General features: G+C 45.0%; 1 protein-coding gene across 1 annotated transcript; it reads left to right on the plus strand.

The window, feature by feature from the left end:
• Nucleotides 1-15,642: 15,642 nt before the first annotated feature.
• On the plus strand, nt 15,643-109,050 carry LOC138645463 (uncharacterized). The gene is made up of 12 exons (XM_069734807.1): nt 15,643-15,961; nt 33,981-34,509; nt 41,576-41,672; nt 43,824-43,925; nt 44,690-44,790; nt 58,436-58,531; nt 96,028-96,151; nt 96,285-96,386; nt 97,163-97,306; nt 99,835-99,959; nt 100,537-100,672; nt 108,856-109,050. Exons 1-12 carry the CDS (start codon nt 15,709-15,711, stop codon nt 109,000-109,002), a joined length of 1,956 nt encoding a protein of 651 aa, XP_069590908.1. The 5' UTR covers nt 15,643-15,708; the 3' UTR covers nt 109,003-109,050.
• Nucleotides 109,051-144,179: the final 35,129 nt, after the last annotated feature.

Here is a 144,179-nt window from a genome sequence, read left to right on the forward strand (position 1 = left end):
GAAAAGTCTGCAAAAGTTCCTGGGCTTTGCTAATTTTTATCGTCGCTTCATCTGTAATTTTTCTAGCATTGCCAAACCATTGACCGATTTGACCAAGAAGGGTGCTGATTTGGTTAATTGGTCTTCTGCTGCGGTGGAAGCTTTTCAGGAGTTGAAGCGTCGTTTTTGTTCTGCCCCTGTGTTGTGTCAGCCAGATGTTTCTCTTCCATTCCAGGTCGAGGTTGATGCTTCTGAGATTGGAGCAGGGGCGGTTTTGTCACAGAGAGGTTCTGATTGCTCAGTGATGAAACCATGTGCTTTCTTTTCCAGGAAGTTTTCGCCCGCTGAGCGTAATTATGATGTGGGCAATCGAGAGTTGCTGGCCATGAAGTGGGCATTCGAGGAGTGGCATCATTGGCTTGAAGGAGCTAAGCATCGTGTGGTGGTATTGACTGATCATAAGAACTTGACTTATCTCGAGTCTGCCAAGCGCTTGAATCCTAGACAGGCCCGTTGGTCGTTATTTTTTGCCCGCTTCGACTTTGTGATTTCGTACCTTCCGGGCTCTAAAAATGTGAAGGCGGATGCTCTGTCTAGGAGTTTTGTGCCCGACTCTCCGGGTTTATCTGAGCCAGCGGGTATCCTCAAGGAAGGAGTCATTGTGTCTGCCATCTCCCCTGATTTGCGGCGGGTGCTGCAAAAATATCAGGCGAATAAACCTGATCGTTGTCCAGCAGAGAAACTGTTCGTCCCTGATAGGTGGACTAATAAACTTATCTCTGAACTTCATTGTTCGGTGTTGGCTGGTCATCCTGGAATCTTTGGTACCAGAGAGTTAGTGGCTAGATCCTTCTGGTGGCCATCTCTGTCACGGGATGTACGTACTTTTGTGCAGTCCTGTGGGATTTGTGCTAGGGCTAAGCCCTGCTGTTCTCGTGCCAGTGGGTTGCTTTTGCCCTTGCCGGTCCCAAAGAGGCCTTGGACACATATTTCGATGGATTTCATTTCTGACCTTCCCGTTTCTCAAAAGATGTCAGTCATTTGGGTGGTCTGTGATCGCTTTTCTAAAATGGTCCATCTGGTGCCCTTGGCTAAATTGCCTTCCTCCTCTGATTTGGTACCTTTGTTCTTTCAGCATGTGGTTCGGTTGCATGGCATTCCTGAGAATATTGTTTCTGACAGAGGTTCCCAGTTTGTTTCAAGGTTTTGGCGAGCCTTTTGTGGTAGGATGGGCATTGACCTATCCTTTTCCTCGGCTTTCCATCCTCAGACTAATGGCCAGACCGAACGAACCAATCAGACCTTGGAAACATATCTGAGATGTTTTGTTTCTGCAGACCAGGATGATTGGGTGTCCTTTTTGCCGTTGGCTGAGTTCGCCCTTAATAATCGGGCCAGCTCGGCTACCTTGGTTTCTCCATTTTTTTGCAATTCTGGGTTCCATCCTCGTTTCTCTTCAGGACAGGTTGAGTCTTCGGACTGTCCTGGTGTGGATTCTGTGGTGGATAGGTTGCAGCAGATCTGGACTCAGGTAGTGGACAATTTGATCTTGTCCCAGGAGAAAGCTCAACTTTTCGCTAATCGCAGACGCCGTGTGGGTCCCCGACTTCGTGTTGGGGATCTGGTTTGGTTATCTTCTCGTCATATTCCTATGAAGGTTTCCTCTCCTAAATTTAAACCTCGTTTTATTGGTCCGTATAGGATTTCTGAGGTTCTCAATCCTGTGTCTTTTCGTTTGACCCTCCCAGACTCCTTTTCCATACATAATGTATTCCATAGGTCGTTGTTGCGGAGATACGTGGCACCTATGGTTCCATCTGTTGAGCCTCCTGCCCCGGTTTTGGTGGAGGGGGAATTGGAGTATATTGTGGAGAAGATTTTGGATTCTCGTGTTTCTAGACGGAAACTCCAGTATCTGGTTAAATGGAAGGGTTATGCTCAGGAAGATAATTCCTGGGTTTTTGCCTCTGATGTTCATGCTTCCGATCTTGTTCGTGCCTTTCATGCGGCTCATCCTGGTCGGCCTGGGGGCTCTGGTGAGGGTTCGGTGACCCCTCCTCAAGGGGGGGGTACTGTTGTGAATTCTGTGGCTGAATTCACTCCTGTGGTCACAAGTGGTACTGCAGCTTCTGAGCTTCCTCCCTCAGGTGTTCTGGTGAGCTCGTTAACTGCTTCATTACTTAACTCCGCCTGATGCTGCTATCCTTGCTCCTTGTCAATGTTTCAGTGTTGGATCTGAGCTTCTCCTGATTGTTCCTGTGACCTGCTGCTCTGTATAGCTAAGTGCTTTTTGCTTTTTTGTTGCTTTTTTTCTGTACAGCTTGTCTTTTGTTTTGCTGGAAGCTCTGAGACGCAAAGGGTGTACCGCCGTGCCGTTAGTTCGGCACGGTGGTTTTTTTTTTGCCCCCTTTGCGTGGTTTTGCTTTAGGGTTTTTGTAGACTGCAAAGTTCGCTTTACTGTCCTCGCTCTGTCCTAGAATATCGGGCCCCACTTTGCTGAATCTATTTCATCCCTACGTTTTGTCTTTTCATCTTACTCACAGTCATTATATGTGGGGGGCTGCCTTTTCCTTTGGGGAATTTCTCTGGGGCAAGTCAGGCCTATTTTTCTATCTTCAGGCTAGCTAGTTTCTTAGGCTGTGCCGAGTTGCCTAGGTAGTTGTTAGGCGCAATCCACAGCCGCTTTTAGTTGTGTTTAGGATAGGATCAGGTGTGCAGTCTACAGAGTTTCCACGTCTCAGAGCTCGTTCTTGTATTTTTGGGTATTTGTCAGATCACTGTGTGCGCTCTGATCGCTAAGCACACTGTGTTTCTGGATTGCCTTCATAACACCTGTCATTAGCAAACATAACAGATAACACAGGATCCACCATTCACAATTGGTGATATCACAGCTCACCTCCTCCTGTACAATGACTGATAACACCTCTATATACAGTAGATAACACAGGATCCACCATACACAATAGTTGATGTCACAGCTCACCTCCCCCTCCTGTACAATGACTGATAACACCTCTATATACAGTAGATAACACAGGATCCACCATTCACAATAGATGATGCCACAGCTCACCTCCTCCTCCTGTAAAATGACTGATAACACCTCTATATACAGCTGATAACACAGGATCCACCATTCACAATAGGTGATGTCACAGCTCATCTCCTCTTCCTCCTGTACAATGCCTGATAATACCTCTATATACAGTAGATAACACAGGATCCACCATACACAATAGTTGATGTCACAGCTCACCTCCTTACGCTCTCTGCACAAATATCCCATAGAAGTTAATGAGTTATGTACAGACTACAGGCTCCCGTTGCCCACATAATATCTGCACAGCATACCTCTGATAACAGCAGCTCAGGCCCCATGGCCACCCCATTATTATATACACCAAATACATTAGGAAACACAATTTGATTTTCTTCAATAGGAAAATAAATTTATAAAAAAAAATCTAGGTGACACGTTTTCTTTCCAAATACTGTTATATTGAATTGAGTCATGATGTTAAACACAAATTCATTTCTGTAACCTCTAAAAAAAGAATAGAAATCTGGTGTCCCCCATCGCGGTTTATCTAGTCACGGTGTACGAGCGACGATCTGCTGTTTCTAAGGGAACACTTTTCTCAAGTACTAAATTGTGGAAGACTGTGAAATGTCTAATGTGAAGTTTCACTAACTGGTGCGGTTTTAAGGTTTTATATTAAGAAATCATCACAAGCTTACGAAAGTCAAATTGCTAAATTCTGTGAATCCTGACCTACAGCGCTTCTCTAAAATGCAGCTTTGGACTGCCCGTCTTTCTTTAAAGGTGTTGTCCACTACTGGGATAACTCCTTAAAGCTGCATTCCCCTTGTAAAGTATAAATAAGTACTGACCTCCCGTACTGGCGCTGCACCAGCAATACTGGTGCTAGGTCTCCCAGGCTCAAGTGACATTGTTATGCCAGAAGTGTGAGCACTGCCGCCCATTAGCGGCTGCTGATAGACTGCGACATTCATGTAACATAATATCACGCAAAAACAATATATGAAAAATTAAGTGCACCCTATGAATCAATAGCTACTGAAACCACCCTTAGCAGTAATAATTTGAAGTAATCAAGCTGTGCCAAAATGTAGATCTGGACTTGGACTGGGCCGTTGATGCTCATTGATTCTTTTCTTTTTCAGCCATTCTGATACAGACTTTCTGGTCATTGTCCTATTGCATAACCCAACTTCAGCCAAACGTAACTTTGGATACATAGTCTCATGTTTGACGCTAGAATCGTTTGGCACACAGCGGAGTTCATGGTAGACTCGATCACTCAGGTTCTGTTGCTGCAAAATAAGACCAAATCTTCACCCCTCTACCACCATGATTGACAGCTGGCCTGATCTGTTTATGAAAATATGATGTGTCTGTTTTTAATCAAACATGGTGCAAGATATTATGGACAAACATCTCTATTTTAGTCTCGTCTGCCCAAAGGACATTGTTCCAGCAGTCCTAGAGTTTGTTCATTAGCAACTTTGCCGCAACGTACTTTTTAGAACTCTTCGAAAGAAGCCATACGAGTTCAGTCTTTTTCTAATTGTACTGTCATGAACTTGAACATTTAACATGCTGAGGCCTTTAGACTCTGAGCGGTAGCTTTGTTTTTTGTTTGCAATTTCTCTGAGCATTGCACGGTCTGACCTTGGCGTGAATATGCTGGGATGCCTCCATCTGGGAAGATTGCCAGCTGTCTTGAACGTTTTCTGTTTGTGAATAAGCTTTCTTACTGTGGAATGATTCATTGTTTATAAATGGCCTTATCCCCACTCCCCTATAGGTGAGCGGAAAGATCTAAGATCATTGCTGATGTCTTTCCTTCTTGGCATTGAGTTAACACACCCTGAATGCTACAGGCCAACAAGACGTCTTTTATACATGTGTTCATTCACACTTGGCTTTGAACAATTAATCAACGGCATTTGATTAGCAGCACCTGGCAGTAATGTACGGAAGCAGCAAGGTTGTATTTTCCTCGCTCTCCTACATTTTGGTCTAGTTTTTGTAAAATAAATAATGACACAGTGTAACTTGTCATGTTTTATTGTTCATCTGCGGTTGTCTGTGCCTAATTTTAAAACTTTCTAAGGACCAGATATTTATTAATACGTAAAACCATAGAATTCAAGGAGTGCACATTTCGTTTTTTTCATGGCTGTATATAGATAGATATGGGATAGAATAATAGATACACTGTGTGCAGAATTATTAGGCAAGTTGTATTTTAGAGGATTATTTTTTTATTGTGCTGTGGAATAGTTGGAGGCATGTGATGGAGCATTGTCCTGCATGAAAATCATGTTTTTCTTGAACGATATAAACTTCTTCTTGTACCATTGCTTGAAGACGTTGTCTTCCAGAAACTGGCAGTAGGTCTGGGAGTTGAGCTTCACTCCATCCTCAACCCAAAAAGGTCCCACAAGTTAGTCTTTGATGATACCAGCCCATACCAGTACCCCACCTCCATCTTGCTGGCGTCTGAGTCGGAGTGGAGCTCTCTGCCCTTTACTGATCCAGCCTCTGGCCCATCCATCTGGCCCATCAAGAGTCACTCTCATTTCATCACTCCATAAAACCTTTGAAAAGTCAGTCTTAAGATATTTCTTGGCCCCGTCTTGATGTTTTATCTTATGTTTCTTGTTCAAAGGTGGTCGTTTTTCAGCCTTCCTTACCTTGGCCATGTCCCTGAGTATTGCACACCTTGTGGTTTTTGTTACTCCAGTAACGTTGCAGCTCTGAAATATGGCAAAACTGGTGGCAAATGGCATCTTGGCAGCTTCACGCTTGATTTTCCTCAATTCATGGACAGTTATTTTGCGCCTTTTTTGCCCAACACGCTTCTTGCAGCCCTGATGGCTATTTGCCATGAAACGCTTGATTGTTCGGTGATCACGCTTCAAAAGTTTGGCAATTTCAAGACTGCTGCTTCCCTCTGCAAGACCTCTCACAATTTTGGACTTTTCAGAGCCCGTCAAATCGCTCTTCTGACCCATTTTGCCAAAGGAAAGGAAGTTGCCTAATAATTAAGCACACCTTATATAGCGTTTTGATGTCATTAGACAACACCCCTCCTCATTACACAGATGCACATCACCTGATTTACTTAATTGGTATTTGGCTCTCAAGCCTGAACAGCTTGGAGTAGGACAACATGTATAAAAAGTATCATGTGATCAAAAAACAACTTGCCTAATAATTCTGCATGCAGTGTAGATAGATAGATAGATAGATAGATAGATAGATAGATAGATAGATAGATAGATAGATAGATAGATAGATAGATGTGGAGCGCCCGCTAAGACCCTGGGGTACTCGGGCCGGGTCCGGTGGTCATTAAAGGGGTAGTCATGATGGCAGCGACCTGGTCCATGGCCACGGACATCCAAGTTAAAGGGAATGTCTTTAAAGGGGCTGTTTTGAATAAAGAATGTTTGTGATGCCACCTGTGGTATTCGGTCCGGGATGACCAACGCTGCTAAAAGGGTCCACTGGGATGATGGTACTGCAGCAGGGATGGTATGGCTTCCCACAGGTGAAGCTTGATCCCCAGGGCTCCAGGTGTAGTGGGGAAAGATGACAGACGGTGTCGTGCCGGAAAGAATTGGAGGACACAAGGCTGCAGTCTCTTTACCTTTTACTGGTGGTATACAGCCACAGTCCAGGGTGTGGATCACAAGTGATGGTGAGGTCCAGGCAGCCTGGAAACGATTAAGAGTCCCTTTAACCAGGTGGGGTTCAAAGCCTTCCTTACTGCACTCTAATGTGCGTCCCTTGCTGCCTGAGGTCCTCTCTCTCTTTTTGTCTTAGGACAGTACCTGCATAGCAGGCAACGCAAGCCTTTTCACAGGTGTCTCTACTGCGGCGACTATGGGATCTATATGCTGCTGTGCCTTCGGGTGTACTTGTGGACAGGCAACTTTAAATCTCCTGCCCTCCGGTATCTGCTATGGGGTATACAGTCCCACACAGCCTCGGACTCCTGATGTCCGGTTCCTGCGCTTCAGCGTGGAGGGAGCTCAGTCACAGCTCTCCTCCAGCTCCTCACTTCTCCTGTGCTCCTTCTCCCTCACACTTTCCTACAGACTAATCTAACTCCTCCCCCAAGCCAGAACATTTATAGGGAAGTTCCCCTGAAATCGGGTCTAGAGTTCCTGCGGTGCCCCAGGGTCCTGGTCATCGCAGTAGTGTCGCTTTCCTCCTGAGGAGAGTGATGCTACGTTCAGAGGCAAGGAAGGATAACTGTATCTAGGTATCACAAACATGCAACACATTTCATACTCCAGGCCATCAGGGGGAGCTTCTGATCCTATTTATTAGGTCACTCCCCATATATATATATATAACTGGTAGTCTGTAGGGAAAGTTAGGAGAAAGTTCCAGACATCAGTCTGAGGAGGACAGAGGGTCCACAGAGCTGTGCATGCCCTCAGAGCTGCAGCTCCCAGAAAGAGACATTTTGAAGGCAGAATTGTATTGCAGCGAGCGTGAAGGAAGGCAAAGCAAAGGAGAGGATGCCAGAAGGGGACCAGCCCCGAACAGGCTGCCTCCTTCTGTGGCACAGAACACCGGTGGCCGGAACACCAAGGGAGTAAGTACCTCTATGCTTTATTTCAGAGACCGGCAGGACAGCTAATTGCAGGTTACCTGTCCGCACCTATACCCAGGAGGCACGGTGACACCCCACAGAGCCGGGTTATCTAAGAGACCCTATAAACAGGCTCAGTCACCAGTCATACGGGTTTTGTCCTATCCTTTATGGGGGACAGAGAGAGAGAAACACCACATCTGTGAGACCCTTATGTGAAGCCATAGGCAGTAAGGGACTACACCACTGCAGTGCAAGGGAAGGCTATTGATTTCCACCTGGACAAGTGGACTCTGGACTTGCCTCTGAACCAGCCGATCTCTGTCTGCCGTGTGATCTGGTGCCCTGGACTGTGGATGCTGAAGTCTTCAGTAAAAGGTAAAGAGACTGCAACCTTGTGTCCTCGTTCTTCACTGCACCTCTCACCGATCCACCATCTACACATTGGGAGCCCTGGGGATATACTTCACCTGTGGGATGGTATACCATCTAGCTGCCATAACATCACCCCAGCGGACCCCTTAATCCCATTTGACGTACTATCCCGTCAAGGTGACCTGGGACTTCCCAGGGATGGGATAGTATCCCGAGGGGATCGCAGCTGGGTGTCAGCTGACTATCGCAGCTGACATCCGGAACTATGTGCCAGGAGCGGTCACGCACCGCCCCCGGCACATTATTCCCCGGCACATAGGGAAGCATCGCGCAGGGAGGGGGCTCCCTGCGGGCTTCCCTGAGACCCTCGGTACAAGGCGATGTGCTCACCTTGTACCGAGCGTCTCCTACCTGCAGACCCCGGATCCAAAATGGCCACGGGGCTGCATCCGGGTCCTGCAGGGAGGTGGTTTACCAGAGCAAGCGCTGCTAAGCCTGCAGCCCTGCATGTCAGATCGCTGATCTGACACAGTGCTCTGCAAAGTGTCAGATCAGCGATCTGACCTTATAACATGATGCTCCCCCGGGGCAATGTTATAAAGTAAAAAAAAAAAAATTAGTTGTGTAAAAAAAAAAAAATTCCTAAATAAAGAAAAAAAAAATATTGTTCCCATAAATACATTTCTTTATCTAAATTAAAAAAAAACAATAAAAGTACACATATTTAGTATCGCCGCATCTGTAACGACCCGACCTATAAAACTGTCCCACTAGTTAACCCCTTCAGTGAACACTGTGAAAAAAAAATGAGGCAAAAAACGTTTTTATTATCATACCACCAAACAAAAAGTGGAATAGCATGCGATCAAAAAGACGGATATAAATAACCATGGTACCGCTGAAAACGTCATCTTGTCCCGCAAGAAATGAGCTGCCATACAGCATTATCAGTGAAAAAATAAAAAAGTTATAGTCCTCAGAATAAAGGGATGCAAAATAATTATTTTTTCTATAAAATAGTTTTTACCGTATTAAAACGCCAAAACATAAAAAAAAGATATAAATGAGGTATCGCTGTAATTGTACTGACCCGAAGAATAAAACTGCTTTATCCATTTACCAAATGCAGAACGGTATAAACGCCCCCCAAAGAAATTCATGACTAGCTGTTTTTTCGTCATACTGCCTCACAAAAATCGGAATAAAAAAGCAATCAAAAAAAGTCACGTGCCCGAAAATGTTACCAATAAAAACATCAACTTGTCCTGCAAAAAACAAGACCTCACATGACTTTGTGGACCAAAGTATGGAAAAATTATAGCTCTCAAAATGTGGAAACGTAAAAAAATATTTTTTGCAATAAAATACGTCTTTTAGTGTGTGACGGCTGCCAGTCATAAAAATCCGCTAAAAAACCCGCTATAAAAGTCAAATAAACCACCCTTCATCACTTCCTTAGTTAGGGAAAAATAAAAAAAATTAAAAAAAGTATTTATTTCCATTTTCCCATTAGGGTTAGGGCTAGGGTTAGGGCTAGGCTTAGGGCTAGGGTTAGGGTTGGGGCTAGGGTTAGGGTTTGGATTACATTTACGGTTGGGATTAGGGTTAGAGGTGTGTCAGGTTTAGGGGTGTGGTTAGGGTTATGGTTGGGATTAGGGTTAGGGGTGTGTTGGAGTTGGGGTTAGGGGTGTGGTTGGGATTAAGGATAGGGGTGTGTTTGAGTTAGAGTTTCAGTTAGAAATGGGGGTTTCCACTGTTTAGGCACATCAGGGCTCTCCAAACGCGACATGGCATCCGATCTCAATTCCAGCCAATTCTGCGTTGAAAAAGTAAAACAGTGCTCCTTCCCTTCCGAGCTCTCGTCTGCGCCCAAACAGGGGTTTACCCCAACATATGGGGTATCAGCGTACTCAGGACAAATTGTACAACAACTTCTGGGGTCCAATTTCTCTTGTTACCCTTGGAAAAATAAAAATTTGGGGGCTAAAAAAACATTTTTGTAGGAAAAAAATGATTTTTTTATTTTCACGGCTCTGCGTTATAAACTGTAGTGAAATACTCGGGGGTTCAAAGTTCTCACAACACATCTAGATAAGTTCCTTGGGGTGGTCTAGTTTCTAATATGGGGTCACTTGTGGGGGTTTCTACTGTTTAGGTACATCAGGGGCTCTGCAAATGCAACGTGATGCCTACAGACCAATCCATCTAAGTCTGCATTCCAAATGGCGCTCCTTCCCTTCCGAGCTCTGCCATGCACCCAAACAGTGGTTTACCCCAACATATGGGGTATCAGCGTACTCAGGACAAATTGCACAACAACATTTGGTGTACAATTTCTTCTGATAACCTTGGGAAAATAAAAAAGTTCATTTTTTGTGAAAAAATATTTTTTATTTTTATGGCTCTACATTATAAATTTCTGTGAAGCACTTGGTGGGTCAAAGTGCTCACCACACATCTAGATAAGTTCCTTAGGGGGTCTACTTTCTAAAATATTGTTACTTGTGGGGGGTTTCAATGTTTAGGCACATTAGGGGCTCTCCAAACACAACATGGCGTCCCATCTCAATTCCAGCCAATTTTGCATTGAAAAGTCAAATGGTGCTCCTTCCCTTCCGAGCTCTGTCATGCGCCCAAACAGTGGTTTACCCCCACATATGGGGTATCGGGGTACTCAGGACAAATTCTACAACAACTTTTGGGGTCCATTTTCTCCTGTTACCCTTGGTAAAATAAAACAAATTGGAGCTGAAGTAAAGTTGGAAAATTGCTAAATTTTTAAAATTTTCACCAAATTTCCATTTTTTTCACAAATAAACGCAGGTAATATCAATGAAATTTTACCACTATCATGAAGTACAATATGTCTCAAGACAACGATGTCAGAATCACCAGGATCCGTTGAAGTGTTCCAGAGTTATAACATCATAAAGGGACAGTGGTCAGAATTGTAAAAATTGGCCCGTCATTAATGTGCAAACCACCCTCAGGGCTTTAGGGGTTAAAGCAGCATCGGTCACCCTGACCGAATACCACAGGTGGTTTCACGAACATAAACTTTATATCTTTAAAGACCCTTCCCTTTTATATGGACGTCCCAGGGCCACGGACCGGGTCAGCCACCGTGACATCCCCCTGTGAACTGCAGGACCCGTTACCGAGTACCCCACTGCCCCTGGGGGCGCTCCAAACTTTGGCGTCACAAACAGGATTTACTAAACCTGATTTCAGATGCTGCGGTCTTATGGCTCCTCTCTGTTGGAGTAAACCCGTGACACATACTGTATATCAAGAGTTACATTTATATTAACTATTGTTATAATCTAAATGCTGAAAAAAAAATTGATTGTGCCATTTTTATTTACACCATTAATGATGTGTTCACTGCATTGTTTGGGTTGTTACAATTACACGAATACCAAGTATGTTATTTAGTGGTTTGTGACATTTGTTATTAAAAAAAATGTGATTATTGTAATTGATTTAAAATGATAATTTTTTAATAACTTTACGGAAAAAAAATGTTTACTTTTTTTCCCTATAAGGTACTAGTAAAAAGAGATGTTCCACTATGTACCACTATATCGTTCCTATAATTGCTCGTGCAGAAGACCATATTTTCAGTCCGAGTGTGATCCGACAAAACATCTGATCGCACTCGGACCAATGTTAAATGTTATTCTAAGGGGCCATGCACATGTCCGATTTTTTCCTCACACTGAGTCTGTCCAAGGGAAAGAAGTCACAGCATGTTCGACTTGCATCGGATATTCAGATCTCACTCAGACGACGTATGATTGTAACGTGATTTTCATGGACTAACAGAATGGAGAAGATGGACGAATTTTTTGGCCATCTTCTCTACATCCGAGAAAATTGGATCACACTGTGATCAAACCCTGATCAGAGTGTAATTAGCATAATCGGCCTGATTCTTTCCAGTGAGAGAAAATACAATGGTGTGTTCCTAGCCTAAATAAAAAAGTATGCTATTTAGGTTTTAAGGCAGAGAAAATTCTCCCTTACACACTAGTGCAGCATGTGGCTTAGTGTTAGGGCTCATACTCACTAGCGCGAGACTTGGATGAGTCTCACACGGCAATACCCGGCGCTGCTGCCGGCACAGTGGAGCGGAGCGTGCGGCCGCATAGGAATACAGGCAGCCGCATGCTCCGCTCCTCAGTGCCAGGTGCAGTGCCAGGTATTGCCGTGCAAGACTCATCCGAGTCTCATGCAAGTGAGTATGAGCCCATAGAGTCCTTTCCTTCCATACCAAACAGACTCTAAAGAAAGCAGATCATTACTATATAAAGGCACCCACTGTTCATAGTCATATGCCAAAGTGTCCTTTTAACTGGAGGAGAATCTGCTCAGGAAGATGAGAGAACATAGCAGTGTGCAAAGAAGCAAACAGGAGATGTAATGTGATTGCCAAGGGCCCATATACAGAGAAATAATCAGCACAGACTGGATTCTACTGGGTTCCACTCCTCCATAGGTCCCTGTTTGGCAGAACCGTCCATACGTGCAGTATTTCTCATACAGAGAGGAGATATTAGCTGCATATGATATAAGATCAATCAAATTATCTATCGGTGTTAGATATACACCATGTTCCAAATTATTATGCAAATTGGATTTAAGTGTCATACAGATTTAATTCTTTGTTTTTCAAATAAACTCGTGGATGGTATTGTGCCTCAGGGCCCAATGGATCACTGAAATCAATCTTAAACACGTGATAATTAGTTTTCCAGGTGATTCTAATTAAAGGAAAACTACTTAAAAATGATGTTCCACATTATTAAGCAGGCCACAGGTTTCAAGCAATATGGGAAATAAAAAGGATCTCTCTGTTGCTGAAAAGCATTAATTAGTGCAATGCCTTGGACAAGGTATGAAAACATTAGATACTTCACAAAAACTTAAAAGTGATCATCATACTGTGAAGAGATTTGTGACTGAAACAGAGCACAGATTTAGAGTTCATGCAGATAAAGGCATAATGAAGAAGGTTAATGCCAGACAAATTAATTATATTAAGAGAGCAGCTGCTAAAATACCATTACAAAGCAGCAAACAGTTATTTGAAGCTGCTGGTGCCTCAGGAGTCCCTCGAACCTCAAGGTGTAGGTTCCTTCAAAGGCTTACTGTGGTGCATAAACCTACTATTCAGCCACCTCTAAACAGTGTTCACATGCACAAACGGTTGCAGTGGGCCCAGACATACATGAAGACTAATTTTCAAACAGTCTTCTTTACTGATGAGCAACCCTGGATGGTCCAGATGGATGGAGTAGTGGATGGTTGGTGGATGGCCACCATGTCCCAACAAGGCTGCGACATCAGCAATGAGGTGGAGGAGTCATGTTTTGGGCCGAAGTCATTGGGAAAGAGCTGGTAGGGCCCTTTAAGGTTCCTGAAGGTGTGAAAATGACCTCTGTAAAGTAAATAGAGTTTCTGACTGACAACTTTCTTCCATGGTATAAAAAGCAGAAACGTGCCTTCAGGAGCAAAATCATCTTCATGCATGACAATGCCCCATCTCATGCTGCAAAGAATACCTCAGAGTCATTGTCTGCTATGGGCATAAAAGGAGATAAACTCATGGTGTGGCCACCATCTTCCCCTGACCTCAACCCTATAGAAAACCTTTGGAGTGTCATCAAGCAAAAGATCTATGCGGATGGGAGGCAGTTCACATCAAAACAGCGGCTCTGGGAGGCTATTCTGACTTCATGCAAAGAAATACAAGCAAAACTCTACAAAAACTCACAAGTTCGATGGATGCAAGAATTGTGAAGGTGATATCACAGAAGGGGTCCTATGTTAACATGTAACTTGGCCTGTTAGGATGTTTTGGAGTTAAATAGCTTTTTTGTTCAGTGAATGTGACCTCCTAATGCTGCAAATTCCACAAATTAGCATTTTCAGTTCATTAAAACATATCAAATGTGTAGAAATTCTACTGTGCCTAATAATTTGGAACAGTGCATTTTGAGTTTTTATTCATTTTGGAGATTATACTGTTATCATTGGGAGGTTTCATCAATAAAATTCGATGTATACTCTAACGGGTGATGACTTTTATTAGACTGACTGTCATTTGCACCGACCATTTAGGAAAATCCAAGAAAAATATCAATTGCATAATTATTTGGAACATGGTGTAGATATTAGATATGCTGTAGACAGATTTCAGTACTTGGTCACTATTAGACTTATAGTATTATTAATTTCTTTATCCTTGTCATGTTTTCAGTAGTCCGCCGCTTCCCTCCCTCCTGGCTTCATGGTTGCCAGGGGGCAGTGAGCTCCTGATGATTGATTGACAGGGCATGTTTGCACCATTGACCCAAGCTGTGCTGTCACTCATGCTGCAAGCAGAGGCAGCTTTGCATCTCCTACATCGGAGGAGCGTGCGGATTGTGAAGTTGGCCTGATCCAGAAATCTGGCCACGCTGCAAAGCAGTGCTTGCCAGTTCTGTAACAAAGAGCTAGGTAGCACTTCACTCCTTGTCCGAAAGACCAGCCAAAGTCTATAGGCTGCAGTGGTAACCGGTAACCTTGGCAGTGACATAAATAAAGGGGTTGTCCAAGACTTTAACATTGATGGCCTATTCTTAGGATAGGTCATCAATGACTGATCGGTAGGAGTGTGACACCTGGCACACCTGCCAGAACTGCTCAGTTATGGAGCTGCACAGCACAGCTCTGTCGACCGTATAATGACCGCGGCCGTATAGTGCACATCCGCCACCTATTGAAATCAATAGTGGGCAGATTTCCAGTACTTGGCTGTGGCCACTATTCCATCATTGTAGCTTTGCAGCTCTGTAATCGAGCAGTTCCAGCCGACACTGGAAACAGCTGATCGGCGGCAGGGCAGGGTGTTGCACCCTCTCCGATCAGATATAGATGACCTATCTTAAGGCTAGTCCTTCAATGTTAAAGTCCTGGACATCCTCTTTAAATATTCATTGATTCTTGAAAATGGAGGGGAATTTTAAATAATAGGGAAACTGCAAACTTGCTTGTTTTTACAGCACTTTGTAATTTCACGCATTTAAGAAGTTAAGGCGATGTCTTTAAGGTCGGGGTCACACTTGCAAGTGTGATGCGAGAAACTCACGCGAGTCTCTTGCATCAATACCCGGCACTCGGGACCGGAGTGTGTGGCTGCATGTATTTTTATGCAGTTGAACGCTACGGTCCGAGTGCCGGCGGCAGTGCCGGGTATTGATGCGAGAGAATCGTGCGACTTTCTCGCATTGCACTCGCAAGTGTGACCCATGCCTAATATAAACTTCATGCTCATGAAATGATCTGTATTAACAATACGTCTACCCATTCATTGCAGTTTAAAAGAAAAAGGTGAGAAACAGTTAAAACATCTGTGAAATATTACATATCCACATGGGTATACATTATAAAATGGGCAATAATATAACATTTTCATGTTGTATTTCATTAGGGGAAGAACTGAGACCAAGGTGGGAAGTTCATCTTTATTTAGCCTTTTCGTTTTCTGCCTTCTGGTCAAAGTCGTTGTCACAGACTATAAATTTCCTAGGCGTGGTTAATTCATTTCGGGATTACCTAGTATGTTAGAGAAGTAAATAGAGGAGGAACAGATCCTGCGTGCGGGCGAGCAGACTGTCACAGCCGGCAGGCACAAGGGCAGGGTCACAGCTTCAGTCTGCGCAGGGAATCAAAAATGCCTCATCCAACTGTGCAGATGGGCAAGAAGAAAAACTCAATCAAGAGCGTACTGAGTAAACTCAAGACCATTCACACATCTCACCCTGAAAATGGCCCCCTACTGCCTCAAAAAGGCCAGAACAAGGAGAACCCTTGTCTGAAAAAATTTAAAGAAAGTTTCAGATTTGACGTCCCCATCCCTAATTATGTCAAACTGAGAAACAAAGTGAATCTTGTTTCTGAACCTCGGGGAAATTGCAAATCAAAAGGTGAGTCTATTTTTTAATCATCTGTAAAAATATAGTTTGTAATCCTATAATCATTTTCAAAATCTCCGCTTGCTGTCAGCGGATGAGAAAACTCCAGTTTACATTGAGAGGCTGCAAAGTCTATAGATCTAGTTCTGCTCACACAGCTGAGGGATCGTTACAATTGTATCCAGTGTAGACAATATTTTTCTGGCATGCAAAGAAATAAATTACAAAGCTTCTTCTATACTTTGCAAAGTTGCACACGGATTATACACAGATTCCATCCGTATGCTGTACGTGTTTTTCACAAACCCATAGACTTGTGTTGGCCCTTGTCATCCGCGCTGCCAGAAATGATGAAGATGTGAACTGCACCATAAGTTTTAATAGGTATATATGACATCAATGAAAAAATCAGATACTCCATGTACCGGAAACATGGAAAGGAGACGTTAGATGTTGCAGTCTGCATTGTCTGAAGGCATCTAAGAGGTTAGATGTTATGTCTCACCTGGTGAGGTGGCTCCTTGAAGCTCCTGGTCCACATGACCAGATCTTGAGCAACAAGCACAAGTGGTATAGGTGGAGCAGGATACCTGATTCAAGCTGAAGTGGTGATGAGTATGGTGCATATTGTAGAAGTGATGGAAAGATGCAGCAGAGCCGGACTACTGATAACTAACTAGCAGAATTGGAACTGCGACGGCTGTTGTAGCAGAGCTGGAACTGCAGTGGCTGATGTAGCAGAGCTGGAACTGTGATTGCTAATGTAGAAGAGCTGGAACTGCGATGGCTGTTGTAGCAGAGCTGGAACTGTGATGGCAAATGTAGCAGAGCTGGAACTGCAATGGCTGTTGTAGCAGAGCTGGAACTGCAATGGCTGTTGTAGCAGAGCTGGAACTGCGATGGCTGATGTAGCAGAGCTGGAACTGCGATGGCTGTTGTAGCAGAGCTGGAACTGTGATGGCTGATGTAGCAGAGCCGGAACTGCGATGGCTATTGTAGCAGAGCTGGAACTCCGATGGCTGATGTAGCAGAGCTGGAACTGCGATGGCTGTTGTAGCAGAGCTGGTACTGTGATGGCTGATGTAGCAGAATGCTATAGATAAGCCCGTGATGCTGGTGGCCTTAGCTCATATACCATTTTCGGGTGACAGATTCCCTTTAACCCCTTTACCCCCAAGGGTGGTTTGCACGTTAATGACCAGGCCAATTTTTACAATTCTGACCACTGTCCCTTTATGAGGTTATAACTCCGAAACGCTTCAACGGATCCTGGTGATTCTGACATTGTTTTCTCGTGACATATTGTACTTCATGATAGTGGTAAAATTTCTTTGATAGTACCTGCGTTTATTTGTGAAAAAAACGGAAATTTGGCGAAAATTTTGAAAATTTCGCAATTTTCAAACTTTGAATTTTTATGCAATTAAATCACAGAGATATGTCACACAAAATACTTAATAAGTAACATTTCCCACATGTCTCCTTTACATCAGCATAATTTTGGAACCAATTTTTTTTTTTGTTAGGGAGTTATAAGGGTTAAAAGTTGACCAGCAATTTCTCATTTTTACAACACCATTTTTTTTTAGGGACCACGTCTCATTTGAAGTCATTTTGAGGGGTCTATATGATAGAAAATGCCCAAGTGTGACACCATTCTAAAAACTGCACCCCTCAAGGTGCTCAAAACCACATTCAAGAAGTTTATTAACCCTTCAGGTGTTTAATAGGAATTTTTGGAATGTTTAAATAAAAATGAACATTTAACTTTTTTACACAAAAAATTTACTTCAGCTCCAATTTGTTTTATTTTACCAAGGGTAACAGGAGAAATTGGACCCAAAAAGTTGTTGTCCAATTTGTCCTGAGTACGCTGATACCCCATATGTGGCAGTAAACCACTGTTTGGGCGCATGGGAGAGCTCGGAAGGGAAGGAGCGCAGTTTGACTTTTCAATGCAAAATTGACAGAAATTGAGATGGGACGCCATGTTGCGTTTGGAGAGCCACTGATGTGCCTAAACATTGAAACCCCCCACAAGTGACACCATTTTGGAAAGTAGACCCCCTAAGGAACTTATCTAGAGGTGTGGTGAGCACTTTGACCCACCAAGTGCTTCACAGAAGTTTATAATGCAGAACCGTAAAAATAAAAAATCATATTTTTTCACAAAAATTATATTTTTGCCCCCAATTTTTTATTTTTCCAAGGGTAAGAGAAGAAATTGGACCTCAAAAGTTGTTGTCCAATTTGTCCCGAGTACGCTGATACCCCATATGTGGCAGTAAACCACTGTTTGGGCGCATGGGAGAGCTCGGAAGGGAAGGAGCGCCGTTTGACTTTTCAATGCAAAATTGACAGGAATTGAGATGGGACGCCATGTTGCGTTTGGAGAGCCACTGATGTGCCTAAACATTGAAACCCCCCACAAGTGACACCATTTTGGAAAGTAGACCCCCTAAGGAACTTATCTGGATGTGTGGTGAGCACTTTGACCCACCAAGGGCTTCACAGAAGTTTATAATGCAGAGCCATAAAAATAAAACAAAATTTTTTTCCCACAAAAATTATTTTTTAGCCCCCAGTTTTGTATTTTCTCTAGGGTAACAGGAGAAATTGGACCCCAAAAGTTGTTGTCCATTTTGTCCTGAGTACGCTGATACCCCATATGTGGGGGGGAACCACCGTTTGGGCGCATGGGAGGGTTCGGAAGGGAAGGAGCGCCATTTGGAATGCAGACTTAGATGGAATGGTCTGCAGGCGTCACATTGCGTTTGCAGAGCCCCTAATGTACCTAAACAGTAGAAACCCCCCACAAGTGACACCATTTTGGAAAGTAGACCCCCTAAGGAACTCATCTTGATGTGTTGTGAGAGCTTTGAACCCCCAAGTATTTCACTACAGTTTATAACGCAGAGCCATGCAAATAAAAAATATTTTTTTTTCCACAAAAATTATATTTTAGCCCCCAGTTTTGTATTTTTCCAAGGTTAGCAGGAGAAATTGGACCCTAAATGTTGTTGTCCAATTTGTCCTGAGTACGCTGATACCCGATATGTGGGGGGGAACCACCGTTTGGGCGCATGGGAGGGCTCGGAAGGGAAGGAGCATCATTTGGAATGCAGACTTAGATGGATTGGTCTGCAGGCGTCACATTGCGTTTGCAGAGCCCCTAATGTACCTAAACAGTAGAAACCCCCCACAAGTGACCCCATATTGGAAACTAGACCCCTCAATGAACTTATCTAGATGTGTTGTGAGAACTTTGAACCCCCAAGTGTTTCACTACAGTTTATAACGCAGAGCCGTGAAAATAAAAAATCTTTTTGTTTTCCCACAAAAATTATTTTTTAGCCCCCAGTTTTGTATTTTCCCAAGGGTAACAGGAGAAATTGGTCCACAAAAGTTGTTGTCCAATTTGTCCTGAGTACGCTGATACCCCATATGTGAGGGTAAACCCCTGTTTGGGCACACAGGAGAGCTCGGAAGGGAAGGAGCACTGTTTTACTTTTTCAACGCAGAATTGGCTGGAATTGAGATCGGACGCCATGTCATGTTTGGAGAGCCCCTGATGTGCCGAAACAGTGGAAACCCCCCAATTATAACTGAAACCCTAATCTAAACACACCCCTAACCCTAATTCCAACGGTAACCCTAACCACACCTCTAACCCTGACACACCCCTAACCCTAATCCCAACCCTATTCCCAACTGTAAATGTAATCTAAACCCTAACCCTAACTTTAGCCCCAACCCTAACTGTAGCCCCAACCCTAACCCTAGCCCTAACCCTAGCCCTAACCCTAGCCCTAACCCTAGCCCTAACCCTAACCCTAGCCCTAACCCTAGCCCTAACCCTAACCCTAACCCTAGCCCTAACCCTAACCCTAGCCCTAACCCTAGCCCTAACCCTAGCCCTAACCCTAGCCCTAACCCTAGCCCTAACCCTAACCCTAGCCCTAACCCTAGCCCTAACCCTAACCCTAACCCTAGCCCTAACCCTAGCCCTAACCCTAGCCCTAACCCTAACCCTAACCCTAGCCCTAACCCTAGCCCTAACCCTAGCCCTAACCCTAACCCTAACCCTAGCCCTAACCCTAGCCCTAGCCCTAACCCTAGCCCTAACCCTAGCCCTAACCCTAGCCCTAACCCTAGCCCTAACCCTAGCCCTAACCATAGCCCTAACCCTAGCCCTAATGGGAAAATGGAAATAAATACATTTTTTTTTATTTTTCCCTAACTAAGGGGGTGATGAAGGGGGGTTTGATTTACTTTTATAGCGAGTTTTTTAGCGGATTTTTATGATTGGCAGCCGTCACACACTGAAAGACCCTTTTTATTGCAAAAAATATTTTTTGCAATACCACATTTTGAGAGCTATAATTTTTCCATATTTTGGTCCACAGAGTCATGTGAGGTCTTGTTTTTTGCGGGACGAGTTGACGTTTTTATTGAAAACATTTTTGGGCACGTGACTTTTTTTATCGCTTTTTATTCCGATTTTTGTGAGGAAGAATGACCAAAAGCCAGCTATTCATGAATTTCTATTGGGGGAGGCGTTTATACCGTTCCGCGTTTGGTAAAATTGATAAATCAGTTTTATTCTTCGGGTCAGTACGATTACAGCGATACCTCATTTATATCATTTTTTTATGGTTTGGTGCTTTTATACGATAAAAACTATTTTACAGAAAAAATAATTATTTTTGCATCGCTTTATTCTCAGGACTATAACTTTTTTATTTTTTTGCTGATGATGCTGTATGGCGGCTCTTTTTTTGCGGGACAATATGACGCTTTCAGCGGTACCATGGTTATTTATATCTGTCCTTTTGATCGCGTGTTATTCCACTTTTTGTTCGGCGGTATGATAATAAAGCGTTGTTTTTTGCCTCGTTTTTTTTTTTTTTTTCTTACGGTGTTTACTGAAGGGGTTAACTAGTGGGACAGTTTTATAGGTCGGGTCGTTACGGACGCGGCGATACTAAATATGTGTACTTTTATTGGTTTTTTTTTTTATTTAGATGAAGAAATGTATTTATGGGAATAATATTTTTTTTTTTTTTTTCATTATTTTGGAATATTTTTTTTTATTTTTTTTACACATTTGGAAAAATTTTTTTTTACTTTTTTACTTTGTCCCAGGGGGGGACATCACAGATCAGTGATCTGACAGTTTGCACAGCACTCTGTCAGATCACTGATCTGACATGCAGCGCTGCAGCCTTCACAGTGCCTGCTCTGAGCAGGCTCTGTGAAGCCACCTCCCTCCCTGCAGGACCCGGATCCGCGGCCATCTTGGATCCGGGGCTCGAGCAGGGAGGGAGGTGAGGAGACCCTCGCAGCAACGCGATCACATCGCGTTGCTGCGGGGGGGCTCAGGGAAGCCCGCAGGGAGCCCCCTCCCTGCGCGGTGCTTCCCTGCACCGCCGGCACATCGCGATCATCTTTGATCGCGGTGTGCCAGGGGTTAATGTGCCGGGGGCGGTCCGTGACCGCTCCTGGCACATAGTGCCGGATGTCAGCTGCGATAAGCAGCTGACACCCGGCCGCGATCGGCCGCGCTCCCCCCGTGAGCGCGGCCGATCGGCTATGACGTACTATCCCGTCCAGGGTCAGATAAGCCCAGGGCACCTCGACGGGATAGTACGTCTAAGGTCACAGAGGGGTTAAATAAAAAAGAATCTATACATGTTTGGTGTCTGTGAACTCGTAATGACATGCAGAATCATAATGGCAGGTCAGTTTTAGCATTTTAGTGAACATAGTAAAAAAAAACAACTGTGGAATTGCAATGTCACCGCTCTTGGAATTTTTTTCCCCATTTTTCAGTACATGATATGTTAAAACCAATGGTGTTGTTCAAATGTACAACTTGTCCCGCGAAAAACAAGCCCTCACATGGCCATATTGACTGAAAAAGAAAAAAGTTATGGCTCTATAAAGGAGGGGAGCAAAAAACAGAAATTCAAAAACTGAAATACCTCTGGTTGTTAAGGGGTTAAACCCCAAGTTCAAATTCAATTTATTGGCAAAATATACAAACTTTCTGCTGTTTACAATAAACAAATTAATCAAGAGCAATATCAATAGCACAACACTACTAATATAACAAGTGGCTTCTCCATATTCATTACAAAAAGGACACTTTTACTCACTACTGCCGTCACAGAATTATTCAACCACTTCATGACAAGCGTCTTTAATAAGTAGCACATCGCTTTTTGACTGTTTTTCTGACCTGCTACAAATGTCACTCATAGCTAGAAACCAGTTTCCTCATCAGCAATGGCCTCCAGGTTACAAAATACAGGTGCTCCTCACAAAATTAGAATATCGTCAAAAATTAATTTATTTCATTTCTTCAATACAAAAAGTGAAACTCGTATGTTATTCAGTATAGAGTCATTATAGTCATTAGAGTGATGTATTTCAAGTTTTCAAGTGTTTATTTCTGTTAATGTTGACGATTATGGCTTACAGCCAATAATAACCCAAAAAGCATTTTCTCAGTAAATTAGAAAAATTAACAAAAACACCTGCAAAGGCTTCCTAAGCGTTTAAATAGGTCGTTAGTCTGTTTCAGTAGGCTCCACAATCATGGAGAAGACTTGACAGATGTCCAGAATGCAGTCATTGACACACTCCACAAGGAAATCGAGGTCCCACAGTCTGGAGGAAGAATGGAGAGGCACACAATCCAAGCTGCTTGAGGTCTAGTGTGAAGTTTCCACAATCAGTGATGGTTTGGGGAGCCATGTCATCTGCTGGTGTAGGTCCACTGTGTTTTACCAAGACCAAAGTCAGCGCAGCCGTCTACCAGGAAATTTTAGAGCACTTCATGCTTCCCTCTGCTTTTTGGAGATGGAAATTTCATTCTCCAGCAGGACTTGGCACCTGTCCAAAAGTACCAATACCGGGTTTAAAAACAACAGTACCAATTGCTTGATCAACTGACCTTAAAGGGAACCTGTCAGCATTGTTGTGCACAGTAACCTACACACAGTGTCAGGTCGGCACCATTATACTGATTGTCACGATAATGTAAAATACCATGGCCTGAGGGATTTTTGCACATGTGACCATGGTCCTAGACACACACTGCAGCGTCGACCCCCCCTTCTTTCTCTCCCCACTGCAATCGCTGGTATAGACACAAATCTGTAATGTATGCATGTATTGTCTCCTTTTATAATATCTTTTTATACTTTGTAAACACTCAATATAAAAAAAGTCAGTAGCGCTCACACCTCTCTAGAACCTGCAGCAAATTGTGTTGCGGTTACACCCGTCCGCAGCCAAATCAATAAAAGAAAAAGAAACTATCTGCGCTGGAATCAAGATTGTAAACCCCTTATGAGGACCCAAATAGTTAATAACAAATGGGGGTTGCAAATATCTAGGAGTAATGCAGCCACCTTAAAAGAAAAATATATTAAAAAGGACGTTAATAAATAAAAGCGGCTTTGAAATGAAATATATACCCGGTGAAGTTGCCGCTGTGGGGTGCCTTCTTCCGTAGTGAATTCACTGGCGTTGCCCAGGAGGAATAGAGTCCATTAAGTGCCGTATGTTACGGTTGGAAGTGTCCGATGGAGTTGCTGTAATGACATAAAGTCTTCCGCAGTTCCTCCTGCTTGCGTTGCCCGAAGAAAGTGGATAAAGATAGATACCGAGTATTGCCTTCAAAATGACGAGCTGCAGGTACTGCCCCGGCCGGCGGCAGAAAATCCTGCGCTCGAGCGTTCACAGAAGCGTATCGGTGCTGCTAGGCTGAGCCGCTAGGTACTCTGCTGTTGCAGGACCTTTCGTGACGTCACGAACACGTGAATGCTCAGGCGACAGAGCAATACCAGAAGACCACGGTGTCTGATGGCTTCTGCTTCATTGCTGAGGAGAAGCACTTCTCCTGTGTATTAGGGTATGTTCACACTATGCGGTTTTTACTGCGGAACCGCCGCGATTTTGCCGCTGCGGGTCCGCAGCTGTTTTCCATGCAGGGTACAGTACAATGTTACCCTATGGAAAACAAAAACCGCTGTGCCCACATTGCGGAAAATCCCGAAAAAACTGCGCCGAATTGCTGCGGAAAAAAAGAAGGACCATGTCACTTCTTTGTGCAGAATCGCAGCGATTCTGCACCTATAGAAATGCATTGATCCGCTTACTTCCCGCATGGGGCTGTGCACACCATGCAGGAAGTAAGCGGATAATGTGCGGGTTATACCCGGGGTGGAGGAGAGGAGACTCTCCTCCAGGCCCCGGGAACCATATTTGAGTAAAAAAAAAAAGAATAAAAATAAAAAAATCATGATAAACTCACCCTCTGAAGTCTCAGCGCTGCACGCGGCCGTCCGGTCTCAGGTTTGCTATGCGACCAGGACCTGCGGTGACGTCGCGGTCACATGACCGTGACGTCACGAAGGTCCTGGTCGCACAGCATCTTTGGAACCGGACCGCCGCCTGCAGCGCCGAGGAGAACGGGACGTCAGAGGGTAAGTATATAATTATTTTATTATTTTTAACATTACTATTGATACTGCATATTGCTGCATATGCAGCATCAATAGTAGGGGTAAAATCCCGCATCGGAACCCGCAGGACAAACCGCGATAAATCTGCAGGGATAACCGCAGCGGGTTTGCCCTGCAGATTTATCAAATCCGCTGCGGGAGAACCCGCAGGGCAGGACGCAACGTGTGAATGTGGCCTTAAAGGTGTTTTGTTTTCTTTCAGCTGGACAGGGGTTAATAGGCCATGTGGAAATTCCTGCTTTCAGCTGTGCTCAGTTAGCCACTCCTCTCTCCTATAAAAGCTAGGCCTACTGGTCAGATCCCTGTCTGAAATAGCACTTGCTTAATATACCTGGAGTAGTGAGGAGCTGGTGTTTGGAGAGCTGGAGGAATTTATTGTGCCACAGTTGTATGGTTTGTATGCTTGGAATATTCCTCATCCTTACCTGCTATATTTACCCTCCCCGTCCTTCACACCCTGGTGGATACCTTTGTTATTTGCGAGAGCATATTTTGTGTGAGTGGAGTTTTCTTTTTACCCTTGTCTTTGTTCCCCTGTTTGTCGGGTTGGTGTACTGTTGTACACTGTAGCGCCTCTCTTCCCGGGGTGGGGGAGGGGGACAGACGCAGGGCAGCAGTCAGGAGACAGGGCGAGGGCGGAGGCCCCGGCATCCTCACCATCTGAGGTATCCCGGGGAACAGGGCGAGTTAGGGCGCCCACTAGAGCTAGGGCCAGGAAAGGTGCCCCTGGTCCCAGTTTACTCGCCAGTCCAATCGTGACATTATTTCAGACCCAAAAGCATTTTCTGATCCGTAATGGATCCAATCACAGCGCTGACAGGGCAGTTGCAGCAGCTCAGTCTGGAGGTGGCGGATTTACGCACGGTGGTTTCACAGCACTCTGTTACGTCTGGTGTGGGGATCTCACTTTCCAAACAAACCATTGTGGAGCCCAAGGTCGCGCTGCCAGACGGGTTCTCCGGAGGGCGGGAGAAGCTTGTTTTGTTCTGGGAGGCCTGCAAACTTTATTTCCGGCTGCATCCGGTATCCTCTGGTACGGAGGAGCAACGGGTGGGGATTGTTACCTCGCTCCTACAGGGGGACCCGCAAGCACGGGCATTCTCTCTTCCATCTGACTCAGTCAGTAGAGGGCTTCTTCCAGGCTTTGGGCTTAGTGTATGATGACCCTGATCGTGTCTCCTTGGCTGAGTCCTCTCTGCACCAACTTCAGCAAGGAAACCGTCAGGCCGAGGAATACTGCTCCGAGTGTCGGCGGTGGGCCACTGACACTAGGTGGAATGACCCAGCCCTCCGTAGTCAGTTCTGCGAGGGTCTCTCCGTAAGAGTAAAGGATGCTTTAGCTCTCTATGAGACTCCGGATTCCCTTGAGGCGGCCATGTCTCTGGCGATCTGGGTTGATACTGGTAATACTGTGGAACCTATGCAAGTGGGTGCAACATCTCAACCTAGCAAACTTGCATTAATTCGACGTAAGGGGGAGTGTGTTTTTGCTGTGGCAAGAAAGGTCATTTTGTGAGCACATGTCCTACCCGTCACTTGTTTAAACAACCGCCGGAAAACTAGAGTCCGGGTTGCGGGGAGGTAGGCAACTCGGGTGTACTCATAACCTCTGTGGGAAAGACTCGTTTTTTTCCTTCCAGCTATACTATATGTGGGAGAAAATAAGGTTGATCTGTCCGCCTTCTTGGACAGTGGGGCGGGGTTTAAATTGGTCGACGCAGGGTTCGTCCGGGACCAAGGCCTTGTCTCACAAACCTTGTCCAGACCTATACCCATAATGGCTATTGATTCCGGTTCTCTAAGACAGGGGCACTTCACGCATGTAGTCCATGACTTACGGTTACAGGTAGGGGCCATACACTCTGAGGTGTTAAAATGTTATGTGCTTGAGGGCTTGCCCTCACCTGTGGTACTGGGACTTCCTTGGCTCGCTCTGCACAATCCAGTAATTGATTGGCAGACAGAGGAATTGGTAAAATGGAGTACATACTGTCAAGGACACTGTTTGGGTACCCGGTTGGCAAGGGTGGATACCCAGTCTGTGCCCCATTACCTGTCAGACTTCGTGGATGTGTTTTCTGAGCAGGGGAGCCAAGAGCTTCCCCCACATCATCCTTATGATTGTGCCATCAATCTGGTTCCTGGTGCCAAGCTGCCCAAGAGCAGACTCTATAACCTCTCAGGTCCAGAAAGGCAGGCCATGAAGGACTATATTACAGAAAGTCTGGCTAAGGGCCATATCCGACCTTCCTCTTCACCCCTTGCTGCAGGGTTCTTTTTCGTAAAGAAGGATGGCAGGTTACGTCCTTGCCTGGATTTCCAGGAACTTAATGCTATCACGGTCCGTGATCCGTATCCGCTACCTCTGATACCTGACCTTTTTAATCAAATTGTTGGGGCAAAATGGTTCTCTAAAATGGACCTCAGGGGGGCGTACAATCTCATCCGCATTAAGGAGGGTGATGAGTGGAAGACTGCGTTCAATACGCCAGAAGGACACTACGAGAATCTAGTGATGCCTTTTGGGTTGACGAACGTGGATCGCCCCCAGACACAGGGCCACGAGTTCTCGGTACCGGGCCTCTCTGGTTCGGTTCTGAGACTGTCACGATGGCTAGACCTGGTCCGCGACCCTGCTAAGGGGCGTCCAATAAAGGTGGTACAGTGTGTCAGGGGTTCGGGACGCCACCTGTGGTGTTGGGTCAGGGTGACCGACGCTGCTGTGGGGTCCACTGGGGTGATGGAATGGCAGCTGGATGGTATACCTTCCCACAGGTGAAGTGTGTCCCCAGGGCTTTCCAGTAAGGTGGATGGTGATGATGTGAGGCACAGTTAATAACGAGGACACAAGGTTGCAGTCTCTTTACCTCTTTACTGAAGACTTCAGGATCCTCAATCCAGAGCACGCTTAACAGGGCTATCTGAGACCGGCCAGTCCGATGGGCACTTCCAGAGTTTCCTTCGCAGATGGAAATCGTTGCCTACCACTAGCGCCTGTGTGCTGTAGTGCTACCCTGCTGAGCATTCGGAATAGTCCTCACAACTGCTGTGTTTGTTCTCTACAGCTCTCTCTCTTTCTTTAGTTCCAGATGTTACTAGTTTCTCGTCCCCCAGTATGTTTTGGCTAGGACGCACCCATATGACGGGAAGGCCTGGAGGTCTTCCGGGACCCTAGAGACGCCCCTCTCCCACTGTTGCCTTCTATGTCTTCGTAGGAAATTTAAGGTAGACAGCCAATCTATAATTAACTGTCCTGCCGAGTTCGAAGTAAGGCCTAGAGTCAGTTACTCCCGCGGTGTTCCAGCCACCGGCTACGTGCCTCAGTAGGATGTTGCCTCAGTCTCACAGCACTACTCCTACTGGTACTCCTTTGTGCTTGATCTCGTTTACACTGTTCCACAATATCCTTCCCTTCGTGTCTCTTTCTTAGGATACCGCCGCAGGGTAGTGCAGGCGCGGTTCCATAACGTTCTGCTCTGTTCGCTAGGCACCTGCCAGGTTCCCACGCCTGACAGGGACCCCCCTGTGTCTTCTCCCTGCAACACCCCCTGCCACGGGATGTTGCCTGAATCCAACCCAGTCAGCTTCTGACTAACTTCCTCCCCAACCCCTAGTTTTACCAGTGTGAGGAGTGGCCCAGTAAATAAAGCCTTTTTCTCCCCCTAGTGGCCGGAGTGTGAAGTGTAATGTGTTCTGGTGATACCTGGTCAGGAGAGCTCCTTTAGTGCCATCAGACGTACCATCACTCCCCTTAGTGGCAGAGCGTTATACTGCAACGACCAGATCTCTGTGGCGCTGCAAACGCGCCCACCGTCTTCCAGCACTTTATTAATGACATCTTTAGTCACCTTGTAGGCAGGTTTGCTGTTATCTGCCTGGATGACATTCTTGTGTACTCACCTGACCTTGAGTCACACCAGCAACATGTCAGACAAGTCCTACAGATACTTCGTGACAATAAATTGTATGTCAAACCTGAAAAGTGCATGTTCTCGGTGGCGGAGATCCCTTTCCTTGGATATGTAATATCTGGCACCGGTTTTCGCATGGATCCGGTGAAAGTCTGGGCTGTATTGGAATGGGATCGTCCGGAGAATTTGAAGGCCTTACAAAAGTTTTTGGGTTTTGCCAATTACTACCGTAAATTCATAAAGAACTTTTCAGTAGTAGCTAAACCACTCACTGATATGACTAAAAAAGGGACGGATTTCTCCAAGTGGTCCAGTCCTGCCAGGGAGGCATTTGACACTTTGAAAGGGTGTTTTGCTTCTGCGCCGATTCTTATTCAGCCTGATGTCACTCAGCCATTCATTGTGGAGGTGGATGCATCCGAGGTAGGAGTGGGGGCTGTATTATCGCAAGGTGCGTCTCCTGGTAAATGGCAACCATGCGCTTACTTCTCTAAAAAACTGTCGCCAGCTGAGAGAAACTATGATATTGGTAATAGGGAACTCTTAGCTATCAAATGGGCATTTGAGGAGTGGCGTCATTTCTTGGATGGAGCGGTTCACCCTGTGATGGTGATCACTGACCATAAGAATTTGGTTTACTTGGAGTCGGCAAAACGTCTTACACCTCGTCAGGCAAGATGGGCTTTGTTCTTTACCAGATTTAACTTTTTCGTTACTTTTAGGCCGGGAAGCAAAAATGTTAAGGCAGATGCTTTGTCCCATTGCTTTCCTGGGGGAGGTGATAAGTGCAAACCGGTACCTATTCTTCAAAAAGGGGTAGTAATGGCATCCAAATGTTCCAATCTTGAACGAGAGGTTGTGGACGCTCAGGGGGACGCCCCTGCTACCTGTCCTCTTGGTAAACTATTTGTACCAGTCAATCTCCGTCTTAGAATCCTCAGTGAACATCATGATACGGTGCTGGCTGGACATCCAGGGATTAAGGCTACCGCGGATCTACTTACTCGGCGTTTTTGGTGTGTTTAAGGATGTTCAGGAATATGTCGCCGCCTGCAAAATCTGTGCGCGTTCTAAGACTTCACATACTAGTCCGTCAGGGGCTCTCCTACCTTTGGAGATTCCCAGCAGACCTTGGACTCATTTATCGGTCGATTTTTTTTTTTTTTTTTTTTTTTTTTTTTTTTTTTTTATTAAGGATCTACCTGTGTCTGCAGGGAACACTGTAATTCTGGTGGTAGTAGACAGGTTCAGTAAAATGTCTCATTTTATTGCTTTGCCTAATGCCAAAACTCTGGCGCAAATCTTCGTCAGGGAAATAATTAGACTGCATGGGATTCCTACGCATATTGTATCTGATCGGGGGGTGCAGTTTATCTCCAAATTTTGGAGGGTGTTTTGCACCTGTCTGGGGATCCATTTGTCTTTTTCTTCGGCGTTTCACCCACAGTCTAACGGGCAGACTGAACGGGTTAATCAGAATTTGGAGACATATCTTAGATGTTTTGTATCTGAGAATCAGGAGGACTGGGTGACCTACTTACCGTTGGCCGAATTTGCAGTTAATAATCGCTGTCAGGAATCAACTGGTAAGTCCCCATTTTTTGGGGGGGGCATATGGGTTTCATCCGCAGTTTAGTTCCTTCAATGGTGATTGCCCTTCTGGTTTACCGGAGGAAGAACGTTTCTCCTTCTATTTCTACTATTTGGCAGGGGGTGATTAATAATTTGCAAAAGATGGGCTCCAAATATAAGAGTGTGGCTGATCGGAGACGTTTGGTGGGTCCGGACCTGAGTGTTGGTGACTTGGTGTGGCTGTCCTCAAGGAACATTAAGCTAAAGGTTCCATCTTGGAAATTGGGTCCCAGGTTTATTGGTCCCTATAAGATCCTAGCCGTCGTCAATCCGGTAGCATTCCGCCTTGCACTGCCATCTACTTTTAAAATCCACAATGTGTTTCACCGTTCTCTTCTCAAGAAGTACGTGGCATCTGCAGGATTTTCACCTCTGCCACCTTCTCCTGTCATTGACGATGGTAATCTGGAGTTCCAGATAGCCAAGGTCTTAGATTCTCGTCTGGTTCGTCGGTCACTTCAATACATGGTACATTGGAAGGGGTACGGTCCTGAGGAGAGGATGTGGGTTCCAGCTTCCGACGTTCATGCGACCAGACTGGTTCGGGCCTTTCATGCGGCCCACCCAGATAAACCAGGTCCTGAGGTTCCGGAGGTCCCACATAGAAGGGGGAATACTGTCACGGAGTTACCGCGACAGAGCAATACCAGAAGACCACGGTGTCTGACTACTTCTGCTTCATCGCTGAGGAGAAGCACTTCTCCTATGTATTAAAGGTGTTTTGTTTTCTTTCAGCAGGACAGGGGTTAATAGGCCATGTGGAAATTCCTGCTTTCAGCTGTGCTCGGTTAGCCACTCCTCTCTCCTATAAAAGCTAGGCCTTCTGGTCAGATCCTTGTCTGAAATAGCACTTGCTTGATATACCTGGAGTAGTGAGGAGCTGGTGTTTGGAGAGCTGGAGGAATTTATTTTGCCACAGTTGTATGGTTTGTACGCTTGGAATATTCCTCATCCTTACCTGCTTTATTTGCCCTCCCCGTCCTTCACACCCTGGTGGATACCTTTGTTATTTGCGAGAGCATATTTTGTGTGAGTGGAGTTTTCTTTTTACCCTTGTCTTTGTTCCCCTGTTTGTCGGGTTGGTGTACTGTTGTACACTGTAGCGCCTCTCTTCCCGGGGAGGGGGACAGACGCAGGGCAGCAGTCAGGAGACAGGGCGAGGGCGGAGGCCCCGGCATCCACACCATCTGAGGTATCCTGGGGAACAGGGCGAGTTAGGGCGCCCCCAAGAGCTAAGGCCAGGGAAGGTGCCCCTGGTCCCAGTTTACTCGCCAGTCCAATCGTGACATGTAGTCTATCAGCCCAGGAGAGAAATCACATTAGGATAGGTTCCCAGCAAAGAGGATCGCCTTCTCATTGGCTGCTGGGCACACATGAATTGGCCAATTTATGCGCTAAGTATCTTCATTTTGCCTATTTTCTTGACAGGGATAATAAACATAGTGATGTCACAGCACAGGGCAATACACTCCGTGATGTCACAGTACAGGGATAATACACAGTGCTGTAATAGTACAGGGATAATGCATATAGTGATGTCACAGCACAGGGATGATGTCACAGCACAGGGATAATGCAATCAGTGATGTCACAGTACAGGGACTATACACACAGTTATGTAATAGTACAGGGGTTATACACACAGTGATGTCACAGTTACAGGGACAATACACACAGTGATTATACAGCACAGGGACCTTTACACACAGTTATGTAATAGTACAGGGGTAATACACACAGTGATGTCACAGTACAGTAATACACCCTGCGATGTCAGTTACAGGGATAAGCAATGATGTCACAGCACAGGGACAATTTACACAGTGATGTCACAGCACAGGGACAATACACACAATTGTGTAATATTACAGGGGTAATACACACAGTGATGTCACAGTACAGTAATACATACAGCAATGTCACAGTTACAGGGATAAGCAATGATGTCACAGCACAAGGACAATTTATACAGTGATGTCACAGCACCGGTACGATACACATAGTGATGTCACAGCACAGGGACAATACACAATGATGTCACAGTACAGGGATAATACACATAGTGATGTCACAGCATAGGGCTAATATACACAGTGATGTCACAGTACAGTAATACACACAGCGATGTCACAGTACAGAGATAATAAACAATGATTTGGGGCATCGGTGCTCAGGAAGGATATAATGGAACTAGAGAGAATACAAAGGAGGGCAACAAAATTAATAAAGGGGATGGGAGAACTACAATACCCAGACAGATTAGCGAAATTAGGATTATTTAGTCTACAAAAAAGACGACTGAGGGGCGATCTAATAACCATGTATAAGTATATAAGGGGACAATACAAATATCTTGCTGAGGATCTGTTTATACCAAGGAAGGTGACGGGCACAAGGGGGCATTCTTTGCGTCTGGAGGAGAGAAGGTTTTTCCACCAACATAGAAGAGGATTCTTTACTGTTAGGGCAGTGAGAATCTGGAATTGCTTGCCTGAGGAGGTGGTGATGGCGAACTCAGTCGAGGGGTTCAAGAGAGGCCTGGATGTCTTCCTGGAGCAGAACAATATTGTATCATACAATTATTAGGTTCTGTAGAAGGACGTAGATCTGGGGATTTATTATGATGGAATATAGGCTGAACTGGATGGACAAATGTCTTTTTTCTGCCTTACTAACTGTTACTATGATGTCATAGCACACGGATAATATATACAGTGACGTCAAAGTGCAGAGATAATGAACACAGTGATGTCACACCACTAGGATAATACACACAGTGATGTCACAACAGGGGTAATACAGTGATATCATAGCACAGGGATAATACACAGTGATGTCACAGCACAGGGATAATAAACATAGTGATGTCACAGCACAGGCATAATACACACAGTGATGTCACAATAGGGGTAATACTTATAGTGATATCACAGCACAGGGACAATACACATAGTAATGTCAAAGCACGGGGACAATACACACAGTGATGTCACAGCACAGGGATAATACACACAGTGATGTAATAGTACAGGGGTAATGCACACAGTGATGTCACAGTACAGTAATGTACACAGCGATGTTACAGGGATAATAAACAATGATGGCATACACAGTTATGTCATAGCACTGGGACAATAGACATAACGATGTCACATTACAGAGGTAATAAACACAATGTTGTCACAGTAAAGTGATTATAAACAGTGATGTCACAGCACAGGGATAAAACACAGTGATGTCACAGCAGGGATAATACACACAGTGATGTCACAGCACAGGGATAATACACACAGTGATGTAATAGTACAGGGGTAATGCACACAGTGATGTTACAGTACAGTAATACACACAGCGATGTTGCAGGCATAATAAACAATGATGTCATAGCACAAGGATAATACACACAGTGATGTCACAGCAGGGATAATACACAGTGATGTCACAGCACAGGGATAATGCACACAGTGATGTCACAATACAGAGGTAATAAATACAATGATGTCGCAGTAAAGTGATTATAAGCAGCGATGTCGCATTATGAGGTAAAAAAGCATTAGAATAATTCCAACAATAATGTCAACCACAAAGGTATCGCACATAGTGATGCCACTTTAGAGTAGTAACACTGGTTTCTCGCTGTTTGTATAATAACCTTGAAATTCTTAGTGTGGCAGTGGACTGGACTTCTGATTTATCTTTTATTTTACCTATAGACCATTTTCTGCCCTATCACATACTCCAATGCACTTTATGTACGGTAATTAGTTGCCTGGAAATAAGTTTTATATTTAAAAAAAAAAAAAACACAAATATGCAAATGTTATTCCCATGCACTTTTTACAGTTGATTTTCCAGTTCTGGTGGTCAGATCACTTCTGACCCTCCATGTGTAGGTGCACAATATACATTGTGGGGGATAAGTCACTTCTCATTGCTTGTATCTTACTCTTACAGAACATTTGAACAGTCTGATCAGGAAACAAGAATACTACAATGCCTGTTTACTCATCCATGATGTGGAGCAAAATGAAAAATGTGACGGCAGCGAGTTGTATGAGGCCGTAGCCCAGGAGATGTGGAGATGCTTGACTCTGGCCCTCGATGGTGATTCCAATCAGACTGTGACTCTTCAGTCCATCTCTCAATGTATTCAATGGGCAAAGCAGCAACAATGCAACAAAGGTCCTGACTGGAGCCCACAAATGTGGGTCAATCACGTAGAGAGTCTTTTTGAAAATGATATTAAGAAGCACAATGCAAAACTGGAACTCGAAAGTGGCCTGGACCAATATCTGGAGGAACTTGAAAAGAATCTGTCAGAGATTATATTGAGACTTGAACATTTTCCAGATTTCCTGACTGCGTCCCACTTGAAGTGCCTACACGTCGAGTTATTTAAACAACTCACAACTTTGGTCGATAAGAAACTAAAATACGAAGATCACGTGCTGCTGTTCAAATGGGCTCATAAGGAGCATAGAAGGTGCGGTATATTTTGGTAAACACACTTGTTAAGTATTTTAATATGCCATGTTGTAGGGTAAATCCAGGATTAGGAAAACATCTGATTTCTTCCAAAAGCAGTGCAAGACATGCTCTTTCCTACACGTTACACATCACAAATACATACACGCATTACACTTATTTATGTCTCCAAAAAAGCTGTCCCGTTATAGCAGTGGAGGAACGCTGTGATGAGCAGAGCTGTCTCTGCGGATTTCTTACTTTTCCTCTTCTTTTAGTCCCGACAGAGCTGCTTCCCAATCGGGTTACAGCAGCAGGTAAGAAGCTATGGCTGTTGTAACTTAAAGTTACATTCTCAAGTTCGAAAATTATTCCCTATCAGCAGGATGGGCAATAAATTTCCATTTCCAATCACTGGATTTCCCAATGATCTCAAGTACCGAGATCCAGCTGAATGGAGAGGAGATCAATCATGTTTACTGACACTCCGTCTATTCTACTGGGATTGCCGAAGATTAGCCAAGGTCAGTTCTCGGTAATCTTCGGCGCTGCCATTGTGAGTGAATAGAGTTGCCGTGTTCATGATTGACCACTGATCCATTCACACTGGGCTATTCAGAGCCCCAGTTCTCTGTATTGCTAGGGGCCCAATGCTCGGCCTCCCAGTATAGTCGGTGTGAATTTATTTGCACGTTATAATCCATCAGTAGTTTGTTGCTGATGGAATAGGAATGGGCGCACACCTGATGGCTCTACATTTGTTTAGCCGACTTGGTGCAACGTCATCGTCCATCGTCATTGATGTGGTGTGATGTACATGGGACGTTCCACCAGGACAGTTAATCAGAAGAAGAGCCATGGACGTTGTCAGGTAAGGTACTCCCTCTTCCATTCCAGCGGCCACAGACCACTGCTGCGGCTGATGGAATGAAGCAAGCAAATCAATTGACACCAACTCTAAGCCCCAGTGATCAGAAAGTTATCTACTATCCCTGGATAGGGGATAATCTTCAAACTTGAGAATACCCCTTTAAAGAAACTGATTTTACCAGGACTCTCTCTGGACTCCCCAGTGTTGCTTTGCAGCCTTCATGGCTATGCTGTAGCGAGCCTGACCTCACTAGCTTTGTCCCAGGCATGTGTTGGCTGCTTTTCATGATCAGTCACCACCAGCTCTGTGACCGATCACTGCTTCGTACTTTCTTTGCCTGTTTCTGGCTGGTCAGTGATCCGTTTACCCTCTGCTTTATCACATAAATCGCAGCACGTGCTACTTTAATCCGAGTTTGGGACATTCAAGTCTATGGGTGTGTAAAAAAAAAAAAACAACTGGATCCCACAGGGACCATCAGAGAGGCATCAGACTTTTATGGATAGATTTCAGTTATAAACCTAGGAAACTGTATGTGATCATGTACATGTTTTAGTGTAGTTGTATGCACAGTGACACCACACAGATGTAAAAAAACAAACACAAGATGAAATTAGAAAAAAAAAAAATCGCACAATTTTTCTGAATGGAAGTCGAAAAAATGTTCATACACTCATCTGCGGGTGCTGCATACACCCGCTCCTGTTATGTGCTGGAGACTAAGGCTGTGTGCACACGTAGCCGATTTTTTTTTTGCGTTTTTTTCGCTATAAAAACGTTATAAAACCATGAATATAACGCTCACATTAAGCATCCTATTTAATAGAATGCAATCCCCATTTTTTTTGTGCACATGCTGCGTTGTTTTCCTGAGCGGAATCGCATTCCAGAAAAAAACGCAGCATATTCATTAAATTGCGGGGATTCCGCATACATAAGAATGCATTGATCTGCTTACTTCCCGCATGGGGCTATGCCCACCATGTGGGAAGTAAGCAGATCATGTGCGGTTGGTACCCAGGGTGGAGGAGAGGAGACTCTCCCCCACAGACTGGGCACCATATAATTGTTAAAAAAAAAAAGAATTAAAATAAAAAATAGTGATATACTCACCTTCTGATGGCCCCGGAGTCCTCCCGCCTCTCAGCGGTGCACGCGGCCACTTCCGTTCCCATGGATGCTTTGTGTGAAGGACCTGCGATGACATCGCGGTCATGTGACCGTGACGTCATCGCAGGTCCTGCACACAAAGCATCTATAGGAACAGAAGCCGCCGCGTGCACCGCTGAAGAGATCGGCTGCCTTCGGAAAGTGAGAATAACCATTTTTTCATTTTTTTTTTTAAAATTATTTTTAACATCTCATTTTACCATTGATGCTGCATAGGCAGCATCAATAGTAAAAAGTTAATCACACTTGTCAAACACTACGTTTGACAAGTGTGACCAACCTGTCAATCAGTTTTCCAAGCGATGCTACAGATCGCTTGGAAAACGCTAGCATTCTGCAAATTAATTATGCTTGCAAAACGCTAGTTTTTAGCAGGAATATGCATGCCAATTCCACATGCGATATACCCGCGGCAGGAGTTGCAGAATTGCCGCCGAAATTTCCGTGGCAGTTCTGCGACGTGTGCACCTAGCCTTAATGTTACAAAGCAATAAATATGCCGGACTAAAGGCTTATTATAAAATGTCGCCCAGATGTACCTCATGGGAAATAGAAAAGCGTTCTTGCACAATATCTACAGTTGATCAAACCAGATTTCATATTGGAAGTCAGAATGCAAACTATATATAAAACACAGTCATCCTAATCTCACAAATACTGGGTTTACCCTTTATTAACGTCTTTATTCGCGAATTTCTGCAAAATCAAAACTATGATGAACCACGGTAAAAGCAGTGACAAGGTAAGTTATGACCTGTCGCTAGATGCTCACCTCCATACTGACGGGAACATCCATCACATCCTTAACCTTGTAAAACCCCGGTAGTCTGGAATATTGTCATATGTAAGCCCACCTTCTTGGGACTTTTTTCTTTTTATTTAAATGCTTGTATTTCTGGCCATAAAGCAATTTTGCTATTGAGTTTTGATACTAATTTTTGAGTGTTTGGATTCTATATCCTCTGTGTATCACTGGACATATAGCAGATTTCAGAGTGAGGTAACGGTGAATCCATCAGTGCGCTCATCTGACAGCTGGCTTTGTAAGCCTTATATTTCTTTTCCTGAACAGTGAAAGTTGAACTTTGAGTTGATCATTAAAAATGTTTTAGCTTTCTGCTTCACTGCCATCAATAACGCACAAATGAAGGAGAACTGTGCAAGGAATCCTCCAGGCCCTGAACCTTGAGCAATCAAGGAAGTAATCACAAAAGAGAGGGGAAGAAAAGGGAAAACTACCTACACCGTAGAAAATGGTAAAATACAAATTTACAATATTTGTATTACTCTCATACTTTTTAACTTTACCATTATCTACGGCGCTGGATGTTTTCCCCTTTCTTCCTCTACCTTTTTTGATTAGTATGTATCCTTAAGATAGTTTATTGATAGGTGTTGGTGCTACATCTGGGACACCCCCCACTGATCAGGTGTTCCCAGTGCTGCCCTGGACTGCTTAGTTGCGGAGTTGCACAGCACAGTTCCTTCAACTGCATAGTGGCCGCCAGGTACGGACTGGGGCTGAAATTCAGCCCTGGCATTTGAAATCACACAGGCCCATGTTGTCCCCGTCCCCAAGCACCGGATGGAATATATTACTAATCTTTCCCTGGATGGAGGAAAGTAAGATTTACTACAAGACCAATATGCTAATGATACCCGTGACCTGCTGGGGTAAGTGACGGAGTCAGCGACTTTGTGCTCCATCACAATTCTTAAAATTATGGATGTCTTGAGAACACAGATTCTGTTAACAATGTTCCAGACAAGGCAGCCCACAACCAGACAGGCCCTTCTGGCATTTGCCAGAATTGCCAAATGGCCAGTCCGGGCCTGGTGGCCGCAGTCGTGTACTGCACATCCACCCTTTGATTCATCGCCGGCATCGGGAATCACTGATTGGTGATGGTGCCGCAACCCCACCGGTCAGACATTGATGACCTATCATAAGGATAAGTCATCAATTTTAAAGTCCTGGACAGTCTGGTTAATTTCCTTAGAAGAAGAAGAGTTAAAGGCTGTACAGTCTTACAAGCTCGCTGACAGTTTTACTGGTAACTCAGTCTGCAGTCAGCTATGTACCGTGATGCATAGAGGCTGTGGAAGACTAACTTGTCCAAAATTTTGAACATATTCGTGTTACAAAATTGTTTTTTTTTTCTAGGACAAAAATGCTTGCATTTAAGTGATCGGAGCCAGGAGTTATTCACAGGTCAAGACTAGAATAACATGTATACTCATCCAGGACACATGTAGTACTGTAATATCACAAAAGAAACCTTAGCTACTTGTCTCTTTCTGAATCTATATAATGCTAGTGGTGCAGAATAGAACCATGCCACATATTAAAGGAATAACCAACCTTAAATGTATGTCTATTACTATTTTCACTTGCCTCGTTCTCATAGAGCTTCACACAAAGCCTCCCACCACAGATGTACTGATGGGGTACAGATACTGAAGTCTCACTCTAGTGATTGGTATGGCCACAACCAGTCTGCTTGTAATGGTTTGAATTTCCCTTTAAACTATTGGTTTGCTTATAGTTTTGCTACTTAGAAAGTAGCAGTTCTGCAATTTGTTATTTGAACAGATGTTTTGGCAATTACCATCACGGGTGATATTTCATTTGCAATCGTTCCCTAGAAGCCCCAAATTAATATTAGTATAAGTGTTGTAAATAGCATATGAAGATTGGGGGTCCCATTTAAAAGTTTTGCATTAGGCAGAGGCACAACAATGAGGGCATTCCTGGGCATTTTTTAGGTCAATCCAACTCTCAGTTTTCCAGTTCTAAATGTTGATAAGAATGTAAGAATACTGATGGCAGACAGGACATTTGGCTATGATCACATGAGATGGGCTTCTACCTCTGCACCAATTATAGCTACCACCCTGGCATCAGGACTCGGAGGCTTCAAGCTGAATTACAAGGTGTACATTTTCTACCCCTCGAGGTCGAGGTTGTTGGCAGTAAAAATTGCAAAACAGTCTATAAGGTTATGTACGTGTAACAAGGTGTCAAGGGGTGGTAGTCACAGGCGAGTTCACTAAGCAACAGTCAATGAGCACCCCAGCACTTTGTACAAGAAAAGATAAATAAAGTCCCTTGTGCAGCATGCTCCACTGCACACTCATGGGCTCTGTCAGATAACCCTCAGCTGCTGCCATGCCGGCTCCACATTCATGAGCTCTGCAAATCACTTCAGAGATGAGCTCTTTTTCCAACAGCTTAACCTTACTAGACAGCAGCATATTCATCTCACAAACAGCACAGTTCAAACACAGAGACATCTTCTTACGTATTCTTCACATCAGCAGCACAGTTCACGCAGGGCAACGTTTCATGTACTTTCTCTTCCTCTGCCATACGAGCAGACTCTAGTATCTCTGTCATTTCTTTCAAATTACTATTGGCATTCACGGCCGTATCTCTAGCCAGACTCTGTCCTGTCTGAAGTGTCATTTCCTCTGCCATCTGGGCAGCATCTTTGGACAGTTCATGTCCCATCTGTACCTTCAGCATCACCAGCTCCCTGTCAGCCCCTTGTCCGGTTCCAATAGGGAAAGGTGCTGGGAATGCCATCTCAGCTGCTCCCACCCTGGGCGTAGACCCCAGATCCTTCTTGGGAATGGTCCTGTTGAGCTGGTGCCCAACTGCACTATTCTTCAGCCGTGGGGCCCCTTACTGTGCCATCTGCAGACGTATGCCCCACAGACTGTAACTGTCTCTCACTGTATGCATTCTGCTCCTTGGGCAGACTGCCCAGGTGTCTGACAGAACCAGGAAGTGTCTGTCCTATATCTCCCTGCTCTGTGCTGCTCTGTTCTGTGCCCCTCCCATCTACTTAACTCCTTGCTGCCCGTACCTAAACTAATACTCTTATCTATCCGATTCTCTATCTCTAATGTGCCCCCTCTGTTCTAATCCCCCTACGGTCCTATACTGTCCCTAAGCTTACACAAAGTATATAACAAATGCATCACATGACAATACATGACACACATTAATGAACATTAGAGAACCGCACATTACATTAGCATTAGTGATCATGAATAACTGTCAGGGTGCCGCACGTGACACATGTGCTCAGTGTTCAGGAGAGAGGAAGCACGCGAGGGTCATTGCCACCTCCTTACATCTGCATCAAGTCCTGCTCTCCACAAAGCACTCAGTCCGTATTCAGATGAGAATCCATTTCTGCAGGTATCCTCCTGACATGTCTTGTCATTCATTCTCTGCTTTGGCTGCACTCACAATGTGGGTGCTTTGCATTTCAAAGTTAAATAACTAATTACCGCAATTAATGCCTGATTATTTCTGTACAAACAGAAAATGAAACTTTTTTTTGTGATTTGGAGTTTCCCAACGTCTCTGGAGGGCTGGGAATTTCCCCGTCTTATAAATTTATATTATTGCATGGAAACATTAAAAAACATGGAATTCTTTCCAAGAGATAGATGCCAGAGAACTGTGCCAGTAATACAACATTCATGATGTGATACATTGTTTCCATGTTAGTCTTACTTTCTTGTTAACTTCTTGTTAAGCCAGAGCTCTGTTTTTCTGATATAAAGCTGCTTATGTCTCCCACAGACTCACAGGTTAATTACTATTTTTTTGCTGACTGCTGCCACCAGTATGGGGTTCAACCTATGCACCAATTTTCACGGGGTGCAACACGGGGTGCCACACGGGGTGCCCCCTTGCAGATAGGCCAAAAGGGACTTTCCCACCATGTCCAACCTCTCTCTGGGGAGCATGCAGTGATCTCATCATCAACTATCTATCTATCTACTGTATCTATCTGTCTATCTATATATAGCAGATGTCGCTAATATAAATGTGGGTCAGTCGGCCTCACAGCAGGCTCAGCGGACCCCAGCACCTACCTGGATTTTTTTGGGTGCTAATGCCCTGAGCTCCCTCTACGACTACGAGTGACAATAGCTCCATACTATGCCTGTAGACTATATAAGAAAAATGGAATACTTTGTATTGCTGTTTTATATATGATGTAATAATGCCTGCATCCACATACAGGTTGTGCAAGTGCCGGGTTGGATCAGAAGATTTTGATCATATGCTGCTTGGAAACTGGTTCTTCAAAAGTGGGGACAAGATAGCTTCTACTGGACGTGTAAGTTAATTTAGCCTTGCGTTCTCGCACTTCAATGGGTGGGATATTTGTTACAAGACACTCTTAAAGACTATGGACACTTTTGGCATGGAAAACAAATGATTTTTACATCTATTAGAGGACATTTTTAGTTAATCAAATTGCTCTAAGTTTTAGGCTGAAAACTCCATTTTTGCATTCATTTCCAGACCTCCCAATATAAAGTTTACAGCGATCTGTATTTCACATAGTTTTCTGGTAGAAGTGTCCCTCATCTGTAATATAGGCTGGATGTGAGGTTAATGTATGCAGGGTGCTGCTGTTTTCACTTACATCATCTATCAGTACAGCTTCTATCCTGCACCTATTTTCTCTTTATGTCCTCGCCTTGTTTGCAGCCTGAGTCTATTTTCTTTGCTCTCCTTAAGACTTTACATACTTTTTACCCTGTCCATTTCAGATCTTTTTACAACTCCCTCCTGCTGTGATCTCTAACACTGAGTGAAAGGACAGAGAGTAAAGAGAGAAATCCAGGAGTTGGGTCTCTGATGGATTTGTAAAGATTATTCCCCATAATCCCTGCAGAATGTAAGCCCGCAAGGGCAGGGTCCTCGCCATCCCCCCCTCTGTATCAGTCTGTCATTGTTAGTTTTGTTTACTGTAAGTGATATCTGTAATTTGTACGTAACCCCTTTTCTCATGCACAGCACCATGGAATCAATGGTGCTATATAAATAAATAATAATAATAATAATTATCCAAATCACTCAGCTACATAAAGAACTGCGGCAAAACGGTTGAGAATTCATAAAGACTATTTAGAAAGTTGCATAACTTTCCATTTATTGCATTTAGCAAGCAAATGAGCAATAAAGTAGTATACGCCCCCATACACATTAGATTTAAGTCCACAGATCCCCCATATTGGACATGAGCGGTCAGCTATCTAAGGTGAATGGGGTCTTCCCAACTCTTCCTTAATAGAAGGGAGATGAAGCAGACATGTTGAATTACAGCTTTGCAGAAATCCTATTCCAGTAGCACTTTTGGTGAAGGTGATGGGTTCAGCCCCGGCTCCTCTCCAACTTCATCCATTTTGGCAGAACCAATTCAAATTGGTGTGAAAACGGCATAACTTGCAAAATTTGTGCGCAACTCTTCAAAGCATTTTATGCCAGTATTCTGGAGTGAAAACTTTGATGAACAGCCCCAATAATTTCCTGACTACTACCATAATATCAGAACTGGATGCGTGACTTTTCATACACCAAATTGGGTCGGGCACTGATCCTGTTATCAAAACTGCTAATAAAATTAACAGTACACAACTCCCACAAGAAAGAAGGATTGCAGACCACGCGGCCTGCCCTGTCCTCTCTGGAGCGATAAGTCGACATGTCTTGTTTTCACCCACACGGGGATTGCAATATTACATATGAATTATGCTGAATTAAAGGGGATGTCACATCTGGTTCCTATGGTGGCATATCAACAGAATACACTATAATTGTCCTAATGGTGTAGGTCTCACCGCTGAGACCCTCATACGCTGTGAGGAGTGGCACTCTCCATTCATTTCTACGGCAGCCCAGAAAATGGTTGGTGCTACCATAGAAATGAATGAAGAGAGACGCACAAACGCGGTCACCTCTCCTCTCACAGCGGTAGGCAACCAAGCCTTGTTCTCGGGGTACATGAGGCTCTAAGTGATGGGAAGTATATCAACTCTACATTTATGGCATGACCTGCCATGCCAATATGCCACAAATACGAAAGATGGGAATGGTCCTTTGATAAAGTCTTAGAGGTCCCAACTCTTGGCCGGAGGCTGTCGCCTTTTTCTTTTTTACATATGGGTGTATGTCCAAAAAGGATTCTGAGTCCTGAGTGTTGGGACTCTGCGCCTGAAATGTATTCAAGAGGGACTATGAATTTTCGCGTGTGCTGCAAGTCATATTAGCCTGTATTGGTATTGCTGCATTGACATGAATGGGGCGCAACTGCAATTCCAAACTCAACCTATAGTCAAGAGTGGCACTGTGACCGAAAAAAAAAATTATTTTTTTCTGATAACATTCAGACCTTTAATTTTATGGATAGTATATAGTAATAATAAAGTAGTGTATTAATATTTTCAGTGCAATGATGAAACCCATCATCTTTCCATTGCAGGAAGCAATGTATAGAACATTAGTTGAAATTCTTCAGAGTGAAATCGTGTGGAATTCGTATCCAGGCGGTGAAATTCGGTATTATTTCACTGATGTCTTACAGGTAACATTTGTGCTAGGTATTTTACTCCTTCTACATATTTGCCATTGCATAAAACCAATTATTTTTGGACCTGGCTGTATGTCTGGTTAGTGCCGCCCGAGGATGGAGCTCTGCTCTTTTACTGGAAATTTCTCAAGTATTTCGGGAGAATTGTAAGTTATGATATTAAAGATCTCTTGGCATGTTAAATCTCAGTGCATACCCATTAGGTGAATGTTTGATGAACCTGACGATTTTGGCCGGGTCGTGCAACCATCTGAAAAGTATGGGGATTTCTCTGGGGGCCTCCAAACTCATGTCAGATCTTCACAGATCTGAGATTGATGAACTGTCCTAATTAAATATTAGATGCTCAGACAACCTCTTTAATTTTTCTGTAACGTTCCGCCATTCCCTTCTTGCCGCCCTAGGCACTTGCTCTTTTCATCCCCGCAAAATGGTCTCCTACTCATAAAAGAGGATAACCTAGATGATAACTGTGCGCATACGAGTCATTTCCTAATTTATACTGTACATGTAGTGTCTCCAAACCTCAACCTCTTCACAATAATGCTAGCTGAAAACATTTAAACATTTTTATTTAGGGAACTTTTTTTTTTATGGGAAATTATCTGTTTTTGCTTCCCTAAATGATTGTAAGTAAACGAGGTAGTCAGAAGCAGGGGACGTTCCCATGTCCCACACAAGCAATGGATTTTAAAATAGGAAATGTGTAAAACTTAAGCCACACACTAACCTCAACCCTGTCTTGTCTTCAAATTTAGGAAGGAACCAGAATATGCAAGGCAGTTGAAGATCTTGGGGATACCTTAGTTTGTAGGCTACAGTCCTTGGTTTGGGAGGAATTTTTGCATTTTGTGACCAGGTAATAACCTGTTTATGGGGCACTTAGCCCTTTTGTTATAATATCTCTTACATTTCATTCAGATGTCCAACATTTTTCTCGTATGTAAAAACACAGACCTTCATTAATCAGAGGTTTGGACGTGAATTTCATCAGTATTAACCATCAGTAATTTTGAGGTTTGTTTCACGGCTTCCACTGGGTAATAAAAGTAAAAAGTGAACTTTATTTTGCGGCTCAGTGTGATTATGGCAATGCTAAATTTATACAAGTCATTTTGAATTTTACTACTTTTAAAAAATTAAAATCAGCAATTCTGGCATTCTACTTTTTTTTTTAATGGCATTTTACTGTTCGGGATAAAACATGTCATATTATAAAGTTTTAGACTTTTACGGATGTGGATATTTTACTCTAGAATCAATGTTTTCAGGGGAGAATATTCCTGGCACATGCCATCTGATGGAGCATGCTGCAATAAGTCTTCACATGCCTCTGTATGAAGGAACATGGATGCACTTCTGTGGGAACTCGATTACTACCCCTTACACAACTGAGTTTATGCTATGGCTGCGATCGGGTTTTATCAAGTCTAGTAAATGTGAATCTAATATATTGAGCTGCCTGTGATACTCATACAGTCTGCAAGTTTCATGTCTTGAAATCATGGTATGAAAGTCCCTTCTGTGCACATGTACATGGTCCGTTGACAGTGTAGGCAAGAATACTGTGTGGTTTCATTGCACATCCTTTTTTTTTTTTAGATCTTCATTAGCTAAATATAATTGTTTCCAAGTAATTTTTGCATTTTACTCTTATTTTGAATAATTCTTTATCTCTGTTTGTCTTGACATTTTGTGTTTTTTGCACTCAGATGACTAATATGTATTCCAGATGCAAACAGAAAGGGTCATGATGTAACTGATAAACTGTGGATACAGTTGTGCTCAAAAGTTTACACACTTCGGCAGAATTTTTGCTTTCTTGGCCTTTTTTCAGAGAATATGAATGATAACACCAAAACTTTTTCTATACTCATGATTAGGCCTGATAACATGCACAGAAGTTGACACAAGTGGGTTTGAATGGCTACTAAAGGTAACATCCTCACCTGTGACCTGTTTGCTTGTAATCAGTGTGTGTGCATAAAAGCTGAGTGAGTTTCTGGGATCCAGACAGACTCTTGCATCTTTCATCCAGCCACTAACGTTTCTGCATTGTGAGTCATGGGGAAAGCAAAAGAATTGTCAACGGATCGACGGAAAAAGGTAGTTGAATTGTATAAAACAGGAAAGTGATACAAAAAGATATCCAAAGAATTGATAATGCCAGTCAGCAGCGGTCAAACTGTGATTAACAAATGGAAAATCAGGGGATCTGTAAAAACAAAACTATGGTCAGCTAGACCACAACTGCCAGGAAAATTGTTCGGGATGCAAAGAAAAACCCACAAATAACATCAGCTGAAATACAGGACTCTTTGAAAACTAGCGGTGTGTCTGTTTCAAGATGCACAATAAGGAGGCACTTGAAGAAAAATGGGTTGCATGGTTGACTCACCAGTCATTACTGTGCAAATGTCACAAAGTATCTCGCCTACAATACGCAAAACAGCAAGACAAGCCTCAAAACTTATGGAACAAGCTAACTTGGAGTGATGATACCAAAATTTAAATTTTTTTTTTGGAATGGTATAAACACCCCCTTAAAAAAAAATTCATGAATAGCTTTTTTTTGGTCATTCTGCCTCACAAAAATCAGGATAAAAAGCGATCAAGAAATGTCACGTGCCCGAAAATGTTACCAATAAAACGTCAACTCGTCTCGCAAAAAACAAAGCCTCACATGACTCTGTGGACCAAAATATGGAAAACTTATAGCTCTCACAATGTGGAGACGCAAAAACTATTTTTTGCAATAAAAAGCGTCTTTCAGTCTTGGACGGCTGTCAATCATAAAAATCCGCTAAAGAAATGCTATAAAAAGTAAATCAAACCCCCCTTCATCACCCCCCTAGTTAGGGAAAAATAATGAAATTAAAAAATGTATTTATTTCCATTTTCCCATTAGGGTTAGGGTTAGGGTTAGGGCTAGGGTTAGGGTTAGGGGTAGGGGTAGGGTTAGGGTTAGGGTTAGGGGTAGGGTTAGGGTTAGGGCTAGGGTTAGTGCTAGGCTTAGGCCTAGGGCTAGGGTTAGTGCTAGGCTTAGGCCTAGGGCTAGGGTTGAGGCTAGGGTTGGGGTAGGGTTATTGTTAGGGCTGGGGCTAGGGTTAGGGTTAGGGTTGGGGCTAAGGTTAGGGTTGGGGCTAAGGTTAGGGTTGGGGCAAGGGTTAGGGTTTCAGTTCTAATTGGGGGTTTCCACTGTTTAGGCACATCAGGGGCTCTCCAAACATGACATGGCGTCCGATCTCATTTCCAGCCAATTCTGCTTTGAAAAAGTAAAACAGTGCTCCTTCCCTTCCGAGCTCTCCCGTGCGCCCCAACATGGGTTTACCCCAACATAAGGGGTATCAGCGTACTCAGGACAAATTGAACAACTTTTGGGGTCCAATTTCTCTTGTTACCCTTGGGAAAATAAAAATTTGGGGGGGCTAAAAAAACCTTTTTGTGGGAAAAAAATGATTTTTTATTTTCACGGCACTGCGTTATAAACTGTAGTGAAACACTTGGGGGTTCAAAGTTTTCTCAACACATCTAGATAAGTTCCTTGGGGGGTCTAGTTTCCAATATGGGGTCACTTGTGGGAAGTTCTACTGTTTAGTTACATCAGGGGCTCTGCAAATGCAACGTGACGCCTGCAGACCAATCCACTTAAGTCTGCATTCCATGTGGCACTCCTTCCCTTCCGAGCTCTGCCATGCACCCAAACGGTGGTTCCCCCCACATATGGGGTATCCTCATACTTAAGACAAATTGGACAACAACTTTTGGGGTCCAATTTCTCCTGTTACCCTTGGGAAAATACAATACTGGGGACTAAAAAATAATTTTTGTGGAAAAAAAAAAATTATTTTCACGGCTCTGCGTTATAAACTGTAGTTAAACACTTGGGGGTTCAAAGTTCTCACAACACATCTGGATAAGTTCCTTGGGCGGTCTAGTTTCCAATATGGGGTCACTTGTGGGGGGGTTCTACTGTTTAGGTACATTAGGGGTTCTGCAAACGCAATGTGATGACTGCAGACCAATCCATCTAAGTCTGCATTCCAAATGGTGCTCCTTCCCTTCCGAGCTCTGCCATGCACCCAAACGGCAGTCCACCCCCCAGATATGGATTATCAGCGTACTCAGGACAAATTGGACAACAACTTTTGCGGTCCAATTTCTCCTGTTACCCTTGGGAAAATACAAAACTGGGGGTTAAAACATAATTTTTGTGGGAAAAAATAATTTTTATTTTCACGGCTCTGCATTATAAACTGTAGTGAAACACTTGGGGCACATCTAGATAAGTTCCTTCCCTTCCGAGCTCTGCCATGCACCCAAATAGTGGTTTACCCCAGCATATGGGGTATCAGTGTACTCAGGACAAATTGCACAACACCTTTTGGGGTCCAATTTCTTCTCTTACCCTTGGGAAAGTAAAAAATTGGGGCGAAAAGATCATTTTTTTTGAAAAAATATGATTTTTTATTTTTATGGCTCTGCATTATAAACTTCTGTGAAGCACTTGGTGGGTCAAAGTGCTCACCACACATCTAGATAAGTTCCTTGGGGGGTCTACTTTCCAAATGGTGTCACTTGTGGGGGGTTTCAATGTTTAGGCACATCAGGGGCTCTCCAAACACAACATGGCGTCCCATCTCAATTCCAGTCAATTTTGTATTGAAAAGTCAAATAGCGCTCCTTCCCTTCCGAGCTCTGCCATGCACCCAAACAGTGGTTTACCCTCACATATGGGGTATTGGCATACTAAGGGCAAATTGTACAACAGCTTTTGGGGTCCATTTTCTCCTGTTACCCTTGGTAAAATAAAACAAATTGGAGCTTTTTTGTGTGAAAAAAATTTAAATGTTCATTTTTATTTAGGGTCTAAGGGGTATCGTTTCTCCTTATGGAGAGTGACATACCATCTCTGGCTTGTCAAGGTAAGGAGGCTTATTCGCCATGCAATGCTCCTCTGGGAAATATAATATGTAAATTGCCAGACAAGCCAGAGATGGTATGTCACTCCATAAGGAGAAACAATACCCCTTAGACCCCAGTCCAGAGCCTCCCACCTAGCCAAATTAGTTCTCATGCTTCGCACTGACGAGGGCCAACAGCCCGAAACACCGTGTCTGCGAATTGATACTGATTTGGCTTTTATCCTAAGTCATATTGCACGACTCGTTTAAAGGGTTGATTGTGACTTGTAGGATCGCTGCTTCCAACAGGTGGCGCTATAGAGTTTAAGTCCTCTTTTTCTCAGACGAGGCAATGTGCATTTTTATTTAAACTTTCCAAAAATTCCTGTGAAACACCTGAAGGGTTAATAAACTTCTTGAATGTGGTTTTGAGCACCTTGAGGGGTGCAGTTTTTAGAATGGTGTCACACTTGGTTATTTTCTATCATATAGACCCCTCAAAATGACTTGAAATAAGATGTGGTCCCTAAAAAAATCATGTTGTAAAAATGAGAAATTGCTGGTCAACTTTTAACCCTTATAACTCCCTAACAAAAAAAATTTTGGTTCCAAAGTTGTGCTGATGTAAAGTAGACATGTGGGAAATGTTACTTATTAAGTATTTTTTGTGACATATCTCTGTGATTTAAGGGCATAAAAATTCAAAGTTGGAAAATTGCTAAATTTTCTAAATTTTTGCCAAATTTCCATTTTTTTTCACAAATATACGCAAGTCTTATCGAAGAAACACTATCATGAAGTACAATATGTCACGAGAAAACAATGTCAGAATCATCAGGATCAGTTGAAGCATTCCCGAGTTATAACCTCATAAAGGGACAGTGGTCAGAATTGTAAAAATTGGCCCGGTCATTAACGTGCAAACCACCCTTGGGGCTTAAGGGGTTAGCTACAAAGGCACAGGAAACTTGGTCAAAGTTGAAGGAAAGATTAATGCAGCACGTTATCCGCAAATACTGGAGGCAAATTTGTACACATCAGCCCAGAAGCTGCACATCGGAGGTTTTCGGACGTTTCATCATGATAACAATCCAAAACACAAGGCCAAGTCCACCTGTCTTTGGCTCTGGCAGAACAAAGTGAAGGTTCTGGAGTGGCCATCTCAGTCTCCTGACCTCAATATCATTGAGCCACTCTGGGGAGATCTCAAGTGCGCAGGAGGCTTTTTGCCAAGAAGAGTGTAGCACCCGCATCTCTGCCTGCAGTCCCTCTCTCCCTGCAGAGCCACCAGCATACTCACGGCCGAAGCTCCCATCTTGCTCCTTCCAGGTCTGCTGCTGCCCAGGGTGCGTTCAGTCCTAGCAAGTATCCAGGCACTGTGCTTAGGTCGCACGCGCACACCTCCTCTTTCTTAAAAGGGCCGCACGCGTTCTTCTAAAGTGTCCCCAACCAATAGCTGGAGGTCTCTTACTATTTAAACTGCCGCTTCCAACATGGAGGTGCCTGTGCAATGTTGTGAGTACTTGCATCTCAGTCTGCTGTACCTGCCAGTGCTTCCTTCAACGGTAGCCGAGTCCACTGCACACGCCAGTGCTTCCTTCAACGGTAGCCAAGTCTGCTGCACCCGCCAGTGCATCCTTCAATGGTAGCTGAGTCTGCTGCACCCGCCAGTGCTTCCTTCAATGGTAGCCGAGTCTGCTGCACCCGCCAGTGCTCACCTCAACGGCAGCCGAGCCAGCTGCACCCGCCAGTGCTCATCTGTCCATCAGACTGTCCTGTTTGCACCTGCAGTTCCTTTCATCTATTCTGCCTGCATCTGATGGATATTCCCCGGGTCATTCCAGCTATCCGTTCCTAGGGGTCAGCCACCATCTACCCAAGGTCAGTCCTGGAGTAGCACCTGGATCCCCTCCCTTGTCTCTCCACGGACTGCGGTGTCGTTAGCTGCTGCGTGTCCATGAACAGATTGGGTGAGGCTCCTAGTCACGCCCCTCCAGGTCTTCCTTGGGCTTTGGCACAGTAGTGGTTCCACCACCCAGCCTGTTACAAAGAGTGGGCAGCTTAACCATCTGAGAAAATAAAGAACCTCATCCACAACTACTACAAAAGACTTCAAGCTGTCATTGATGCTAGAGGGGGCAATACACAGTGTTAAGAAATGGGGTATGTGAACTTTTGATCGGGGTCATTTGGATGTTTTGGGTTGTCATTACAATTTAAAAAAGGAAAACACAGTAGTTTGACAATAAATGTTTTCACCCAACCACTAACCATGAGTGGAGAAGAAAAAGTTTTGGTGTTATTCATATTCTCTGAAAAAAGGCCAAGAAAGCAAAAATTCTGCCGGGGTATGTAAACTTTTGAGCACAACTGTATATATATACATTTATTTATGTATGTATGTGTATATATATATATATATATATATATATATATATATATATATATATATATATATATATATATATATATATATATATGTATATGTATGTATATATATATATAGATAAAGAAAAATGAGTGCAGCACAACGCTCACCAATGGGTGCCAGGCCTCCTAGAAAAGACCGTCCTCATGTCCATCCAAGTAATATGCTAGGCAAAAAACGGAAGGCAGCACTCCAATAGGTAATGAAGGTGAAAAAAGCTGTGAAGTTTATTTCAGACCCACATCTCGCGACGTTTCGGCTCGCTCTGAGCCTTTCTCAAGCCTTGGCCTTTTTGCCTAGCATATGTGTATATATATATATATATATATAATATATATACACAGTGCCTACAAGTAGTATTCAACCCCCTGCAGATTTAGCAGGATTAATAAGATGCAAATAAGTTAGAGCCTTCAAACTTCAAACAAGAGCAGGATTTATTAACAGATGCATAAATCTTACAAACCAAAAAGATTTGTTGCTCAGTTAAATTTGTATAAATTTTAAACGTAAAAGTGTGGGTCAATTATTATTCAACCCCTAGGTTTAATATTTTGTGGAATAACCTTTGTTTGCAATTACAGCTAATAATCGTCTTTTATAAGACCTGATCAGGCCGGCACAGGTCTCTGGAGTTATCTTGGCCCACTCCTCCATGCAGATCTTCTCCAAGTTATCTAGGTTCTTTAGGTGTCTCATGTGGATTTTAATCTTGAGCTCCTTCCACAAGTTTTCAATTGGGTTAAGGTCAGGAGACTGACTAGGCCACTGCAACACCTTGATTTTTGCCTCTTGAACCAGGCCTTGGTTTTCTTGGCTGTGTGCTTTGGGTCGTTGTCTTGTTGGAAGATGAAATGACGACCCATCTTAAGATCCTTGATGGAGGAGCGGAGGTTCTTGGCCAAAATCTCCAGGTAGGCCGTGCTATCAATCTTCCCATGGATGCGGACCAGATGGCCAGGCCCCTTGGCTGAGAAACAGCTCCACAGCATGATGCTGCCACCACCATGCTTGACTGTAGGGATGGTATTCTTGGGGTCGTATGCAGTGCCATCCAGTCTCCAAACGTCACGTGTGTGGTTGGCATCAAAGATCTCGATCTTGGTCTCATCAGACCAGAGAACCTTGAACCAGTCAGTCTCAGAGTCCTCCAAGTGATCATGAGCAAACTGTAGACAAGCCTTGACATGACGCTTTGAACGTAAAGGTACCTTACGGGCTCGTCTGGAATGGAGACCATTGCGGTGGAGTACGTTACTTATGGTATTGACTGAAACCAATGTCCCCACTGCCATGAGATCTTCCCGGAGCTCCTTCCTTGTTGTCCTTGGGTTAGCCTTGACTCTTCGGACAAGCCTGGCCTCGGCACGGGAGGAAACTTTCAAAGGCTGTCCAGGCCGTGGAAGGCTAACAGTAGTTCCATAAGCCTTCCACTTCCAGATGATGCTCCCAACAGTGGAGACAGGTAGGCCCAACTCCTTGGAAAGGGTCTTGTACCCCTTGCCAGCCTTGTGACCCTCCACAATCTTGTCTCTGACGGCCTTGGAATGCTCCTTTGTCTTTCCCACGTTGACCATGTATGAGTGCTGTTCACAAGTTTGGGGAGGGTCTTAAATAGTCAGAAAAGGCTGGAAAAAGAGATAATTAATCCAAACATGTGAAGCTCATTGTTCTTTGTGCCTGAACTACTTCTTAATACTTTAGGGGAAGCAAACAGAATTCTGGTGGGTTGAGGGGTTGAATAATAAATGACCCTCTGAAAAGACTTTTCACAATTTAAAAAAAAAAATAAACAAAGAAATAACATTCTTTTTTGCTGCAGTGCATTTCACACTTCCAGGCTGATCTACAGTCCAAATGTCACAATGCCAAGTTAATTCCAAATGTGTAAACCTGCTAAATCTGCAGGGGGTTGAATACTACTTGTAGGCACTGTGTGTATGTGTATATATATATATATATATATATATATATATATATGTAGTTATTAAACCTAAATGTATATGTGGACAGTAGGTCCAGAAATACTTGGATAGTGACTGGTGATGAGCGAGTATACTCGTTTTCCCGAGCATGCTCTGGTGGTCTCCGAGTATTTGTGACTGCTTGGAGATTTAGTTTTTGTTGACGCAGCTGCATGATTTACAGCTGCTAGCCAGTCTGAGTACATGTGGGGGTTGCCTATTTGCTAGGGAATCCCCACATGTATTCAAGCTGTGTAGCAGCTGTAAATCATTCAGCTGAGGCGCCGAAAACTAAATCTCTGAGCAGTCACAAATCCTCGTAGATCACCTGAACGTGCTCGGAAAACTCGGGCAACGAGTATACTCGCTCATCACTAGTCACTATCAAAGAATTTCTGGACCTCCTGTCCGCATATACATTTAGGTTTCATTAGTATATACATGTATATACAGTACAGACCAAAAGTTTGGACACACCTTCTCATTTAAAGATTTTTCTGTATTTTCATGACTATGAAAATTGTACATTCACACTGAAGGCATCAAAACTATGAATTAACACATGTGGAATTATATCCTTAACAAAAAAGTATGAAACAACTGAAGTTATTTCTTATATTCTAGGTTCTTCAAAGTAGCCACCTTTTGCTTTGATGATTGCTTTGCACACTCTTGCATTCTCTTGACTGTATATATACAGTCATGGCCAAAAGTATTGACACCCCTGCAATTCTGTCAGATAATACTCAGTTTCTTCCTGAAAATGATTGCAACCACAAATTCTTTGTTATTATTATCTTCATTTAATTTGTCTTAAATGAAAAAAACGCAAAAAGAATTGTCCTAAAGCCAAATTGGATATAATTCCACACCAAACATAAAAAAGGGGGTGGACAAAAGTATTGGCACTGTTCAAAAAATCATATGATGCTTCTCTAATTTGTGTAATTAACAGCACCTGTAACTTACCTGTGGCACCTAACAGGTGTTGGCAATAACTAAATCATACTTGCAGCCAGTTGACATGGATTAAAGTTGACTCAACCTCTGTCCTGTGTCCTTGTGTGTACCAGATTGAGTATGGAGAAAAGAAAGAAGACCAAAGAACTGTCTGAGGACTTGAGAAACCAAATTGTGAGGAAGCATGAGCAATCTCAAGGCTATAAGTCCATTTCCAAAGACCTGAACGTTCCTGTGTCTACCGTGCGCAGTGTCATCAAGAAGTTTAAAGCCCATGGCACTGTGGCTACCCTCCCTAGATGTGGACGAAAAAGAAAAATTGACAAGAGATTTCAACGCAAGATTGTGCGGATGTTGGATAAAGAACCTCGACTAACATCCAAACAAGTTCAAGCTGCCCTGCAGTCCGTGGGTACAACAGTGTCAACCCGTACTATCCGTCGGCATCTGAATGAAAAGGGACTGTATGGTAGGAGACCCAGGAAGATCCCACTACTTACCCCGAGACAAAAAAAGCCAGGCTGGAGTTTGCCAAAACTCACCTGAAAAAGCCTAAAACATTTTGGAAGAATGTTCTCTGGTCAGATGAGACAAAAGTAGAGCTTTTTGGGCAAAGGCATCAATATAGAGTTTACAGGAGAAAAAAAAGAGGCATTCAAAGAAAAGAACACGGTCCCTGCAGTCAAACATGGCGGAGGTTCCCTGATGTTTTGGGGTTGCTTTGCTGCCTCTGGCACTGGACTGCTTGACCGTGTGCATGGCATTATGAAGTCTGAAGAATACCAACAAATTTTGCAGCATAATGTGTGAGAAAGCTGGGTCTCCCTCAGAGGTCATGGGTCTTCCAGCAGGACAATGACCCAAAAGACACTTCGAAAGCACTAGAAAATGGTTTGAGAGAAAACACTGGAGACTTCTAAGGTGGCCAGCAATGAGTCCAGACCTGAATCCCATAGAACACCTGTGGAGAGATCTAAAAATGGCAGTTTGGAGAAGGCACCCTTCAAATATCAGGACCTGGAGCAGTTTGCCAAAGAAGAATGGTCTAAAATTCCAGCAGAGCATTGTAAGAAACTCATTGATGGTTACCGGAAGCGGTTGGTCGCAGTTATTTTGGCTAAAGGTTGTGCAACCAAGTATTAGGCTGAGGGTGCCAATACTTTTGTCTGGCCCATTTTTGGAGTTTTGTGTGAAATGATCAATGTTTTGCTTTTTTCTTCATTCTCTTTTGTGTTTTTTCAATTAAGACAAATTAAATGAAGATAATAATACCAAAGAATTTGTGATTGCAATCATTTTCAGGAAGAAACTGAGTATTATCTGACAGAATTGCAGGGGTGTCAATACTTTTGGCCACAACTGTATATATACATATTTGCTTTCCTGGCAACGAGTATACTCGCTCATCACTAATAATGACACAAGTTTTGGCAGTTTAGCTGCTTACCCATTTACCCAAACGTATTCAAGATGCTGTTCTATAATCAATATGGGCTTAAAGTGCCTACTCTCAGCTTTAATTTGAAGGGATTCACATGCTTATTGGAGTAAGGGTTTAGGAATTATAGCTCTTAAATATGTAGCTACCACTTTTTAATGAGACCAAAAGTAATTGTACAATTATCTCAGAAACTCTTTAAAGGGAACCTGTCTCCCCCAAAATCGATGGTGAGGTAAGCTCACCATCATCAGGGGCTTATCTACAGCATTCTGTAATGCTGTAGATAAGCCGCCGATGTTACCTGAAAGAGGAGAAAAAGACGTTAGATTATACTCACCCAGGGGCGGTCCCGCTGCGGTCTGGTCAAATGGGTGTCTCAGATCCGCTCCGGCACCTCCCATCTTCATTCCATGACGTCCTTTTCTGGTCTTCACGCCGCGGCTCCGGCACAGGCGTACTTTGTCTGCCCTGTTGAGGGAAGAGGAAAGTACTGCAGTGCGCAGGCGCCGGAAAGGTCAGAGAGGCCCGGCGCCTGCGCACTGCAGTACTTTGCTCTGCCCTCAACAGGGCAGACAAAGTACGCCTGCGACGGATCCGCGGCGTGAAGACCAGAAGAGGACGTCGTGGAATGTAGACGGGAGGTGCCGGAGCGGACCTGAGACACCCATTTGACCAGACCGCATCGGGACCGCCCCTGGGTGAGTATAATCTAACGTCTTTTTCTCCTCTTTCAGGTAACATCGGCGGCTTATCTACAGCATTACAGAATGCTGTAGATAAGCTCCTGATGACGGTGAGCTTACCTCACCATCGATTTTGGGGGTGACAGGTTCCCTTTAATTGGCTGCATGGGCATTTCCCTCGTTAATTCATCATCAATTATGCAGGTAATAGATCTGGAACTGATTCCAGGTGTGGCATTTGCATTTGGAAACTGTTGTTGTGAACATACAACATGCAGCCAAAATAGCTCTCAAGGGAAGAGAAACAGATCCTCATTTGGCTGAAAAAAAAGAAGACATCCATCACAGAGATAGCAGAAATATTAGGAGTGACCAAACCAACAGTTTGGTACATTGTGGAAAATAAGAGCACTAGTAAGCCTGGGAACTCAAAAAGGCATGGACGTCCACAGAAGACAGCAATGGTGGATGATCTCTACAAATTATAAAAAATTAACATTTTATTTATGGTAAAATAAACTTGTCCAATTCCTGTACTTTTGAGCCCCTGAAATTAGGAAGCTTTTTAGAAAAATGGTTGCAATTCCTGTTTCTCGTGATATTCTTGTTCAACCCCTTACATTAAACTTGAGTCTCCACTTCAATTGCATCTCAGTTGTTTCAAAACTAAAAATAAATAGCAACATGCAGAGCCTGAATCATGCAGATTCAGCCACTGTCCAAATATTTCTGGATCTAGCTTTGCTGATTTTATCCTGATTTCTGAGAAAACCCATAAGCCCATCTACCCCATCATAAGGTGTCAACATTGTTATAGATGTGTGTTGGGCCCTGGAGCTTTAAAGGAACCTGTCACCCCTCAGGGCCTATTAACGTAAAAGAGCCACCTTCAGCAGCACTAAGACTGCATTCTGTGAAGGTGGCTCTTATGTTTAATATCCCTAGGAATGCTGAAATAATGAGTTTTATAAATTGCGCGCCATACCCCGATTGAGTCAGGAAGGTATGTTTTCTCCCCCTGACTCAACCGCCTCACAGCCGTCCATCATCCTCCTCTGACCTCTGGGCGCCGCCTCCTCTCTTTCTCGTGACGTCACCGGCACCTGCGCTCTGCAATCAGTTCTCGGGCATGCGCCGTGCGCGCTGCCCGGGATCTTACATCAGGAGATGTAAGGATATCCCGCCTGCATGTAGCGGAGGCCCCAGATCCCGCCCTGCAGTGTGTTATGAGGTATTCACTGCTGGATTGGGGATCTGGCGCCTGCGCAGTAAGGATCTCTGGAGGAAAGAGGCGGAGGGAGATGGGGACAGGTGCAGAGATCCACACTGTGCAGGTGCCAGATTCCCAGCCCCTCAGTGTTAATCATAACACACTGCGGGGCGGGATCTGGGGCCTCCGCTACACGCAGGCGCGATATCCTTACATCACCTGATGTAAGTTCCTGGGCAGTGTGCACAGCGCATGCCCGAGAACTGATTGCAGAGTATAGGCGCCGGTGACATCACGAGAAAGAGAGGAGGCGGCTCCCGGAGGCCAGAGGGGGATGATGGACCACTGCGAGTCAGTTGAGTCAGGGGGAGAAAACATACCTCCCTGACTCAATAGAGGTATGGAGGGAAATTTATGAAACTCATTATTTCAGCATTCCTAGGGATAATAAACATAAGAGCCACCTTCACAGAATGCAGTCTTAGTGCTGCTGAAGGTGGCTCTTTTACTTTAATAGGCCCTGAGGTGTGACAGGTTAAAGCTCAAAGGATGAACTGGTGTACCAGACACAGTCTATGGACAAGGGTGGCACTGTTTATGAAACTGCACAACAGCCACAAGTGTCTGACGGTGGCTTACATGTGTTAGTGGCAGGAGAATTATGTCCTTGTTATATTGAATACTGGAAGTGCAGTTCTACATACAGTAAAAAAGGCTTTACATTATTATTTCACTGTTTGCATTTTCTTGTTTTGCTTTTTCTTATTTAGGATGAAACAAACGCCACAAAAACACTCCAAGAGCATAGATATAAAATAACCAAAAAGTTGTGACGTGTGCGTGCAGTGAAAATGGCGGGAAATCTCTGCGTGAGCCCAGATTGGACTAATATACATTTTATTTTTTCAATTTAGGTATAAAACATTCGTCATAGAGAAACTGGGTGGACCGTCCTCTGAGAATGGGATCTGCGTTTGGATCCGAATAGTTAAGAATTGCAGCATTTTACGGTAATTACCATATTTTTTAAGAGGTTTCTGAATTTTGGGGGTTATGCTGTCTCTCTGTAACCTATTGATTTTTCTATCTAATATACAGTACAGCGCTGTTCTTCAGAAATGCATCGGATGTGTTTTTTGTGTCAATGTCATGTTGGAAAATTGCACGTGTACCAAGGGCACGGACTGATGGCAGCTCTATAGTGACAGAGAAGATGCCGCCATCAGTCTGTGCCCTCTTTAGAAGTGCACTTTTCCAACATGACAATGATACAAAACACGTCTGTTGCATTTCTGAAGAAGTGACTCAGTGGCCAAGTGTCTCCGATCTGACCCCAATCAGATATCTCTGGGGAATTCTGAAGAGACAAGTTGTCGTTACTCTCCATCTATCATCCAGGCTCTAAAAGTTGTTAGTCTTGAAGAATGGAAAAAGATAAATGTTGCAATATTTTGCCAACTTGTTCCTTCCAGGCCTAGAAGACTTGGTGCTGTCCCTAAAAATCATTGAGATCACACAAAATACTACTTGTAGTAGTTTTAATGTGGGGTGTACTCATTTTTGCGTCAACTACCTTGAGTAAAATTGAAGATTTTGTAATGAAAGTTACCGTACATTATTAACCTTAGTTTTATGTTATGGGTTAAAAAAGGTTCCATGCCACTCACACTCAGTCCTTTCAACATTTTAGAAATTGCTTTTGTGCTCAGCAAGATATTGATTAATATCATACTTTTCAAAGGGGGTATACTCCTTTATGCTGAGCACTATATTTCTATAGATCAATTAATTTAATATCTATTCATTTTCTATAATAGTAAAAGACAGTAATGAGTAATATAGATTTCTTGTTTTTGCTTTCTCCACATCCTGATATAAACAGTGATCACGTAAAATTATTGTGCAATTGTTCATTTCTTACTGAATATAGTGGATTATAAATAGAAATGAACTATTTGTATAAATATATTTCTGTTTCCAAAGCACGGCAATGACAGTCCAAGGTTCATTCACCAGATCTACATTTCTGTATGGCCAGACGGGAATATGTAGGGGCAGGGCTGCCACTAGAACTTTTGGGGCCCCATACTGGCAAAATTTTCGGGGCCCCCTTGAGACTCCGCCCAGGCTCCACCCCAGCCTCACCTCAACGCTACACCGCTTGAACTGTCCACAGTCCCACCGCTCTCTCTTGGAAAAACTCCACTTCTCACCTATCACACATTAACAGCTCCCATCACCAGATCACACATAGTTGTCAGCTTTTTGTTTTGGCCAAAAGATTTTTTAAACCGCCACCATAACACGGTAGACACTTTTGGCCTGGCCCTACTCTACTGTAACCTATTAAATATTTGTTAAAATATGCAATACAATTTAGGTATATTTTTATTTATTTTTCAATTTTTAAAATGACCAATAATATCACATTCAAAGAACAAATACTGCTACACCATGTCCAGAACACATATTACCACCACAGTGATCGAATAATATCAAATACAGGGAACAAATACCACAACACCATGACCAGACCACATATTACCACCAATGACCGAATAATATCACATACAAGAAACAAATACCACCGCACCATGACCAGACACCATATTACCACCACATAGTGACCAAATTGCACACACAAGGGACAAATACCGCAACACCATGTCCACATATTACCACCACATAGTGACTGAATACTACAATACTGATCAGTAATTAAAAAAAACACAATACTATCACTCACCATCAGTGCCATTATACACAGGAAATCTGTACTTAGTATGCAGTGTCTGTGTACAGGTAATAGTGATCACTAGAGTTGAGCGACTTTTACTTTTTTCGGATCGAGTCGGGTTTCGCGAAACCCGACTTTGTCAAAAGTCAGGTCGGTTGAAATTGGCCGATTATTGCGAAAAGTCGGGGGCCGACTGAAACACGAAACCCTATGCAAGTCGATGGGGAATCAAAGTCGGCAGTGAGTGGAGGACAGGAAAACACCTACAGTGCCCATTTTAATGCCAAAAACATCAATTCTTATTACTTAAGCTTGTCAATCTTAATTTACTTTATAATAATAGTAAGGCATTGAAAACTGGGGATCATTTGGCTAAAGTTGTGGGGGGGTAGGGCTGGCTCAAGATTTTCGTGGGCCCAGGAAGCACGGAATGCTTCACAGCGGTGGAGCAGGGAGAGGTAAGTATTTCAACTTTGCAAGTGCTGTGATCTTGAGCAAGCAGGGGGGGCCCACTCGTTGGCACTGGCACAGGGCCCCTCATAGTACGGCGGTGTGTTTGATGGCGGGTGGCGCCTCCCACTGCCAGAGACACTTTTGCGTACTATGAGGGGCCCTGTGCCAGTGACGTCGCCAACGAGTATGCCCCCCCACCTGATGAAGGAACCTGCACTTTCATGTGCACCTTCCTCTTTGTCCCCGTGTAAGGTGGTATAGTATGCGGGAAGGCGAACCTGACTTTCAGCAGGGTCAGATTCTGGCTGTGTAGAGTGCAAAGGGAATGTAGTGGTCTGGGTCAATGTACCAGCAGACTCATCTAGCAGTGGCTGGGCAATGGGCAGGATGAGGAGGAAACACAGTTAGTAGGCCCAAATAATAAAGTAGGCTAAATGCAGTTCAAAATTGGTAACAGGAATAAACAGGCGGCATTGCTTTGTTCTGTGGAGGACAACTGTAATGAGTGCAAGGTGGTATAGCTTGGTACAGGGGTGGGCTCCTTTGCTGAGTAGCAGACAGTGGTAGTAGGCGCAAAGTATTAACTGGTCTAAATGGAGGCCAGGGCCCCTGTATATTTTAACTATCCTCTATCATTTCAACAAATTTGTATTGACAGTGCCATTGAAGGACTTAACAGCACAGACTACACAGTGGTGGAGCAGGGAGAGGTAAGTATTGCAAGTGGTAGAGCACTGTTCGAGCTGGGGGGGAACACTCTCTCGTGGGCGGCGGTACTGGCACAGGGCCCCTCATATTACGACAGTGTGTCTAAAGTTGGTTGTGCACCACCACCATCAGAGACACTTCATTGTACTATGAGGGACCCTGTGCCAGTGCCGTCGCCCAAGAGTGGGCCCACCCACCTGTCCAGGCAAACGGCACTCGCATGGGTGCTTGCGCCAGGTGGTGACCATGGCCCTGTGGGGGGAGTCAGCCCATTTAGGGAGGTATAAAAATGGCTTATGGTGGACATTCAGCAGCTGCAAATGGAGGAATTGGAGAAGTCAGTTAGAGGAGGCTGTTATGATAAGGTAATTCAGTACCACAATGGACATAGAGGTCAGAGCACATACAGTGACCTGACAATAACCCAAAAACATAGAACGAGCTCTGAGACGTGGGAACTCTGCTGACCGCAATCCCTAATCCTCTCCAACCACACTAGAGGCAGCCGTGGATTGCGCCTAACGCTCCCTATGCAACTCGGCACAGCCTGAGAAACTAGCTAGCCTGAAGATAGAAAATAAGCCTACCTTGCCTCAGAGAAATACCCCAAAGGAAAAGGCAGCCCCACATGTAATGACTGTGAGTTAAGATGAAAAGACAAACGTAGAGATGAAATAGATTTAGCAAAGTGAGGCCCGACTTTCTGAACAGAGCGAGGATAGGAAAGGTAACTTTGCGGTCAACACAAAACCCTACAAAAACCACGCAAAGGGGGCAAAAAGACCCTCCGTACCGAACTAACGGCACGGAGGTACACCCTCCTAGACAGAGCATCCGCCTTCACATTTTTAGAGCCCGGAAGGTACAAAATCACAAAGTCAAAACGGGCAAAAAACAGCGACCAACGAGCCTGTCTAGGATTTAACCGCTTGGCAGACTCGAGATAAGTCAAGTTCTTATGATCAGTCAAGACCACCACGCGATGCTTAGCTCCTTCAAGCCAATGACGCCACTCCTCGAATGCCCACTTCATGGCCAGCAATTCTCGATTGCCCACATCATAATTTCGCTCAGCAGGCGAAAACTTCCTGGAAAAGAAGGCGCATGGTTTCATCACCGAGCAATCAGAACTTCTCTGCGACAAAACAGCCCCTGCTCCAATCTCAGAAGCATCAACCTCGACCTGGAATGGAAGCGAAACATCTGGTTGACACAACACAGGGGCAGAAGAAAAACGACGCTTCAACTCTTGAAAAGCTTCCACAGCAGCAGAAGACCAATTGACCACATCAGCACCCTTCTTGGTCAAATCGGTCAATGGTTTAGCAATACTAGAAAAATTGCAGATGAAGCGACGATGAAAATTAGCAAAGCCCAGGAACTTTTGCAGACTTTTCAGAGATGTCGGCTGAGTCCAATCATGGATGGCTTGGACCTTAACAGGGTCCATCTCGATAGTAGAAGGGGAAAAGATGAACCCCAAAAATGAAACCTTCTGAACACCAAAGAGACACTTTGATCCCTTCACAAACAAAGAATTAGCACGCAGGACCTGAAACAACATTCTGACCTGCTTCACATGAGACTCCCAATCATCCGAGAAGATCAAAATGTCATCCAAGTACACAATCAGGAATTTATCCAGGTACTCTCGGAAGATGTCACACATAAAGGACTGAAACACTGATGGAGCATTGGCAAGTCCGAATGGCATTGCTAGATACTCAAAATGGCCCTCGGGCGTATTAAATGCAGTTTTCCATTCATCGCCTCGCTTAATACGCACAAGATTATACGCACCACGAAGATCTATCTTGGTGAACCAACTAGCCCCCTTAATCCGAGCAAACAAATCAGATAACAACGGCAAGGGGTACTGAAATTTAACCGTGATCTTATTTAGAAGGCGGTAATCTATACAAGGTCTCAGCGAACCATCCTTCTTGGCTACAAAAAAGAACCCTGCTCCCAATGGCGACGATGACGGGCGAATATGCCCCTTCTCCAAGGACTCCTTCACATAACTCCGCATAGCGGCGTGCTCAGGCACAGACAAATTAAACAGTCGACCTTTTGGGAATTTACTACCAGGAATCAAATCGATAGCACAATCACAATCCCTATGCGGAGGTAGGGTATCGGATTTGGGCTCATCAAATACATCCCGGTAATCAGACAAGAACTCTGGAACCTCAGAAGGGGTGGATGACGAAATAGTCAGAAATGGGACATCACCATGTACCCCCTGACAACCCCAGCTGGACACAGACATGGATTTCCAATCTAATACTGGATTATGGACTTGTAGCCATGGCAACCCCAACACGACCACATCATGCAGATTATGCAACACCAGAAAGCGAATAACCTCCTGATGTGCAGGAGCCATGCACATGGTCAGCTGGGTCCAGTACTGAGGCTTATTCTTGGCCAAAGGCGTAGCATCAATTCCTCTCAATGGAATAGGACACTGCAGGGGCTCCAAGAAAAACCCACAACGCCTAGCATACTCCAAGTCCATCAAATTCAGGGCAGCGCCTGAATCCACAAATGCCATGACAGAATACGATGACAAAGTGCAGATCAAGGTAACGGACAGAAGAAATTTTGACTGTACCGTACCAATGGTGGCAGACCTAGCGAACCGCTTAGTGCGCTTAGGACAATCAGAGATAGCATGAGTGGAATCACCACAGTAGAAACACAGCCCATTCAGACGTCTGTGTTCTTGCCGTTCAACTCTGGTCAAAGTCCTATTGCACTGCATAGGCTCAGGTTTAAGCTCAGGTAATACCGCCAAATGGTGCACAGATTTACGCTCACGCAAGCGTCGACCGATTTGAATGGCCAAAGACATAGACTCATTCAGACCAGCAGGCATAGGAAATCCCACCATGACATCCTTAAGGGCTTCAGAGAGACCCTTTCTGAAAATAGCTGCGAGCGCACCTTCATTCCATTGAGTGAGTACGGACCACTTTCTAAATTTCTGACAATATACCTCTATCTCATCCTGACCCTGACACAGAGCCAGCAAATTTTTCTCTGCCTGATCCACTGAATTAGGTTCATCGTACAGCAATCCGAGAGCCAGGAAAAACGCATCGATATTACTTAATGCAGGATCTCCTGACACAAGAGAAAATGCCCAGTCCTGAGGGTCGCCACGTAAAAAAGAAATAATGATCCTAACTTGTTGAACTGGGTCACCAGAGGAGCGAGGTTTCAAAGCTAGAAATAGTTTACAATTATTTTTGAAACTCAAATTTAGTTCTATCTCCAAAAAACAAATCAGGAATAGGAATTCTCGGTTCTAACATAGAATTCTGCACCACAAAGTCTTGAATATTTTGTACTCTTGCCGTGAGCTGATCCACACATGAAGACAGACCTTTAATGTCCATCGCTACACCTGTGTCCTGAACCACCCAAATGTCTAGGGGAAAAAAAAGGCAAAACACAGTGCAGAGAAAAAAAAATGGTCTCAGAACTTCTTTTTTCCCTCTATTGAGAATCATTAGTACTTTTGGCTTCCAGTACTGTTATGATAAGGTAATTCAGTACCACAATGGACATAGAGGTCAGAGCACATACAGTGACCTGACAATAACCCAAAAACATAGAACGAGCTCTGAGACGTGGGAACTCTGCTGACCGCAATCCCTAATCCTCTCCAACCACACTAGAGGCAGCCGTGGATTGCGCCTAACGCTCCCTATGCAACTCGGCACAGCCTGAGAAACTAGCTAGCCTGAAGATAGAAAATAAGCCTACCTTGCCTCAGAGAAATACCCCAAAGGAAAAGGCAGCCCCCATATATAATGACTGTGAGTTAAGATGAAAAGACAAACGTAGAGATGAAATAGATTTAGCAAAGTGAGGCCCGACTTTCTGAACAGAGCGAGGATAGGAAAGGTAACTTTGCGGTCAACACAAAACCCTACAAAAACCACGCAAAGGGGGCAAAAAGACCCTCCGTACCGAACTAACGGCACGGAGGTACACCCTCTGCGTCCCAGAGCTTCCAGCAAGCAGAAAAAAACAAATAGACAAGCTGGACAGAAAAAAACAGCAAACAAAATAGCAAAGCGGAACTTAGCTATGCAGAGCAGCAGGCCACAGGAACGATCCAGGAGGAAACAGGTCCAATACTAGAACATTGACTGGAAGCCAGGATCAAGGCACTAGGTGGAGTTAAATAGAGCAGCACCTAACGACTTCACCACATCACCTGAGGAAGGAAACTCAGAAGCCGCAGTACCACTTTCCTCCACCAACGGAAGCTCACAGAGAGAATCAGCCGAAGTACCACTTGTGACCACAGGAGGGAGCTCTGCCACAGAATTCACAACAGGAGGCCAAAAGTTGACATTTTTCAGGCACTCCATGTTTCATTCATCTGATTCATCTTATAATGGGCAGTTAACAATTTCCCTTTCTAACCCAGGCACGGTATGTGTAAAGAGCTCCTTGGAGTAACCTGTAGTGTCGCCTGACGCATCCTTCACTTTTGGTTTGGGTGAAGGACACAAGGAAACGTCTTGTTCCTGACCGGGAGCATCCACTGACGACTCGCTGCTTTTATATTTGGAACTTTCTGAAGAGGAGGCGAATGAGCTAGAGGCTGAGTCAGCAAGGAAAGCCAAAACTTTTTCCTGCTGCTCCGGCTTTAAAAGCTGTTTTCCTACTCCCAGATAAGGGAGCCTTTGTGTAGCCAGATAATGACGCTGGCTCAACACCTCCAGCCTTAGGTGCTATTGTGCTTTTGCCACTACCACCAGATGCACCACCTCCACCACCACCACCATCAGTACCAGCTGGCAACCACCACCCACGGGCTCTTCCACGAGACTTCCTAATTTTTTGGAAAATCTAACCAAAATAACAACCATTATATGGTACTGTAAAACAAGGTAGAAGGTGTATATAAACTTGTTGAGAATTTAAATCTCACTTTTTTCGGGGGGAGACTGAACCAAAACTCAGGCCCAGTGTATATAACAACACAATCTAAGTGGCAGAAAGTGACTGGAAGATATATGAAAAAATACAAGGACTGTAGTACAATTTCAATCTCCCTACAATGATCTCAGGAAAAGTATGGCAGCAATAAAAAGGACTGCTGCACACTAAAGTGTGGGCAAATAAACAAGATAACTGTGCAGAAAGGAGCAACAGGATTTTTGCTTTTAAAAAAGCAGTTGGTTTGCACAGCAGCGTGCAAACAGCAATGCAGCTATCAGGGAGCCTTATAATTCAGCGTAATAAGCTACAGAGCTGATGCACAAAAATATAGCCTCCACTGTCCCTGCAAACAAATGGTGGTGTTGGACAGTGTAAATCGCTACAGCACAAGCAGTTTGGGGGTTAATCTTCCCTCCCTAACTATATCCCTTCTTCTGATGAAGCTGCAGCAACTTCTCCCTATGCTAAGATCGGCAGAAGTAAGATGGCGGTCGGCGTGCACGCCTCTTTATAGCCCCTGTGACGCCGCAGAAAGCAAGCCAATCACTGTCATGCCCTTCTCTAAGATGGTGGGGACCGAGACCTATGTCATCACGCTGCCCACACTCTGCGTCCTCCTTCATTGGCTGAAAAATGGCGCTGAAAGCGTCATACGATATGTGACTTTGGCGCGAAGATCGTTGACCTTATGGCCGATCCCACACTAGGATCGGGTTGGGTTTCATGAAACCCGACTTTGCCGAAAGTCGGCGATTTTTGAATTTGTCCGATCCGTTTCGCTCAACCCTAGTGATCACTGGTGGTATTCAACACAGGAGCTCTGTATATAATGTATAGGTAATACAATGATCACTGGTGACATTATTCAGAGGACCTCTGTTTATAGTATACAGTGTATAGTGTCAGTGTATAGGTAACACACTGACTCACCAGTGACGTCTCTAGGTGAAGTCCTTCATCTTTGTTTTTCATCCAGCACAGATCGCCATCAATTATTCCAGCCAGGGCTCATCTCTGCAGGAAATAACAGTTATCTCGAGCTCCGCTTGTAGAACACATTAATTAATTTTTCCCAACTTCTACATTACACCACATGAAGAAAAAAAGCGACATAGTATCACTCTACACAGTAACAGGACCGCCCCCCATTTAAAACAGTATACTCAAAAAATAAAATAAATGCATCACTGCAGTAATAATATTCTTTAATTAGCCCCTATGGTAATAATATTCACCATCCTGGCCCCCGTGTGTCTCATTCCTGGCGTCAGCCATATGTTCTCCCATCCTGCCCTCATGAGTATCCATTCTGCCCCATATGATCTCCCCATCCTGCCCCATCTGTCTCCATCATATCCGTTCTGCCCCATGATCCAATCATGCCCCGTATCTCCATTATGCCCCCTATGTCTCCAGCATTCTGCCCCCAATGTGTCTCCAGCATTCTGCCCCCAATGTGTCTCCAGCATTCTGCCCCCAATGTGTCTCCAGCATTCTGCCCCAGTGTCTCCAGCATTCTGCCCCAGTGTCTCCAGCATTCTGCCACAGTGTCTCCAGCATTCTGCCCCCAGTGTCTCCAGCATTCTGCCCCCAGTGTGTCCAGCATTGTGCCCTCAATGTGTCCAGCATTCTGCCCCCAGTGTCTCCAGCCTTCTTCCCCAGTGTCTCCAGCATTGTGCCCCCAGTGTTTCCAGCATTGTGCCCCCAGTGTGTCCAGCATTGTTCCCCCAGTGTCCAGCATTGTGCCCCGGTGTGTCCAGCATTCTGCAGTCAGTGTGTCCAGCATTGTGCCCCCAGTGTGTCCAGCATTGTGCCTCCAGTGTCTCCAGCATTCTGCCCCAGTGTGTCCAGCATTCTGTCCCCAGTGTGTCCAGCATTCTGCCCCCAGTGTGTCCAGCATTCTGCCCCCAGTGTGTCCAGCATTCTGCCCCCAGTGTGTCCAGCATTCTGCCCCCAGTGTGTCCAGCATTCTGCCCCCAGTGTGTCCAGCATTCTGCCCCCAGTGTGTCCAGCATTCTGCCCCCAGTGTGTCCAGCATTCTGCCCCCAGTGTGTCCAGCATTCTGCCCCCAGTGTGTCCAGCATTCTGCCCCCAGTGTGTCCAGCATTCTGCCCCCAGTGTGTCCAGCATTCTGCCCCCAGTGTGTCCAGCATTCTGCCCCCAGTGTGTCCAGCATTCTGCCCCCAGTGTGTCCAGCATTCTGCCCCCAGTGTGTCCAGCATTCTGCCCCCAGTGTGTCCAGCATTCTGCCCCCAGTGTGTCCAGCATTCTGCCCCCAGTGTGTCCAGCATTCTGCCCCCAGTGTCCAGCATTCTGCCCCCAGTGTGTCCAGCATTCTGCCCCCAGTGTGTCCAGCATTCTGCCCCCAGTGTGTCCAGCATTCTGCCCCCAGTGTGTCCAGCATTCTGCCCCCAGTGTGTCCAGCATTCTGCCCCCAGTGTCTCCAGCATTCTGCCCCCAGTGTCTCCAGCATTCTGCCCCCAGTGTCTCCAGCATTCTGCCCCCAGTGTCTCCAGCATTCTTCCCCCAGTGTCTCCAGCATTGTGCCCCCAGTGTGTCCAGCATTGTGCCCCCAGTGTGTCCAGCATTGTGCCCCCAGTGTGTCCAGCATTCTGCCCCAGTGTCTCCAGCATTCTGTTCCAAGTGTGTCCAGCATTCTGCCCTCAGTGTGTCCAGTGTTGTGAATTCTGTGGCAGAGCTCCCTCCTGTGGTCACAAGTGGTACTTCGGCTGATTCTCTCTGTGAGCTTCTGTTGGTGGAGGGAAGTGGTACTGCGGCTTCTGAGTTTCCTCCCTCAGGTGATTTGGTGAGGTCGTTAGGTGCTTCTCTACTTTACTCCACCTAATGCTTTGATCCTGGCTTCCTGTCAATGTTCCAGTGTTGGACTTGCTTTTCCCTGGATCATTCCTGTGGCCTGCTGCTCTGCATAGCTAAGTTCTTCTTTGCTATTTGTTTGCTATTTTTTCTGTCCAGCTTGTCTAATTTGTTGCTGGAAGCTCTGGGACGCAAAGGGTGTACCTCCGTGCCGTTAGTTCGGTACGCAGGGTCTTTTTGCCCCCTTTGCGTGGTTTTCTTTAGGGTTTTGTGTAGACCGCAAAGTTACCTTTTCTATCCTCGATCTGTTAAGAAAATCGGGCCTCACTTTGCTGAATCTATTTCATCTCTACGTTTGTCTTTTCATCTTAACTCACAGTCATTATATGTGGGGGGCTGCCTTTTCCTTTGGGGTATTTCTCTGAGGCAAGGTAGGCTTATTTTCTATCTTCAGGCTAGTTAGTTTCTCAGGCTGTGCCGAGTTGCCTAGGCAGAGTTAGGCGCAATCCACGGCTGCCTCTAGTGTTGTTTGGAGAGGATTAGGGATTGCGGTCTGCAGAGTTCCCACGTCTCAGAGCTCGTTCTATGATTTTGGGTTATTGTCAGATCACTGTATGTGCTCTGACCGCTATGTCCATTGTAGTACTGAATTGCCTTTCATAACAGTACAGGAAGCCAAAAGTACTAATGATTCTCAATAGAGGGAAAAAAGAAGTTCTGAGACCATTTTTTTTTCTTTGCACTGTGTTTTGCCTTTTTTTTCCCCTAGACATTTGGGTGGTTCAGTACACAGGTGTAGCGATGGACATTAGAAGTCTGTCTTCATTTGTGGATCAGCTCTCGGCAAGAGTACAAAAGATTCCTGATTTGTTTTTTGGAGATAGAACTAAGTTTCTGAGTTTCAAAAATAATTGTAAATTATTTCTGGCCTTGAAACCTCGCTCCTCTGGTGATCCAGTTCAACAAGTTTTGATTGTTATTTCTTTTTTGCGCGGTGACCCTCAGGACTGGGCATTTTCTCTTGCGCCAGGAGATCCTGCATTGAGTAATATCGATGCGTTTTTCCTGGCGCTCGGATTGCTGTACGATGAACCTAATTCAGTGGATCAGGCAGAGAAAAATTTGCTGGCTCTTTGTCAGGGTCAGGATGAGATAGAGGTATATTGTCAGAAATTTAGAAAGTGGTCCGTGCTCACTCAATGGAATGAATCTGCGCTGGCAGCTATGTTCAGAAAGGGTCTCTCTGAAGCCCTTAAGGATGTCATGGTGGGATTTCCTATGCCTGCTGGTTTGAATGAGTCTGTCTTTGGCCATTCAGAACGGTTGACGCTTGCGTGAGCGTAAATCTGTGCACCATTTGGCGGTATTACCTGAGCTTAAACCTGAGCCTATGCAGTGCAATAGGACTTTGACCAGAGTTGAACGGCAACAACACAGACGTCTGAATGGGCTGTGTTTCTACTGTGGTGATTCCACTCATGCTATCTCTGATTGTCCTAAGCGCACTGAGCGGTTCGCTAGGTCTGCCACCATTGGTACGGTACAGTCAAAATTTCTTCTGTCCGTTACCTTGATCTGCACTTTGTCATCGTATTCTGTCATGGCATTTGTGGATTCAGGCGCTGCCCTGAATTTGATGGACTTGGAGTATGCTAAGCGTTGTGGGTTTCTCTTAGAGCCCTTGCAGTGTCCTATTCCATTGAGAGGAATTGATGCCACGCCTTTGGCCAAGAATAAGCCTCAATACTGGACCCAGCTGACCATGTGCATGGCTCCTGCACATCAGGAGGTTATTCGCTTTCTGGTGTTGCATAATCTGCATGATGTGGTCGTGTTGGGGTTGCCATGGCTACAAGCCCATAATCCAGTATTAGATTGGAAATCCATGTCGGTGTCCAGCTGGGGTTGTCAGGGGGTACATGGTGATGTTCCATTTCTGTCAATTTCGTCATCCACCCCTTCTGAGGTTCCAGAGTTCTTGTCTGATTACCGGGATGTATTTGATGAGCCCAAGTCCGATGCCCTACCTCCGCATAGGGATTGTGATTGTGCTATCAATTTGATTCCTGGTAGTAAATTCCCAAAAGGTCGACTGTTTAATTTATCCGTGCCTGAGCACGCCGCTATGCGCAGTTATGTGAAGGAATCCCTGGAGAAGGGGCATATTCGCCCGTCATCATCACCATTAGGAGCAGGGTTCTTTTTTGTAGCCAAGAAGGATGGTTCGCTGAGACCTTGTATAGATTACCGCCTTCTAAATCAGATCACGGTTAAATTTCAGTACCCCTTGCCATTGTTATCTGATTTGTTTGCTCGGATTAAGGGGGCTAGTTGGTTCACCAAGATAGATCTTCGTGGTGCGTATAATCTGGTGCGAATCAGGCGAGGAGATGAATGGAAAACTGCATTTAATACGCCCGAGGGTCATTTTGAGTATCTAGTGATGCCATTCGGACTTGCCAATGCTCCATCAGTGTTTCAGTCCTTTATGCATGACATCTTCCGAGAGTACCTGGATAAATTCCTGATTGTGTACTTGGATGACATTTTGATCTTCTCGGATGATTGGGAGTCTCATGTGAAGCAGGTCAGAACAGTTTTTCAGGTCCTGCGTGCTAATTCTTTGTTTGTGAAGGGATCAAAGTGTCTCTTTGGTGTGCAGAAGGTTTCATTTTTGGGGTTCATCTTTTCCCCTTCTACTATCGAGATGGATCCTGTTAAGGTTCAAGCCATCCATGATTGGACTCAGCCGACATCTCTGAAAAGTCTGCAAAAGTTCCTGGGCTTTGCTAATTTTTATCGTCGCTTCATCTGCAATTTTTCTAGTATTGCCAAACCATTGACCGATTTGACCAAGAAGGGTGCTGATTTGGTCAATTGGTCTTCTGCTGCTGTGGAAGCTTTTCAAGACTTGAAGCGTCGTTTTTCTTCTGCCCCTGTGTTGTGTCAACCAGATGTTTCTCTTCCGTTCCAGGTCGAGGTTGATGCTTCTGAGATTGGAGCAGGGGCTGTTTTGTCGCAGAGAGGTTCTGATTGCTCAGTGATGAAACCATGCGCTTTTTTTTCCAGGAAGCTTTCGCCTGCTGAGCGAAATTATGATGTGGGCAACCGAGAGTTGCTGGCCATGAAGTGGGCATTCGAGGAGTGGCGTCATTGGCTTGAAGGAGCTAAGCATCGCGTGGTGGTATTGACTGATCATAAGAACTTGACTTATCTTGAGTCTGCTAAGTGGTTGAATCCTAGACAGGCTCGTTGGTCGCTGTTTTTTGCCCGTTTTGACTTTGTGATATCGTACCTTCCGGGCTCTAAAAATGTGAAGGCGGATGCTCTGTCTAGGAGTTTTGTGCCCGACTCTCCGGGTTTGTCTGAGCCGGCGGGTATCCTCAAGGAGGGAGTAATTGTGTCTGCCATCTCCCCTGATTTGCGGCGGGTGCTGCAGAGGTTTCAGGCTGATAAACCTGATCGTTGTCCAGCGGAGAGACTATTTGTCCCTGATAGGTGGACCAATAAAGTTATCTCTGAGGTTCATTATTCGGTGTTGGCTGGTCATCCTGGAATCTTTGGTACCAGAGAGTTGGTGGCTAGATCCTTTTGGTGGCCGTCTGTCGCGGGATGTGCGTGTTTTTGTGCAGTCATGTGGGATTTGTGCTCGGGCTAAGCCCTGCTGTTCTCGTGCCAGTGGGTTGCTTTTGCCCTTGCCGGTCCCGAAGAGGCCTTGGACACATATCTCTATGGATTTTATTTCTGATCTTCCCGTTTCTCAAAAGATGTCAGCCATTTGGGTGGTCTGTGATCGCTTTTCTAAGATGGTCCATCTGGTACCCTTGTCTAAATTGCCTTCCTCCTCTCATTTGGTGCCATTGTTCTTCCAGCATGTGGTTCGTTTACATGGCATTCCAGAGAATATCGTTTCTGACAGAGGTTCCCAGTTTGTTTCAAGGTTTTAGCGAGCGAGCCTTTTGTGGTAGGATGGGCATTGACTTGTCTTTTTCCTCGGCTTTCCATCCTCAGACTAATGGCCAGACCGAACGAACCAATCAGACCTTGGAAACATATCTGAGATGCTTTGTTTCTGCCGATCAGGATGACTGGGTGTCCTTTTTGCCTTTGGCTGAGTTCGCCCTTAATAATCGGGCCAGCTCGGCTACCTTGGTTTCGCCATTTTTCTGCAATTCTGGGTTCCATCCTCGTTTCTCTTCAGGACAGGTTGAGTCTTCGGACTGTCCTGGTGTGGATACTGTGGTGGACAGGTTGCAGCAGATTTGGACTCATGTAGTGGACAATTTGACCTTGTCCCAGGAGAAGGCTCAACGTTTCGCTAATCGCAGACGCCGTGTGGGTCCCCGACTTCGTGTTGGGGATCTGGTTTGGTTATCTTCTCGTCATATTCCTATGAAGGTTTCCTCTCCTAAGTTTAAACCTCGTTTCATTGGTCCGTATAGGATTTCTGAGGTTCTTAATCCTGTGTCTTTTCGTCTGATCCTTCCAGATTCTTTTTCCATACATAACGTATTCCATAGGTCATTGTTGCGGAGATACGTGGCACCTATGGTTCCATCTGTTGATCCTCCTGCCCCGGTTTTGGTGGAGGGGGAATTGGAGTATATTGTGGAGAAGATTTTGGATTCTCGTGTTTCTAGACGGAAACTCCAGTATCTGGTTAAATGGAAGGGTTATGCTCAGGAAGATAATTCCTGGGTTTTTGCCTCTGATGTCCATGCTCCCGATCTTGTTCGTGCCTTTCATGTGGCTCGTCCTGGTCGGCCTGGGGGCTCTGGTGAGGGTTCGGTGACCCATCCTCAAGGGTGGTGTACTGTTGTGAATTCTGTGGCAGAGCTCCCTCCTGTGGTCACAAGTGGTACTTCGGCTGATTCTCTCTGTGAGCTTCTGTTGGTGGAGGGAAGTGGTACTGCGGCTTCTGAGTTTCCTCCCTCAGGTGATCTGGTGAGGTCGTTGGGTGCTTCTCTACTTAACTCCACCTAATGCTTTGATCCTGGCTTCCTGTCAATGTTCCAGTGTTGGACTTGCTTTTCCCTGGATCATTCCTGTGGCCTGCTGCTCTGCATAGCTAAGTTCTTCTTTTCTATTTGTTTGCTATTTTTTTCTGTCCAGCTTGTCTAATTTGTTGCTGGAAGCTCTGGGACGCAAAGGGTGTACCTCCGTGCCCTTAGTTTGGTACGGAGGGTCTTTTTGCCCTCTTTGCGTGGTTTTCTTTAGGGTTTTGTGTAGACCGCAAAGTTACCTTTTCTATCCTCGATCTGTTAAGAAAGTCGGGCCTCACTTTGCTGAATCTATTTCATCTCTACGCACGGGCCCGCACATCAATGGCTTTGCTGCCGCAGCGCCGCTAAGGGCCCGGTGTAGCCTGCCGGTAGGGGCCCGGTGAGCAGATGAGACGGGGCCCGATGTGGGCCCCCTCTGCCCACTGGGCCCCATATGCCAGTCAGGGCAGTATTACCCTGATGGTAGCCCTGTGTAGGGGTACTGATGATGATGTACCCACATATGTATTTCAGCTTTAAGTCTGTGAACCCCTTTAATGTCGGCCAAGCCTGAACAACGGACCGTCTAATCTGTTTAACAGGATCCTGACATTCCTTTGATGGCAGATGCCAGAAGAAAAATATTATATGACAAGGCTCGTTAAAGAGTTGATATTGACTTTTAGGATCGCTGCTTCCAATAGGTGGCGCTAGAGTTCTAGTCCTCTTCCTCTCTGAAGAGACAAATTGCATATTTAATTTCCCAGAGGAGCATGCATGGCCTATAAGTCTCCTCACTCTGACATGCCAGGCTTGTCACCAGGGCCGGACTGGGACTAAAATTCAACCCTGGCATTTGAAGTTATACAGGCCCACGTGTCACATGGCGACTGTATAATATCTTTGTACACTTGTAGGTTACAAGAAGTGAGGGGAGTGTAACACGACTATATAACATATAACTACAGCTGTATCCAGCATTACAGCTCAGTCCTATTTATGGTTTTTAGTTGCAGTACCAAGAACAGCCGCTACTTTACCTACATAACTGGATCTCGTAAATAATGAAGGGATTGAGACGACCAAAGGCTATGGAACCTCATTCTGATGCTCCATACACTTTGCCTACAGCCACTTTTGGTTCCGCTGCACAGCACCAGGCCCGGTGACCCTGAAGAGCGGTAACATCAGTAACGTCACCGCGCTTCAGATATTTTGGGTCTTGCACTGAGCTTGGCGACTGTGAAGAGCGGTATTGTTGCTACCCTCACCGCTCTGCAGAGTCCCTGGCCCTCGCCAGGTCTGGGCTAGTAGTGGGGGTGTCTGATAGACACCTCTCCATTACTTACACCAGGGATTGATAGCAGATGACATTACGCAGCTGACATCAACCCTCAAAATCATTACACATACCAGAATTAAATGCTCTGGCTGCTGGGAAAAGCAGTAGAGTTAGCGCTATTCCCGGGTGCCGGGTGCTAACTACAACTGTCATCATCCTTGCCTGGTCTCCCTGCGAAGCATTTCTGTTGTATTTACATTCGCTGATCTCAGGCCACTAAACGAGTGTGATCGACAATACTGAAGTCGTTCGGTTGTTTCCTGGCCTCTTTACACTAACTGAGAAAGAAGGAAGGGAACAGAACAATCACAATTAGATCAATCTGTCCCCATACAGTATCATGTTATCAGCAGCACATCTACAGTTTACACCGGCGATGTGCTGCTGAGAACAAGGATTTCTGTTCCCACATAAACAATCCAATCACTCGATGAATAAGCAGCATTTTGCTTGTTTAGTATAATACACCTCATAGTCCTCCATATATTATAATGTGCACCTCAGTCCTCCATTTAGCATAGTGCACCTCAGTCCTCCATATAGTATAATGCACTCCTCAGTCCTCCATATAGTACAATACACTCCTCAGTCCCCCATATAGTATAATACACTCCTCATAGTCCTCCATATATAAAAATACACTGCTCAGTCCTCGATATAGTATAATACACTCCTCATAGTGCTCATATAGTATAATACACTCCTCAGTCCTCCATATAGTATAATACACTCCCCAGTCCTCCATATAGTATAATACACTCCTCAGTCTTCCATATAGTATAACAACTCCTCAGTCCTCCATATATTAAAATACACTGCTCAGTCCTCAATATAGTATAATACATTCCTCAGTCCTCCATATAGTATAATACACTCCTCAGTCCTCGATATAGTATAATACACTCCTCATAGTCCTCCATATATTAAAATACACTGCAATTCCTCCATAGAGTATAATACACTCCTCAGTCCTCCATATAGTATGATACACCCCTCCCCTCAGTCCTCCATATAGTATAATACAATCCTCCATATAGTATAATACACTCCTCAGTCCTCCATATAGTATAATACACTCCTCAGTCCTCCATATAGTATAATACACTCCTCATAGTCCTCGATACATTAAAATGCACTGCAATTCCTCCATATAGTATAATACACTCCTCAGTCCTCCAAATAGTATAATACTTTCCTCATAGTGCTCCATCTACTATATAATTGTCCAAGGGGTACTTCCGTCTGTCTGTCTGTCCTTCTGTAACGGTTATTCGTTCACTGATTGGTCTCGGCAGCTGCCTGTCATGGCTGCCGCGACCAATCAGCGACGCGCACAGTCCGGAAGAAAATGGCCGCTCCTTACTCCCCGCACTCACTGCCCGGCGCCCGCATACACCCCTCCAGTCTGCCCTCACACAGGGTTATTGGCAGCGGTAACGGACCGCGGTGTAATGCAGTCTGTTACCGCTGCTATTAACCCTGTGTGACTAAGTTTTTTACTATTGACACAGCTTAGGCAGAGTCAATAGTAAAAACATCGAATGTTAAAAATAATAAAAAAAAATAAAAAATGATTATATACTCACCTACGCCGCCTTTCCCGCTCCTCGCGATGCAACTGGCACGTTCCGGTTGCACGGATGGTGTGGCAGAAGGACCTGTCATGACGTCACAGTCATGTGACCGCGACGTCATCACAAGTCCTGTGCGCCTGCGCGAACAGGACCTGCCGTGACGTCACGGTCATGTGACCGCTACACGGTCACGTGACCGCGACGTCAACGCACTCTGAGACCGGAAGATGCCGCCTGCACCCCAAACAGGCGACAGTGCGACAACACACCTGCGGAAGGTGGGTATATGTTTGTTTTTTATTTTTTTTAACCTGTGTCAACGTGACTGGCCAATATACTACATGGGCTGTGCAATATGCTACGTGACTCTGTGCTGTATACTACGTCACTGGGCAATATACTACGTCACTGGCCAATATACTACATCACTGGGCAATATACTATGTAGCTCTGCTGTATACTATGTCACTGGGCAATATACAATGTAACTGGGCAATATACTATGTCACTGGGCAATATACTACGTGACTGGGCAATATACTACTACTACTACGTCGCTGGGCAATATACTACGTGGCTGGGCAATATACTACGTTGCTGGGCAATATACTACGTTGCTGGGCAATATACTACGTTGCTGGGCAATATACTACGTTGCTGGGCAATATACTACGTGGCTGGGCAATATACTACGTGGCTGGGCAATATACTACGTGGCTGGGCAATATACTACGTGGCTGGGCAATATACTACGTGGCTGGGCAATATACTACGTGGCTGGGCAATATACTACGTGACTGGGCAATATACTACGTGACTGGGCAATATACTACGTGGCTGGGCAATATACTATGTGGCTGGGCAATATACTACGTGGCTGGGCAATATACTACGTGACTGGGCAATATACTATGTCACTGGGCAATATACTACATCGCTGGGCAATATACTACGTCACTGGGCAATATACTATGTCGCAGGGCAATATACTACATCGCTGGGCAATATACTACGTGACTGGGCAATATACTACATCACTGGGCAATATACTAAGTGGACATACATATTCTAGAATACCCGATGTGTTAGAATCGGGTAACCATTTAGTATAGTATAATGCCCCGCCATTGTCATCCATGTTGAACAATTCACTTCCCATAGTATAATGCCCATAGTTCTTCATATAGTATAATGTATTCCCCATAGTCCTCGATACAGTATAACGCAACCCACATATAGTATAATGATGCCACCCCAGAGAATATAATGCAGCCCCCTCATATAGTATAATTCAGCCCCTGCATATATAAAATATGGTAGCCCCCTCAGAGCATAATGCAGCCCCCCATAGAATACAATGTAGCCCCTCCATAGAACATAATGCAGCCCTCCTCATATAGTATAATGCAGCTCCCCATAGAATATAATGTAGCCCCCTCATAGAGTATGAAGCAATCACCCCTCATAGAATATAATACAGCCCCCAATAGAATATAATGTAGCCCCCAGAGAATGTAATACAGCCCCCCATAGAATATAATACAGCCCACCTCCCCATAGAATATAATGTAGCCCCCAGAGAATGTAATACAGCCCTTCCCATAGAATGTTATACAGCCCTTCCCATAGAATGTAATACAGCCCCCCCATAGAATGTAAGACAGCCCCCCATAGAATGTAATACAGCACAACCCCCATAGAATATAATACAGCACAGCCCCCATGGAATGTAATACAACACAGCCCCCATAGAATGTAATACAGCCCTTCCCCATAGAATGTAATGCAGCCAGCCCCATAGAATGTAATGCAGCCAGCCGCCATAGAATGTAATGCAGCCAGCCCCCACAGATTATAATGCAGCCAGCCTCCACAGAATATAATGCAGCCAGCTACCATAGAATGTAATGAAGCCAGCCCCCATAGAATGTAATACAGCACAGCCCCATTGAATGTAATGCAGCCAGCCACCATAGAATGTAATGCAGCCAGCCACCATAGAATGTAATGCAGCCAGCACCCATAGTATGTAATGCAGCCAGCCCCCATAGAATGTACTGCAGCCTGCCCCATAGAATGTAATGTAACCTGCCCCCATAGAATGTAATGCAGCCAGCCCCCATAGAATATAATACAGCCCCCCATAGAATGTAATACAGCACAGCCCCCATAGAATGTAATACAGCCCCCCAATAGCCCCACAATCCAGTTATCACTCATTGATATATTTAAAAAAAAAAAAAAACACTCTCCTCACCTCTCCTCACCTCTCCTCATGCCCCGCGCTGCTCCCGGCTCCAGTCTCAGCGGCTGCAGTCTGCCTCACGGCACACAGCAGGTACGCAATGATATGACGTCATCGCGCACCCGCAGTGTCAGAGGCAGAGTGGGGAATGATGGGAGAGGGAGCTACAGCAGACGCTCTCTCCTCCATCATTGCATTCAACTGTACCGGTGTCTATGACGCTGGTATAGTTGAATGCGGGGCGGGGAGTGTGCTGACAGTGGGGGGAGTGTGCTGACAGTGGGGGGAGTGTGCTGGCAGCAGCACACTCGAGCAGCCCACTTCTGCCATTGGTCCTTCTGGCATTTGCCAGAAGTGCCCGATGGCCAGTCCTGCCCTGCTTGTCACTCTCCACAATGAGAAACATGACCCTTTAGTCCTCAAAGGAAGTAAGTTTTCACCAGAGGTGTCCATCCCAATTGGAAGCACATGCATACTCTCATAACCTATCTAGTATGGCATGCTTTACAGTCAGTAGATATCAAACTTGGATTCGGATCTTCGCAACTCTTTTTAGTCTCCTCTAAATCATTTATCACTTGTGTGTTAATTTGATCGCATTGAACCGAAAAAACCTACAGTTGCTGTAGAAAAGTTATAATGAATGAGTTATAACCCAGTAAAAGTTGGGTGTATTGTAAATCATTTATTTTTAAATAAATTTATCACAAAAATTTACTATTGTCGTCATTAAACCAAGTTTTTATGTTAGACATTTTTTAAAATATTTTTAATAAGTAATGGTCACAATTCGCTTCCTCCCCCCTCCCTGCACAGTGACTTCTGCACAGGTCACAGTATGCTCACAAAACTCCCAATAAAGTCAGTGGACATCTCCATCATATTGATATCAGAGGCAAATGTTGTGGCTGCTGTAAGCGTAAGGCACATATCTAAATACTGTTAACAGAAGCTAAAGATGGCAACCTCCATAATCATTTACAGAAAACACAATTTAAAAAAAATGTACAAAAAGAATATGTATCAATAACTGGTTTTAATAATTAAAAATATCATAGGTTATATATTTTATAGTTAATTATTATGGCATTGGCATGAGAACAGTATTCTGCCAATCTAGAGAGCATTAGTATATCCGATCACAAGTCACCAAGATGGATTTAGAACTTTTTCAACCTATGTAACTACAATCATGGCCGAAAGTGTTGACACCTTTGAACTTGTTCCAGAAAATGAAGTACTTCTCCGAATACATTATTGCAATTACACATGATTTGTTATACACATTGTTTATTTCCCTCTTGTATATTGGAACAACACAAAAAAGAGGAAAAAAATGCAAATTGGACTTAGTTTCTCACAAAACCCCAAAAATAAGTTGGACAAAATTGTTGGCACCCTCAACTCAATATTTGTTTGCACACCCTTTGGAATAAATAACTGCAATGAATTGCTTCCTATAACTATCAACAAGCTTCTTACACCTCTCAACTGGAATTTTGGGCCACTCTTCTTTTGCAAACTGCTCCAGGTCTCTCATATTTGAAGATTGTCTTCTCTCAACAGCAATTTTAAGATCTCTCCACAGGTGTTCAATGGGATATAGATCCATACTCATTGCTTGCCACTTCAGAACTCTCCAGCGCTTTGTTTTCATCCATATCTAGGTGCTTCTGGTAGTATATGCTTTGTAAAAAGGAAAAAAAAAAAAAAAAAAGAGCATGAATCGCACATCCCAAAATCATATGTTGATCTAAAGCCGCTAGGCAAAAATTTATATACTGAACATGAGGTTTTCAGTTTAACATTCTGATCAGACTGTATGAAGCCCACTGCCACTTCACGGCAAACCTCGTAGTGGGTCCTATCGCCCTAACGGAGCGGAGCCGTGTGGCGACCACCGCCACAGCGGCCACGCACCAGCAGGGCGGACGGCCTGTTGCCCCACAGCACCCATGCTGCGAGACTGAGCCCCCATGACTCCAGACCGCGCCGCCCCACCAGCACAAAGCCACAGCAACAATGGCCGCCACACAGCACCAGCACCAAAATGAAAGGCTGGAGGAAGGTGAGTTTAAGTGCTCCTTTCATTTTGGTGTTGGTGCTGTGTGGCGGCCATTGTTGCTGTGGCTTTGTGCTGGTGGGGCGGCGCGGTCTGGAGTCTTGGTGACTCAGTCTCGCAGCATGGGTGCTGTGGGGCAACAGGCCGTCCGCCTTGCTGGTGCGTGGCCGCTGTGGCGGTGGGCGCCGCACGGCTCCGCTCCGTTAGGGCGATAGGACCCACTACGAGGTTTGCCGTGAAGGGGCAGTGGGCTTCATACAGTCTGATCAGAATGTTAAACTGAAAACCTCATATTCAGTTATATTAATTTTTGCCTAGCGGCTTTAGATCAACGTATGATTTTGGGATGTGCGGTTCATGGTTTTTTTTTTTTTTTTTTTTTTTTGCAAAGCATGCTTCTGGTAGTATGTTTGGGGTCATTATCCTGCTGGAAGACCCATAACTTAGGGCGCAAACCCAGCTTTCTGACACTGGACACTACATTGCAACCCCAAATCTATTGGTAATCTTCAGATTTCTTGATGCCTTGCACACAGTCAAGGCACCCAGTGCCAAAGGCAGCAAAACAATCCCAAAACATCTTTGAAACTGAACCATATTTGACTGTAGGTACTGTGTTCTTTACTTTGTAGGCCTCATTTCATTTTCAGTAAACAGTAGAATGATGTGCTTTACCAAAAAGCTTTATTTCGGTCTCACCTGTCCACAAGATGCTTTCCCAGATGAATTTTGGCTTACTCATGTGCATTTTGGCAAATTGCAGTCTAGCTTTTTTATGTGTCTGTGTCAGCAGTGGGGTCCTCCTGGGTCTCCTGCCATAGCATTTCATCTAATACACATGTGGACAGAGTTCATGCTGACATTGATGCGCCCTGAGCAGGACAGCTTCAATTTCTATGGAACTTGACAGTGGCAGCTTATCCACCATCCGGACTATCCTGCATTGCAACTTTTCATCCATTTTTCTCTGTCCGTCCACATTCAGGGAGATTAGCTACAGTGCCATTGGTTGTAAATGTTTTGATTATGTTGCACACCATAGACAAAGAAACATCAAGATCTCTGGACTTGTAACCTTGAGATTGTTGATATTGTTCAACAATTTTGGTTACTCAAGTCCTCAGACAGTTCTCCTCTCCTCTTTCTGTTCTCCATACTTAGCGTGGCACACACAATGCAAAGATTGAGTCAACTTCTCCCCTGTTTGTCTGGTTTCCGGTGTGATTTTCATATTGCCCACACCTGTTACTTGCCACAGGTGAGTTTGAACTAACAACACATACTTGAAACAAAGAACCATACTGATCATGCGGCAAGTATGTGGAATAAAGACCAAGAAGTGTTTATGACAAAGCTATATAAAAAATTCAACACTTTATTTATGTCAATTTAAAAACATAAAAAGGGAAGAAGCCAGCACTGCTCATGGTCAGAACGCAATAACTGAAGTGCAATTGCACATAAATTCTAACTGTATTTCAAATATGAGACATTTAGCAAACAATTGATCAATTCTTTGAGCTACCCCGCCACTTCACGGCATTCTCATAATGGGGCAGTCCTAATCTACGTATTTTATTTACGTTGTGCCATTATGGCCTCCTGAATGTATAAAGAATATAAGAAAAAAAAAAGGACCACATTAAATGCGAACTGTACCTGGAGCATTTTCAGAATCACTCCCTTGGTGCCAGGAAAGGCAAGCGCAGGTAAAGGCCGATCAGGTCCAGTGCGGATATTTCAGATCTGGCTTCCACACTGCCAAACCCGCACCAAAGATGAAGGGTGAAACAGGCTGAGACACAGGTGCACAGTTAACTGGAGCCTGAGGCAGGGCAGGGCTGCTGTGTGTGTGCACAGCAGCCTATCAATCACAGTGAACACAGAAAGAATGGCGCACATAACCCAGCGTGCGCGGCAACAGTGGTGGTCAGCCACATACCAATGCAAAGCAAAAAAAGGGAAGAAGCCAGCACTGCTTATGGTCAGAATGCAATAACTGAAGTGCAATTGCACATAAATTCTAACTATATTACAAATATGAGACATTTAGCAAACAATTGATCAATTCTTTGAGCTACCCCGCCACTTCACGGCATTCTCATAATGGGGCAGTCCTAATCTACGTATTTTATTTACGTTGTGCCATTATGTCCTCCTGAATGTATAAAGAGTATAAAAAAAAAAAAAAAAAAAGACCACATTACATGCGAACTGTACCTGGAGCATTTTCAGAATCACTCCCTTGGTGCCAGGAAAGGCAAGCGCAGGTAAAGGCCGATCAGGTCCAGTGCGGACATTTCAGATCTGGCTTCCACACTGCCAAATCCGCACCAAAGATGAAGGGTGAAACAGGCTGAGACACAGGTGCACAATTAACTGGAGCCTGAGGCAGGGCATGGCTGCTGTGTGTGCACAGCAGCCTATCAATCACAGTGAACACAGAATGTGGCGGGGTAGCTCAAAGAATTGATCAATTGTTTGCTAAATGTCTCATATTTGAAATACAGTTAGAATTTATGTGCAATTGCACTTCAGTTATTGCGTTCTGACCATTAGCAGTGTTGGCTTCTTCCCTTTTTTTTGCTTTGCATTGGTATGTGGCTGACCACCACTGTTGCCGCGCACGCTGGGTTATGTGCGCCATTCTTTCTGTGTTCACTGTGATTGATAGGCTGCTGTGCACACACACAGCAGCCCTGCCCTGCCTCAGGCTTCAGTTTATTGTGCACCTGTGTCTCAGCCTGTCTCACCCTTCATCTTTGTTGCGGGTTTGGCAATTGTTTGCTAAATGTCTCATATTTGAAATATAGTTAGAATTTATGTGCAATTGCACTTCAGTTATTGCATTCTGACCATAAGCAGTGCTGGCTTCTTCCCTTTTTTTTAATTTAAAAACATACATGAAAAATAAGACATTAATGAGATAAAAAAGAAAAAAAATTAAAACAAAGCTGTTTACCCACAATTTTTTTTACTACAAAGTGCCAACAATTTCGTCCTGCTCATTTTGGAGGTTTTGTGTGAAATTAAGTCCAATTTGACCTTTTTTCTCTATTTTTTTGTTGTTCCAATACACACAAAGGAAACAAACCTGCATATAACAAATCAAGTGTAATTGTAATAATTTTCTGAGAGAAATACTTCATTTTCTGGAACAATTTCAAGGGTGCCAACACTTTCGGCCATGACTGTTTATGTACCATGGAAAATGTCAGTATACGAGAGAATGGGGGAGTTCATGTGATACTTAGAAGATCTATTTTGGATGTGTGAGAGAGTGATATAAGATTAAAAATGAATTGTGTTGAAGCTAATGCAATGATTGATTATGTCAATCCAAACCCACCGCCGTTTACTTAGAATTAGTCTGTGCTAGGGAGACTATCCACTAATATGAAAGATGGTGGAAAGGATTTGCATTTATTTTACCATATACAGCTCTGGAAAAAATTAAGAGACCACTGAAAAATGTTCCGTTTGTCTGATTTTTCTCTTTATAGGTTTATTTTTGAGTAAAATGTAAATAGTTCCGGACAACATGTCTCCAAATTTCCAAGCAATAAATTTTGTATTCTTTTTCTGTCAAAGAAAAATTGTCAAAATAAAAAAAACAGTGCTTTCAGACCTCAAATAATGCAAAGAAAACAAGTTCATAATCATTTAGGAGCAACAATCCTAATGTTTTAACTCAGGAAGAGTTCAGAAATCAATGTTTTGTGGAATAACCATGAATTTTAATCACAGCTTTCATGTGGTCTTGGCTTGCTTTCCACCAGTCTTTTACTCTACTCCTGGCTAGTGTTGAGCGATACCTTCCGATATCTGAAAATATCGGTATCTGATTGGATCGGCCGATATCCAAAAAATATCGGATGTCGCCGATACCGGAAACCAATGCAAGTCAATGGGACAAAAATATCGAAATTAAAATAAACCCTTTCTTTCCTTGTAGGTTAATTCTACATGAAGGAAAAAAACTAAGAATAATGTAGAATGTATTGGGGGAGGTGGAGGAGACATTAAAGGCATAGAGGTTTAGCCCAATCAAATGGAATAGCAGGAATTAATTTTTTTTAAAGACGTTCAGAGTTACAAAGATATTGACTATGTTTAGATTTTTTATATTTTGTCAGATATTTATGTTTCACTACTTCCATGATCTTCACCTTCTTTTTTATAGTACTTCTCCCACACTTTCTTCTTCATCATCAGCAGCATCTTTTTCATCAACTTCTTCTTCACCTTATTCATTTTCTTCTTCTTCACCTTCTTCCTATTATATTTTTTTTTACATTCTTCATATTCTTCTTATTCAACTATTATTCTTCTTCATATTCTACTTCTTCATCTTCGTCATATTCTTCTTCTTCATCATATTCTTATTTGTGACAGGCATTCCTGTAGTTGTTATCTATAAAAGTTTGAAGATTACACCTTCCGTTCTGCCTGTCACAAAATATTTACAACAGGATTTGTCCGCGTTCAGTTTGGCCTGCAGCAGCAGGTTTTTTCCAAAGGGCACCACGATGAGGAACGGACACACCCCCATACACTGCTTAGTCTTCTTCTGCTTATAATTTTGATAATATCTTTTGCTTTGATTTTTAGTCTTATGTTTAATGTACTTCTGCTTTTTGTTCTGCAGCTTCTTGTTCTTCTGCTTCTTCGTCTTCTTCGGGGTGGTCTTCAGGGTCGTCGTCTCTGGGGTCGTCATCACCAGGGTCGTCGTCTTCTTCAGGGTGGTCTCCGGGGTCCTCGTCTCCGAGGTCCTCGTCTCCGGGGTCCTCGTCTTCTTCGGGGTGGTTTTCAGGGTCGTCATCTTTAGGGTCGTCGTCAGGGAGATCCAGAGTGATTAGCAAAAACCATTTCCAAAAGCTTGAACTTGGAAATGTATCAGAAGGTACAAGAGCCAATGGAACTACCGAGGACCAGCTGACGCTACTGGAACCCAGTTACTAAGCAGGAGGTACCCTTGCCAGAAAGCACTACCAAGGACCACCAGACGTTGGGGGAACTTGGATACCGTGAAGGAGGCACCCAAGCCAAAGGCTCTGCCTGGAACCAGCTGACAGTACTGGAACCAGGATGGGGAGCAGAAGGTACAAGAGCCAATGGAACTACCGAGGACCAGCTGACGGTACTGGAACCCGGTTACTAAGCAGGAGGTACCCGTGCCAGAAAGCACTACCAAGGACCACCAGACGATGGTGGAATTCGGATACCGAGAAGGAGACACCTAAGCCAAAGGCTCTGTCTGGAACCAGCTGACGGTACTGGAACCAGGATAGGTAGCAGAAGGTACAAGAGCAAAAGACACTGCCGAAAACCAGCTAACGGTACTGGAACCAGGATGGGTAGCCGAAGGTACAAGAGCCAATGGAACTACTGAGGACCAGCTGACAGTACTGGAACCCGGTTACTAAGCAGGAGGTACCCTTGCCAGAAAGCACTACCAAGGACCACCAGACATTGGTGGAACTCGGATACCGAAAAGGAGGCATCTAAGCCAAAGGCTCTGCCTGGATCCAGCTGATGGTACTGGAACCAGGATGGGTAGCAGAAGATACAAGAGCAAAAGACAATGCCGAGAACCAGCTGATGGTACTGGAACCCAGATGGGTAGCAGAAGGTACAAGAGCCAATGGAACTACCGAGGACCAGCTGACGGTACTGGAACCTGGTTACTAAGCAGGAGGTACCCGTGCCAGAAAGCAGTACCAAAGACTACCAGACGTTGGTGGAACTCGGATACCGAGAAGGAGGCATCTAAGCCAAAGGCTCTGCCTTGAACCAGCTGACGGTACTGGAACCCAGGGGGACCTATTCAAGATTGACTTCCAAAGAACCAGCTAATGGTGCTGGAACTCAGATAGGCAGCAGAAGGTCCACATAAAAAAAAAAATTGCTAGGCCGCGAGCCGGCCGGAGTGTTGTGAATTCTGCTCTTGGGCTCCCTCCGGTGGTTGTGAGTGGTAGTGCTGCTGTCTTTGGATGGCAGCATTTATCAGGTGTGTCCACTTATTGCAATTTGGACTGGGCTATTTAGTCTTGTTTGATCCTTTAGTCAGTGCCAGTTGTCCATTGTTTTTGGAGGATTCACGTCCCTGACTGGTCTCTCCTGTTTTGCTGTTCTTTTCAACAAAGATAAGTTCTGGCTTTGTTTTTGCTGTCCACATGCTGTGGGCCTTATTGTTCTGTGCATTTTCATGTTTTGTCTTGTCCAGCTTTGTCTGTGTAAGGATTTTTTGCAGCCAAGCGGTATCTCTGGAGATGCAGATATACCCTCCATGTCTTTAGTCAGATGTGGAGTTTTGTATTTTCTGTGGTGGATATTTTCTAGTGTTTTAATACTGACCGCATAGTTCTCTGTCCTATTCTTTCTTTTTAGCTAGAAAGGCCTCCTTTGCTAAATCCTGATTTCAGTCTGCGTATGTCATTTCCCTCTCCTCTCACAGTCAATATTTGTGGGGGGCTGTCTATCCTTTGGGGATTTTCTCTGAGGCAAGATAGTTTTCCCGTTTCTATCTTTAGGGGAAGTTAGTCCTTAGGCTGTGTCGAGGTGTCTAGGGAGTGTTAGGTACATCCCACGGCTACTTCTAGTTGCGGTGCTAAGTTCAGGGTCTGCGGTCAGTACAGGTACCACCTTCTCCAGAGTATGTCACATGCTGCTCCTAGGCCACCAGATCATAACACGGAGTTACCGAAAACCCACAGTCCTACAGGGGGAGCTTGTCCCATTGGCACTACGGAACCAGCCTTGATTGCCAGTTCCCGCAGCCCACATAGGAAGCACCAAAACTGCAGGCATCATAGAGTTGGCTAACCTGACCGCAACCCGACAGGACAACGTATTGGAGGCAAAGTGACCTTGACACTACCCGGAAACAGCTGGCGTGCTGGAACCAGGCTGGGCAGGAGGGAGTACCCGTGCCAAAGACACTTCTGAGCTGCAACTGGTGGTGTTGGAGCCCAGGGATTACAGGAGAAACAGAGTGTAGGTTGAGGCCTAATTGGAGCAAGTTTAAAATCTGTAGTGGTGTTAATGTAGAGGGAGCAGGAGAAATTGCAGCACACACAGCTGGGGATCAGCTGACTTTACTGAACCCCAAAACACTGGAGCATGTGTTGACTGTGCAGACGGCACTTCCGAGCAGCAACTGGTGGTGTTGGAGCCCAGGGTCAATGCTAGAAGCAGAGTGTAGGCCGAGGCCTAATTGGAGCTAGTTTAATATCTATTGTAGTCTTAGTGTGGAATGAGCAGGAGAAATTGCCGCACACACAGCAGGGGGGCAACTGGCGGTGTTGGAGCCCAGGGAATCCAGGAGAAGCAGAGTGTAGGCTGAGGCCTAATTGGAGCAAGTTTATTATCTGTTGTAGTGTGAGTGTGGAGGGAGCAGGAGAAATTGCCGGATACACAGCTGGTGATCAGCTAACGTTACTGAAACCCAATAACAGAGGAGCAACTGTTGACTGTGCAGACGGAACTTCTGAGCAGCAACTGGCGGTGTTGGAGCCCAGGGAATCCAGGAGAAGCAGAGTGTAGGCTGAGGCTTAATTGGAGCAAGTTTATTATCTGTTGTAGTGTGAGTGTGAAGGGAGCAGGAGAAATTGCCGCACACACAGCAGGGGAGCAGCTGGCGTTACTGAACCCCAATAACACGGCAGCAACTGTTGACTGTGCAGACGGCACTTCCGAGCAGCAACTGGCGGTGTTGGAGCCCAGGGTCAAAGCTAAAAGCAGAGTGTAGGCTGAGGCTGAATTGGAGCTAGTTTAATATCTGTTGTTGTCTTAGTGTGGAGGGAGCAGGAGAAATTGCTGGATACACAGCAGGGGATCAGCTGACGTTACTGAAACCCAATAACACGGCAGCAAGTGTTGACTGTGCAGACGGCACTTTTGAGCAGCAACTGGCGGTGTTGGAGCCCAGGGAATCCAGGAGAAGCAGAGTTTAGGCTGAGGCCCAATTGGAGCAAGTTTAATATCTGTTGTAGTGTGGAGGGAGCAGGAGAAATTGCCGAATACACAGCAGGGAATCAGCTGACGTTACTGAAACCCAATAACACTGGGTCATGTGTTGACTGTGCAGACGGCACTTCTGAGCAGCAACTGGCGATGTTGGAGCCCAGGGATTACAGTTCAGGGGGTAGAAACATGAGCACAACAGGAGACCTGGATACTGTTGCCAACCAATTATTTATTCGGGAACAGGAGTGGCAAATTCCTGCGAGATCCAGGCCTTGTTCATTTTCAGAAAAGTAAGCTGGTCAACGTTATCGGAGGATAGTCGCATGCGACGGTCTGTTAGTATACCACCTGTGGCACTAAAGACACGTTCCGATAATATACTAGTAGCAGGGCAAGCCAGCACCTCCAATGCATACTGGCTAAGCTTTGGCCATGTATCCAGCTTAGAGACCCAAAACTTGAAAGGGGAAGAGCCGTCTGGGAGTACACTGAGAGGGCAAGACATGTAGTCTGTCACCATCTGACGGAAACGTTGCCTCCTGCTGACTGGAGCCATCTGTGATGGTGTAGACATTTGTGGCGGGCACACAAAACTTTGCCACATTTGGGCCAAACTGGTCTTGCCTTGTGCTGAGGCACTGCTTCTGCTCCCTCTTTGTGCAGAGCTTCCCCCACTGCCTCGACGCACTGAGCTGCTTTGTAAACCACTAGCAGCACTGCTCTCGGTTGGAATGGAGAACATGATGGAATGCACCAGTGTGTCTTGGTACTCCCGCATTTTATGCTCCCGATTCAACGATGTTATGAGGCTTTGTAAGTTGTCCCGGTGGCGAGGATCTAGGAGGGTGTAAACCCAATAATTAGCCGTGTTGAGAATGTGGGCGATGCGGCGATCGTTTCTCAGGCACTGCAGCATGAAATCAACCATGTGCTGCAGACTGCCAACTGGCCAAGAAACGCTGTCCCCTGCTAGAGGCGTGATCTCTGCCTGCTCCGCATCACCCCACCCTCGCTCTACATACTGACTAGAGCATTGTGTAACTCCCTCCTCTGGATAGATGTCTTCCTCCTCCATTGACTCCTCCTCATCCTCCTCACAAAGTGTCCCCTGCCTAGGCCTTTGTGAGGAACAGACTGCCCAGAGGCAGATGGCATTTGTGACTCCTCATCCTCCACCTCTTCCACAACCTACTCCCTTAGCGATTGCAGAGTTTTTTTCAAGCATGCAGATAAGGGGGATAGTCATGCTGACTAGTGCATTATCTGCACTCGCCAGCCACGTAGAATCATCAAAGGCACGCAAAACCTGGCAGATCTCCTTCATAGTGGCCCACTTAGTGGTTGTGAAGTCTGAGTGGCGCGCAGTGCGACTTTTTTGTGCCTGATGCAGCTGGTACTCCATTACTGCTGCCTGCTGCTCACACAACCGCTCTAACATATGTAACGTTAAATTCCACCTGGTGGGTAGGTCACATATGATGCGATGTTCCGGAAGGCGGAATTGGCGCTGCAGAGCTGCAATGCGCAATCTTGCCATGCTGGAACGACACAAGTGAGCACACTCTAGCCGGACCTTGTGCAGCAGTGCATCAAGATCTGGATAGTCCCTCAAAAAATTCTGCACGACCAAGTTGAGCACATGTGCCAGACATGGGATCTGAGTGAATTTGCCTAGGCCCAGAGCTGCCACCAGATTTCGGCCATTGTCACACACTACCATGCCTGGCTGGAGATTCGCTGGCACAAACCACACGTCGCTCTCCTGCTTGATGGCATTCCAAAGCTCCTGCGCTGTGTGGCTTTGATTCCCCAAAGAAATTAATTTCAATACGGCCTGTTGACATTTGGCCACGGCTGTGCTCATATCGGTCGTAACAGGTAAGCGTTCACGGGTCCATGTGGAGGTAGAATGTGACAGCTCCTGCAGCGCTGATTCTGAGGAACTGGAGTATGAGGAGGAGTCAATGTGTACAGACTGGATTCCTGCAATCCTTGGAGTTATCAGAACACGTACAGCGCCACTCTCAAGATCTTTACCTGGCTCCACAACATTTACCCAATGGGCAGTGAGGGAAAGGTATCGTCCCTGTCCATGGTGACTGGTCCACGCATCGGTGGTGAGGTGGACCTTGCTACTGACGGTGTTTAGTAGCGCATGTTTAATGTTTCCTTCCACATGCTTTTGCAGGGCAGGGACGGCTTGCCTGCTGAAATAAAAGCGGCTGGGCACGTTGTATTGTGGGACTGCCAATGCCATGAAGTTACGGAAGGTGTCAGTCTCCACCAGCCTGAATTACAGCATTTCAAGGGACAGTAGTTTTGCAATGCCAGCATTCAGAGCCTGTGCTCGGGACTCGGGAGGGTGGTTTGCCGAGAATGGCCGCCTTTTCTTCCATGCCTGTGCTACCGTTGGCTGCAGACTGGGCTGGGAGTGTGATGATGACAGGGAACGTGGTGCTGTGGCTGGAATTACACTGGGTCTCTGTGCAACAGTGCCAGAGGTTCTTCCATGGCGATCCTGTGATGAAGCCGAACCAGTTGTGTGTGAGCTGGAGGAAGAGGCTAAAACACGAGCTGAAGAGGTGGTAGGTGGCGCTGTAGGTTGGCCTAGGTCTTCAGTGTGTTTTTGTAACTCCACCACGTGCTTGGTCCGCACATGTTTCCACATATTTGTGGTAGTGAGGTTGCTGACACTTTTCCCTCTTTTGACTTTCTGATTACACAGCTTGCATTTGACAAAGCAAATGTCATCTGCAACTGTGTCAAAAAAGGACCAGGCAGTGCAAGTCTTGGGAGCACCCGTTTTGGGTTTTGTAAGAGGCATGCTCCTAATGGGTGCCGAAATGGAGGCTACAGGCAATGCAGTCTTCCCCCTCCCTCTCCCTCTTTGGGCCGTTCGGGGAATCTCTTCCTCAGAGCTGCTCCCACCACCTTCCTGTACCTCACGCCATGATGGGTCAAGGACCTCATCATCTACACTACCCTCTTCCAACAACTTCTTCTACTGGGTAGTCTCGGCAGCACAGTATGCACCAGAAAGTGGCACCTGAGTCTCATCATCAGATGCGTACTGAGGTGTGGTGACCGTAGGCACTGGCCCACCCGCCTCTTCAGATTCAGAGAGACAAAGCTGTTCCGCATCACTGCATACTACCTCTTCAGATTCTAGAATGCTGCTTGGCTGGCCCCCTCTTTCCAAGCCAAGAGATTCAGAGAACAGAAGTAGAGATGGCTCCTGTCCTGGGCTCTCTGACTGCCTGGGCAATTTGGCAGGTAGTGAAGAGACAGGTGGGTGCTCTTCAGTGCTCTGTGCCTGAGAGGATGTGGCACTAATTGAAGTTGATGCGTTAGCTGCCATCCATCCGACAATGGCTTCAATTTGTTCACAGCAGTGGGGTATGGCGAGCTCCTACAAAGCTGCGCATGAAGGACTGTTCCCTGCTAAAACTGGGTTATGATGAGTCACCGTTGCCCACATGCCCACAGCAGGCACAGAATCCCCACGTCCTCTCCCTGCAGAAAGGCCACGACCACGTGCCTTAAGCTTTAGTCACACTAAACGACTTACCAACGATCACAACCAGCGATACGACCTGGCCGTGATCGTTGGTAAGTCGTTGTGTGGTCGCTGGGGAGCTGTCACACAGACAGCTCTGTCCAGCGACCAACGATCAGGGGAACGACTTCGGCATCGTTGAAACTGTCTTCAACGATGCCGAAGTCCCCCTGCAGCACCCAAGTAACCAGGGTAAACATCGGGTTACTAAGTGCAGGGCCGCGCTTAGTAACCCGATATTTACCCTGGTTACCATTGTAAAAGTAAAAAAAAAAACACTACATACTCACATTCTGATGTCTGTCACGTCTCCCGCCGGCGTCCACAGGGTTAAAACTGCTTTCGGCAAGAGCTTCCCTGCACTGACTGTGTCAGCGCCGGCAGTAACAGCGTGTGCTCTGCTTTACGGCCGGGGCTGACACAGTCAGTGCAGGGAAGCTCTCGGCCGGAGCGCGTGCATTAGCAGCGCTCCTGCCGAAAGCAGTTTTAACCCTGTGGACGCCTGGGGGACGTGACAGAAATCAGAATGTGAGTATGTACTGTTTTTTTTTTTACTTTTACAATGGTAACCAGGGTAAATATCGGGTTACTAAGCGCGGCCCTGCGCTTAGTAACCCGATATTTACCCTGGTTACAAGTGAACACATCGCTGGATCGGCGTCACACACGCCGATCCAGCGATGACAGCGGGTGATCAGTGACCAAAAAATGGTCTTGATCATTCCCCAACGACCAACGATCTCCCAGCAGGGGCCTGATCGTTGGTCGCTGTCACACATAACGAGATCGTTAGCGGGATCATTGCTACATCACCAAAAGTGTGACGTTGCAACGATATCGTTAACGATATCGTTATGTGTGACTCCAGCTTTACTCCCTGCCTTCTTCATCTTGGTAGACTTATAAAGATAGGCAGAAAAGTACTAAGGGCTTATTGTGCTTATTCCTGAATAGCTGCTAACAGGTATAAGAAACACAAATTTTATAAAGTGTGGACTAGACTTTAATATGAGCTAATATGGCCTACACAACTGTAAAGTGGAGTGTTTGGTGAACTTTATTAACTTTTTGTTTATTTCACAAAAAGATACTGGATGTGCCCAAAGATGTAAAACCGAAAGTATCACAAACTTTTTGTAGCAATTACAATGCAGGAAGGCAACCTACAATGCAATAGATGAGGCTCCAAAAAATAGGCTAATACTAATCTGTCTGGGGCTGCAGGGCACAAGGCTGCAGAAAGGCTCCTCTATGTACTCCTATATAGTGTTTTTCCGCAATCTAGGAGGATACGGATGGAAACCCACTAATAGGATAAATCTGGAAAAATGTGCAGCAGGCAGCACTAATTGAAAAAAGGACAATGGAACAGTAGTGACGCACACTGAGCTGAGTACAACCAGCTGTGGCTGCAGAACAGACTACAGCGTGAGCTGAACTCACACGAGACCTTGCAGACAGCTGTGAACGGCGCTGCAAGGCCAAAAAAAGCTCCTCTATGTACTCCTATATAGTGTTTTTCCACAATCTAGCAGGATAAGGATGGAAACCCACTAATAGGATAAATCTGGAAAAATGTGCAGCAGGCAGCACTAATTGAAAAAAGCACAATGGAACAGTATGAGGCAGTGACGCACGCTGAGCTGACTACAACCAGCTGTGGCTGCAGAACAGACTACAGAGTGAGCTGCACTCACACAGAGACCTTGCAGACAGCCGTGAACAGCACTGCAAGGCAAAAACAAGGTTCTCACACAGCGGTTGCTAAATTAGCCTGGGTAAAGCACAATGAAGCAAATCGCTATCTCAAAACTGGCCCTCAGTCAGAACATAGCGTCCTGTCCCTAACTGAATTCACAGCAGAGTGAACTCAAAATGGCGGCGGCGACTTTTATAGTGCATCATGACATCATTTCAGCAGCCAATCACAGCCATGCCAGTAGTTACATTACTAACATGCATAACAAGATGTGCCCACACTTCTTAGGATTCCTCATTGGCTGAATTAAATAAAACTGGCTCATTGAATTATGGGAACTTCCTATTCCGGTGTCGATATTGCGAAAGTATCGGAACTCAGTATCAGAATTCCGATACCGCTAATATCGGCCGATACCCGATATTTGCAGTATCGGAATGCTCAACACTACTCCTGGCGCAAAAATGTAAGCAGTTCTTCTTTGTTTGATGGCTTGTGACTATCCATCACCCTCTTGATTACTTTCCAGAGGTTTTCAATAGGGTTCAGGTCTGGAGATTGGGCTGCCCATGACAGGGTTTTGATGTGGTGGTCACTTAATTTTTTCCAGAGCTGTAGGTGTGAATAAGGTTTGCCACTAATGCTGGGTTTGCATTTGAAATTTAATTTAATGCCAAGAGGTGCTCAAGGTCAGGACTTTGTGCAAGTGCAAGTATGTATAATCATGCCTTCCAACTGTGAAGTATTGGAGAACCCCTCAAACCCCCATCCTGAGACTTTTGAGTGCATCTAATATTAGGCGGTATTGTTCCTGCCAGCACTTTGGCACCACCATAAACCTGTTATCTAAAGGGTCCACAGCAGTTATATATTTATTTATTGGGCAGAGCTTCACACATTTCATTCGGACACCTTCAGTCCGCTGATCTGCGGCAGTTTTCCCTAACAATCCTGTATTGATGACCCGTTCTCAGGGCAGATGAAGACGAGTGTCTATTCTCTCATCCGAGAGATTTGGGTCAATTATTCAGATCACACTCTGATCAAAGTGGAATCTGATTCTCTCAGATGATGAGAAGGAGGAGAAATACATTTCTCCATCTTCTCCATTCTGTCCGTCTGTGGAATTCGGACTGCACTCCACGGATTCATTGACTTGCATGGACGAGAACGATCCGGATTAAATTCGGGCATGTGCACGGATCCATAGAATAACATTGGTCTGAGTGCAATTTCATGTACTGTCGGATCGTACTTGGACTAAAAATATGGTCGTTTGCACCTGCCCTAAGTATAGGTCATTAGTATTTTGGTCCCGAAAAAACCCTTACTTATCTAACACAGGTATAGATATATGTTCAGATGATAACATGTGTGTTCCACATATTTTCTCTCATGTAGAAATACAATGAATAATTTGGGTGCAGCGCAGGATTTGGAAACACAGAGAATTCAGAAACTTCTTGGGCAATGTGAGCACAAAGGGATCGACCTTGTACTCAGCAATTTGAAACCATCATTGAAGGTAATATTTCCATCACATTAGGGTGATTTTTTTTTTTGTAATATGCAAGTATAAGCTTATGTATTGGCAAATCAGTAGCACAAAAAAGATTCCAAGTTTTCGCTTATTTTGAAAATACCTTTTCTCACTTCAGGAAGCTTTCCAAAATTACTTTAAGAAGAGCTGCAATGAATATGAGAATGTGCTCAGGCGTTTACAACGTGCATTAATAAAAGAGGACATTCACAATGACCAGGTAAATAAAATAAGCTATTAATTACTGGTATTGATAATGTGGGATCATGATTAAAGGAGATGTCTGGCTTAGAAAATGTATTGTTAATATCTCTGAGGATCGGCATTTGTTGGTGGGTTCCTAAAAGATCAGAAACACAAGTCCAAAGGCAGGCATATGTACCCCCCCGATATAAAAAAAATTAATAGATAAATACAGTGCCATGAAAAAGTATTCATAGCGCATTAACTTATCCACATTTTTGCGCTTTACACCCACAAAATGTATTTTATTGGGATTGTAGGTGATATACCAACACACAGTAGCAAGTATTTGTGAAATGTAAAGGAAATGATACATGGTATTGCAATTATTTTAAAAATATAAATCTGAAAATTATGCCGCACATTATTTTTTCGCCCCTTGTAGTCTCATACTTTTCAGTATAACTACAGTTGTTCTGTGAAGGCCTCAGAGGTTTGTGTGAGAATATCTGGAATCAAACAGCATCATGAAAACCAAGGAACACACCAGACAGGTCAAGGATAAAGAGAGAAGAGTAAAGCAGGGTTTTAGTGGCCACTGTAGGGAAAACATTTAATCTTTCACAGCTTCCTCTTTCCTGATGACGATACCTAGAGGTTTCAGCTGCATTACCTGCCAGGAATGAGCTGAACACTTGGGTGGCTTGCATTTTAGTGGGCTTTGTTCAGTTGGGACAACTCCTTAAATGGAGGAGCATTGATTTTACATAAGCAATGGGTGTTTTAGTAACCCTAATATTTTTGTTTCTGCAGAAAATGGTAATACTGATTCACCACCGGCTTGTCGTCCTGTTCATTCAGTCATTTTTACAATGCTCCAAAAAATTATCCCGTCAAAATTCGGGGGAAATTTTTTCTAATGGATGCAAAAAACTGCTGGATTTTTTTACAGATATGGTAAGTACCATGTCAGTGAATTTAAAAGTCAAGTTCTTACTTTTCATGTTTGATTGTATTTTATATCATATCCAACCAGGACTATCCTCTGTGAGCTAAACAGCAACCAGGACTGCTCAGCGACAGACACAGAATTTGCCCCATGTGCAAAAATACCCGTCAGACTCCTTCATTTTCAAATGCAAATTTTAATGCAATAGCTTACCTGATGAAAACACAGAGATCCCCATTCATCATTTGTGGGGGATGGTTATGGCACTTTTCTTTTTGCCTTGTGGTATTTGCTGCTCTTTTTTTGTCAAATTCTTCAAAATGGCACACATGGTTAATGAATTTTACACAAAAGTCAAAAAATATCTTTATTTTTGTCGTTAACTTTTATTTTGTAATTTTATGCTGTAAAAAGTCATCTAAAAATCTGTGCCGGAATATTTAGCATCAATAAAATCACTCCAGGGGTCGAGATTGATGCAAATAATGAATCAGATGAAATATCTGGAAAAACTTAAAGGCCATGTTCACACTATGCGGTTTTTACTGCGGAACCGCGGCGATTTTGCCGCTGCGGGTCTGCAGCTGTTTTCCATGCAGGGTACAGTACAATGTTACCCTATGGAAAACAGAAACCGCAGTGCACATGATGCGGAAAAACCCGAAAAAAAAACGCGCTGAATTGCTGCGGGAAAAAAAGAAGGTCCATGTCACTTCTTTGTGCAGAATCGCAGCGATTCTGCACCCATAGAAATGCATTGATCCGCTTACACTGTGCACACCATGCTGGAAGAAATGCGGATAATGTGCGGGTTATACCCGGGGTGGAGGAGAGGAGACTCTCCTCCAGGCCCCGGGAACCATATTTGTATTAAAAAAAAAGAATTAAAATAAAAAATAAGCTATACTCACCCCTGAAGTCTCAGCACTGCACGCGGCCGTCCGGTCTCAGGTTTGCTATGCGACCAGGACCTTCGGTGACGTCGCGGTCACATGACCGTGACGTCACCGAAGGTCCTGGTCGCACAGCATCTTTGGAACCGGACCGCCGCCTGCAGCGCCGAGGAGATCGGGACGTCAGAGGGTGAGTATATCATCATGATTTTATTATTGTTAACATTAGTATTGATGCTGCATATTGCTGCATATGCAGCATCAATAGTAGGGGTAAATCCCGCAGCGGAACCCGCAGCGGAACCCGCAGGACAAACCACGATAAATCTGCAGGGATAACCGCAGCGGGTTTGCCCTGCAGATTTATCAAATCCGCTGCGGGAGAACCCGCAGGATAAAAAAGAACGTGTGAATGTGGCCAAAGGGCTTTTCTGGGACTATTTTTTGTGTACAGTGTGCTTAAGAACAACAGGCTGGTTGCTATCTACCTGCTTCTTGTGCCCGCTGCCCATCTCTGTCGGCACAGGGGGTCAAAGAACGCTCCTGATGGTGATTCAGCGGCTGATGTCATGTCAACAGAGTAGCGGCTTCTCTTCCACTGCGCTCTATTGAAGGGGCGTGACTGCCAACGCCATGCTGATTGATAGCCGGATCCCCACGGACTACCTGCAGGGAGCCAGCTATCAATCAGCATGATGTAGGCAGTCATGCACCATTGACAGAGCAGCTCAGAAGAAGAAGAGCTGCTCTGTTCACGTGGAGCAGCTGATTTAGCAGCAGGAATGGTCGTTGACCACTGTGTAGAACAGGCACCTACTATGGGCCTGATAGTTTTTGGGACCATAGTAAAAAAAAGGAGGTCATTGACAATCTCTTTAAACTCTGCCAGTATAAAATAAAATATATTAAATAAAGCAAATGAACATAAACAGGTACAAAACACTAAAAAACAGGCAAAAAAAAACCCGCAAATGCAACAATTCTGACGTCGCCTGACTAAGGTCGCATTCAATGACTAAGCAATCATGTTCTGCTACCTGCTGATCAGTTTATTGGGGGCTTCCATCTAAATAGCCAAAAAATGGAATTGAGATATAGTTCTGTGACACTTTAGCAAATTAAGACTTGCATGTGATGTCAGGGTAGCTTACCTAATTGAAGCTTAATTATGATGTCACCGAAAGTGACATCTCATGACTTGAAATCAGCAGTATTTACCCACATAGGATAGCTTTTATAGTAAAACTTAGTGTATGAGATGAAGGTTGGTTGAAACCACCAATTTAGTCAAGAAATGTGTATGGGGCCTCCCAACTCTCTACAAACAAATGATTTCAGGGAAGATGAGGATCGGGCAGTTTTGCTCTTATCGTCCCATCCTTTTCTGCAGGCAGATAATCTGCCGCCAGAGGAGTCTGGCAGTGACTTACTCTTCTCTCCCCATGAACAACACGTGCGCTCTGCCAAGCTTAGCATTCATGTGTATAGGGAGTAGGGCGAGTTATATATGGCGTATGGGCATCTTTCACGGTTGGAGGCCTGTTCTACGTTTCATCCTCTGTGTGTGATCGATAATGTTGATGACTTGAAAATAATAACATGCAAAAATACTTTGTCTAAATTATTCTTTTTTTATTATGAAGGTTTCAGACAATTACCTCCTTCCTAGTGATCCATTAGATTTCATATCTGAGATGCTGACTGCTAATGACTACACATCACTACACACGACCACCGTCTTCTTTATCGATAAGCACCAGGACTTACGGTGAGTGATGTTGTAAACTCCAGTATTTGTCTTCTTTATTTTATGAACTACATTTTTGGGGTCCCAAATGCAGCCCTTAAAGGGGGGTTTACTGCATCAGGACAGACCTCTTCTTTGTGCTCTGTTAAGACATATAGGCCCCGAGGTCGTTTCTTAAAAGTAAATAGCTGACATAACTTTAAGGGGAAGCTGCTACATTACTGCTTGATCCATTGAGGCTACGTTCACATTAGCGTTGCGCCGCCGTTGCGTCGGCGACGCAGCGGCGACGCAGCGGCGACGCGCCCCTATGTTTAACATAGGGGACGCGTGCGTTGTTTTGGTGGCGTTTTTCGCCACGTGCGTCGTTTCCGACGCTAGCGTCGGACGCAAGAAAACGCTACATGTAGCATTTTCTGTGCGTCCGATTTTCGTCAAAAACGACGCACGCGTCGCAAAACGCGCGTGTTTTTGCGCGCGTTTGCGCGCGTTTTTACGTGCGTCGCACGTTGCGTCGCCGACGCAGGGCGGCGCAACGCTAGTGTGAACCTAGCCTTAGTCAGTAACTATATTGACTTTTCATTACTTTGTTTAAAAGGGAGGAACATCTTAACGCCATCTTGAATATCAAAGGAAACCTGAGCACTAAAGAAAAAAAAGATCTTTTATATTACATACGCAACAGGCAGACGGACCATCACCGGAACAAACTTTGTTTCTTCGAAGGTATTAAGGTGGGCAGCAGTAAATTTAGGCATTTCTTGTGTTGCCTTTGTTAGTCTGCCCGAAAGCAGAATGAAGCAACTGAATGTACGATCCGAATGTATAAATTATTTTATATTTAATGTAGTGATACTGAATGCACTATGTACAGATACAGAGATATTGTGTATTGTAACGACTCACCTGACGACCTTGAGAAATAAATCTATTTTGTAGTTTGTTTTTTTCACATTTGCCTAATTATTTTCTGTTTGTGTCAGCAGAGTCATGACATGTATAAATTTCACCATGGAAATCAATACAATATGTAATTGGATGATGGGTTTACAAACTTTTGTGAGACTGCATATATATACACACAAACAAGCAAATTGAAGACCAGGGGTTGAAGATGGAAACATTATTTTTTTTTTTAATTATTCCCATGACTTGTTTGATTATATATTATTATACAATTACAATCTCATTTCCAGAAGTATACGCCCTAGAGGAACTCATTGTCTAATTTTATTTACTAATTATGCATGCTGATGTTTATTTTTACATTATTATTTATTTATTTAAATAGCACCATTGATTCCATGGTGCTGTACATGAGAATGGGTTACATACAAGTTACAGATATCACTTACAGTAAACATAGTAACATAGTTATTAAGGTTGAAGGAAGACTTTAAGTCCATCTAGTTCAGCCCATAGCCTAACCTAACATGCCCTAACATGTTGATCCAGAGGAAGGCAAAAAAAAACCATGTGGCAAAGAGTAAGCTCCACGTTGGGGGAAAAAAATTCCTTCCAACAAACTAACAATGACAGACTGATACAGAAGGGCGAGGACCCTGCCCTTCCGGGCTTACATTCTACAGGATTATGGGGAAGGAGACAGTAGGTTGAGGGTTGCAGGAGCTCCGGTGTTGGTGAGGCGGTAGCGTCGGTAGTGATGAGGAGGCAGCAGGGTCAGTGCAGGCTGTAGGCTTCCTGAAGAGATCGGTTTTCAGGTTCCATCTGAAGGATCCGAATGTGGTTGATAGTCGGATGTGTTGGGGCAAATAATTGGAGAGGTGCAAGGGTGTTAGCAGGGAGGCTGCAGAAAAGGATGTTGCAGTAGTCACGGTGGTTGATGATGAGGGCATGCACAAGCATTTTAGTAGATTGACGGTTGAGGAAAGGACAGATTCTGGAGATATTTTTGAGCTGGAGGCGACAGGAGGTGGAAAGAGCTTGCATGTGCGGTTTGAAGGACAGGGCAGAGTAGAAGGTTACTCCGAGGAAGCGGACATCCGGTACGGGGAAATGCATGATGTCATTGATTGCCATAGATAGGTCAGGTAAGGAAGATCTATGGGATGGAGGAAAGATGATGAGTTCAGATTTGCCCACATTGAGTTTGAGGAAGCGAGAGGAGAAGAAGGAGGATATGGCTGATAGGCACTCTGGGATTCTGGACAGCAGAGCGGTGACGTCTGGGCCAGAGAGGTAGATCTGAGTGTCATCAGCATAGAGGTGGTACTGGAATCCATGGGACTTTATGAGTTGTCCCAAGACAAGTGTATAGATTGAGAAGAGTAGGGGTCCTAGAACAGAGCCTTGGAGGACTCCAATAGAGAGAGGGTGGGATGAGGAGGTAGTGTGGGAGTGGGAGACGCTGAATGTGCGGTTGGAAAGGTACAAGGAGATCCAGGATAGGGCGAGGTCTTTGATGCCAAAGGAGGAGAGGATCTGTAGTAGGAGGCAGTGGTCAACTGTTGAAAGCAGAGGACAGGTCTAGAAGGAGGAGTACAGAGTATTGTCCATTAGCTTTGGCGGTAAGTAGGTCGTTAGTATATAAAGGGGTTGTAGTGGTTGAACAATGAAGACTTGCCTTGTCTGGTCGATCTTATTTTTAAAGTGTGTGGCAAAGTCCTCAGCAGAGATGAGGGAGGTTTGCAGGGGCAGTGGGGGGGGGGGGGGGCCGAGGAGGGAGTTAAAGGTTTTGGGTAACTTTGGGGTTAGGATAGGGAAGATACGAGGGTTGTGAAGTAGGCCTGTTTAGCAGAGGTGAGAGCAGATTTAAAAGCGAGTGTAGCCTGTTTGAATGCAGTGAAGTCATCTTGCGAATGTGTTTTCTTCCAACGCCGCTCTACAACCCTGGACACTTGCCGGAGCTTTTTAGTGGTGTTATTGTGCCAAGGTTGTCTATTGATACGTCGCGCTCTGCCATGGACGAGAGGGGCAACTGTGTCAATAGCTGATGCAAGAGCGGCATTGTAGAAAGCAGTGGCAGTGTCTGTGTCCTGGAGTGAGGATATGGATGCCAGTGGTAGGATAGAGTCAAAGAGTGTGTGGGTGTCTAGGTGTGCAAGGTTTCTGCGGGGGTGCGCATGTTGCTGGACATGGATGATCGGTGAGGAGGACAGGGATGAGAAGGTGAGCAGATGGTGGTCGGATAGAGGGAGAGGGGAGGTGGTGAAGTTAGATAGAGAGCAGAGACGGGTGAATACAAGGTCTAATGTATGTCCGGCTGTGTGGATGGCTGCGGAGGACAGAAGGTAAGGGACAGAAGTTTGGAGGCTGTTGATTGAAGAGTATCAATGGGGATGTTGAAGTCACCCATGATGATGGTGGGAATGTCAGCAGAGAGAAAGTGAAGAAGCCAGGTGGAGAATTGGTCAATAAAGGCAGTGGCTGGGCCTGGAGGTCAGTATATGACGGCCACTTGGAGGTTGAAGGGAGAGAAGATGCGGACAGAATGGACTTCAAAAGAGGGGAAGATAAGGGAGGGTAGAGGTGGGATTGGGTTAAAGGTGCAGTTAGAAGAAAGGAGAAGACCCACTCCTCCACCATGTTTGTTGCCGGTGCGAGAGGTGTGGGTGAAGTGGAGGCCTCCGTAACACAGCGCATCAGGGGAGGCGGTGTCAGAGGGTGTTAGCCATGTTTCTGTGAGGCCTAGGAAGGCAAGATTGCGAAAGAGAAAAAGGTCATGAATCACGTGAAGCTTATTGCAGATTGAGCGGGCATTCCAGAGTGCTCCAGAGAGAGGGAGCAGGGGAGTGGGCGTCAGGGGCACGGGTTTTATGTTGGAAAGATTGCGGTAGTTCATATTAGACAGGGAGCGATAGGAGGGGGTAGTACTGGGAGATATGAGCTGTGGGGGTTCAGGATTGGTAGATATGTCTCCCGCAGTGAGGAAAAGCAGAGAAAGGGAGAGCAGGTGGGAGAAAGAGAGTGGCCGACTTGTTTTATGTTTTCTTAGGACAGATTTGAGGTTGAGAAGCAGGTCAGCAGAGGAGGACAGGTGGGGAGGTAAGAGGGAAGGGGAAATGATTATTAGGTTAGAGAGTGCTGGGGTTTGTGATAGTGAAGGAGAGAGAGGATTAGTGGAGCAAACACTGTAAGGGCATAGGTAAACATGGTGAAGGAGTAAGATGGGTTAATAGAAAAGCTAGATCCAAGTAATAAGAAGTGCTTACTCAGCAGATATACCCAAAAGAGACAGTGACATAGAGTGGGGTCCTGACTCCTGCCATGAGTAACTGGCGTTGAAATAACAGCGGCGTCTTTATGCTTAGCTGCGTAATGCTTTGCTGCAGAAATGTGCGTGTCTGACCCCATACACGTGCACCCCTTAAGATGCTACTAAATTTATAGGACTGGTAAAGGATCAGGTGAGAGGGATTGTGGGTCCTTATTTGGGATAAATTAGCAATTGGCCAACACCCCAGGGGAGGTTACATGATCAAAGGCACTAAGCCTGGCTGCAACTATATGCTCTAACACCTTGAACACGATAATATCTCCTGTGACCCCAGCATGGATGTACAGCAGTAAGTAATACAATGCAACAAATGAATTTAGCAAAAATTCAGCAGATACATTAACCCCTCTGTGACCTTAGACGTACTATCCCGTCGAGGTGCCCTGGGCTTATCTGACCCTGGACGGGATAGTACGTCATAGCCGATCGGCCGCGCTCACGGGGGGAGCGCGGCCGATCGCGGCCGGGTGTCAGCTGCTTATCGCAGCTGACATCCGGCACTATGTGCCAGGAGCGGTCACGGACCGCCCCCGGCACATTAACCCCTGGCACACCGCGATCAAAGATGATCGCGATGTGCCGGCGGTGCAGGGAAGCACCGCGCAGGGAGGGAGCTCCCTGCGGGCTTCCCTGAGACCCCCGGAGCAACGCGATGTGATCGCGTTGCTGCGAGGGTCTCACCTCCCTCCCTGCTCCCTCCAGCCCCGGATCCAAGATGGCCGCAGATCCGGGTCCTGCAGGGAGGGAGGTGGCTTCACAGAGCCTGCTCAGAGCAGGCACTGTGAAGCCTGCAGCGCTGCATGTCAGATCAGTGATCTGACAGAGTGCTGTGCAAACTGTCAGATCACTGATCTGTGATGTCCCCCCCTGGGACAAAGTAAAAAAGTAAAAAAAAATTTTTCCAAATGTGTAAAAAAAATTAAAAAAATATTCCAAAATAATGAAAAAAAAAAAAAATATTATTCCCATAAATACATTTCTTCATCTAAATAAAAAAAAAAAACCAATAAAAGTACACATATTTAGTATCGCCGCGTCCGTAACGACCCGACCTATAAAACTGTCCCACTAGTTAACCCCTTCAGTAAACACCGTAAGAAAAAAAAAAAAAAACCGAGGCAAAAAACAACGCTTTATTATCATACCGCCGAACAAAAAGTGGAATAACACGCGATCAAAAGGACAGATATAAATAACCATGGTACCGCTGAAAGCGTCATATTGTCCCGCAAAAAAAGAGCCGCCATACAGCATCATCAGCAAAAAAATAAAAAAGTTATAGTCCTGAGAATAAAGCGATGCAAAAATAATTATTTTTTCTGTAAAATAGTTTTTATCGTATAAAAGCGCCAAACCATAAAAAAATGATATAAATGAGGTATCGCTGTAATCGTACTGACCCGAAGAATAAAACTGATTTATCAATTTTACCAAACGCGGAACGGTATAAACGCCTCCCCCAATAGAAATTCATGAATAGCTGGCTTTTGGTCATTCTTCCTCACAAAAATCGGAATAAAAAGCGATCAAAAAATGTCACGTGCCCAAAAATGTTTTCAATAAAAACGTCAACTCGTCCCGCAAAAAACAAGACCTCACATGACTCTGTGGACCAAAATATGGAAAAATTATAGCTCTCAAAATGTGGTATTGCAAAAAATATTTTTTGCAATAAAAAGGGTCTTTCAGTGTGTGACGGCTGCCAATCATAAAAATCCGCTAAAAAACTCGCTATAAAAGTAAATCAAACCCCCCTTCATCACCCCCTTAGTTAGGGAAAAATAAAAAAAAATGTATTTATTTCCATTTTCCCATTAGGGCTAGGGTTAGGGCTAGGGTTAGGACTAGGGTTAGGGTTAGGGCTAGGGTTAGGGCTAGGGTTAGGGTTGGGGCTACAGTTAGGGTTGGGGCTAAAGTTAGGGTTAGGGTTTAGATTACATTTACAGTTGGGAATAGGGTTGGGATTAGGGTTAGGGGTGTGTCAGGGTTAGAGGTGTGGTTAGGGTTACCGTTGGAATTAGGGTTAGGGGTGTGTTTAGATTAGGGTTTCAGTTATAATTGGGGGGTTTCCACTGTTTCGGCACATCAGGGGCTCTCCAAACACGACATGGCGTCCGATCTCAATTCCAGCCAATTCTGCGTTGAAAAAGTAAAACAGTGCTCCTTCCCTTCCGAGCTCTCCTGTGTGCCCAAACAGGGGTTTACCCCAACATATGGGGTATCAGCGTACTCAGGACAAATTGGACAACAACTTTTGTGGACCAATTTCTCCTGTTACCCTTGGGAAAATACAAAACTGGGGGCTAAAAAATAATTTTTGTGGGAAAAAAAAATATTTTTTATTTGCATGACTCTGCGTTATAAACTGTAGTGAAATACTTGGGGGTTCAAAGCTCTCACAACACATCAAGATGAATTCCTTAGGGGGTCTACTTTCCAAAATGGTGTCACTTGTGGGGGGTTTCTACTGTTTAGGTACATTAGGGGCTCTGCAAACGCAACATGGCGTCCCATCTCAATTTCTGTCAATTTTGCATTGAAAAGTCAAACTGCGCTCCTTCCCTTCCGAGCTCTCCCATGCGCCCAAACAGTGGTTTACTGCCACATATGGGGTATCAGCGTACTCAGGAAAAATTGGACAACAACTTTTTGGGTCCAATTTCTCCTGTTACCCTTGGTAAAATAAAACAAATTGGAGCTGAAGTAAATTTTTTGTGTAAAAAAGTTAAATGTTCATTTTTATTTAAACATTCCAAAAATTCCTATTAAACACCTGAAGGGTTAATAAACTTCTTGAATGTGGTTTTGAGCACCTTGAGGGGTGCAGTTTTTAGAATGGTGTCACACTTGGGCATTTTCTATCATATAGACCCCTCAAAATGACTTCAAATGAGACGTGGTCCCTAAAAAAAAATGGTGTTGTAAAAATGAGAAATTGCTGGTCAACTTTTAACCCTTATAACTCCCTAACAAAAAAATTGGTTCCAAAATTATGCTGATGTAAAGGAGACATGTGGGAAATGTTACTTATTAAGTATTTTGTGTGACATATCTCTGTGATTTAATTGCATAAAAATTCAAAGTTTGAAAATTGCGAAATTTTCAAAATTTTCGCCAAATTTCCGTTTTTTTCACAAATAAACGCAGGTACTATCAAAGAAATTTTACCACTATCATGAAGTACAATAGGTCACGAGAAAACAATGTCAGAATCACCAGGATCCGTTGAAGCGTTTCGGAGTTATAACCTCATAAAGGGACAGTGGTCAGAATTGTAAAAATTGGCCTGGTCATTGACGTGCAAACCACCCTTGGGGGTAAAGGGGTTAAAGGCAAGGCTGCAGGATGATAGAGATGTTTGTACCATTAATCTATCTTTAATAATAATCTTTATCTATTTTTATTTTTTTTTATATAGCGCTAACATATTCCGCAGCGCTTTACAGTTTGCACACATTATCATTCCATTAAAGGGGAAGGTTGCAGGATGATAGGCAGGCACTTTATGCCTAGTTCATAAGTGCGTACTACAGCCTTAGGTCTCATTCAGATGACTTTAGTTAGTATCTTTTTATCAGCGTTTTTTATGAGTTTATTACAAGTTTCATTAGTTTTTCTCACATGTCAGAGTGAGGAGACTTAAAAGCCATGCATGCTCCTCTGTGAAATTAAATGTGCAAAGTGAAAAACGGACAGCACATGAATGGCATCCGAGTGCTGTATGATTTTTTCAAAGACCCATAGGCTTACTTTGCTTATTCTGATCTGACACTCTGAACAATATCGGACATAACTCTGCAATTTTGTGCCGACCACTTGGTCTGCCAAAATTCACAGATTTCTGACCAGGCCCATAGACTTTCAAAGGGACGAGTTATATCCATGATAAACATAGATAGAACTTGTACAAGAAAGACAGATGTCTGAATGAGCCCTTGGGCCCGTGATCTGAGCACAGTCCATGATGTCTGGACTGACCGTTGGTCATAGGTATCGATTAGGCTGTGGAGTTTGGGTCAGGACTCAGGAGCCATCCTGCCGGTCCAGACCGTACAGGGTTTCATGCATATCTAAATTTGGCTTTCCACTCTGTGAATTTTCCTCTAGAAGGACAACATATAGGAATATGTCTAAGAAAGAAAAACAATATACTCTTCCTTGTTCACCAATGTATTAGAAAAAATGTTCACACACAGCTTCAATGAAGTCAAGCGTTACTTTATGGGGCAGATCAGATCTGCCATTATTTTCTCATGCCGAATCGGCATGCGAGAAAAATCGCAGCATGGGGCGATTGACAGCGAGACTCAGCTCACTCGCAGCCATATAAATCTATGGGTGCGAGTGACAACGCGCAGCACTCGGATATCAACCGAGTGCGGTGCGATATATGCCGATGCCAGCAGCGGAGGAGATGGAGAAATTAATTTCTTCGCCTTCTTTGCAGCTGTACACGGATTCCCTGTGTGCAAGAGGATCGAAGCACAGTAGTTTGACTCTCGGCTCACGCTCACAGCAGAGCAGGAGCCGACGGTCATTCAGCCTTTCTGCTATCACAGTCGCCGGGGCAGGATTCAGGGAACTCTGGACTACGTCGGAGTTGAGTGAGAACATTTTTTCTAATAAATTTGTGAACAAAAGAAAGTATATAGTTTTTGTTTATCTTTTTTTGTTTTTCAGGTTTCCATTTCTTGGACTACATCGGATTCCATGGACTATGGCGGAACAGCGAGGGATATTTTTGTTTTAAATAAATTGGTGAAACAAGGAAAGTGTGGGGATGTCTTTATTGAAATTAAGTATTTTTCTTTGGGACTACTGGTTTAGGGCTTTTAAAATTCACAGTGTAACGGGGTCTACCAAGCTGGGGTACCTCTTTCAGTACCACTCCGTGTTTCAGGAGGTCCAATCTGCTTTTGCTAGATTCTGGACGCTGGCAGGAATTTCTTCATTACATGAGAGCATATAAAAGCTGACTGCTTCTCCAGGTATTTCCAGTCTAAGAACACCCTTTATTTACAGCACACAGAATATATAACACAGATACACAGGGCAGGCCAATAGGAAAATAGCTGGCCAGACATACATTACAGTAGCCGCAGGGGGCCGGAGCCTGCCGCTATTTACTGTGGGAATTACAAAGGTGGGGGGAGGCAGAAAGAGAATATCTTGTCCAGGGGCGCAGCCTGTGGACTGATGCATTTCACATGGAAACTATTATACATACATATACTGCATACATTCTTGGTGCTGGGGGGTTCTGTAACACGGCTCCCCTTTTCAGCGATGCGATCGGCATACACAGTCTGATCCTGAACGGATCGGTTTGGGGATGACCGAAGTTTATGGGGTTGGTACAAGTTCCGTTTGTCGACTTAGTCCATCGGCGTTACCGTTTTGTTTGCCGGGTCTGTAGTGGATGGTGAAGTCCAGAGGTTGTAGCGCTAAACTCCACCGCAGTAATCTGGCGTTGTCTCCGGAGACCCGATTAAGCTAGACTAACGGATTATGGTCCGTTAGGAGGGAAAACTGTCGTCCATACAAATATGGTTGTAACTTTTTGAGTGCCCATACTATTGCCAGGCACTCCTTCTCAATGGCCGCATAGCTCACTTCACAGGGCAGTAGTTTCCGACTCAGGTAAGTTACCAGGTGTTCTTGGCCGTCCGGCCCGACTTGGCTCAGTACTGCCCCCAATCCAAACATAGAAGCGTCTGTGTGGACAAGGAAATGTTTAGTTGGATCGGGTGCGGCCAAAACAGGGGTATTGGTGAGGGCGTCCTTTAGCTGGCGGAAGGCTTCCTCACACTCTGGGGTCCAGGATACCTGGCGGGGTTGGTTCTTACGGGTCAGATCAGTGAGGGGCTTGGCTACGCTGCTGTAATTGGGAACGAATTTCCTGTAATACCCCGCTGTCCCTAGAAACGCCATGACCTAGGTTTTAATGCGTGGGGTGGGCCATTTGGCTATGGCCTCAATCTTGGCTGGTTCTGGTCTCTGTTTCCCACTTCCCACCCAATGCCCTAAATACTGAACCTCTGCTTTGCCCACGTGACACTTGTTTGGGTTCAGGGTGATTCCGGCCTTGTGGATCCTGTCTAATACTGTCTCTAGGTGATTTAGATGCTCTTCCCATGTCGCCCTGTAGATGGTGATGTCATCCAGGTAGGCACACGCATAGTCCTGGAGACCATCCAGAAGCCGGTCAGCCAGCCTCTGGAAGGTCGCCGGGGCAGTCTTCATCCCGTATGGCATAACTCGAAACTGGAATAAGCCAAATGGGGTGACAAATGCTGACTTGGGAATAGCATCAGGACTAAGGGGAATCTGCCAGTAGTCTTTGCATAGATTGATGGTGGTCAAATACTTTGCCCCTGCCAGCCGGTCTAACAAGTCATCCACACGCGGCATGGGATACACATCCGTCACTGTTTTCTCATTGAGCTTACGATAGTCTACACAAAACCGTGTAGTCCCATCCTTCTTGGGCACTAACACTACGGGGGATGCCCAGGGACTATCTGACTCTTCAATGACCCCTAAACGCAACATCTCTTGTATCTCTTGTCGCATCCCCTCTCGTACAGACTCAGGGACGCGGAAGGGGGTTGTCGCAGGGGGGTCTGATCCTGGGTCTCAACCTTGTGTTGTGCCAGGTGAGTGTACCCGGGTTTCCCTGAAAACATCCTCTGTCGCTGCCTCAACAACTCCTCCGCCTGCTGTCTCTCCCGGGGACCTAAGTCTTCACCCCAGTGTACCTGGTCCCATGTTTTAGACTGAGTCCTCTCCCCTAAGACATCAGGCAAGGCGTTATGTCCGCCCATGGCCACAGTACTACTCTCCATTGATCGTGGCTCGCTCAGGCCAGACACATCTTCAGCGCCCGTCTGCTGGCTTGTTTCCTGTAGAGATGGCTCCGGTTCCTCTGCCCCTTGAGGCGCAGCCATACTGCATATCGTTCTATAAACAAAAAAAAAATATTTAAGAGATTTTAATTAAAAACTTGTTCGTCTCTCACACTGAAGCTTATTACTTACGAGCGCTGGGACAACGTTTTCTGTAGAAACATCAATTGCTCATAATGCACTTTAGGCTGCCCTCACACTATCAGTATTTGGTCAGTATTTTACATCAGTATTTGTAAGCCAAAACCAGGAGTGGAACAAATAGAGGAAAAGTATAATAGAAACATATGCACCACTTCTGTATTTATCACCGACTCCTGGTTTTGGCTTACAAATACTGATGTAAAATACTGACCAAATACTGCTAGTGTGTGACGGCAGCCTAAGGGGTGACACGTTTTCCACCAGATCCACTGGGGGTGTTTTGACTGCTGCGGAAGTCCCGTACAAATCGATCTCTAATGGATCTCCACCGGGTATGGACAGCATCAGCTTTTAAGAAAAAAAAACAAAATAATTATTTGACAGCTTGCAATATTTACATTTTGCAAGTTAAGTTCAGCAATAGTTACCAATTTTTTTCTTAGACGATGCGGACTTATCCAAATATCCTGGGTCCAACTGGCATTATATTTTCTCCCACAACTTACGGTTTTTAATAATATCGTGGTGGGAGCTGTCACTTTGATCCCATATGGACGGATTTGCTTCCACTAGTGTTATAAGTGTCTCGTTCTCTATGTCCAAGGTCTCTTCATCAACTGCAATGTGCCTTCTTTTTTTTTGTGGGCTGCTTGGACTATGTAAACACAAAACGTTATATTAAGCGGTTGAATTTCATTTTTGGTTGCATAACTTTATCTCATCGCCAAAACTACATTTTATTATTAAATTAGTGTCCGCCACTGGATGGATAGATAGATAGATAGATAGATAGATAGATAGATAGATAGAGTGACCAATTTACATCACTATTATTAGTTTCATCAGTATTTTGTTGGTTGTCCTTGTAGTGTTTGGGTTATGTTATGATATGTATGTAGTTTTTTAACCATGGTTTTAAACATATTTTTATATATATGTTTCTTGTGTTATGTTTCTTTAGTATGTTTGATTTCTTAATTAAAAAAAAAAATGAAACAACTATTTAGTATTTTTTTTGGTCAAAAAGGAACTTTTTGAGTGATATTTACCACTTCTAGGTGAGATGAAGACAGACGGCGTGGCTGTTTCTTTTTTTTTCCCTTTTCAACAACCTATGGTGTAGTTAAAAAAAAAATTACAATTCTTGTATCAAGTAATTTATGTGTTAATTTAAGACACAAAATGTGTGGCAGGTACCTTGTTTGTCACTTTTGCCAATTTTTTTGGGGGTGGCCTGGCAGGTCCGGGATCAGAAGATTCCTATTTGCAATAAAAAGATGATTACACATTATTACCTCAATACACTGGAGTGACACACAACATTATTGTGGCTTTTTAAATCAAAAGCATACCAACTGCGAAGAGAACACTGCAGACACGCTGCTGCTTGATCCCTCACTATCCGACATCTGTGTACAAACAAAACAATACATTTAGTACACACATCCGACGGGCACTACACACTCAATGATGTACACAGAAAAATATATTCCTACAATTGTACTTACATTGCCTCTGATCGCTTGCAAGACACAGACACACACACTGTGCTGCTGGCGTTTTCACAATATGTGCTGGCAGAGTATATGCTCCAAAATGGCTGCAATCATATTTCCTGTCACATGACCACATGGACCCTCAAGGACCACCCACCACCCTCATTAACGCAATCCAACGTATTGTTTCATTTGGACATTTTGCTTGATTTGCGTCTGACTGCGTTAGCAATAGACTTGAATGTCAGAATTAGCGCTTCCATTAAGCTGCAGGCCGCGTTCGAAGGTACGTCATAAAAAAACGGAATGTTGCTAACGCCTGCCAATTTTGACATGCGTTACGATGCGTCATACAAATGAAAGTCTACGGGTGCGTTACATTGCATTTTTACTACTTAAAAACGTGTCCGTTAGACGGACTGCCCTAGCACAATGTGAACCGAGCCTTAGCAGTAAGGTACTACAACACACGGCGCTAGAGGAAGGCTACTGATTTCTACCTGGATAAGGGGACTCTGGATTTGCCTCCAAACCAGCCGGACTCTGCCTGCCCTGTGGTCTGTACTCTGGACTGTGGATGCTGGAGCCTTCAGTAAAAGGTAAAGAGACTGCCACTTTGTGTCCTCGTTCTTCACTGCGCGTCACACCATCCACCATCTACACACTGGGAAGCCCTGGGGACATACTTCACCTGTGGGAAGGTATACCATCTAGCTGCCATAACATCACCCCAGCGGACCCTTTAAAGCAACGTCGGTCACCCTGACCGAATGCCATAGGCCGCATAGCTCACTTCACAGGGCAGTAGTTTCCGACTCAGGTAAGTTACCAGGTGTTCTTGGCCGTCCGGCCCGACTTGGCTCAGTACTGCCCCCAATCCAAACATAGAAGCGTCTGTGTGGACAAGGAAATGTTTAGTTGGATCGGGTGCGGCCAAAACAGGGGTATTGGTGAGGGCGTCCTTTAGCTGGCGGAAGGCTTCCTCACACTCTGGGGTCCAGGATACCTGGCGGGGTTGGTTCTTACGGGTCAGATCAGTGAGGGGCTTGGCTACGCTGCTGTAATTGGGAACGAATTTCCTGTAATACCCCGCTGTCCCTAGAAACGCCATGACCTAGGTTTTAATGCGTGGGGTGGGCCATTTGGCTATGGCCTCAATCTTGGCTGGTTCTGGTCTCTGTTTCCCACTTCCCACCCAATGCCCTAAATACTGAACCTCTGCTTTGCCCACGTGACACTTGTTTGGGTTCAGGGTGATTCCGGCCTTGTGGATCCTGTCTAATACTGTCTCTAGGTGATTTAGATGCTCTTCCCATGTCGCCCTGTAGATGGTGATGTCATCCAGGTAGGCACACGCATAGTCCTGGAGACCATCCAGAAGCCGGTCAGCCAGCCTCTGGAAGGTCGCCGGGGCAGTCTTCATCCCGTATGGCATAACTCGAAACTGGAATAAGCCAAATGGGGTGACAAATGCTGACTTGGGAATAGCATCAGGACTAAGGGGAATCTGCCAGTAGTCTTTGCATAGATTGATGGTGGTCAAATACTTTGCCCCTGCCAGCCGGTCTAACAAGTCATCCACACGCGGCATGGGATACACATCCGTCACTGTTTTCTCATTGAGCTTACGATAGTCTACACAAAACCGTGTAGTCCCATCCTTCTTGGGCACTAACACTACGGGGGATGCCCAGGGACTATCTGACTCTTCAATGACCCCTAAACGCAACATCTCTTGTATCTCTTGTCGCATCCCCTCTCGTACAGACTCAGGGACGCGGAAGGGGGTTGTCGCAGGGGGGTCTGATCCTGGGTCTCAACCTTGTGTTGTGCCAGGTGAGTGTACCCGGGTTTCCCTGAAAACATCCTCTGTCGCTGCCTCAACAACTCCTCCGCCTGCTGTCTCTCCCGGGGACCTAAGTCTTCACCCCAGTGTACCTGGTCCCATGTTTTAGACTGAGTCCTCTCCCCTAAGACATCAGGCAAGGCGTTATGTCCGCCCATGGCCACAGTACTACTCTCCATTGATCGTGGCTCGCTCAGGCCAGACACATCTTCAGCGCCCGTCTGCTGGCTTGTTTCCTGTAGAGATGGCTCCGGTTCCTCTGCCCCTTGAGGCGCAGCCATACTGCATATCGTTCTATAAACAAAAAAAAAATATTTAAGAGATTTTAATTAAAAACTTGTTCGTCTCTCACACTGAAGCTTATTACTTACGAGCGCTGGGACAACGTTTTCTGTAGAAACATCAATTGCTCATAATGCACTTTAGGCTGCCCTCACACTATCAGTATTTGGTCAGTATTTTACATCAGTATTTGTAAGCCAAAACCAGGAGTGGAACAAATAGAGGAAAAGTATAATAGAAACATATGCACCACTTCTGTATTTATCACCGACTCCTGGTTTTGGCTTACAAATACTGATGTAAAATACTGACCAAATACTGCTAGTGTGTGACGGCAGCCTAAGGGGTGACACGTTTTCCACCAGATCCACTGGGGGTGTTTTGACTGCTGCGGAAGTCCCGTACAAATCGATCTCTAATGGATCTCCACCGGGTATGGACAGCATCAGCTTTTAAGAAAAAAAAACAAAATAATTATTTGACAGCTTGCAATATTTACATTTTGCAAGTTAAGTTCAGCAATAGTTACCAATTTTTTTCTTAGACGATGCGGACTTATCCAAATATCCTGGGTCCAACTGGCATTATATTTTCTCCCACAACTTACGGTTTTTAATAATATCGTGGTGGGAGCTGTCACTTTGATCCCATATGGACGGATTTGCTTCCACTAGTGTTATAAGTGTCTCGTTCTTTATGTCCAAGGTCTCTTCATCAACTGCAATGTGCCTTCTTTTTTTTTGTGGGCTGCTTGGACTATGTAAACACAAAACGTTATATTAAGAGGTTGAATTTCATTTTTGGTTGCATAACTTTATCTCATCGCCAAAACTACATTTTATTATTAAATTAGTGTCCGCCACTGGATGGATGGATAGATAGATAGATAGATAGATAGATAGATAGATAGATAGATAGATAGATAGATAGATAGATAGATAGATAGAGTGACCAATTTACATCACTATTATTAGTTTCATCAGTATTTTGTTGGTTGTCCTTGTAGTGTTTGGGTTATGTTATGATATGTATGTAGTTTTTTAACCATGGTTTTAAACATATTTTTATATATATGTTTCTTGTGTTATGTTTCTTTAGTATGTTTGATTTCTTAATTAAAAAAAAAAATGAAACAACTATTTAGTATTTTTTTTGGTCAAAAAGGAACTTTTTGAGTGATATTTACCACTTCTAGGTGAGATGAAGACAGACGGCGTGGCTGTTTCTTTTTTTTTCCCTTTTCAACAACCTATGGTGTAGTTAAAAAAAAAATTACAATTCTTGTATCAAGTAATTTATGTGTTAATTTAAGACACAAAATGTGTGGCAGGTACCTTGTTTGTCACTTTTGCCAATTTTTTGGGGGGTGGCCTGGCAGGTCCGGGATCAGAAGATTCCTATTTGCAATAAAAAGATGATTACACATTATTACCTCAATACACTGGAGTGACACACAACATTATTGTGGCTTTTTAAATCAAAAGCATACCAACTGCGAAGAGAACACTGCAGACACGCTGCTGCTTGATCCCTCACTATCCGACATCTGTGTACAAACAAAACAATACATTTAGTACACACATCCGACGGGCACTACACACTCAATGATGTACACAGAAAAATATATTCCTACAATTGTACTTACATTGCCTCTGATCGCTTGCAAGACACAGACACACACACTGTGCTGCTGGCGTTTTCACAATATGTGCTGGCAGAGTATATGCTCCAAAATGGCTGCAATCATATTTCCTGTCACATGACCACATGGACCCTCAAGGACCACCCACCACCCTCATTAACGCAATCCAACGTATTGTTTCATTTGGACATTTTGCTTGATTTGCGTCTGACTGCGTTAGCAATAGACTTGAATGTCAGAATTAGCGCTTCCATTAAGCTGCAGGCCGCGTTCGAAGGTACGTCATAAAAAAACGGAATGTTGCTAACGCCTGCCAATTTTGACATGCGTTACGATGCGTCATACAAATGAAAGTCTACGGGTGCGTTACATTGCATTTTTACTACTTAAAAACGTGTCCGTTAGACGGACTGCCCTAGCACAATGTGAACCGAGCCTTAGCAGTAAGGTACTACAACACACGGCGCTAGAGGAAGGCTACTGATTTCTACCTGGATAAGGGGACTCTGGATTTGCCTCCAAACCAGCCGGACTCTGCCTGCCCTGTGGTCTGTACTCTGGACTGTGGATGCTGGAGCCTTCAGTAAAAGGTAAAGAGACTGCCACTTTGTGTCCTCGTTCTTCACTGCGCGTCACACCATCCACCATCTACACACTGGGAAGCCCTGGGGACATACTTCACCTGTGGGAAGGTATACCATCTAGCTGCCATAACATCACCCCAGCGGACCCTTTAAAGCAACGTCGGTCACCCTGACCGAATGCCATAGGTGGTGTCACGAATACAAACTTTATCCCTTTAAAGACCTAACCCCTTTTACGCGGACCTCCCGAGGGCCACGGACCGGGTCAGCCACCGTGACATCCCCCTTGAGAAACGAAGGACCTGGTACCGAGTACCCTGCTGCCCTTGGAGGCGCTCCATATTCAACAGGAAAATTTATTTTTTTATTATAGGAAATTCCAGACAAGATAAAGAAATGTTTCGGTCAAAACTAGACCTTCATTAGTTGTCTGGAAGTAGCAAAACCGTATGTTGCAGCGTCAGGTGGGAGTCTGCGGTATCCACTGCTCAGGCTGAGAACGCTGGAGCATGCTTACCAGTGTTTCTGTTGGGGGAAAAAAGAAATGTTAAAGTTCTGACCTTAGCCCACCCTGGAATAATGAGTTTGGAGTAGAGTTTAGGCAAACCTCCCTCCTTTTTGGCCCCTGGACACTCTAATTTTTCTAGGATTTTGAGTCACAGTTGGTATGTATGGATGAGGGTTACCTCATTGGTGCTCACAAGTTTTCTACATTTTATGTTGAATTTCACCCCACCAGGACTATTTGAGACCATGCAACATCCAATCCACTAATTTTGTTGTATACTATTGTGGATAGATCAGAGTAAACCAAAGTGGTTTGGAAATTACATTTTTTAGAAAACTCATTAGAGAGCCACATCAGTGACTACACAACATGGATATACGCACACAACTGGTTTACTTTGTCATTCATTGCCTTCTTGTCATAGTTGCAACAACAAATGTTACTTATCCAAGAAATTAATTCAACAATCTTTTTTTTCACTCCTTCGAAGTTGGGTCCCTCCATATCTTCTGGGGTATTTTCCAGCTTCCCACTTTCTCTTCTGTTTTTTGCCCGTCAACCTTCATTTGCTAATGGGATAAAAAGATTGAGATATCAAGGCTAGGTGGATAGGTTTGATTGCCCAATGGTAGACTAGGGTGGATTAGACTTGATTCTTTTAAGGATTTTAATGGTCCTACATTTTAGAGAACCTATTTGGAGATGGCACCAATTTAGGAAAAGATGTGGTCTGATTTTATAATTGAGGTAATGCTCCTGTAATGCAACTTATTGTCAGGCTTAGGCCAAATTCAGAAGTCCGTGAAACACAGTGTATGGACCATGGAGTGGAGAGTATGACGTTGCACTCCTCTGGAAACCCCTGTTATTTTTAAATGTATGAAAATGTACAGGTCCTTCTCAAAAAATTAGCATATAGTGTTAAATTTCATTATTTACCATAATGTAATGATTACAATTAAACTTTCATATATTATAGATTCATTATCCACCAACTGAAATTTGTCAGGTCTTTTATTGTTTTAATACTGATGATTTTGGCATACAACTCCTGATAACCCAAAAAACCTGTCTCAATAAATTAGCATATCAAGAAAAGGTTCTCTAAATGACCTATTACCCTAATCTTCTGAATCAACTAATTAACTCTAAACACATGCAAAAGATACCTGAGGCTTTTATAAACTCTCTGCCTGGTTCATTACTCAAAACCCCCATCATGGGTAAGACTAGCGACCTGACAGATGTCAAGAAGGCCATCATTGACACCCTCAAGCAAGAGGGTAAGACCCAGAAAGAAATTTCTCAACAAATAGGCTGTTCCCAGAGTGCTGTATCAAGGCACCTCAATGGTAAGTCTGTTGGAAGGAAACAATGTGGCAGAAAACGCTGTACAACGAGAAGAGGAGACCGGACCCTGAGGAAGATTGTGGAGAAGGACCGATTCCAGACCTTGGGGAACCTGAGGAAGCAGTGGACTGAGTCTGGTGTGGAAACATCCAGAGCCACCGTGCACAGGCGTGTGCAGGAAATGGGCTACAGGTGCCGCATTCCCCAGGTAAAGCCACTTTTGAACCATAAACAGCGGCAGAGGCGCCTGACCTGGGCTACAGAGAAGCAGCACTGGACTGTTGCTAAGTGGTCCCAAGTACTTTTTTCTGATGAAAGCAAATTTTGCATGTCATTCGGAAATCAAGGTGCCAGAGTCTGGAGGAAGACTGGGGAGAAGGAAATGCCAAAATGCCTGAAGTCCAGTGTCAAGTACCCACAGTCAGTGATGGTGTGGGATGCCATGTCAGCTGCTGGTGTTGGTCCACTGTGTTTCATCAAGGGCAGGGTCAATGCAGCTAGCTATCAGGAGATTTTGGAGCACTTCATGCTTCCATCGGCTGAAATGCTTTATGGAGATGAAGATTTCATTTTTCAGCACGACCTGGCACCTGCTCACAGTGCCAAAACCACTGGTAAATGGTTTACTGACCATGGTATTACTGTGCTCAATTGGCCTGCCAACTCTCCTGACCTGAACCCCATAGAGAATCTGTGGGATATTGTGAAGAGAAAGTTGAGAGACGCAAGACCCAACACTCTGGATGAGCTTAAGGCCGCTATTGAAGCATCCTGGGCCTCCATAACATCTCAGCAGTGTCACAGGCTGATTGCCTCCATGCCACGCCGCATTGAAGCAGTCATTTCTGCCAAAGGATTCCCGACCAAGTATTGAGTGCATAACTGAACATTATTATTTGTTGTTTTTTTTTGTTTGTTATTAAAAAACACTTTTATTTGATTGGATGGGTGAAATATGCAAATTTATTGAGACAGGTTTTTTGGGTTATCAGGAGTTGTATGCCAAAATCATCAGTATTAAAACAATAAAAGACCTGACAAATTTCAGTTGGTGGATAATGAATCTATAATATATGAAAGTTTAATTGTAATCATTACATTATGGTAAATAATGAAATTTAACACTATATGCTAATTTTTTGAGAAGGACCTGTATTATATGCGTTATCCTCCCGTAGGCTGCAGTTCCTTCTATGTCTTAGTGTTGGTCAGACCTTAGAAGCTGTGGTCAGAGAGACAGTCAGCAAGGCCCAGGCACGTTCAGTAATGTGACAGCCAGAGGTGCGTCCTTACGTGGTTCTCAAGAAAGGTGGCTGAAGTATAGTGGTCACTGCTTTAGGTGGCACTATACTGGGAAAGGATGGAGAACCTTGACTTAACCAGCAATTCTACAGTAATTTCTGCTTCACCAACTGTGACGCTGTCTATAAACAAAGGGAATGTGCCTCTGCTTTGAACAGAAGAACATGGCAAGCTCATCTCCTGCTATTCTCTGTATATAACTTTGGTTGTTAGTAAAAAAGGACTTTGTTTTTATGAGCTGGGGTGGTTTCTTTATCGTGGGGTCAAAGGGGACCCACTTGTGTGGGTTGTTGAGTCTGTCTCATGCTACCACGAGTGTAAAAGCACAACCAACATTCAAAAGTGACCAAAACATCAGCCAGAAAGCATTGGTACTGAGATGTGGTCTGTGGTCCCCAGCTGCAGAACCACTCCTTTATTGAGGGTGTCTTGATAATTGCCAATAATTTCCATCTGTTGTCTATTCCTTTTGCACAACAGCATGTGAAATTTATTGTCAATCAGTGTTGCTTCCTAAGTGGACAGTTTGATTTCACAGAAGTTTGATTTACTTGGAGATATATTCTGTTGTTTAAGTGTTCCCTTTATTGTTTTGAACGGTGTATATACCCTGTATGGTCACTGCCAACTCCACAATAAGAAAAGGGAACTACTAGCTTGCCACCATCAATTGTTTATTCACGCCGATTGGACACCCATTACAGGTAGCATATGGCTTCGTGCGTGCGGTATATTTTTAATCCAGAAAGACGGGCAGTGTCTATAAAATAAAATACAAAGATGATACAAAATGGGAACAACACAATGCGGTATATACAATTATATAAAGTAAAAAAGAATAACGAAAGAGAAGTACCGTATATACTCGAGTATAAGCCGACCCGAGTATAAGCCGACCCCCTAATTTTGCCACAAAAAACTGGGAAAACTTAATGACTCATGTATAAGCCTAGGGTGTGAAATGCAGCAGCTACCAGTAAATGTCAAAAGTAAAAATAGATACCAATAAAAGTAAATTTAATTGAGACATCAGTAGGTTAAGTGTTTTTGAATATCCATATTGAATCAGGAGCCCCATATAATGCTCCATAAAGTTTATGATGGCCCCATAAGATGCTCCATATTAAAATATGCCCCATATAATCCTGCATAAAGGTTAATAATGGCCCCATAAGATGCTCCATAGACACATTTGCCCAATATAATTCTGCACAAATGTTGATTATGGCGCCATAATAAGGCTAGGTTCACACTGCGTTGTGTGAACCCGTTTAATGGACTACGTTACACCGCGGCATATCGCGGTGTAACGTAGTCCATTAACGCCGCCATTGCTTGTAATGGCGAACGCATCGCTAGTGCACGCCCACATTGGGCGTGCGCTAGCGATGTGCCGTCATTTGAGTGACGGACCTCGAACGCTGCTTATAGCGTTCGCGGTCCGTTCCTCGCTAGCGGGATCGGCAAACGCGATCCCTTTTGGGACATTGCGTTAGCGCAGTTCGTAGCGCTATGCGCTAAACGGACTGCCCTAACGCAATGTGAACCTAGCCTTAGATGCTCCATAAAGATATTTGCCCCATGTAGTGCTGCACAAACCCTGATTATGGCCCCATAAGATGCTCCATACAGACACTTGCCCCATATACCGTAATGCTCCACAAACGTTAATTATGGCCCCATAAGATGCTCCATAAAAGATATTTGCCCCATATAGTGCTGCACAAACGTTGATTATGGCCCTATAAGATGCCCCAAACAGACACTTGCCCCATATAATGCTGCACAAACGTTGATTATGGCCCCATAAGATGCTCCATACAGACACTTGCCCCATTTACTGTTGCTGCAATAAAAAAAAATCACATACTCACCTCTCCGTCGCTCAGGCGCCGCTCCATCTTCAGCGTCTTCTGCACTAACCACGTCACCGTGCCCTCTGACCTGAGCGTCACTGCAAGAGACGCTGAAGATGGAGCGGCGCCCGAAACGAGGAGCATGTGAATATCGCGCAGCGCTGCGCTCCCCTCCCCGTTATACTCACCTGCTCCTGGTGCTGTGCAGTCCCTGCTTCCCTAGTGCTGCTGCTTCTCCCTGTACTGAGCGGTCACCGTTAAAGCTCATTACATTAATGAATATGCAGCTCCACCCCTATGGGAGGTGGAGCCGCATATTCATTACTGTAATGAGCGGTACCATGCGACTGCTCAGTACAGGAAGAGAAACTGGGGCGCCGGGCAGCCAGGGACCTGCAGGGACCGCGCCAGGAGCAGGTGAGTATAATTAGACAGCCCCTGGGTATGACTCGAGTATAAGCCGAGAGGGGGACTTTCACCCCCCAAAAATGGGCTGAAAATCTCGGCTTATACTCGAGTATATACGGTACTAAACCTGATGTTGCAGGAAAGGCTTTTACCTTTATGGAGGGTATCACTATGATTAGGAAAATAGGACACTCTCACAACGAACTATTGCTTCCAGGAATGAGCAATGAGAGAATCCCAAACTCTGGCTTTTATTAGATCAAGTTACACCCACAGGCCACATACGTTCTTTTGGTGAGCTCTTGTGGGGTCTGATTGTGGAATGTGTTAGTTGTTTTTTTTTTACAAATTTATGAGATCTCCAACTTACAGGATATCTTCAACCCTGGAGTTCCCAGGCGTGAGATATTTTCATCATGTTTCCCATCGCGATTTTAACTTTCTATAGAGATGAAACTTGGCATGGATATTACCATCCATCTTACTGATATTAAGTTGGAGTGGTTTTATGGTGATGTAAGTGAATGCGTTATGTTCATCCCTTCGCTATAAAGCAGAAAACATTTCTCTCATAAATATTGGATCGATGCAGACTCCAATATTCATCACTGACCACGCCCCTGGCTTCAAATTATCTGATAAAAATCCTTTGAACAGAGGAAGCCCCTGTACTTTTCTGCCTATGAATAAACAAATTCCAGTCTGGGTGGCTGGTTCCCAGGGCAGATATCCTGTCATAATTACCTGCAGGAAGTCCTTGCTTCAATGGAGGTTGAGGAGTCAGCTCCATCTCAACTCCCTCACTTATAGATAGTTTCTCTATTCCCCAATTGAAATTAACCCCATATGTTTAATGTAAGTGTGATATGTACCCTCTGCAGAGATGTGTTTATGGTTTGAAATTTTTCTTTATGGCAGCTAGGTATTGCCATGTATCGCGCACTCGTTCTGTGATAATGCGACAGGAACATGTCATCTGCCGTCCTTGACGGAAAACATGTTGATAGTGCTTTTCACCTCTCTCAACATCAGGATGAATTAACTCATGTATGGGTTAACACAGTGAAGTCTATGTAGTGCACATATTTCACTACATTGTTAACTGCTTCCTGCAAAGTGCCAAAAAATGCATAATATTTGCAGCTGAGCGTTATCTTATAGTGCATGCATCTACTGCACTACAGTTTTCAGGCACTGTCGTTCTACCCTTCTGATCACTTCAAAGGGGTTGGTAACTGATGACTAGAATCAGAAAAAGATCACAGCTTCCCACACCCAATTCTAAGCTTCAGATTCCTGACAATTTGTATGCATGGACTGTATTGAAATAAATTGTTATTACCGTAATAAAAGTACCCTAGTAAATAAAATTTTTAAAAAAGCTAATAAATGGAAAAAAAAATAGAATAAACTGCATTATTTCAAGAAGACTGATACAATGATAAAACATAAAAAACTGTAATACAAAGGACTGTCCAAAATTAATAAAAAATGTATTCTAAAAACTGTGCCGTACCTGCTTGTTTATTATGTAACAGCTGAGGTTACTTTCACACTTGCGTTTTTCAGCTTCTGTCACAATCCGTCATTTTTTGAGAATGCAGGATCCTGCATTTTCCCATAGACTTGTATTAGCAACGGATTGTAACAGATGGCCATCCGTCGCATCCGTTGTGCACTGGATGCGTCGTGTTTTGTCGGACCGTCAGCACGAAAAAGCGTTCAATGTAACGCTTTTTCATACGTCGGATTCGCCATTTCCTACCGCGCATGCGGGCCGGAACTCCACCCCCTCCTCCCCGGAACTTTACAATGGGCAGCGTATGTGTTGAAAAACTGCATCCGCTGCCCACGTTGTACCAAATTTTCACAACGTGCGTCGGTACGTCGTGCCAACGCTTAGCGATGGACCCGTACCGACGCAAGTGTGAAAGTAGCCTAAGCCACATTGAATTTATTAGAGCTGAGCTGCAATGCCACAAGCAACCTGTGGACACGTGTGGCGCTGTTTTTATAGGAAAGCAGCCATGTTATTCTCAGCGTCGCAGCTCTTCCTGTATGAGCGGTCACGTGGTGCCGATTATTACAGTAATGAATATGCGGCTCCACCCCTATGGGAGGTGGAGCCACATATTCATCACTGTAATGTGCGGCACCACGTGACCGCTCATACAGGACAAGCAGCGACGCTGAGAGGATGTAAGCGCCGAGGGAGCTGGGTAAGTATTTTAATGCCAGCGGGCGGGCGCACAGGGGGTGGGAGGGGGCAGATTACCGGCAACTTTATTTTAAAAACAAAAATAAATAAAAAAAAAAATTATTCATTCCTTCTTTCCAGCGAACGCTGCTGGAGAGAAGAAATGAATGGGGCTTCAGCCCCAAATGTAGGGGGACAGCGCTTACAGTAGCGCTGTCTCCTGCACGGCACACAGACTGCACACGGACAGCATCCGTGTGCGGTACGTGTTTTACACGGACCCATTGACTTTAATGGGTCCGTGTAATACGTGCGCTCCCACGAACACTGATATGTCTCCGTGTTTTTCAAACGGACACACGGTCCATGAAAACACGCTGACATGTGCAGAGACACATTGATTTTAATGTGTCTACGTGAGTCATTGTCTCTGGTACGTGAGGAAACTGTCACCTCACGTACCGGAGCCACTGACGTGTGAAGCCGGCCTAAAGTTGTAGCTGCGGGAGTAATTCTCCCTCCTGTTTTCTCCCTCCCCGAGCCCCAGTATTGAAAAAAAATTCCTTCATTTATTTCCTGTATGTAAAACTTCAAATACAGGTTATAATCGGTCATGGGAGTTGTCTGTTAATGAAAACACATTTTCAGATACTTTTTTAGGTTAGTTTGAGTTAAAGGAAACTTGTCTTATTAGTAAACTGAGCGCATGGTGGTATATCGCTTATTACCAACTTTCCTAAAAGTGCCTTTATTACAAACTTTTGCATGTGCATTCTGTAAATAGCAAATTAGGAGTGAACTGGGCGGTTCTGTAGTGTGAGTCGGGCCCTTTGTTTTTGATTGACACTCATGGTCAATCATGGTGACATCAGCTCTAGATGCACCAAAATCATGCTCAAGCTTGTTTCTTTCCACTAGCGCATGCGCAGTGCGTATAGATAGTGGATGAAGAATGGAGCTTGTGCAGAATTTCAGAGCAGATGTCAAGGGCTTTGTCAGTGTGAGTCAAAGAGATAGCTCCATCGCAATGACTCCTGACTTGCCATTTACATGCGCCTAACATTTGTAGGCTGGCGGCTGGATAAACTGGTTTGGAGATATGTATCACAGAGGCAGTTATCCTCAGTGATGTAAACCTGGAAAATTAGGTTCCAGCACAGTTGGTGTTGATAGGGTTTTTTAATGGGACCATAGTTTGGATCCGGGTTTTAGGAATGGCCACTAAAGCTGGGTGGGACTGGCTATTCCCATATCTCCACATCCAGATGTTTGAATGGCCGATATAAGGGAGCTAAGCTGTTTTATTCATCGTCTGTGAGCAGAGGTGGAAAGACTTCTGATATGCTGGTCAGTCTCTGCCAGAGTCTGACTAAGGCCGGGGACACACACAACGTATAAAAAAACGGTCCGTTTTTGACGGACGAGAATCGCACAAATGTTACCAAAACAGTGATCCGTGTGCAGTGCGAGGATGCGATTTTCTCGCATCAAATGATCCGTGTGACATCCGTATGGCATCCGTATGGTGAGATTTTCTCACACACTTGCAAAATGAGCAAATAATGGCTGAGCCTTTCCTGTCACCTGCCCAATGCCTGAGAATTTCTCGCAAGTCACACTGATGGTCCGTGTGCTGTGCTATTTTTTCTCACCCCCATAGACTTTCATTGGCGATTCTCGGCCGAGAAACGCTGACAATCGCAGCATGCTGCGATTTCACTCGGATCCTGAATACGGCCGAGAAAATATCGGATGATGGGAGCTGCCCCATTGATTAACATTGGGACGAGTGCTATGCGATTTTTTATCGCATTGCACTCGTCCGTATTACGTTCTAGTGTGACCCCGGCCTAAGTGTGGCCCTAATTTGCAAATAGGTGGGCCCATACCGGCTAGGGAAATTGTTTTTGTTTATTTTTCTCACACCTGTTTTATGAACTGGAAGGAAGGCTATATTAATTTGTGTGCGTTGAACATTTGTGGACTTTGTAATAAACTGCACACTGTTTGACCGCAGAACTGGATCCCTGTGTGTAAATTTTCCACTGCCAAATAGCAAAATCACTACACGTTCTTTTTCTATTAGGCCACCATGTCCTAGGTCTACTAGAACTTAGGCTACGTTCACATTAGCGTTGCGCGCCGGTGCGTCGGCGACGCAACGCACGACGCACAAAAAACGCGTGCAAAACGCGCGCAAAAACGCTGCGTTTTGCGACGCGTGCGTCGTTTTTTGACGAAAATCGGACGCACGAAAAATGCAACTTGTTGCATTTTCTTGCGTCCGACGCTAGCGTCGGAAACGACGCACGTGTCGAAAAACGCCACCCAAAAAACGCACGCGTCCCCTATGTAGGGGCGCGTCGCCGACGCAACAGCGACGCACATTAGCGGAACGCTAATGTGAACGTAGCCTTAAGTTCTCCATCTTCTCACAGTTTTCTCGGATACTCTTATCTGACACAATCGGATCACACTATGATGACGCTCAGATCAGAGTTTGATCTGAGTATCATTTACATAATTGGCTCAATTCTCTTGGATGAGAGAATTTATGGCCATGTGACCATAGCCTTTCAAACAGGATAATGTGACCACCTAAAAAAGATAGAATATAAAGATAAGATACCACCAGAACAGAGGCCAACATGACTTCATGTGCCTCATTATACTGAATGGCTACAACGCAGTATTTAGTCTTCTGGTGTTCATGCAGCCTCTTCAGAGAGGAAGAGGACTTGATCTACCTACTTGCCTACCTATTGGATGTAGCAATCCTAAAAGTCAATATTGACCCTTGCTACATGATTTAGGATAAGAAGTCATACCAGACATTCCATTTGCAGACACATGTTTCAGAATGTTTACCCATCATCAGTGCATCCCATCCTGTGATGATGAGTGTGATCCCATCCTAAAAGAGTTGAGATTAAAGAAAAGGGTTTTTTTTTTTTTTTGGGGGGGGGGGTGACATCGCTTTTGTACGTGGGCTGTCCCGTACTTTAGTGTTTACTTGAATGTGAATAAGCTGCAATACAACATGCATGCCTCCTGTTATTGTATTTCATAGCAGCTTTTCAGCCGGCAGTTGAATATCTGCTGTGGGCTTGGCTTTTTACCGCTATAAGCTGCAGTAATATCAGGATTGACCTTTAGTTTCTTCTGTTTTTATGGAGCATTGATTGTTGGCTCATTTCCCACTGATAACATTGTCTGAGATGATAACGCTGCTCCGTTATAACAGTCACATTTTTTATATGCCGCTACACCTGTCTCTTATTTGTTATGTCAGCAATAAAATTCCAAAGTCCGGAAGGATTGATGAAAAGTAGCTGTCAGTTCATAATGCAGGTAATGCTATTCGGGGAAACTGAAAGAAACATTGTGATTGTGTAATCAGGGGAATTTGGCAGATTCGGCCACCTCATTTATCTTCATTGGTAATTTTCCAATTTGGTGTCAACACAGAAATAATTTGCTGCAGAAATAAGTGGCATGTTAGTTATATCCAGTGGATTCTACGTGTTAGGGTCGAGGATAAGCAACATTAAAGGGAACCTGTCACCCCGTTTTTTGAGATTGAGCTATAAATACTGTTAAATAGGGCCTGCGCTGTGTGTTCCTATAGTGTATGTAGTGTACCCCGATTCCCCATGTATGCTGAGAAATAACTTACCAAAGTCGCCGTTTTCGCCTGTCAATCAGGCTGGTCAGGTCGGGAGGGCGTGGTGACATCGCTGGTTCTTCCTCAGCTTTACGTTGGTGGCGTAGCGGCGTAGTGGTGAACAAGCAGCGCGCGATCTGCGCTGTAATCCCTTTCGTCGGTGGGGGCGGCCATCTTCCTGGGGCCGCGCGTGCGCAGATCGAGTGCTCTGCTGCACGGGGCTTCAGGAAAATGGCCGCGGGATGCCGCGCGTGCGCATTAGAGATCGCGGCGGCCATTTTCCCAAAGCCGAGTTTGCATCTGAAGCCCCGTGCAGCAGAGCACTCGATCTGCGCACGCGCGGCCCCAGGAAGATGGCCGCCCCCACCGACGAAAGGGATTACAGCGCAGATCGCGCGCTGCTTGTTCACCACTACGCCACTACGCCACCAACGTAAAGCTGAGGAAGAACCAGCGATGTCACCACGCCCTCCCGACCTGACCAGCCTGATTGACAGGCGAAAACGGCGACTTTGGTAAGTTATTTCTCAGCATACATGGGGAATCGGGGTACACTACATACACTATAGGAACACACAGCGCAGGCCCTATTTAACAGTATTTATAGCTCAATCTCAAAAAACGGGGTGACAGGTTCCCTTTAAACCATAATACGGCAAAGTCTTGAAAGGATGCGTGGCAGTGCAAATCTCAAGGTCCGCACAAGATTGCCGGTGTGGAAAATACACATTGGGTTTTTATCTGATGTGTGAATGTAGCCTAATACTAGTTTCATACATCCATGTTCTGCGGTCCAAGTAGGCACTTTTGATCTCCTGACCCAAACTCAATGCCACGAAATGTAACGACCCAACAGGGTGTCAGTCAGAGGACGGCACAACACACACTCAACGGGATGGAAATGGGGAGAGGAAGGCCCTACCGATGGGGAATGAGGGATGGACTCTAGTGATGAGCGAACAGGCCGCCAGGCCTCGACCAATCAGCAACGGGCACAGCGACGATGATGTCATAATGGTTGCCATGGCGACGATGATGTCATAAAGGTTGCCTCGACCAATCAGCGACAGGCCTGGCGGCCTCGACCAATCAGAGACCGGCACAGCATCGATGTAGAAATCCCACGTCTCTGATTGGTCGAGGCCGCCAGGCCTCGACCAATCAGCAACGGGCACAGCGACGATGATGTCATAATGGTTGCCATGGCAACGATGATGTCATAAAGGTTGCCTCGACCAATCAGCGACAGGCACAGTCTGCCGCGAATTCTGGAATCATCATTGTCCATATATTACGGGGACATGCATATTCTAGAATACCTGATGCGTTAGAATCGGGCCACAATCTAGTACTGTATAATGACCCCACATGATGCTCAATACTGTATAATGATCCCACATGATGCTCAATACTGTATAATTGCCACACATGATGCTCAATACTGTATAATGGCCACACACGATGCTCCATACTGTATAATGGCCACACAGTGCTCCATACTGTATAATGACCGCACATGATGCTCCATACTGTATAATGACCACACAGTGCTCCATACTGTATAATGACCACACATGATGCTCCATACTGTATAATGGCCACACATGATGCTCCATACTGTATAATGGCCACACAGTGCTCCATACTGTATAATGACCCCACATGATGTTCAATACTGTATAATGGCCCCACATGATGCTCAATACTGTATAATGGCCACACATGATGCTCCATACTTTATAAGGGCCACACAGTGCTCCATACTGTATAATGGCCACACATGATGCTAAATACTGTATAATGACCCCACATGATGTTCAATACTGTATAATGACCCCACATGATGCTCAATAGTGTACAATGCCCCCCTCCCATCTTGTATGCATGGCTCATCTTCCTCCCATCCCATATGCATGGCTCATATCCCCCCGCGTATGCATGGCTCATAAATCCCCCCCCGTATGCATGGCCCATATCCCCCTATGCATGGCTCATAATTCCCCCCACCTCCTGTATGCATGGCTCATAATTCCCCCCCCCGTATGCATGGCTCTAACCCCCCCCCCGCCCTCCTGTATACAGGGCTCATATCCCCCCACCTCTTGTATGCATGACTCATATTCCCCCCGTATGCATGGCTCATCTTTCCACCCCCCCGTATGCATGGCTCATCACACCACCCCCCACCCACCCCCGTATGCATGGCTCATCACACCACCCCGTATGCTTGGCTCATCACTCCACCCCCCCCGTATGCACGGCTCATCACTCCACCCCCCCCCATGCATGGCTCATCACTCCACCCCCCCCCCCTCCGCTCTCCGCTCCTTCTCCCATCTTGCATGGTGCGGGCGGCTTACCGTCCTCCTTCACCCCCCCCCCGCCCTCCTGTATACATGGCTCATATCCCCCCCACCTCATGTATGCATGACTCATATTCCCCCCTATGCATGGCTCATCTCTCCACCCCCCCTATGCATGGCTCATCTCTCCACCCCCTCCCTCCCGTATGCATGGCTCATCACACCCCCCGGCTGGGCCGGGGGGGGGGGCGGTTGGGGGTTGGGGCGGTCGGGAGGTGAAAAAAAAAAACTTGCTCACTTGCTCAGGTGCCACCCCCCGCATCGTCCCCACCCTAGGCACATGCCCTCGAGTGCCTAGTGGCAAATACGGCCCTGCATACAGGGGCTGGCTGGCAAATTTTAGCCTGGGGGGCAAGCACACAGCAGTGGCCCATTAGTAGCAGCCCATCATTAAAGGGGTTGTCGGATCTTAAGCTACATGTCTACAGTCACTATGTGTGAATCCTCATATCGTGCGCACTGTGCGCTGTGAAGATTCTCTGGTGCCGGTGGCGGGAACAGGTGGTCTTGTGACCGCAAGCATGCGATATATATATTCCCAGCCACATTCCAACTAGACTGTTTCTGGCCTTGTTCAATACAGTTGCATTAGGCCATGCAAGTCTAGTTGGCATGTGACCGCATGTATGCAAATCACAAACTTGCAGTCACACACCCGCCGAATAACCACAGCACTGCGAGCAATATAAGGATTCACAAGTCTGCAGTCACATAGAATGATACAGAGTGAATCCACCAATGACTGACACACATGCACAGCCCCACTGTATAATCACACACACAGCCCCATTATATAATCACACGCACAGCCCCACTGTATAATGACACACATGCACAGCCCCACTGTATAATGACACACACACGCACAGCCGCACTGTATAATGACACACACACGCACAGCCCCACTGTATAATGACACACACACACACAGCCCCACTGTATAATGACACACACACACACAGCCCCACTGTATAATGACATACACATGCACAGCCCCACTGTATAATGACACACACACGCACAGCCCCACTGTATAATGACACACACACACGCACAGCCCCACTGTATAATGACACACACACAGCCCCACTGTATAATGACACACACACAGCCCCACTGTATAATGACACACACACAACCCCACTGTATAATGACACACACACACAGCCCCACTGTATAATGACATACACATGCACAGCCCCACTGTATAATGACACACACATGCACAGCCCCACTGTATAACGACACACACGCACAGCCCCACTGTATAATGACTCACACACACACAGTCCCGGATAGCTCTTCGTGAGCACGAGGTTCTGTTACATCATTGTTATGATGATTTGAGCGTTGGTGGGTCCTCGAAACTGGCAAAAAAGTTTGGTAAAGGGGGGATTCTTGCATTGCGGGACCCCCCCTACCGTGGATAGTTACTTTGTTTGTGGTCTGGTGATACCTGGGTGATACCCGACGAGGCAGATTGGGGTCACGTTGTCGTGGGACCCGGAGGGCCACCTGATGTTTGAGGTCAGGTGCGCGGGACTGATGGGTGGGTACCCGACGATGGAACTTGGGTACAGGCTAACGGTGTGGAGGCAACCTCTCCCCTCAACTCATGGTGCTTCCGAGCATGGAAAAAACACGGCTGGAAGTAAGGCTGAGAGGGAAGAGGCAGTGCCGACGGGATAATCACCAGACCAGGATCGTGTTAGCTTCGAGGGCCTCACCAAGGGTCTTATTATTATTAATAATAAATTAGCTCATGTGGCCATTATTATCCAAAAATACTGGTGTGGTGTGGTTATTCAAGAAAGGTCTGGGGAGTCACGGGGAGTCAACCGTGCCAAGGTCATGACTCCCACACACACACAGTCCCACTGTTTAATGACACACACACGCACAGCCCCACTGTAAAACGACACACACATGCACATCCCCACTGTATGATGACACACACAGAGCCCCACTGTATAATGACACACACACACGCAGCCACACTGTATTAATGACACACACACGGCCTCACAATATAATGACACACAGGCACAGCCCCACTGTATAATCACACACACAGCCCCACTGTATAATGACACACATATGCACAGCCCCACTGCATAACGACACACACACGCGCAGCCCCACTGTATAATGACACACACGGACAGCCCCACTGTATAACGATAAACACACGCACATCCCCACTGTATAATGACACACACACAGCCCCACTGTATAACGACACACACATGCACATCCCCACTGTATAATGACACACACACACAGCCCCACTGTATAACAACACACACATGCACAGCCCCACTGTATAATGACTCACGCACAGCCCCACTGTATAATGACACACACGCACAGCCCCACTGTATAATGACACACACACGTACAGCCCCATTGTATAATGACACACACACAGCCCCACTGTATAATGTCCCACTGTATAATTCTCCACACACACATGCACAGCCCCGCTGTATAATGACACACATGCACAGCCCCACTGTATAATGACACACACACACAGCCCCACTGTATAATGACACACACAGCCCCACTGTATAATGACACACACACGCACAGCCCCACTGTATAATGACACTCACGCGCACAACCCCACTGTATAACAACACATACATGCACAGCCCCACTGTATAATGACTCACACACACACAGCCCCACTGTTTAATGACACACACACGCACAGCCCCACTGTATAACGACACACACATGCACATCCCCACTGTATAATGACACACGCGCACAGCCCCACTGTATAATGACACACACACAGCCCCACTGTATAATGACACACACACGCAGCCACACTGTATTAATGACACACACACGCACAGCCCCACTGTATAATGACACACACACGCACAGCCTCACTATACAATGACACACGCGCACAGCCCCACTGTATAATCACACACAGCCCCACTGTATAATGACACACACACGCACAGCCCCACTGTATAACGACACACACATGCACAGCCCCACTGTATAACGACACACACGCACAGCCCCACTGTATAACGAGACACACACACGCACATCCCCACTGTATAATGACACACACAGCCCCACTGTATAACGACACACAAATGCACATCCCCACTGTATAATGACACACACACGCACAGCCTCACTGTATAATGATACACACATGCATAGCCCCACTGTATAATGACACACACAGCCCCACTGTATGACACACACACACAGCCCCACTCAGAGGCGTAGCTAGAGCTTTTGCCGCCCGGGGCTGTTCCCGAGTTTGGCGCCCCCCCCCCCCCCCCCGGCTCAATACACACAAAGGTTACCAAAAACGGTTTTCCTGTTTTGTAGAACTTAAACTGGGCCTAATGGTGTCACCCCCACATGCCACACCTGTGACTTAATACTACCACACCATGACCAGGCCACATAGTGACCGAATAATACTACATACAAGGGACAAATACCACAACACCATTTCCAGACCACATATTACCACCACATAGTGACTGAATACTACAATACTGATCAGTAATAAAAAAAAAACCACAATACTATCACCATAAGTGCCAGTATTCACAGGAGATCTGTACTTAGTATGCAGTATCTGTGTAGAGGTAATACAGAGATCACTGGTGACATTATACACAGGACCTCTATATAGTATACAGTGTATAGTGTCAGTGTATAGGTAACACTGACTCACCAGTGACGTCTCTAGGTGAAGTCCTTCATCTTTCATCCAGCACAGACCGCCATCATTCCTTCCAGCCAGGACTCGTTTCTGCAGGAAATAACACAGTTATCTCGAGCTCCGCTTGCAGAACACATTACTTAATTTTTCACAACTTCTACATTACATCACATGAAGAAAAAAAGGTGATATAGTGTCACTCTGCACAGTAACAGGACCGCCCCCCCATTTAAAACAGTATACTCAAAAAATAAAATAAATACATCACTGCAGTAATAATATCCCTTAATTAGCCCCTATGGTAATAATATTCCCCACCCTGGCCCCGTTTCTCATTCCTGGCTCCAGCCATATGTTCTCGCATCCTGCCCTCATGAGTATCCATTCTACCCCATATGATCTCCACATCCTGCCCCACCAGCCTCCATCGTATCCGTCCTGCCCCATGATCCAATCCTGCCCCGTGTCTCCAATCATGCCCCGTATCTACATTCTGCCCATGCCTCAAGTCCTGCCCCCAGTGTGTCCAGCATATTACCCCCATGTTGTCCAGCAATCTGCCCCAGTGTGTCCAGCATATTACCCCCATGTTGTCCAGCAATCTGCCCCAGTGTGTCCAGCATATTACCCCCAGTGTATCCAGCAATCTGCCCCAGTATGTCCAGCACTGCCCCCAGTGTGTCCAGCAATCTGCCCCAGTGTCCAGCTTTTCCCCAGTGTGTCCAGCAGTCTGCCCCAGTGTGTCCAGCATATTACCCCCAGTGTCCAGCATTGCCCCAGTGTGTCCAGCATATTACCCCCAGTGTGTCCAGCAATCTGCCCCAGTGTCCAGCATTGCCCCAGTGTGTCCAGAAGTCTGCCCCAGGGTCTCCAGCATTGCCTCAATGTGTCCAGAAATCTGCCCCAGGGTCTCCAGTATTGCCCCAGTGTGTCCAGCAATCTGCCCCATGGTCTCCTGTATTGCCCCAGTGTGTCCAGCATTCTGCCCCATGGTCTCCAGTATTGCCCCGGTGTATCCAGCAATCTGCCCCATGGTCTCCTGTATTGCCCCAGTGTGTCCAGCATTCTGCCCCATGGTCTCCAGTATTGCCCCGGTGTGTCCAGCAATCTGCCCCATGGTCTCCAGTATTGCCCCAGTATGTCCAGAAGTCTGCCCAGGGTCTCCAGCATTGCCTCAATGTGTCCTGAAATCTGCCCCATGGTCTCCAGTATTCAGTGTGTCCAGCAATCTGCCCCATAGTCTCCTGTATTGCCCCAGTGTGTCCAGCATTCTGCCCCATGGTCTCCAGTATTTCCCCAGTGTGTCCAGCAATCTGCCCCATGGTCTCCAGTATTGCCCCAGTGTGTCCAGCATTCTGCCACATGGTCTCCTGTATTGCCCCAGTGTGTCCAGCATTCTGCCCCATGGTCTCCAGTATTGCCCCAGTGTGTCCAGCAATCTGCCCCATGGTCTCCAGTATTGCCCCAGTGTGTCCAGCATTCTGCCACATGGTCTCCTGTATTGCCCCAGTGTGTCCAGCATTCTGCCCCATGGTCTCCAGTATTGCCCCAGTGTGTCCAGCAATCTGCCCCATGGTCTCCTGTATTGCCCCAGTGTGTCCAGCAATCTGCCCCATGGTCTCCTGTATTGCCCCAGTGTGTCCAGCATTCTGCCACATGGTCTCCTGTATTGCCCCAGTGTGTCCAGCAATCTGCCCCATGGTCTCCTGTATTGCCCCAGTGTGTCCAGCAATCTGCCCCATGGTCTCCTGTATTGCCCCAGTGTGTCCAGCATTCTGCCCCATGGTCTCCAGTATTGCCCCAGTGTGTCCAGCATTGCCCCAGCCCCAGACAGTCAGACATAAAGAAAAAAAAAAAAAGTAAAATCCTCACCTCTCCCGTTCCTAGCGCAGGTCCGGTGCAGCCAGTCAGCGTCTCTCCGGCTCTGCGACGCTCAGGACAGAGAGGCAGAGCGGCGAGCACAGTAGTGACGTCATCGCGCCCTCTGCTCTGAGACGTCGCAGAGTCAGAGGACGCTGCAGCTGCCAGCGCCGCAGGAACCAGGAGAGGTGAGTATAGAGCGGGGGGCGGGGTCCGGTGGTGGTGGGAGCTGGCCCTGGTCGTGGCGGCGGACGGCGCCGCCCGAAGATTTAAAGGGGCGTCTTTTTTTTTTTTTCTTCTCCTGCAGCGCCGGCCGCCCCCCGCATTGTGCCGCCCGGGGCGGACCGCCCCCCCGCACCCCCCTTCCTACGCCACTGGCCCCACTGTATAATGCCTCACTGTATAATTCCCCTGTTAAAAATGGTTATTTCGCACATATATTTAATAAGGTCTATTCACCAGGTGCTTACTCTTAAAAGAAAAATGTCATGATATTCTGATGAAAAGTATAGTGGTTTATTGAATTGTCCATAGGAAAACCACATTGCAGCAATAATATAAAAGTAGATGAAATAGTTACGAACAGATTGTCCATGTGTAAATATCAGCGTTTGTCTTGTTACTCATCTTTCCCAAGGTCCTGAATGGTAAAACCGTCTGTCTGTGTGAAGTCCGAAATCATCATGGCTATCAGCTGTTGTTCCTTCTTTGTCCGACATCCATGGTGAAGGCAGGGGTGATTGTTATGGACCTGGTGGTTAGGAGCACCCGGCACGACCTGATAGTTAAACTCACACAGGACAAGCTCTGGGATGTGGGAGCTCTGCTGACCGCAAGCCCTAATCCTATCACAACAACTAGAAATAGCCGTGGAGCGTTCCTGACACTCCCTAGACGCCTCTTCACAGCCTAAGAGCTAGCTAGCCCTAGAGATAGAAAATATAGCCTACCTTACCTCAGAGAAATTCCCCAAAGGAAAAGGCAGCCCCCCACATATATTGACTGTGAGTGAAGATGAAAGTCACAAACGCAGAAATGAAACAGGTTTCAGCAAAGGGAGGCCAGACTTACTAAACAGACAGAGGATAGGAAAGGTATCTTTGCGGTCAGCACAAAAACTACAAAAGACCACGCAGAGTGTGCAAAAAGACCTCTGCACCAACTCACGGTGCGGAGGTGCCACTCTGCATCCCAGAGCTTCCAGCTAGCAAGACAAAATCATGATAACCAGCTGGACAAGGAAACAATGAAAAAATATTAACTATCAAGAACTTAGCTTCTGCTGGAGAAGACAGGTAACCAGAAAGATCCAAGAGCGAACTGAACCAATGCAGGAACATTGACAGCTAGCATGGAGTAACGATCTGAGTGGAGTTAAATAGAGCAGCCAACCAAAGGATAAACCACGTCACCTGTGTAAGGAACCTCAGAAGCAGCAGCTTCACTCACAGCCACCAGAGGGAGTCCATGGACAGAACTCGCCGAAGTACCATTCACGACCACAGGAGGGAGTTCAACAACAGAATTCACAACAGTACCCCCCCCCTTGAGGAGGGGTCACCGAACCCTCACCAGAGCCCCCAGGCCGATCAGGATGAGCCAAATGAAAGGCACAAACTAGATCGGCAGCATGAACATCAGAGGCAAAACACAGGAATTATCTTCCTGACCATAACCCTTCCACTTGACCAGGTACTGGAGTTTCCGTCTCGAAACACGAGAATCCAAAATCTTCTCCACCACATACTCCAACTCCCCCTTGACCAACACCGGGGCAGGAGGATCAACGGAGGGAACCATAGGCGCCACGTATCTCCGCAACAACGACCTATGGAACACATTATGGATGGCAAAAGAAGCTGGAAGGTCCAAATGAAATGACACAGGATTAAGAACTTCAGAAATCTTATATGGCCCAATGAAACGAGGCTTAAACTTAGGAGAAGAAACCTTCATAGGAACATGACGAGATGACAACCAAACCAAATCCCGAACACGAAGTCGGGGACCAACACAGCGCCGGCGGTTAGCGAAACGTTGAGCCTTCTCCTGGGACAATGTCAAATTGTCCACCACATGAGTCCAAATCTGCTGGAACCTCTCCACCACCGTATCCACACCAGGACAGTCTGAAGGCTCAACCTGCCCTGAAGAGAAACGAGGATGGAAACCAGAATTACAGAAAAAAGGAGAAACTAAAGTAGCCGAGCTGGCCCGATTATTAAGGGCGAACTCAGCCAAAGGCAAGAAGGACACCCAATCATCCTGATCAGCAGAAACAAAGTATCTCAGATATGTTTCCAAAGTCTGATTAGTTCGTTCGGTTTGGCCATTAGTCTGAGGATGGAAAGCCGAAGAAAAAGACAAATCAATGCCCATCTTAGCACAAAAGGACCGCCAAAACCTCGAAACAAACTGGGAACCTCTGTCCGAGACGATGTTCTCTGGAATGCCATGCAAACGAACCACATGCTGGAAAAACAATGGCACCAAATCAGAGGAGGAAGGCAATTTAGACAAGGGTACCAAATGGACCATCTTAGAGAAGCGATCACAAACCACCCAAATGACCGACATCCTTTGAGAAACAGGGAGATCAGAAATAAAATCCATGGAAATATGCGTCCAGGGCCTCTTCGGGACCGGCAAGGGCAAAAGCAACCCACTGGCACGAGAACAGCAGGGCTTAGCCCGAGCACAAGTCCCACAGGACTGCACAAAAGAACGCACATCCCGTGACAAAGAAGGCCACCAAAAGGATCTAGCCACAAAATCTCTGGTACCAAAGATTCCAGGATGACCAGCCAACACCGAACAATGAACCTCAGAGATAACTCTACTAGTCCATCTATCAGGGACAAACAGTTTCTCCGTAGGACAACGGTCAGGTCTATCAGCCTGAAACTTCTGCAGCACCCGCCGCAAATCAGGGGAGATGGCAGACAAAATTACCCCCTCTTTAAGAATACCTGCCGGCTCCGGAACACCCGAAGAATCAGGCACAACACTCCTTGACAGGGCATCAGCCTTCACATTCTTAGATCCCGGAAGGTATGAAACCACAAAATCAAAATGGGAGAAAAAGAGCGACCATCGAGCCTGTCTAGGATTCAACTGTTTGGCAGACTCGAGATAAGTCAAATTCTTGTGATCCGTCAAGACCACCATGCGATGTTTAGCTCCTTCAAGCCAATGTCGCCACTCCTCGAATGCCCACTTCATGGCCAACAACTCTCGATTGCCAACATCATAATTGCGCTCAGCAGGCGAGAATTTTCTAGAAAAGAAGGCACATGGTTTCATCACCGAGCCATCAGAACTTCTTTGCGACAAAACAGCCCCTGCTCCAATCTCAGAAGCATCAACCTCGACCTGAAATGGGAGCGAAACATCTGGCTGGCACAACACAGGGGCAGAAGAAAAACGACGCTTCAACTCCTGAAAAGCCTCTACAGCCGCAGAGGACCAATTGACCACATCAGCACCTTTCTTGGTCAAATCGGTCAACAGTTTAGCAATACTTGAAAAATTAGCGATGAAGCGACGGTAAAAATTAGCAAAGCCCAGGAACTTCTGCAGGCTCTTCACAGATGTCGGCTGAGTCCAATCAAAAATGGCCTGAACTTTAACTGGGTCCATCTCGATAGTAGAAGGGGAAAAAAATGAAACCCAAAAATGAAACCTTCTGAACTCCAAAGAGACACTTTGACCCCTTCACAAACAAGGAATTTGCACGAAGGACCTGGAACACCATTCTGACCTGCTTCACATGAGACTCCCAATCATCCGAAAAGACCAAAATGTCATCCAAATATACAATCATGAATCTATCCAGGTACTCTCAGAAGATGTCATGCATAAGGGACTGAAACACAGATGGAGCATTAGAAAGCCCGAATGGCATAACCAGGTACTCAAAATGGCCCTCGGGCGTATTAAATGCTGTTTTCCATTCATCGCCCTGTTTAATTCGCACAAGATTATACGCCCCTCGAAGATCTATCTTGGTAAACCAACTAGCCCCCTTAATCCGAGCAAACAAATCAGACAGCAGCGGCAAAGGATACTGAAATTTGACTGTGATCTTATTAAGAAGGCGGTAATCAATACAAGGTCTCAAAGAGCCATCCTTCTTGGCCACAAAAAGAACCCTGCTCCCAATGGTGACGACGACGGGCGAATATGACCCTTCTCCAAGCCAAGGATTCCTTTACATAACTCCGCATAGCGGCGTGCTCTGGCACAGATAAATTAAACAGACGGCCCTTAGGAAACTTACTACCAGGAATCAAATTAATAGCACAATCGCAATCCCTATGAGGAGGTAGGGCACCGGATTTGGGCTCTTCAAATACATCCCGGTAATCTGATAAAAACTCAGGGACTTCAGAAGGAGTGGAAGGCGAAATTGACAACAATGGAACATCACCATGTACCCCCTGACAACCCCAGCCAGACACAGACATAGATTTCCAATCCAACACTGGATTATGAACCTGTAGCCATGGCAACCCCAAAACGACCACATCATACAGGTTATGCAACACCAAAAAGCGAATATCCTCCTGATGTGCAGGAGCCATGCACATGGTCAATTGAGTCCAGTACTGAGGCTTATTCTTGGCCAAAGGCGTAGCATCAATTCCTCTCAATGGAATAGGATACTGCAAGGGCTCCAAGAAAAAACCACAGCGCCTGGCAAACTCCAAGTCCATCAAATTCAGGGCAGCGCCTGAATCCACAAATGCCATAACAGAATAGGACGACAGAGAGCAAATCAGAGTAACGGACAAAAGAAATTTAGACTGTACCGTACCAATGGTGGCAGACCTAGCGAACCGCCTAGTGCGCTAAGGACAATCGGAGATAGCATGAGTGGATTCACCACAGTAATAACACAGCCCATTCCGACGTCTGTGTTCTTGCCGTTCAGCTCTGGTCAAAGTCCTATCACACTGCATAGGCTCAGGCCTATGCTCAGAGAATACCGCCAGATGGTGCACAGCTTTGCGCTCACGCAAGCGCCGATCGATCTGAATGGCCAAGGACATAGACTCATTCAGACCAGCAGGCGTGGGAAATCCCACCATGACATCCTTAAGGGCTTCAGAAAGACCCTTTCTGAAAATTGCCGCCAGGGCACACTCATTCCACTGAGTAAGCACAGACCACTTTCTAAACTTCTGACAGTACACCTCCACTTCATCCTGACCCTGACACAAAGCCAGCAAGATTTTCTCTGCCTGATCCACTGAATTTGGTTCATCATAAAGCAATCCAAGCGCCAGAAAAAACGCATCAACATCACGCAATGCAGGATCTCCTGGCGCCAGGGAAAACGCCCAGTCTTGAGGGTCACCACGCAACAAAGAAATAATGATTTTTACTTGTTGAACGGGGTCACCAGAGGAGCGGGGTTTCAAAGCTAGAAACAGTTTACAATTATTTTTGAAATTCAAGAACTTAGATCTATCCCCAGAAAATAAATCAGGAATAGGAATTCTAGGCTCTAACATAGGATTCTGAACCACAAAATCTTGAATGTTTTGTACCCTTGCAGTGAGATGATCCACACAAGAGGACAGACCTTGAATGTCCATATCTACACCTGTGTCCTGAACCACCCAAATGTTTAGGGGAAAAGAAAGACAAAACACAGTCTCAGAACTTCTCTTATCCCTCTATTGAGATGCATTAATACTTTGGGCCAGCTGTACTGTTATGGACCTGGTGGTTAGGAGCACCCGGCACGACCTGATAGTTAAACTCACACAGGACAAGCTCTGGGATGTGGGAGCTCTGCTGACCGCAAGCCCTAATCCTATCACAACAACTAGAAATAGCCGTGGAGCGTTCCTGACACTCCCTAGACGCCTCTTCACAGCCTAAGAGCTAGCTAGCCCTAGAGATAGAAAATATAGCCTACCTTGCCTCAGAGAAATTCCCCAAAGGAAAAGGCAGCCCCCCACATATATTGACTGTGAGTAAAGATGGAAGTCACAAACGCAGAAATGAAACAGGTTTCAGCAAAGGAAGGCCAGACTTACTAAACAGACAGAGGATAGGAAAGGTATCTTTGCGGTCAGCACAAAAACTACAAAAGACCACGCAGAGTGTGCAAAAAGACCTCCGCACCGACTCACGGTGCGGAGGTGCCACTCTGCATCCCAGAGCTTCCAGCTAGCAAGACAAAATCATGATAACCAGCTGGACAAGGAAACAATGAACAAATAATAACTATCAGGAACTTAGCTTCTGCTGGAGAAGACAGGTAACCAGAAAGATCCAAGAGCGAACTGAACCAATGCAGGAACATTGACAGCTGGCATGGAGTAAAGATCTGAGTGGAGTTAAATAGAGCAGCCAACCAAAGGATAAACCACGTCACCTGTGTAAGGAACCTCAGAAGCAGCAGCTTCACTCACAGCCACCAGAGGGAGTCCATGGACAGAACTCGCCGAAGTACCATTCACGACCACAGGAGGGAGTTCGACAACAGAATTCACAACAGTTGACAGTCCCACGTGACAAAAAGCCCCCACACCCTCCTAAGAGATGTTTATATATGTTTCCTACAGACCACGTGTCCTCTGTATATGGTGTTAACTTATACTCTGAGCTACATACACAGAAATAGCTTTTGATAGTGTCAACAAGAAGCAATGTGCTCAGTACAGAATAAGAATAATTCAATTACGGTAATAATTAATATTTAACAATTCCCCCTTTTGAGGGTGACAGACATCGATTGGAACCCTCAAATTAAAAGTATTAATAAGATCTACTTTCTTCTTTGGCAAAATAATGTAATACATAATAATATCAATATTAATATTGTTATATGTTCTCAATAATGATATGTAAATTCATGTTATGGTAAGCCGTGACTAATATTCATATAAAATATATATATATATCCCTATATCTACTTGAAGCATCTCAGGTCTGATGTCATCTGGGCTTCATCTTGATGTCTTTTTCTTGGTTCTTTTAAAACAATCTTTATTATAAGTCTTTTGAAATAGATGCTAGCATGTAGATATATAGAGACTGTGTGTCATGTGTCAATCAAAGTCTATAAATTCAAATGTTGATAAGAAAGCAAAGTTCATAGATGAAATGAAGCTTTAATATCTGTGCAGTGTCACCTTTAGAAACCTGGACTTACATTGGCTCGCCTTGGAAATCATCTGGAATCCTTCCATATCATCCGCACTGGTCTTGGAACAGATGTGACGTCTTTGGTCAGCACAGCAAGGGTTACATTGACTCTTCCTTGCTAAACATAGCACCATAACCAGTCCTTAGTGCACAGGACACATGCCAGGGTTGTAACGGCCTTATAGGTGATAGGAAACCACTGGAACGTAATAACACAGTTCATCTTTGATACTGTACTCAGTTGTCAGTGATGGATGCTGTAGTTATGAATGGTGACATGAATTGTATTTGACACAGTCTATTATTACTTAGAAATCATAGCATTGTTACCTTGTGGAACTTCTGGATAACGGCTTTTCTTCTTGCAACTTTTAAGAATCAATTGAATTTAGAAAAATGAAATGTCTTTATTAACATAACTCCGGTATCTTGATTGAAGTCTTCATTCCCTATTCTATACCAAATCTGGTAATTTTCCTAACTTATAATATCACAGCGTACCATAGCTATCAATAATATCCATATAATTATTAAATGATATTAATATGGAATTCATATTTGGAAAAATAAAATAATAATAATAATAATAATAATAATAATAATAATAAATGATAATATATTATTAACCATATTCTTCATGTGATTGGACATTTTTATGTCGTAGGTGTAATTTCTTTTTGAACCCATAGATGTCAGTGTGTCTTTTATGTAACAAGTGCTGATATTTATT

The sequence above is a fragment of the Ranitomeya imitator genome, chromosome 1 (assembly GCF_032444005.1).
Source record: "Ranitomeya imitator isolate aRanImi1 chromosome 1, aRanImi1.pri, whole genome shotgun sequence".
Classification (NCBI taxonomy): Eukaryota; Metazoa; Chordata; class Amphibia; order Anura; family Dendrobatidae; genus Ranitomeya; species Ranitomeya imitator.

Bases quoted from the DNA above. Each gene is read 5' to 3' on its own strand.
- LOC138645463 (XM_069734807.1), top strand. From the start codon at position 15,709: ATGCCTCATCCAACTGTGCAGATGGGCAAGAAGAAAAACTCAATCAAG. The intron at 96,387-97,162 runs GTAAATAAAATA...TTGTTTCTGCAG, and splicing joins AGGACATTCACAATGACCAG to AAAATGGTAATACTGATTCA. The intron at 97,307-99,834 runs GTAAGTACCATG...TTTATTATGAAG, and splicing joins TGGATTTTTTTACAGATATG to GTTTCAGACAATTACCTCCT.